General features: G+C 46.7%; 3 protein-coding genes across 3 annotated transcripts; all 3 read left to right on the forward strand.

The window, feature by feature from the left end:
* Positions 1–16122: 16122 nt before the first annotated feature.
* LOC118079518 (asialoglycoprotein receptor 1-like) lies at positions 16123–60849 on the forward strand. Its single transcript, XM_060279112.1, has 6 exons — positions 16123–16315; positions 19979–20086; positions 53794–53880; positions 55415–55575; positions 58351–58454; positions 60684–60849. The coding sequence occupies exons 1-6, from the start codon at positions 16123–16125 to the stop codon at positions 60847–60849; spliced, it is 819 nt and encodes a 272-aa protein (XP_060135095.1).
* A 5193-nt stretch (positions 60850–66042) lies between these two features.
* On the forward strand, positions 66043–80948 carry LOC118079493 (CD209 antigen-like). Its single transcript, XM_060279113.1, has 7 exons — positions 66043–66046; positions 68755–68898; positions 70465–70572; positions 74277–74363; positions 77526–77689; positions 80514–80617; positions 80783–80948. Exons 1-7 carry the CDS (start codon positions 66043–66045, stop codon positions 80946–80948), a joined length of 777 nt encoding a protein of 258 aa, XP_060135096.1.
* A 6248-nt stretch (positions 80949–87196) lies between these two features.
* LOC118079517 (CD209 antigen-like protein C) lies at positions 87197–103311 on the forward strand. The gene is made up of 7 exons (XM_060279114.1): positions 87197–87202; positions 94099–94168; positions 97087–97194; positions 98982–99068; positions 100717–100877; positions 102039–102142; positions 103143–103311. The coding sequence occupies exons 1-7, from the start codon at positions 87197–87199 to the stop codon at positions 103309–103311; spliced, it is 705 nt and encodes a 234-aa protein (XP_060135097.1).
* The last annotated feature ends 40868 nt before the right edge of the window (positions 103312–144179 follow it).

The following is a 144179-nucleotide window of genomic DNA, read 5'->3' on the forward strand; positions in this document are numbered from 1 at the left end:
AAAAAAAAGCTAATGCTATTCTAGGTTGCAGCAACAGAAGTCTAGTGTCCAGATCAAGGGAAGTCATAGTCCCACTCTATTCCCCCCCAAATAATATTTATTAACTTTCAAACGTTTGAACACAAAAACAAAAACAAAAAAAGCAAAAATAAAACATAATCAAAAAAAGAAAGAAACAAAAAACAAAAAACATATCAATTCTTACATTAACTTGACATTGTGGACTTCCTCGATTCCCCCTACACTGGGTCCATTTATCATGCACATGAAAGCTCATACCAAAATAGAAACTTAGTTGGTCTTTAAGGTGCTACTGAAGGATTTTTTTTCTATTTTGCTTTGACTCAGACCAACACGGCTACCTACCTGTAACTACAATTTTTCTTTATCATCTTAAATCATTCTAACACAATTTTTCATTATTTCACAACCAATTCTAATCTACACACAAAAAAAAACATCGACTATCCTCAACCTATAATTCATTAATTAATCCAAATCCAGATTTATTTCCCCATCCATCTCTAATTCTTCCTTTACCCTCTCAATTTATACCCCCAAAATTTTCCATACATTCAAATATTATTTCTTCTATCATAATAACTGAAATATGTGTGCGTTGTGGCCTGGGGTGTTCCTTGGTCAGGGGTTCTGGTTCTGGCTCGTGTTCCGAGGCTGCTGGCTGTGCCGGGGCTGTCTGGTCTGGCGCCACTGAACCACTAGGTTGTAGCTCTGGTTCCGGTGTCCTTCCAGCCTCGGGGTGCCCCTCTGTGCCTACTGCTTCTGCTTCCCCTGCCCACCCCTCTCGCTCTACAGGCCTCACTGCCCTGCTGTCCCCTTGGGACCCCTCTGTCCCGCTCTCCTCCCGGGTTCCTCCTGGGAATCGTCGCCGTAGCTGGTCGCAGTGGCGGCGCCAACATTGCCCCCCTTCCGTTAGTACCTCGTACGACACGGGACCGGTCACCTTGGTGACTGTGGCGGGTACCCATGCTGGGCCTGCCCCAAAATTCTTTGCATACACTGGGTCCTGGGCCACAAATGTCCGGGGGTTCCTGCCTTTCCCCACCACTACCTCATCCTGAGCTCTGTCGGGGTGAAGTCGGTCCAGTCTAGTTGCAAGGCGCCGGCCCATTAGTAGTTCAGCTGGGCTCCGGCCCGTCGTTGTGCTTGGGGTGCTGTGCTGTGCTAGAAGAAATGCGGCAAGGCGGTATTCCCAGTCCCCTTGTGTCATGCGGCGGAGGCTGTCCTTGGTGGTCCGCACCATGCGCTCCGCTTGGCCATTGGTGGCAGGGTGGAATGGTGCTGAGCGGATGTGGTGGATGGCGTTCTGCGCTGTGAAGGTCTGGAACTCCTCTGACGTGAATGCGGTTCCATTGTCCGAGACGAGGGTGTCAGGGAGCCCGTGGGTTGCAAACAGCTTACGTAGTACCCGGATGGCTGCCGCCGTAGAAGTGGACGGTACCAGTGCGACCTCCAGCCATTTGGTGTAGGAATCCACCACTATGAAGAATGTTTTTCCCTGGAAGGGGCCAGCGAAGTCCACGTGCAAGCGTGACCATGGATCTCGGGCGGACTCCCAGGGCTGGACTGGGGCCCTTGGGGGATCTGGGCGGGATTCTTGGCAGGTCTGGCAGTGTTGGACCCAGGCCTCTATCTCTCTGTCAATCCCCGGCCACCACACATAACTCCTGGCAAGGGCCTTCATCCTCACTACCCCTGGGTGTGTCTCGTGTAGGGCTGTGAGGACCCTTTTGCGGAGGGGCTGGGGAACAACAACCCTGCTTCCCCATAACAGGCACCCCTTGTGGGCCGACAGTTCATGTTTGCGGTTTGTGTAGCCAGCGAATTCTGGCCCGGGGCTGCTGCTGGGCCATCCTCGCCACACCCAGTCCAGGACCCGGGAGATGACCCTATCTTTTGTGGAATGGTGCGCAACTTCTTGTGCCTGAATGGGTCGGTCGGGAAGCAGCTCCAGGGTCATAACCTCTTGCGCAGGCGCTGGGTCGGGGCCTGTTTCTGGTAGTGGTAGCCTGCTGAGGGCGTCTGCGTGGCCCATTGCCTTCCCAGGGCGGTGGATTAGTGCATACTGGTAGCCGGCAAGGAAAATTGACCACCTGAGGACACGTGGAGACAACACTTGGGGCGTCTGCTTCTCGGGGGCAAACAGGCCAAGCAACGGCTTGTGGTCAGTCACTATGGTAAAGGGCCGCCCGTACAAGAAATCATGGAATTTTTTTACGCCCTTCACGATTGCCAGACCCTCCTTGTCAATCTGTGAGTAGTTTCGTTCGGCTGCAGCAAGCGTCTGGGAGAAGTATGCCACCGGCACCTCTCTTCCACCCGGGAGTTGGTGTCCCAGGACAGCGCCGATGCCATAGGGAGAGGCGTCGCATGCCAGCACCACTGGCAGCCTCTCGTCGAAGTGTGCCAAGACCGAGTTCGAGACGAGCAAGTCCTTGACTGCCTGGAATGCGGCCCTTTGTCGCTGGCCCCACACCCAAGGGGTCCTTTTATCTAGGAGTCTGTGTAGGGGCTCCGCTACCGCTGCCTTATGGGGAAGGAAGGCATGGTAAAAGTTCAATAGTCCCAAGAATGACTGAAGTTCGGGCTTGCTCTTGGGCGCTGGGGCCTCACAAATGGCCCGTACCTTGTCACCGGTTGGATGGACCCCTTCTGCGTCCACCTTAAATCCCAGAAAGTCCACCTGCGGCACTCCCAGTAAACACTTTTCCCGCTTCACCTTGAGGCCCGCCGTCTGGAAACGGTGCAGGACGGAGCGGAGGCGGTCCTCAAATTCCTCTGGTGTGGGCCCGGCGATCAGTACATCATCGAAGAAGGGGGTGACGCCAGGAATCCCTTTAAGGAGAGAGTCCATTAGATTCTGGAATATGCCTGGTGCCACGCTAACGCCAAATTGCAGCCGCTTTACTCTGAATGCCCCTCTGTGCGTCACAATCGTCTGAGCCTCTGCTGTGGCTTCGTCCACAGGCAACTGTTGATACGCTTGGGCCAAGTCCAGTTTGCCAAAGATTTTTGACCCAGCCAGGGTGGCGAGGACATGGCTGACCACTGGCACTGGGTATGCATGGGCCGTGAGAGCCTTGTTTATGGTGCATTTGTAGTCTGCACAGATGCGGACCGAACCGTTAGGCTTGACGGGTGTGACAATTGGAGTTTCCCAGGGGGCGTTGGGCACCGGCTCCAGCACTCCTTGCTCCACGAGCCAGTCCAATTCCTCGTCTATGCGGGGTTTCAGGGCGAACGGGACCCGGCGGGCCTTGTGCCTGATGGGTCGTACAGCGGGGTCTAGCTGTAGGGCAATGGGGGGTCCTGTATATCGTCCCAATGCCCCATCGAAAACCCCTGGAAACTCTTTGCATATGGCGTCCACGTCCACTTGTAAGCTAGTGCGGTTCACCCCGGTAACGGCTAGCCCCAGAGGTCCAAACCATGCCAGTCCCAGTAAGCTAACGTAGGGGCCCTTAACTACCAGCAAGTCCAATTGTTGCTTTCGCCCTCGATATTGCACCCTGAAGGTCCCCACCCCCATTGTAGGGACCTTACGTTTCTGGAAGTCCCGGAGGGTGAATGGGGCCGGCCTTAGTTTGGGACCCCCATTAGGGCACAGTTCCCTTAATGTTCGGGCCGAGATTATGGATAGAGTTGAACCCGTGTCCAGCTCCATGCGGCATGGGGCTCCCTCTATCTGTACCTCTATATAAATTTTCTCTGTGCTGGGATGGGGCAACTGGAATACCTGGTAGTCCGTGATCTCCGTCGAGTTGCCTTGGTGCATGGTGCCGTGTGACCTGGGGCTCCTGGGTCGGTCATCTGATGCTTGTCGACGGGTGAGTCGAGCCCGACACACCCGGGCGATGTGTCCCAATTTTCTGCACTGCCTGCACTCTGTGTTGCGGAAACGACAGGTCCTCCTCTCGTGGTTCTCCCCGCAGCTTGCACAGTTCCCTCCTTCTCGTCGAGGCTGCTGTGGTGTGTGTGCTGCTTGAGTGCGCCGCTGTACTCGGTGTACTTCCTCCCTGTCAGATTCGGATTCGTCGGTGAGGTCTTCGTGGTAGACCCTCGGTTGGGATGGCGGGGCCGGTCGTGCCTCTTGCGTTGACCTCTCGGCGGCTTCGGTTGCCAGGGCTTCCTCCAGAGCAATCTGGAACGTGAGGTCTTTTTTGGCGTAGAGGCGTCGTTGTAACATCTCGTCCCTCAGGCCACCGACGAGGCGGTCACGAAGCATGTTTTCCAACTCTGAGAAGTTGCATAACCGGGCGGCTTGGCGGAGGGAGGTCACAAATCCAGTTATGGTTTCCCCTGGGGCTTGCCGCTTTGCGTAGAAGGCATTTCGGCAAGCTACCACCGAGGGCTGTGGTGAGAAGTGCTCCTTCAGCCGTTCCATTATTGTTTTGTAAGAGACGGTAGCGACATCTCTAGGTGCAAGGAGAGCCCGGGCGATTTCAAACGTCTCCTCTCCACAGACGCTGAAGAATGTCGCCCTCTTCATGGCATCGTTGGTGACTTCTTTCGCTTGCAGGAGGAAGTTGAAACGGGCGGCGTACCCTTCCCAGTCTCCTGATGCTGGTTTGAATGGCGAGAAGCTGCTGTCGGTTGCCATTCTGGGTTCCTTGGGTCCTGGAGCTGAAGCCTGGATGCATGGTGCGATGCAGCGGTGCAGCAGGTGGCGGTGCTGCGGTGCAGTGCGTGGTGGCGGTCAGCTCAGCAGGATCCCATCCTCGTCGCCAGTGAAATATACTCGGAGTCGAGAGTGAATTTCATGCTCTTTATTCAGCTCATAGTCATCAAGGAGGAGAAGAGAAGACGAATGGCTCTTTTCCCAAAACCATCTGCTTATATACATTATTTACACAATGGGCCTTGCGTGATTGGCTACTTCAGGGCTACACCTGTGGGCCAATTATATTGTGGATTGACTTCTGCCTGCAGCCTGATTGGCTGCTCCTACAGGCCAATCAGGTAGCAGATTCACTTCTGCCAGCCGCCTGATTGGCTGCTCCAGCAGGCCAATCAGGTTGCGGATTCACTTCCACCTGGAGTTGGATTGGGTAGCTCCCACTGATTCTGAATCCTATTGTTCTAGGATTCAGCTCAGTACATAACAATAACCTTTAACCTCATTTATCTAATTCTACCCCCCTTTCCCTGGACTCCGGATCTCCCAGATGTATCAACCAGCTCCATAAAACGTTCCAGTTTCGGACCATCTTAATCAATCAGAAAACCCATTGTTGCTCCTCACCCTATTCTCACTCTTTCACCACCTTTCCACCACTCTCCCTTCTTTGTCCCCTGCTGCCTCCCCCCCCCCAATTTTCTACCATCCAGCTATGTTTCCACCTTTCAGCCCTATCTCAATTTCCCCCCCAGTTGAACTCAGGTCCCAGCATAGATCCTGCCCTCCCTCTCTCAATGGGAGGACATTATTACATGCTGGTTCTTCTTTGAGGACTCCTTTAATCAAACACAAGTCTTGTTCCCCCTCTCCCACTGGGGGAACAATATTCCGTACTTCTTCCTCCTCTTTTTAAAGTTCAGTTATATTGTCCCCGGCTGGTGCTTGTTGATGTGCATCTTGCTTCGCTTCATTCTCTACTGAGACCAATCCACCTTCACTTTCCACACAGTTCTGTCTTATTTTGCGAATCTGTATATTATTCTGCCCCAATTCATCTCTCGCGTCCAAAATCAGTTCCAGGAGTTTTTGATCATCCACCAAGTCTAAAGAGCCAGATGATGTTGTGTCTACTGACATCCTGTTTGTCTCAAATTCCATGGGAGCTGCACAGATTGCAAGCTCAGAAACAAAGTTTACGTCCGATCTGGTTATCAACTCTCATTTTTAATTCTTGTTCATATTTTAAAAATCTTGTGTCCATTTCTGAAAAGAGCATTATCAAACTTCTTGTACTCAGCCTTATATTGGCTCTCTCTTCAAAGTTAACAGTTCTCAGCCTCAAGGAGGGAAACAAATTCCTTCCTGTTGTGATGTCCCAATGGCGGCTGGCCAATCCCTCCAGGGATCCGAGTCTAGTTCCAGGGGGGCTTTCCCCAGTCCAACTTAAATAATTTTGCAGCGGAAATTCTTGGAAGATTGGAGTAAATATGCGAAGTATTTGTAAAACCGTTGTAATCAACTGACTACACTTGTAAATTTTGTAAGGAGAACTATATGAAATATTGCAGGGAAAATTTATGAGAATAGATAATAAGTTATGGACTATTAAAAGTAATAGCGAAAATAATGAAATGTAAGGCTAAGTGATGAAGGTTGAAAATAATTAGACGTGGTTGATGGAAGTCCTAGGCTTATAGCCAAAAATGTTGTATAAGATGAGAGGAGATGTTATGTTTTGTTTGGAAAATATATATAAAAACTAATAAAAATATAAAATAAAATAAAGAGGGGGGGCTCATTTATTTGACATCTGGCATAGTACCACTGTATTCTGCTCTGGTCAGACCTCACCTGGAGTACTGTGTCCAGTTCTGGGCACCACAGTTCAAGAAGGATACTGACAAGCTGGAACGTGTCCAGAAGAGGGCAACCAAAATGGTCAAAGGCCTGGAAACGATGCCTTATGAGGAACGGCTTAGGGAGCTGGGTATGTTTAGCCTGGAGAAGAGAAGGTTAAGGGGTGATATGATAGCCGTGTTCAAATATATAAAAGGATGTCATATAGAGGAGGGAGAAAGGTTGTTTTCTGCTGCTCCAGAGAAGCGGACACGGAGCAATGGATTCAAGCTACAAGAAAGAAGATTCCACCTAAACATTAGGAAGAACTTCCTGACAGTAAGAGCTATTCGGCAGTGGAATTTGCTCCCAAGGATTGTGGTGGAGTCTTCTTCTTTGGAGGTCTTTAAGCGGAGGCTTGACAGCCAACTGTCAGGAATGCTTTGATAGTGTTTCCTGCTTGGCAGGGGGTTGGGCTGAGCTTCAGATGGCGATTGCAGGGTCTGGGTTGGTTCATAAGAGGAGAGACTCTCATTTCTCTCCATCCTTCTGGCCGAGCTCAATAAAGCAAATCCAAAGTTCATCTCTGCTCCAACTCAGTTTTCCACACACGTGATTGGTATATATGCATATAACCCTACTGTTGAAGCTAGTTGTTCCATTGCCGTATTGTAAAATCAATGGAAACGTTTCAAAAAATGAAGAAGCTCATCTCTCCTCCCTTCCTGCAGAAAGTGATAAAGCAAATTAAAATCTTGGGGGGTTTTGTGTGTGGTTGACTTGTCTTCTTCCTGTGAGGCTGCAAAGACTGTCATAAATGAAAGAGGATGTTAGAGAGCACTGAGGCTGTACAACAATTGAGTTTTCCACCGACTGCCGTTTGTCCCAATTCAGTGATAAAACACAGGTTTTATAAAGCAGTGAGATTTTATTATTTTTAAAAAGTGCTCGGACACAGAGCTTTAAAGCACAGGCCTTTGCCTGGAAAGTGTTATGCAAAAGGAAGTCTAGATGAGCCCTATATTGGAGTCTTGTGCCCCACAAATCTATTGAGGTTCAGAAAAGAGAGGCGGACCAAAAATGACAATTAAGTTTCCACAGATTCTCATGGGGACAGAATCAACGTAAGAACACACTGCTGGATCAGGGCAATGGCTCGTTGGCTTCTGCAAACCCTCCACCTGCTATTCCTAGGAAGTGACTTCGATAAGAACGCGGCGTCCGAAAGTGGCCCTAGGGAACAGCCCTCAGGGTTAGTAGACATGGATAGCCTTATCCTTCATGAATTATAATTATAATTTATTATTTATACCCCGCCCATCTGGGCAGCTTGCAACAGAAGTATTAAAATACAATAATCTATTAAACATTAAAAGCTTCCCTAAACAGGGCTGCCTTCAGATGTCCTCTGAAAGTCTGGTAGTTGTTTTTCTCTTTGACATCTGCTGGGAGGGCGTTCCACGGGGTGGGCGCCACCACCGAGAAGGCTCTCTGCCTGGTTCCCTGTAGCTTTGCTTCTTGCAGCGAGGGAACTGCCAGAAGGCCCTCGGCACTGGACCTCAGTGCTTACCTTCCAAGTCCCGGACTGCAGAATCCGGGACCGGCAGCCGTGTGACACCGGAAGTTGCGTCGACGCAACTTCCGGTGTCGCTTTGCCCTTCTATGGGCACCAAAAATGGCCACCGCCAGCTTCGAAAGTCGCTTCTACGCATGTCCGGAAGTGCGTCAACGCAACTTCCAGTGTTGCTCTGCCCATCTATGGGCACCAAAAATGGCCGCCGCTGACACTAGACATGCGTAGACGCCACTTTCGAAGCCGGCGGCAGCCATTTTTAGTGCCCATAGAAGGGCAAATCAGAAAGAAAAAAAATGACCGCTGGCAGGAGAAAATAACGGAGAAAAACGGGAGACGAAGTGATACGGGGGACCACCGGGAAAAGGTAAGTAAAAACGGGGGTTTCCCGGGGAAAACGGGGTACTTGGCAGCTATGCCTCAGTGTCCGGGCAGAACAATGGGGGGTGGAGACGCTCCTTCAGGTATACTGGACCGAGGCCATTTAGGGCTTTAAAGGTCAGCACCAACATTTTGAATTGTGCCCGGAAATGTACTGGGAGCCAATCATTCTTTTTTAAAAAAAATAATTTTTATTGATTTTAATATAAACAAAGACAAAACATAACATAATACATATATTCCATCCCTCCATCCTCCCTCCCCCCACCAGTCCACTTCTGCCACCAGTAGGACCCGTAGGCGTTGGGAGTCAAAGGTGGTCCATTTTAGGGCTGAGTTTGTCCTCCCCCCCACTCCACTCCCAGCCCCCCCCGCCACCAGATGGTCAGGAGTGGAGGAGTAGACAGGTTTGAATTTCCCTCAGCTGCTCCTTCAAGACACACATATAAAACAAACAAATAATTTTTTCAATTCTTATTTCTTAACATTGTATTTACGACTTCCTCGAATCTCTTCTTCCTGGTTTTCTTAATATCTCAATATGATTATGGCGGATTTTCTAATCTTAACTCCAAATCTTTTCCTTAATATATCACTTTGTCCTCCTCCTTCTTCTTGCCCCATCATCACAAGTCCCCTCCTGCCACGAGAGGAACCCGTGAGATGCGGCCTTCCAAAGGAGATCCATTTTTGTGTCTGGGTTTCCCTCCCCCCTCCCCCCTCAGGGCACCCCCTGCCACCAGGTGCTCCCAAGTAAAGGGAGGACGGGAGGTAGCTCTCTGCCCAGGCACCTGTCTAAACATAAAAATAATTATTACAAATCTAAATTTTCCTTCCCCAACCATTCTTCTTTCTCCCTCCAGAAAATTCAATAATTATATACAATCAAAACACCCACCTCCCCCTCCCCCGGTGTCATTCCCCCAATTGAACCAACATTTCCTTTAACATGCCAAAATTTCAGAGACCGTTAATCAGCCAGCCTAAGTACCTTTTAACTAAAATTTTCATCCCACACCCCGTCTTTCCCATTTCCCCATCCAGGCCTCTGTCCCCCCCTCCTCCTGCATTTCCCACTCCTCAATCCTCCAACTCCAGATTTCAGTCCCTCCAGGGTCCTCCTTTTCTTGCTTCTTCATTTCGTTTTGTTGTGCGTTGACCTCATCTTCTTTCTTTCCAAGTCCTTGTTGTGCGTCATCCAGTTCCAGTTTTTTATAATCCAACTCCGTTTTGATTTTGTCCTCTGTTACTAGCTCTTTATTCTTAATCTCACAATTGAAATTGTCCTTTAAGTCCTGATCTTGTGTCACAATTTCTGTACATGATGGACTGGAATGTTGCAATGTCTTATAGATGTCTTTCAGTATTTGCAAATGATCTAGCACAGCCTCCTGGAAAGCTAGGGAATAAGTTTTTTTCATTCTTTCTCCAAGCAGACAGGAGATTAGGAGACAAAAGGCACTGGAGAATTCCTTCCTGCTACACGATCGCCTCCATCTTGGCTGTCCTTTCCCATTGTCTTTAACTTCTCCATTTATCAAATCCTAATTCAGATTAACTTGACTTTAAACTCTTCTTGTAGCAAATCACACCATTAAACAGCGATTCAATATAATTGTCTAGTCTTTTGACAGCTTTGACAGCTTTTGACAGCTGTCAAAGCACTTTCTCCCCCCACAATCTTGCTGGTCCTCAAGGGGTGCCGACTCCGGGAGGCTGAGAAGGGCTGCAAAAGTCTTCCTTTCTCTCGGGTTTCACAATCAATCAAATTCCCTTTCGGTTTAGGGATAATTACTGCGCCTCCTGATTGTCCATTAGGAAGAGATCAACTTCTGTTTTTTAAATCTCCTCCTATTTTTCCAAATTGTTGCCAAATTTTTCTCAAAGTTCCAATTGAGAGTTCCACTTACTTTTTGCCTTGGATTTTCTTTGGAAGAATCCACAGCTAGCAGGCAGAAGACTCGAGGCTTCACTTCTCGGAGGTAAGCTGACGTCCAAAATGGCTCCCGCGACTCTTCACTCCGCTGGCTCGCAGGGGCTCTATTGATTCCCTGGGCAGCGGAGGAATCGCGATCCGGAGCTCTGCTGGACCTGCGCCCCCGGGACGCTCTTCCCGGGGTTCTTTTGGGGAATCCGCTCGCCCTGCGGATTCCCCCCTCCTCCGCGATGCCAGGGACCTCGAGGTCCCTGCGTCCTCTCGCCGGCGCTGCAGACCGGAAGCCCCTGGGAGCCAATCATTCTTAATCCAAGTTGGCGGCCATCGCTGCCTCCCAAGGGAGCGAGTTCCATAGCTGGTGTGTGAAAAAGTACTTTCTTTTATTCTTAATCTTCCATCCTTCAACTGCGTTGGAGCTCTAATTTTCTCCCCCCCCCAAAAAAATATTTATTCATTTTCAAACACTACAAAATACAAAAAAATCACAAAAAACAAAAAGAAAAAAAAGAAAAAAGAAAAAAAGAAAAACATATCTATTCTAACATTTTTACTTGACATTGTAGACTTCCTCAATTCCCCCCCCCCCTGGGTTCGTATTTAAATCCAAATTAAGCAATTTTCATTTTATATCTTACATCATTTTACACATTTTTATCATTATCTCTCAACTATTTTTATTCTAAAAACATCAACTATCCTAAACCTAAAATTCATCAATTAATCCAAATCTAACTTTATTTTCCCATCCATCTATCTTCTATTTCCCCCCCTTAGCCTAAAATTTATTCCCACAAATTTTCCATAAATTCAAATATTACTTCTTCTTTCCTGATGACATTTAAACACTTAAATCTAATTCAGCCCCACCCCCTGGACTCAGGGTCTCCCAGATGAATCAGCCAGTTCTATAAGTCGTTCCAGTTTCGGACCATCTTAATCAGTCAAAAAATAACATCCATTATTCTCACCCCACTCCCACTCTATCACAACCTATCCACCACTCTTCCTTCTTCGTCCCCTGCTGCCTCCCCAATTCTCTAGCTGTTACACAATGCCATCCAACTACGTTTCCACTTTCCAGTCTTTTCACATTTTTTAATCCCCTTGAATTCTGACGCCAGTATGGATCTTTCCCTCCCTCTCTCACTGGGGGTGTGTGTGGCATTATTCCACACTGTCTCTTCTTTGAAAAACCTTTGAATCAAGCATGGGTCTTGGACAATGTTCCATGCACCTTCCTCTTCTTCCTTAGGTTCAATTGCATTGTCCAGGACTGATGGTTGTTCGTCTTTCTTCTCTGCAATCTCTGTTAAAATTAGTCCTTTTTCGGTTTCCACACAGTTCTGGTTTATTTTTCCAATCTGTATAGTATTCTGGTGCACCTCACTTCTTAAATCCAAAAGCAATCTCAGGAGTTCCTCTTGAAAGTCTGCGAAGTCAGATGATATTATGTCTACTGACATCTTGCTCGTCTCAGGTTTCATGGGAACAGCACAGATTACAAGGCAGGAAATGGTGCAGTTAGTATTTCCAAACTTCAAAAACAGAAATTGTGTCTGAACTGGTTGCAAACTCGCATTTTTAATTCTTCTTCATACCTTAAAACTCTTACGTCCATTTATGAAAAGAGCATTATCAAACTTATTTTTCACATCCGTATATTTTGCGCTTGGAGAAGGAACTGGCAAGCCACTCCAGTATCCCTGCCAAGAAAACTCCATGGACAAAGACAACAGGCATATAAAAGTTATGACGCTGGAAGATGAGCCCCTCAGGTCGGAAGGCGAGGAGGAATTAAAGAACCTTTTAATGAGGGTGAAAGAGGAGAGCGTAAAATATGGTCTGAAGCTCAACATCAAAAAAACCAAGATCATGGCCACTGGTCCCATCACCTCCTGGCAAATAGAAGGGGAAGAAATGGAGGCAGTGAGAGATTTTACTTTCTTGGGCTCCTTGATCACTGCAGATGGTGACAGCAGTCACGAAATTAAAAGACGCCTGCTTCTTGGGAGAAAAGCAATGACAAACCTAGACAGCATCTTAAAAGGCAGAGACATCACCTTGCCGACAAAGGTCCGTATAGTTAAAGCTATGGTTTTCCCAGTAGTGATGTATGGAAGTGAAAGCTGGACCATAAAGAAGGCTGATCGCCGAAGAATTGAGGCTTTTGAATTATGGTGCTGGAGGAGACTCTTGAGAGTCCCATGGACTGCAAGAAGATCAAACCTATCCATTCTTAAGGAAATCAGCCCTGAGTGCTCCCTGGAAGGACAGATCGTGAAGCTGAGGCTCCAATACTTTGGCCACCTCATGAGAAGAGAAGAATCCTTGGAAAAGACCCTGATGTTGGGAAAGATTGAGGGCACTAGGAGAAGGGGAAGACAGAGGACAAGATGGTTGGACAGTGTTCTCGAAGCTACGAACATGAGTTTGACCAAACTGCGGGAGGCAGTGCAAGACAGGAGTGCCTGGCGTGCTATGGTCCATGGGGTCACAAAGAGTCGGACATGACTAAACGACTAAACAACAACAACAACAACAACAACAATATTTTGCGCTCTCTTCAATGCTGACAGTTCATGACCTCAAAGAGGTAAACAAATTCCTTCCTATTGTGATGTCATAATGGTGGCTTACTGATCCCTCCAGGGACCCAACTTCAGCTTCCAGGGGGACTTTTTACAGGGATTTTACTGAGTTCAACCCTTCTCCCCATTACCCTGCCTTAGGGAGAAGGTTTTAAATCCAATTTTTGGAAATTGAAAGCTTCCTGTCAATCTTTGTGGCTTCGGGCAAAGTAACTGCATCTCAGTTCTCTCAATGGGGGAGATCGACTTCCTTTTTAAATCTCCTCCTGTGGCCAATTCTTTCCCATTGATTTTTTTAAAAAAATTCTTTTCCTTTACTCATGGTGTCCAATGTCTTCAAATCCTTTAAGTGTGGAAGAATGCACCGCTCCACAGGCTACCAGCACAGAGCTTCGTGCTGCGAGGGTAGCAGTTTAACTCAAGGCACCATGTCTCCACTCCGCTCGCTCTCGGCTCCCTTAATAGGGGTTACCGGGGAGCAGAGGAGACAGAAAAAGGTACAGCTGAGTAACCACGTCCCCAGAACGCTCAATCTGGGGCTCTTTCGGGGGTCCGCGGCACTCTCGCGGCTCCCCCCCCTCACAGCACCAGGGAATCTCGGAGCTCGAGATCCTCTCGCCAAACAGCAATGGCAGTAGACTGGAAGTCCCAGAGCTCTAATTTTAAATTCTGTAACGCTTATTGTTTTTTATTTGTGATCATTGCTATTGCCGTTTGCTCTAATTCTGCAGTAAAAATGTGGGTTTTCCTGAGGAAAGCACCTGAACAACAACAAATTCCCATTCGGACACAGAGCTGGAAAGAATAGAATAATAGAATTGTAGAGCTGGAAGGGATCCCCAAGGGTCATCTAGTCTAACCCCCTGCACTGCAGGAATCTCATATAAAGCATCTGTGATGGACATCCAACCTCTGCTTAAAAACCTCCAATGAAGGAGAGTCCACCACCTCCTGAGGGTGTCTGCTGATCACACCATAAGATCACACCATGCTGGATCAGGCCAAGGGCCCATCTAGTCCAGCATCCTGTTCTCACAGGGGCCAACCAGATGCCCATAAGGAGCATAACATTCACGCAAGAGCCCTCTCCCCTCCCGTGGTTTCCAGCAGTTGGTATTCAGAAACACTGCTGCCTCAAACTGGAGGTGGAGCATAGTCATTGTGGCCAGTAGCTTTCGGTAGCCCTCTCCTCCATGAATTGGGTTAATCCTTCTTTTAAAGCCATCCAAGTTGGTGGCCATTGCTGCCTCCTGTGGCAGGGAGTTCCACAGTCCTGCATGAAGAAGGACTTCCTTTCATTTCTCCCCAATCCTCCAACACTCAGATTCATTGGATGCCCATGGGTTCTTGTGCTAGGAGAGAGGAAGAACTTTTCTTTGCCCACTATCTACATGCCATGTGTAATTTTACAAACTTCTGAGTTTCCTCCTAAGATTCCCCCCCTTTTAATCTCCCTCTTTGCTGGCTGAATCCCCAGAATTAGACGCTGCCTCAGCCATGAATAACAGTGCGGAAGTATGTACCTGTGCCTGGAAACACAACACAAAACGAAGTCTGCATGAACCCACTGTGAGCGGAAATGTTCAGATGAGAGGTCAGGTGCTTTATTGCAAGCCATTTTTCATCCCTCTTTTTCTTCCCTCGTGCCTGTCCTGACCTAGAAGAGTGGGATCCCCGCTTGTGGTTAAGAAAAATGTGCTCTGGAATTTTTAAAAGAGACTAGCTATGAAGATAACAGGACTTGGCTCAGATATGGCCAGTGATGACTGGCTAAATGAAGTCCCCAAGTCACCTTTCCAGAATTCCTCCAAGTTTTGAAAGCATTTCTCTTCAAAAACGAAACACGAATAAACCAGCAAATGTATAGAGATAAACCACATGAGGAATGGCAAACCAAATGAGTGGTGCTTTAGTAATAGTTGTGGTTTGAATTTCATCACACCATCAGTTCCACCTAGGGGACTGATTAGGGCAGGCATCCCCAAACTGCGGCCCTCCAGATGTTTTGGCCTACAACTCCCATGATCCCTAGCTGACAGGTCCAATGGTCAGGGAAGATGGGAATTGTAGTCCTAAACATCTGGAGGGCCGAAGTTTGGGGATGCCTGGATTAGGGGGTCACAGCTGAGGTCAGAAAGTTGATGAGTTTCCTGGTACCTTCACCCATTTGGATTGACCTGGGATGCCAAAGACTGCCTGCCTCACAGGCCCAGCGCCATCACAATCTGCCTTACCTTTCATCCACAGGTGTCCTTGTGATGGGAATGGTGGCAGGGCAGGGCAGGCAGCCAATCAGCAAGCGGCTTGTGTCACAGGGACCATACTGGGAGGACAAAGGAAGCGAATAAAGGCCGTGGCAGGGAGGCATAAGAATCCATGGGAAATACAGAGCAGAAATAGCATAGGGTTCAAGAGAATCAGACTCAGAAGAGGAGCAAGGGAAATCCTTGAAAGATACTCTGGAAGGGAATCCTAAGGTGAACCAGAAGCAGGAGGTACAGTAGTTGCCTAGAGTGCCTGCTACACTGCAGATGATTCTTATCCAATGTTGGGAAGATCTACTTAGGCTAGGGTTGTCATCCAGCCAGAATTTTCCAGACATAGCCGGAATACCGCAGTCGGAAGCAGTGTCTGGGCAAAGAATCGCAAAAAAAATGTCCGGGAAAACCTGATTGGCAAACCATGTTGCTAGTGTTGTTTTCGGCTATTTTCCTTAAAAAATAGCTCAGAAATCTATCTCTCTCTCTTTTTTGGGGGGGGGGTTCAATTTTGCCAAAAAACCCTCAACAACCTTTGTGTACGGATGTTCACTTTTTGAAATATGGCAACCCTAACTTAGGCCATCCCTGAATTTTCAACCTCAGCTTCTCATTATTGGAGCTTAAACTGTTCCCTTTTCACAGTGAGTGTTTTTATTTGAGAACTTAAAAGAACAGTTAAAAATCTGTTAGGCAACTGCCCCTCCTTTCCCACCTTCTCCAGATGATTCCCCCCCCCCCGCTCAGCTGTCGCTCAGCTACCACCAAATGCTAGGGGGTCCCTCTGCCTATTGGGTCCTGAGCGCAGCACCCAAATTCCCTGAATAGGCAAAAGGCAGGGGGCTTGATGATGAACTTGCCCCTCGATCTGTTGTCTTCATGGGTATCTCTTTCTTCTTGTCATTGGAGCCATGGCCCCCAAGAAACCCCCAGCACCACCAAAGGGAGCGGCGGCGCCACCACCAAAGGGAGCACCGCCACCACCACCACCACCAGCACCGGAACAAAGTGGCATGACACCGCAAAAATTAAAGACGATATGGATGTGTATTGTCGGGACGGTATTGGTCTTCGGGACCATAGCTGGAGTGATGGGCCATCTCTGTAAGTTCAACTCTGTCTGCTGACACCTTCCTCAACTCTGTCGCTTGGTTTTTCCTGCTGAAGGACAGAGGGTTGATCAAGGGAACAGAGGGTCGCCCAGTGAACAGGGGAGGAGGACTGGGCACAGTTATGACGTGTCTGTTGGCACCTCCACCGGGCAGCAGGCTTGTTGAAGGGGCCCTTAGCATATACAGACACTCCAAGCACCCTTCTTTTCCAGGGCTGGATCTACGCTGAACTTTTAAACGTTATTAGAGCGATATTAGATATATCGTTCTAAAACGTCACAGGACATACTGGTACGTTAAATAATGTCCCTTACCTGGTTTTTGTTGGTAACAACACAGTTTCCCTATTGCCTGGTTCCTGGTTGCTCTGCAGAAACCTCTGGCATCAGATTTTAATAACACATTGTTAACTTTGCAAGCAAGACGTAATGTGTCCATCTATGTTATGGAAAGCAGTCCTTAACTCTTCCTATTTTTATAAACCACTAGTGTTGTTCAGCCTGTTTAGAAAACGGGCGCTAGAGGATATGTGAGAGGGAGCACTCTCTCTCTCTCTCTCTCGCTCTGCGCTCTGCCGCGGGGCGCGCCAGGACCGCAAGTAAACAAACTCGCTATCCTGTCGTGCCCCGCAGCTGAGCACAGAGAGGGAGGGAAGGCCGTGGCCTCGCCGCTCCTCTTACGGGCTCCTCCGTCGAGCGCGCGAGGGGAAGGCGCGAGGGGAAGGCGCGAGGGGAGGCGGAAGGCGGAGTCCGGCGCCTGGACCTAGCCGCCTCCCTCAGCCATAGTGCGCTTCGTCGCGGGCTTCGCCTAGGACGACGAGGGGGAAAGCCTGGCCGCCGGAGCCGCAGCAGCAGGAGCCGGAGCCCGGGGACTGGGAGGCTTTGGCGGGGGTGACCGGCTGCCCCGTCAGCAGGAGCGCCACTACCAGCTCAAACGGGAGGTGACAGGAAGGAGACCTGTCCTCGCTGGACGCACACACGTGCGCGCTTCCCCCCCGCCAACGCTCAGTCCAGCCAGGAGCGGCGGTTGGCAGCCGCAGGGAAACGGTAGGTGGGGGGGGGGAAGAGCGCGCGTGTGTGTGCGTCCAGTCTCTGCTGTCCAATCCCTGTGTCTCTGGGGTACATGCGCAGTACCCCAGGGACACACGGGACAACTTGGACGCAGGGACAACTTGGACTTTATTATATAGGATGAGTGTATATCCACCATGGGGACAATCACAGATTTACAGAAGCCGTCCTGGATTCTGACTTGATCCCGGAATGTCCCACTTTCCCTTAGGACGTCTCTATTTTCACTGGAGAATTGTTGGAGGGTGTGCCGTTATGTGACGCCCAAACCAAGGAGAAAAGTAACTATACAACCTTTAGAAGACATCTGAAGGCAGCCCTGTATAAGGAAGTGGGGTTTTTAAAAAAAAGTTTACTGTTTTATTATGTTTTTATATCTGTCAGAAACTGCCCAGAGTGTCTGGGGCAACCCAATCAGATGGGTGGGTATAAATAATAACATTATTCTTGTTGTTGTTATGGAACAGGACGTCCCTGTTAACATTGGAGAAATAATTGTATGCAAGTACCACTGGGCTTGCTCATGTGCATGCACAGGAGATATGGCTCGCCCAGGTGGCCCCCTGAAGTCACTCATACTTTGAGGGGCTCATCTGAACCCCCTAAACTGATGTAAAACTTGTCTGATGTCAAACTCCTACCAGCCACACCCCCTCAATGCCTAGCTGTGCAGCCTGGCAGTCGGGGGGCGGGGCGGAGCTGTATTTCAGTGGCTCATTTATGATATCTTGCATGGCACAATCATTATATACCCCGAGGCTCCAGCCAAAAAGCTTTCCCCTTTAACCAGGCCTTGGGCCTTTAACCACCTGTGGCCTAATAATAATTATATGGGGTGCATGTGAGCAAGACTCCTTCCAGGATCAGAGATGATGACTGTATGGACCAGCTGCAGTTGAGCAGCTGTGGAGCAATCACTTTGCAGACCTCAGTGCTAAACATGTGGATATCACATTTATACCTGAAGGAGCATCTCCACCCCCATCGTTCAGCCCAGAGTCTCAGATCCAGCTCCGAGGGCCTTCTGGTGGTTCCCTCCCTGCGAGAAGTGAGGTTACAGGGAACCAGGCAGAGGGCCTTCTCGGTGGTGGCTCCCGCCCTGTGGAACACCCTCCCATCAGATGTCAAGGAGAGATGAAACCGCTGGGTGGGGTTATCCGGTGGTTTGGAGTATATTGTCAGCAGTATGTTGATGATACACGGCTCTATTTCTCCTTTACATCTGCAGGTGAGGCAGTAGAAGTGCTGGACCAGTGTCTTGCCTCGGTAATGGACTGGATGAGAGCCAACAAAGTGAAACTCAATCCTGATGAGACTGAGGCCCTGTTAGTAGGTGGTTCCCTAGACCAGATCACTGGGAGGTTGCCTGCTCTTGATGGGGTTACACTTCCTCTGAAGGAGCAGGTTCGTAGCTTGGGGGTACTCCTGGATCCTTTGCTGTCACTCAAGGCTCAGGTGGCCTCAGTGGCCCTGAATGCCTTCCATCAGCTTCGGCTGGTGACCCAGCTACACCCCTATAGGGACAGGGGTAGCATAACTACTGTTGTCTATGCTCTGGTAACCTCAAGGTTAGATTACTGCAATGTGTTATACATAGGGCTGCCTTTGAAGATAGTTCGGAAACTTCAGCTGGTGCACAATTCAGCGGTCAGGTTGCTCACTGGACAGCAAGATGGTTTGAGTATATTACACAGATCCTGGTCCAACTGCACTAGCTACCGATTAATTTCCGGGCCCAATTAAAAGTGCTGATTTTGACCTATAAAGCCTTAAATGGCTCAGGATCACAATACCTCAAGGACCGCCTCTATCCATATGAAGCTACCCGGACCCTGAGATCATCTTATGAGGCCCTCATTCGTGTGCCTCCTCCTCGAGAGGTCTGGAGGGTGGCAACACAAGAACGGGGCCTTCTCTGCAATGGCTCCCCATCTATGGAATGCTCTCTGCAGGGAAGTTCACCTGGATTCTCCTTCTTTGGAGGTTTTTAAGCAGAGGCTGGATGGCCATCTGTCATGGATGCTTTAGCTGAGATTACTGCAATGCAGGGGGTTGGACTAGATGACCCTTGGGGGACCCTTCCAACTCTATGATTCTATGATCTCAGGCTGGGTAAGCTGGTAGAGGGCTTTGCAGGAGTCTCTGAAGAGCTACTACCTGTTGAGAAGACAGTCCAAGGCTCGGTGGAACATGGCTCAACCTCCGAATATGGCAGTTTCATGTGCTTATGGCAGGGGTCAGCAAACTTTTTCAGCAGGGGGCTGGTCTACTGTCCCTCAGACCTTGTGGGGAGCCGGACTATATTTTTTGGGCAGGAAATGAATGAATTCCTACGCCCCACAAATAACCCAGAGATGCATTTTAAATAACAGCACGCATTCTACTCATGTAAAAGCACAATGATTCCCGGACCATCCGCGGGCTGGATTTAGAAGGTGATAAGGCTGGATCTGGCCCCCGGGCCTTAGATTGCCTACCCATGGCATATGGGGTTATGGGGGGCAGTTGTTTGGGGGCAGGTTTCAAGCAGCTTAAAGTTAGGCACCTGGAAATCTTAGTTCCCCTCCTTATCTTAATAACTTTAGATAAGAAAATGCAGGCAGAAGAAGAACATCCCCTCGAACAGCCGGTGTCCAGACTCAGAGGCTCAATGGCCGCTTCATACAGACGCCCTAAGCTCAATTACGGAAATGGTAAGTGGGATAGGAATAACTATTTATTTCCGATTCTGGTTTCGAAATGCGGGGCGCGGCACAGTTTCCATAGCTCCGAGGAGTGAAAAGAAAAGGCGGAAGTCTCCTGAAGAGACAGATGTGGAATTTTGGCTAGCCTTTATAGGAAGTTTGTGGTTTCTGTGTATATAGCAATTGTTGTTGTTGTTGTTTAGTCGTTTAGTCGTGTCCGACTCTTCGTGACCCCATGGACCAGAGCACGCCAGGCACTCCTGTCTTGCACTGCCTCCCGCAGTTTGGTCAGACTCATGTTCGTAGCTTCGAGAACACTGTCCAACCATCTCGTCCTCTGTCGTCCCCTTCTCCTAGTGCCCTCAATCTTTCCCAACATCAGGGTCTTTTCCAAGGATTCTTCTCTTCTCATGAGGTGGCCAAAGTATTGGAGCCTCAGCTTCACGATCTGTCCTTCCAGTGAGCGCTCAGGGCTGATTTCCTTAAGAATGGATAGGTTTGATCTTCTTGCAGTCCATGGGACTCTCAAGAGTCTCCTCCAGCACCATAATTCAAAAGCCTCCATTCTTCTATTTTTTTAAAAAAGTTTAAAATCCCCCAAAGTAATCTCCTACTCTCAGACCAATAATTTCAGGGTTGCCCAATTCTGAACTCTCAGCCATCAAATGCCTGGGTAAAAAAAAGGAACATATTAAAAAGCTATCCTAGAAGTAAACCGTGAGGGGAGGGCTTTTCACAAATGGGGCTGCCACCGAGAAGGCCCTGTCACGGGTCACAACTGGGCAATCAGGGTTGTTAAACTGCTGGACCTCAACTCCGCAAGAAATCCTCGTCCAGACCCATTAAAATATTATTCAAACTTTTACTTGCAGAACTCTTCAGAAACAGAACATAAGCATTCTAGGTACACCCAAAATATCCCCACAATGTATTGTGCTGTCCAACCGAGACCCAGCATATTGGAAAATATGAAATGATCCAGACACACCAGGAAACAGGTCTATCTCGGCTCACAGCCTCCATTCCAGCCTCTATTGACCTTAGGCTGCTTCAGGAGAGCTTTGTTTATATCCTTGTTCCATGGAGTCTGGAAGACAAAAGACTAAAGGCAACTCCCTTCAAAATGGAGATTTGCAACCAAATACCTTTGTCACCTGATATACAGATAAGGTTTACAGATAGAAAAACCTCAAAAATCACAACTCTGTATATGGAAAATAAGAGAATATTAAATGTATTGTACACAAAATATCAGAGTTTAACATGTATGATACTCTGATTGGTATGAGCTTAAACAACATATTGGTATATCTTGCAAGGGCGAGATGACCTTATGGTTGAGCGTTAAGTTGCCTGTGCATGTAAGTGTAATACTTGAATATTTTGGATTATATTAGTTGGCCTTTTGCATATGGGAATGTATTATATGAGTCATTAACAGAATGTCATGTATCATTTAGCAATGTACTTGGACCGACCTGGTGAAGGGTGACGAAACGCTTAAGCTCATACCAATTGGAGCATTAGTACGTGTTATATTGCGGTATTAACATGTGTACAATAAATTGAATATACTCTTATTTTCCATACACAGAGTTGTGCTTTATGAGACCTGTTAAAAGGTTATGGCACTTATATGTTAGCTAGCAGAAAACGACAACTAGTTAATTATCAGCTCACCAAGTTCACTTCTTCTGTGAAAAAACCCCAATGTTAGCAATAGACATTTAGCCACTTTCCATTTTAAAAATTCATTAATGCACACACATTTTCATTTCTGTGTCAATTAAACCAATTATCCTCCCCTAAAAGGCAGGCTTGGCTGCCATTCTGAAGATGCTATTAGAACCACTCTGTTGTGGTGTACATTTTAGAAGGACTCTTTTGCTTTTATTATCTAATTAGGATTCTGGCTTCTATGGGATTTTTTTTGTTTTTGTTTTGTTACAGATAATACCTTCAGTGCTTGATTATTCTAGATTGGGGGCGGGGGCGGGTTGTGAATGCATATACAGTATAGACTTCTGACTCATTAACTTCCCTGAGGATCCCACTTTGTGAGATACGAAGGTGGGCTACATGTTTAGGACTGTCATACATCCAGATTTCCCCAGACATGACTGGGATTTCATTTTTCATTTTTACTTTTATTTCTGCAGTTTTAACAGCTTTATACACACATTGTACAGCAGAGGTCAACAATTTTTTTCAGCAAGGGGCCGGTCCACCACCCCTCAGACCTTGTGGGGGGCCGGACTATATTTTTTTGGGGGGGGGGGAATAAAATGAACAAATTCCGATGCTCCACAAAAAACCCAGAGATGCATTTAAAATGAAAGCACACATTCTACTCATGTAAAAACATGCTGATTCCTGGACCGTCCGTGGGCCGGATTTAGAAGGCGATTGGGCCGGATCTGGCCCCCGAGCCTTAGTTTGCCTACCCATGTCATACAGTATCAATCACTCATCTCTTTCCCTAAGACTTCCCAATCCATCTCTCTGTGGTATGCTAGGGACATCTGGATGTGCTGCATATCCTAACATTTCACCCATTATCATTTGAAGTCTTCCTCTTTTGATGTTATCTGCTGCTCATATGTTAACTCCTACTTGTAGGTTAAATTGTACATTATACCCTCCACTCTTCTCTTTAACTCATCCTTATTCTTTAGTTTCCTGGTCACGGTGACTAATTCTATGTATTCTATCAGTTTGTCCCGCCAGATTTCCTTCGATGGTATCTCTGCTTCTCTCCATTCTTTCACATATACTGTTCTAGCTGCAGTGATCATGTACAGAAAAATACTGAGTGCCTTTTTGGGGGATAAAATAAAAAAATTCCTTCCAGTAGCACCTTAGAGACCAACTAAGTTTGTCATTGGTATGAGCTTTCGTGTGCATGCACACTTCTTCAGATGTTATCACCTATTATCCCTAATAGAAAGGCCTCTGGTCTTTTGGGAAATGTGAGTTGTAGAATCTTTTTTAATTCTGTGTGGAACAGTTCCCAATACTCTCTAAAAACTTTCTAGATTAATTTATCATCCTTTCCTATTACATTTTTTTCGAATTCTGAACTCATTTCTGCAAATCCCTTTTCCTTATTATCTCTTTTAAATAAGTACTGAAAGTACTGAAACCAATCTATAGTATGATCCAAAATCTATTCCCCCCCCCGCCCCCAGGTGAACTCTTTAAACTCTTTAAGGTCTTTATAAGTGGCCCACTTCTCATCCATGTTCAACCTTTTCACTGAGACTGCCTCTGTTGGTGATATCCATCTTGAGTTTTCTCGCTAAAAGATCTTTGTGTCTCTATCAAACCATGTATATACTTCTTCTTATGACATGGTTTTGGGAAGCTTGATATGTCGTAGTGCAGATATGCATGCCATTCAAAGTACAGATCAAAACCTTCTAGGTCTAAAATTTTGGTATCTCTTAGCTCCATCCATTCCTTCATCCAGCACAGGCACACTGCCTCATAATAAAGTCTGAGGTCTGGAAGGGCAAAAACTCCTCTGCCTCTTACGTCTGTCATATTTTTTATAATTATTTTTTTTGGGGGGGAGGGGTTCTCCCCTGCCAGATGAAGTTTGCCATGCCTTTCTTCCACTGTTTGAAACATTTTGGGCTATTTATTACCGTGAGTGTTTGAAATAAGAAGATCATCTTGGGCCAAACATCTTTTTATATTGGATAAGTTTTATCCTTCCTTCACTCACACTAGTAAGTGATGTAGTAGAGCAGATTCCCCTCAATATAGCTGGAAGCTAGTTTGCAGAATCATTTGAATCTCTTAGTTAATATTATTTCCTGGTGCCCCCTTTGATCCCTCTTAAAAGAATAAAGGCACCAGAGTCTTTCTGAGTAAAGTGACAAAAGGTTTACTCACATTTCAGTTCACAATATGATCCCTGAAAGGCAGGCTTTACTTGGGGAGTAAACTGTGAGTTCATCTCATAAGGAGACTGAACTCATGTGCTGCTGGCTGAGAGCCAGCAGACAGCAAAATTACATTAAGATAATAAAAGGGCTGCAGGAGAGCAGCATGGCAGCAAAAGATAGAACAAGAGAGCAAGTGAAGCAAGAATAGATGGAACTGGACTGAGAAAATGGCTGCGTGACCCAGCTCTTTTATGCAGTTAGCCAGAGCCATGCCCATCTCCCAGGTCACATGCAGGGGGAGGATGCTCCAGACCAGCGGAAGAGAAAGTTACCCTGACTGGGTGTCCCCCTGCCTGTGCCCACTCTAGGGAAATAAGGAATGCTGCATTTGACTGCTCCAATGGATTACGTCCCACAATTTTAACATACGTTATCCTGGAAAAGGTTTAAGTTCTTCTTTGCTGATATCCATTTTCCCAAATATTTTAACCCCCCCCCCCCAATTTTAATTCTCATAATATTCTCGAGTCTTTCTTTTGCCTTTGAGTGTAGATTTTTAAGTATCACCCCCCCACCTTATTTACATAGAATCCTGCTAAGTTACCAAATTTTAGTTACAGGTAGGTAGCCGTGTTGGTCTGCTGTCAAAACACAATAAAAATAAAATAGGAAAGTTTACTTCCAGTAGCACCTTAGAGACCAACTAAGTTTGTCATTGGTATGAGCTTTCGTGTGCATGCACACTTCTTCAGATAAGACTCTGGAGAATCTGAAGAAGTCTGCGTGGTATCTGAAAAAGTGTGCATGCACATGAAAACTCATACCAATGACAAACTTAGTTGGTCTCTAAGGTGCTACTGGAAGGAATTTTTCTATTTTATTTTGCTAAATTTTGTTATAGTTTCTATTGTCCTTGGGACACTTTCCATTGGATTTTTCAATGTCGACACAATGTTGTCTGCAAGGTTTTGGCTTTGTACTCACTCAGCCCAACCTTAATTCCTGTTATTTCATCATTTCCCCGTGTTTCTCTAGTTAACACTTCCAGTGTTAGGATTAACAACAATGGAGACAGGGGGGAATCCCTGCCTTGTCGTCATTACTTGGATTTCAGTGGGGGGGGGGAGGGAATTTCCAAAAGGCAGCACTTTGGATCTTAGGCAAATCCATTTAAAAATTGTGGGGTTTGGGGGGCATTTTTGTCAAAATAAAGCTAAACAATTTTGGGGTGCCCTGCTTTTTTAAAATATGGCAACCCTATAACATGTTCAAATGAAGAAGCAAATGTGTCTGGGTCTGGGTCAGGCTGGTGTTGAAGAAACTCTCATTCTAATTTTGGGAATACTTTCAGCCATAAAGTTATCAGAATTTGCTGTGACATTGTTGGACACATTGAAAAGCAACCAACACGAATTTGCAGAGCAGAAGAAAACCTACCGTGAGTATCTGCATGTCTAAATACGGGGCACACTTTGAGAATGCAAGGGGGCAAATGGATATGGCGGCATGCCAGAAACTGAAAGGGTGGAATGCTGGAATTGCAAAAAAGGGGGGGGGGCACACCCTTATCTGCCACAAAGATTAAAAGCCACATTGAATGAGCATTAAATGCGGGTACAGAGCACAAGCTAAGGGAAGGAGCTGGGACATATGAGTGTTCAGTCTCAGCAGCTTTCTCTTGCATTTTACCCAGGCCCTGCTCCGTCAATTTTGGTTTCTTTCTTCAGCTTCTCAGTTTCCCACATTCCCATGGCAGTTTGCATTTATTTAAAACAGGTTGTCATGAAAATGCACCAGCATTTCAGCGCATGTTTCTCCTCAGCATGCCCAGTTTTGCTTGCAATATTGCTGAAGATGCATTTTATTTTATTTTTGCAAAGTAATTTCCTCTTAAGAGGATGCGTGTTTTTTGTTTGTTTGTTGTTGACATCGCAAACATAGGCATTTCAACGCCCCCTTCACCCTAGTCTGTGCCTTTTCCCAAAGTTCCTTGGCTGGCAAACTGCATTTCAAAACCCAGAGGAGTGTAACTTTTGAGGAATGGTTGTGTTTCAGGTCGTTTTGGAGAGTGCAAATCAGGCAGGTTTGTCTTTAAATCAAATCCCCTCCTCCACCGAAGCAACTGCTTGGGGAGCCACAGGTCTGGCAGAAAAGCCGAAGCGTTGCAGGCAATGAGGTGCAGCGTAGTAGCTGTGTGATGCTAAAATTTGGCACCCCTGCACCTCTCGCACTCTGTTCTACAGTATTGCTGTGGTGCCCCTGCCCCCCTGCTGACAACCAAGTTCAGTATGTACAAAATACAAGTCCTACCATATCTTGTCAGTGCCGTGCTACATTCTTTTCTAATTTCTTCATCTTCTGTCGTATTTTTTCTGTCTGTCGTATTCCCTAGAAGAGTGGCCTGAAATAATCTTTGGGTGAAACAGGGAATCCAGGAATCCTTGTCTTGTCTGCCTGTGCCAGCATCCAGCAGTGCCAGGTTCTTTTGTCTGCCAACCCAATCATCTTCATTAGACACTTAGACATAGCTGCCAAGTTATCCCTTTTTTAAAGGGATTTTCCATTATGCTGAATAGGCTTCCTCGCGAGAAAAGGGAAAACTTGGCAGCTATGCACTTAGAAGATTATTTCACGCTACTCTTCTAAGGAATACGACAGACAGAAAAATATAAGAGAACATGAAAAAATTAGAAAGGAATGTACCACGGCACTGACAATATAGGACTTGTATTTTGTACATACTGAACTTGGTGGTCAACTGGAAAGCTACATTTTAATATGTTATGTTGCGTTGTTGATTCTGACATTATAAGAAGCTGTATCTGTCAGGAGTATGGGCAGGAGTCAGGCTCTGGGGCCTGTAGTGCTTTGCAGGACTGGGGCCTGCCTCAGCTTGTGCTGGAGAAGCAAGGAGTGGCCACTCAGGTGAGGCCACTTGATACCTCACTGCACCTGGTGGCAGGAGCTGGGAGGGATAAAAGCTCAGCATTTCCCTTCAGCTCTTTGCCACAGCAACACTATCCCTGCCTGTTTGCATCTGGCCTCTTGATCCTTGCTCCTCGGACCCTTGCCTTGCCGACGTCTTGATCCTTGCTCCGTGGACCCTTGCCTTGCCGACGTCTTGATCCTTGCTCCGTGGACCCTTGCCTTGCCGACGCCTTTATCCTTGCTCCGTGGACCCGTGCCTTGCCGACGCCTTGATCCTCGACCCTTGTACCTTCGCCTTGCTTCTTGTTCCTTGAACCTTCACCTTGCTTCTTGTTCCTTGAACCTTCGCCGTGCTTCTTGTTCCTTGAGCCTTCGCCTTGCTCCTTGCTCCTTGGACCTTTGCCTTGCCGACGCCTTGCTCCTTGACTCCCAGACCTTCGGCTCTGCCTTGCTCCTTGACCCTGTGACTGCCTGCTGCTGGACCCTCAGCCCTGCACCTGTTCCTGCTTCTACACCACTTCTGGTCCTGACGCCCGCCGACCGGACCGTGACAGTATCTAATTTTTGAGAAGTAGTTTCTAGTAAATAATTTCGTAATTGTTACCATGAGGCCTATTACGTTTATGTGTTTTTTTTTCAATTGGATTTGCGTAATACAGTATAGGCATTCTGGTGGTTTTTGGTTTGTGGTGCCCCCTGCAGCATGACACCCAGTGCGACCTCACCGGCATAGCTGCCAATTCTCCTGTTTTCCCCGGGAAATCCCCGTTTTTCCAGCTGTTCCTAGCAGGTATGCTCACCGGGCACGCTAACCTCAAACCACCTCTGTGTGCCCAATGTGATTTCTCCAGTGAAGAACGAGTCCTAGCTACTTGTCAAAACTTGTGCATGAGGCCGATCCGTTAGGCCCATCAACAGAACCGTAGCTAAGTGATCTTGCGCCCCTGGCAGAACCGTCCAGATTGCGCCCCCCAGCCACTGACAAATGAGCTCTTCTTTCTGCCTCTTCTCCAAACCCATCTCCCCTCCACCCATTCAATTCACCTTCTATTTAAAACCATTTCTTATGAGGCAATAACTGATATTTATATTGATGGACATTTTTTTAAAGATGATTTTGCACCCCCCAATCGCCTGCGTCCCTGGTGGGGGCCCACCTTACCACCCCCTAGCTACGGGTCTGCCCGTTGCCACATGTCACCTCGTTGCTGAAGTGGCAACACTGACTGCTGACTAAGACCCTGGAACAGAGGTTTTCAACCTTTCTGCGTCCATGGCTCTCTTGACCAACTGCATTCTTTCTGCAGCACCCCTGTGGGGCACAGGAGCCCAGTTATGTCACCCCTTGCCTGCAGAGCTGGCAGCCCCTCGCCCCTTTTCAAACACCTTTCCTTGTGGAGTGTTCCCTGAACCTCCTCTCCTCTCCCCTCTCCTTGGGAGTCCTCCAGGCCCCTCATCTCTGAGCCCCCACCCCAGAGAGAGGTGCCTCCTCACGCCACCCTTCAGGGCCCTGGGAAGAATAATAGAATCATAGAGTTGGAAGAGACCACAAGGGCCATCCAGTCCAACCCCCTGCCAAGCAGGAAACAGCATCAAAGCATTCTTGACAGATGGCTGTCAAGCCTCCGCTTAAAGAAGGAGACTCCACCACACTCGGTCCACACCTCGGTCCAGTATACCTGAAGGAGTGTCTCCACCTCCATCATTCTGCCCGGACACTGAGGTCCAGCACCAAGGGCCTTCTGGCGGTTCCCTCGTTGCGAGAAGCCAAGTTGCAGGGAACTAGGCAGAGGGCCTACTCGGTGGTGGCGCCCACCCTGTGGAACGCCCTCCCAACAGATGTCAAAGAGGAAAACAACTACCAGACTTTTAGAAGACATATGAAGGCAGCCCTGTTCAGGGAGGCTTTTAATGTTTAATAGATTACTGTGTTTTATTTTTCTGTTGGAAGCCGCCCAGATGGGCGGGGTATAAATAATAATAATAATAATATATTATTATTATTATTATTATTAAACTCCTTGGTAGCAAATTCCACTGCCGAACAACTCTTACTGTCAGGAAGTTCTTTCTAATGTTTAGGTGGAATCTTCTTTCTTGTAGTTTGAATCCATTGCTCCGTGTCCGCTTCTCTGGAGCAGCAGAAAACAACCTTTCTCCCTCCTCTATATCACATCCTTTTATATATTTGAACATGGCTATCAAATCACCCCTTAACCTTCTCTTCTCCAGGCTAAACATACCCAGCTCCCTAAGCCGTTCCTCATGAGGCATCGTTTCCAGGCCTTTGACCATTTTGGTTGCCCTCTTCTGGACACGTTCCAGCTTGTCAGTATCCTTCTTGAACTGTGGTGCCCAGAACTGGACACAGTACTCCAGGTGAGGTCTGACCAGAGCAGAATACAGTGGTACTATTACTTCCCTAGATCTAGATGCTATACTCCTATTGATGCAGCCCAGAATTGCATTGGCTTTTTTAGCTGCTGCAAACTCATGTCAAGTTTGTGGTTTACCAGGACTCCTAGATCCTTTTCACATGTACTGCTCTCAAGCCAGGTGTCTCCCATCCTGTATGTGTGCCTTTCATTTTTTTTGCCCAAGTGTAGTACTTTACATTTCTCCTTGTTAAAATTCATCTTGTTTGCTTTGGCCCAGTTGTCTAATCTGTTAAGGTCATTTTGAAGTGTGATCCTGTCCTCTGGGGTGTTAGCCACCCCTCCCAATTTGGTGTCATCTGCAAACTTGCTCAGGATGCCCTCAAGCCCATCATCCAAGTCATTGATAAAGATGTTGAATAAGACTGGGCCCAAGACAGAACCCTGTGGCACCCCACTAGTCACTACTCTCCAGGATGAGGAGGAGCCATTGATGAGCACCCTTTGGGTTTGGTCAGCCAGCCAGTTACAAATCCACTGAATGGTAGCATTGTCTAGCCTGCATTTTACCAGCTTCTTTACAAGAATATTATGGGGCACCTTGTCAGCCTTGCTGAAATCAAGATAGGCTATATCCACAGCATTCCCTTCATCTACCAGGCTTGTAATTCTGTCAAAAACTGAGATCAGATTAGTCTGACATGTTTGCATTTCACCATCTTCTCCTCTAAGTGACCCCACTGTTTCCTTGTTCTTCCTTTTGCTACGGACATACCCCATAAAAGCCCTTTTTGTTGCTTTTAACCTCTCTGGTGAGCCTGAGTTCATTCTGTGCTTTAGCTTTTCTGACTTTGTCTCTACACGCTCTGGCTATATGTTTGAATTCCTCTCTGGTGATTTCCCCCCTTTTCCATTTTTTGTACATATCCCTTTTAAATCTTAACCCAGTTAAAAGTTCTTTAGATAGCCACCCTGGCTTCTTTAGGCACCTTCCATGTTTCTGTCTCATTGGTATTGCCTGAAGTTGTGCTTTTAATGTCTCCCTTTTAACAAACTCCCAACCATCATGAACTCCCTTCCCTTTTAGTATTTCTCTCCATGGGATCTCACCCAGCGTTTCCCTAAGTTTTCTGAAGTTGGCTTTCTTAAAGTCTAGGATTTGTGTCTTAGTATGCTTGGTTGCTCCTTTCCGCTGTATCATAAACTCCAGAAGAGCATGGTCACTCCCACCTAATGATCCTGCCACTTCTACCCCACTAACCAGGCCATCACTATTGGTTAGGACCAGATCTAAAATGGCTGATCCTCTTGTTGCTTCTCCCACTTTCTGGACAATGAAATTGTCTGCAAGGCCAGTGAGGAATCTGTTTGACCATATGCTCTTGGCTGAGTTTGACATCCAACAAATATCAGGATAGTCCCCCATTACTACTATCTCACTTCCTTTTGAATGCTTGGCCATCAGTTCCAGGAAGTCATCATCTGTGTCCTCAGTTTGGCTTGGGGATCTATAGTAAACTCCCACAATGAGATCACTGTTATTTTTCTCTCCCTTAATTTTGACCCAGATACACTCAACTTGGCTTTGAAGTTTTAAATCCTGCATCTCTTCACAGGTATACACATCCCTGACATATAACGCTACTCCTCCTCCTTTCCTGTTTGGTCTATTTCTCTGAAATAGATTGTATCCCTCTATTTCTACATTCAAATCATGAGACTCATCCCACCAGGTTTCAGTGATGCCTATTATGTCGTATTTAGTTTGCTGTACCAAGAGCTCAAGTTCATCTTGTTTATTTCCCATGCTCTGTGCATTAGTATACAGACACTGAAGACCATTGATCATTCCCCCATGTCTCTTATTTAAGGATATTTTCCTCCCTCCACTAGGTCTGCATGCTGTTTGCTCCATTTGGTCCTTGACATTTGGATGATCATCTTCAGCATTTGATAGACTCCTACCTTCAGGACCACTGTCTCCCTCCCCCACATAAGTCAGTTTAAAGCCCTCCTGATGAGGTTTTTGAGTTTCATGGCAAAAACATTCCTTGCAACCTTTGTGAGGTGCAGCCCATCACTTGCCAGAAGTCCGTCTTCAAGAAACTGCAGACCGTGATCTAAGAATCCAAACCGTTCCTGTTTGCACCATTTGCAAAGCCAGTTGTTCACTTCCCCTATTTTTCCCTCTCTCCCTGGGCCATGTCGTTCAACTGGGAGGACAGATGAGATGACAATTTGTGCATTTAATTGCTTCAACTTCCTGCCCAGAGCCTCATAATCACTTTTGATCTTCTGGAGGCTATGGCTTGCAGTGTCATTGGTTCCCACGTGGACCAAGACCACATGCCCCACACCACACAAGGGATGAACAGGGTTTTGAACACAACGGATCACAGTCCATGCTCCATGCAATAGCAGCATTTCTCTCTCTCACTCATAGAAAATATCTTCAAGAAAGATACTAAAATGTCTAAATCTGCTGGTACCTGGAAAACTTTTGGGAGGAATCTCTACTATGTTTCAAAAGGAAGAAAGACTTGGTATGATGCGGAGAACTTCTGTATGTCTAGAGATTCCCACTTGGCCTCCGTCTTAAGTGATGAAGAACAGGTTATATATATTTTTCTTTCTCTCTTCCACAAAGTGGTCATCCCCTCTAGTGCCCAATCCTCCTGTCAACCTTGGTTGTTCTTGCCCTCACCTGCAAATATGTTACGATCTCTTGCAGCTATTGGCATGGCTGCTTCGGTTTTGTTTTAAATAATTTCTATTAATTTTCAATTACAAAAATCCAATATGCGCCAAATTATATTAATACCAAATAGCAATACCAATTCAGATACAAATCAATTACATAGCCAATTATAAATGTTGTATGGCTTCCCACGTGGGTCTGGTTCCCTTTAGTTCTGACTCCAGACTATTGCTCAAACCAAATGCAACCTATTCTTGATAAAAATCCCTTATACCACAGCTACAATGATTAACTTCAATTCGTATTAAAACATATAGTAGTTAGTAAATTTGCAAATGAAGTTCTCCATCGTCCTGTGTGAGGTTTAAATTTCCATCAGTTGTTCCTTTATCAAATATTAAGTCCATTTTAATTAATTCCCAATCTCCTTTTTTGACTCAGAGTTACCCTGGAGAGGTCTCTCTCTTTGTTCTCAACTCTTCTGATGCGGCTGTAAAATTCCACTTTTGATTTCAAACAGGGAGTCAGCCAATGTTCCGCCAAAGTCCTGCCTGCCAGGCCTCCAAGTTCTCCCCTCCACGTCCAGTCGAAGCAATTAATTATAATTATTTGTAGAAGAATGATCTGGTTCCCCGCCAGAGCCCCGGCAAGTCTTCAAAGTCCAGTCCCTCTTCCCCTCAACGAGGGGGCAAATGAAAGAATTAACTCTGCAGAAGTTCCAAGCCATTTTTATAAGTATTCCAAACATTATTCCCCCCCCCCGCTCACACAGTCTTGCCAAATGTCATCTTCCAATGTTCTTCCCCAGCAGCAAAAGCACTGAGATAATTAACATGATTTTAAAATGCATTTTTAATAATAATATTAATCATAATTTAATTGTGCTCAAATTATTTTATTTAATACTCCTCCTTTATAAAATAGCATTAAACACAGTGGACTGCCCAATATTTAAGTTCTGAAGCTTTCCCACTCTTTCCACACAAGGAAGCCAGGCTGCAGTCCTACACCCACTTACCTGGGAGGAAACCCCATTAAACACAGAGGCGTTTACTTTTGAGTAGATAGATTGATATATTATCATACTGTAAGTTGACTACACAGTGAATTCTTAATAGCAGGAGACGTGCCTAAGCCTCTTTGCAAAGTTGTCACATTCTGCATCTTTGCTTACTATATGCCAAAGTATTTGTAGAAAACCACTTGTAGGGAGTACCAGATCTCAGGTGAACCCACCACAGGAAATATGCGCCCTGGTGATGAAATGAATAAATAAAATAAGTAAACATCACCACCGAATTCTTGGGCACAAATGAAGTGGTGCCACAGAGCCGATATAGGCACCAGACAGAAGTAATATTCTCTTTTCTTCCTCTCTGCTCTCCGCCCCCCCCCCCCATCACCAAGGAATTTGACGCCCCAGCATCCCCTACAAGTACATGTTGCCAAGCACCTCGCAACAAGTCACAGCATTCGAAGTGCAGTTCCTTAGAGCCACATTGCTCAGGCTTAGGGAGGTGAATTGGGGCATTTTGACAGCTGAGGTCGCTCCTTCTTTCCACAGAATTACATCACTTCTCAGCTCAGAGACCCCGCCTGGATTGGTTTTACAGATGAAAGGGAGGAAGGCAATTGGGAATGGACAGATGGCTCCAGAGTAATAAAACAGTAAGTCTAAAAAAAGGGGGGTATTTCAAGAGGTGTTAGGTCAAGAGGTGTTACTGTCCTTGGGCATGTAAGGAAGTTAAGTAATCTGCTGTGGTGCCTTGCACATGCATGTTGTCACACGTGTGGTGCTCCCCCAAACTAGCCAGGCCAGCCAGGCTGACTCATCCACCCCACCCTCCACTTCCAGCTCTACCTTACCTAGGAACAGGGGGAGCAGAGATGCTTCACCCTGCATGTCCCCGGCAGAGACCACCAGTGTGCTTTCTGGGACATGCAGAGTGATGGCGGCTAGCAGATTGAGGTTGAATCCTGACAAGACAGAAGTACTGTTTTGGGGGGCAGGGGGCAGGCGGGGGCGGAGGACTCCCTGGTCTTGAATGGGATAACTGTGCCCCTGAAGGATCAGGTGCGCAGCCTCGGGGTAATTTTGGACTCACAGCTGTCCATGGAGGCGCAGGTCAATTCTGTGCCCAGGGCAGCTGTTTACCAGCTCCATCTGGTACGCAGGCTGAGACCCTACCTGCCCGCGGACTGTCTCACCAGAGTGGTGCATGCTCTGGTTATCTCTCGCTTGGACTACTGCAATGCGCTCTACGTGGGGCTACCTTTGAAGATGACCCAGAAACTACAACTAATCCAGATTGCGGCAGCTAGACTGATGACTGGGAGCGGCCGCCGAGACCATATAACATATAACCTGAAAGACCGACATTGGCTCCCGGTACGTTTCCGAGTACAATTCATAGTGTTGGTGCTGACCTTTAAAGCCCTAAACGACCTCAGCCCAGTAGACCTGAAGGAGCATCTCCACTGTTGGAGAAAGTGAAAGTTATCAACGCAGCAGCTGGGGCATAAGGTGAGAAACCTGTCTGCCCACTGGCATTTCAGCTGCGTCACAAAAAGAAAGTCTCCCGCTGCGCCTTTCTGCTTTCAAAGTCTCTTAAAAGCTTTTTTCCTTCTCAGTTGAAATAGCAGAGTGTATAGAGTGACTCCCATGGACTGCAAGAAGATCAAACCTATCCATTCTTAAGGAAATCAGCCCTGAGTGCTCACTGGAAGGACAGATCGTGAAGCTGAGGCTCCAATACTTTGGCCACCTCATGAGAAGAGAAGACTCCCTGGAAAAGACCTTGATGTTGGGAAAGATGGAGGGCACTAGGAGAAGGGGACGACAGAGGACGAGATGGTTGGACAGTGTTCTCGAAGCTACGAACATGAGTTTGACCAAACTGAGGGAGGCAGTGGAAGACAGGAGTGCCTGGCGTGCTCTGGTCCATGGGGTCACGAAGAGTCGGACACGACTAAACGACTAAACAACAACAACAACATAGAGTGACTCCCAGCTCTGTAAAACAGAGAAGATTTATTAAGAGCTCCTCAGCCGGGGCTTGTTAGGTCCATCTCGGCTGAGAGCAGCGACAGGACAGAACAGGAAATATACAGCGTTTCAAATTACACAGAAATACAATAGCACATAGCATTTCCGGATGCATGAAACGTCACAGGCCCCCATGATGCAGGGCGATTGCTGAGCTATTAACCCCCTCAGCTCACATCCACCCCCATCTTTCTGCTGAGGTCCAGCTCCAAGGGCCTTCTGGCAGTTCACTCCCTGTGAGAAGTGAAGCTACAGGAAACCAGGCAGAAGGCCTTCTCGGCGGTGGCGCCTGCCCTGTGGAACGCCCTCCCATCAGATGTCAAGGAAATAAACAACTACCTGACTTTTAGAATCCATCTGAAGGCTGCCCTGTTTAGGGAAGTTTTTAATGTCTGATGTTTTATTGTGCTTTTAATTCTGTTGGAAGCTGCCCAGAGTGGCCAGGGAAACCCAACCAGATGGGCGGGGTATAAATATATTGTTGTTGTTGTTGTTGTTGTTGTTGTTGTTGTTCACACACTAATTGGACACTTGCAAGTTGCCAAGTGCCGTTTGGTGCAATCTCCCTTCTTTCCGAAGAAAGGAGAAACAGAGGCAACTGTCACATAGAGCAATTTTCTGGGGTGGGATTAAGGGCCACGGAGAAGGAGTCAGGCAGACAGAGCTCAGCCATAGGGCCAGGGCTGGCCTACCCATGGTGCCAGGTGAGGCAGCCACCTTAGGTGGCAGGATCCCCAGGTAGATCTTTATAGGGCACAACTTACCAAGATGTTCTGCCCAAGGACTGCTGAAGTTAACATGCGTTCCTTTCTCCCCCTTTTTTTGTTACATTTTGGCCCATCTAGTCCAGCATCCTGTTCTCACAGTGGCCAGAAAGATGCCCATTGTGAAAAACCTGCCTTTGGTGGCCCTCTCCTTGGTGAATCTGTCTAGTCGTCTTTTAATAAGAACATGCAGGAATTTGAACATTAAAAAATGTGGCTCTCCTCCCCACATAGAATCCAAAAGTGTCACAGCCCATTTTGCCTCAACAGGTCTTGCCATCTCTCACATCCTCCTCATTCTGTTGCCTTGGTAGATCCATCCTCTCCGCATGTCTTGGATTTAATGGAAGTCTTTCCTCTCTGTCCCAGGTATTGGCATGAGGAATACACTTTCTACACAGAAAGCAGGAGAAGCCTGGAGAAGGACTGCACCTCCATTGTGCCTTCGCTGCCTGGAAATAATTGGCTCGATACCTATTGCCATGAACTACGGAACTGGGTTTGTAAGGAGACCGTAGAAATTTAAGCTGGCCAAACCTGGGCCAACACGTGACTGAAGACAGAATGGGTTTCACCCCATGGTTCAACTTCAGGAGAAGTCTGCTTAGAAAGAATGAACAGAAATAAACTATTCCACACAAGCCTTGTTCTTTGTGCTCCCTGAAACCAAGAGAGTTGAGAGGTTGTTTGCTATTATCACTTGGGTGATGGGTGCTTCGGAAGGGTTGCCATTCTCTCCCTCTCTCCCTCTTTTTATTTTTTTATGTTTTTCCAGTTTTCTGCTTACACATCATGTTTTCCTATTGTACATTATTTCTATACAGACTTCCCAATCCAACACTCCAAGGCATTCAAGGTATACCTTGTTTTTGCTTCATAATACGGTAGATACTTTATCCACCCTATTTTTCCTCGTTCATTCCTTCATTGTAGTTGACCCTACCTGAAAGTTGATTTTGGTGTCATATCTTTTAAAATACACCCCCAAAGCATTCCCACTCACCCCATGTCTGCTAGTCATTCTGGTTCCTTATTTTGGCTGTCATGCTTGCTAGTTCGACAAATTCTATCAGTAGAGATTTCCCTCTCTTTTCAATTTTTAGCATATGCTATACAATTCTGCCTGCTGCAGTTGCATAAAGGAATAGATTACATGCCTTCATTGGTATCTTGTCACAAATTATGGCCAGCAAGAAGTCTTCAGGTTTTGGGGGGAATGTAAATTTCAATATCTTTTCCAGCTTGTCATAGGCTATCTCCCAGCATTCTTGGGCATGTTTACACAACCACATGTGAATTAAATATCCCTCCACCTCTGAACATTTCCAGCACAAATTAGACCTTCTTTTGTACATTTTTACCAATTTTCTGGGTGTCGGGTACCCACCTATAGAGCCTATCTTTCATGTTTTCTTTTATCAAATAGCAGGCTGAAAAATTCATGGTTTTGCTCCATAGTTTATCCCAGGCTGAAATTTCAATGTTATGTCCAATGTCTATTGCCCAGTGTGTCATTGCAGCCTTAACCATTTCATCTTTGGTTTCCTATTCTAATTTTATATTTATATTATATTTATATATTATATATATTATATACCGTACTTTCCCCATGTATAACATGCCCCCGTGTATAAGTTGCTTCCTACTTTTTGGGACTCCTAATTGAGGAAATGTGGGGAGATTGCCTTGAGTTGTTGGGTTTTTTTGGGGGGGGGGAGATTGCCCAGAGTTGTTGAGCTTTTTCTTTTACAGGAAGAAAACGCCAATTGCCCGCCCAATTGCCGCAGCAGACCTTGACCAAGCACCCACCAAGCACCCATCCCACCTCTTCACTATCCCCCTAGTTTAAAAAAATATTTTAAGGTAAAAGAACCTAGTCTTATACACAGAAAATTACATTAATTTGTTGTTCCCTTATACCATTTCACCCCCAAATTCTTAGCCTCCTCTTTCTTTATCCTTTTTAAAGACCTCATTTAGTTGAAAATATTGAAACCAATCTGTAACCCAATTTGGAATCCCTTCCTTATTATTATTATTATTATTATTATTATTTTACAAATCTCTCAAATTAAGGAGATCCTTATAAGTACCCAAATTCTTATCCAAATTTACCTTTTTCACCGCCCCAGCCCCAGTAGGGGATATCCAATCAAGGGTCTTCCTTTCTAGAAGATCTTTGTGTCGTGCCAAAACACAACACAAAGACCTTCCTAATTATGTGGTTTAGGAATCCCTTATGCAGCTTGGTTTTTCCATAGTAAAGGTAAGCATGCCATCCAAAAGACAGGTTGAACCACTCTAGGTCTGGGATGTTTGCATTTTTTAGTTCCACCCATTCCTTCATCCAACACAAACATGCCGACTCGTAATACAGTTTGAGGTGTGGGAGAGCAAACCCCTCTGTTTGGAGAGGAAAAAGCAATAGAAAAATAAATAAAGTGTAGAAAATAGGTTAAAAGATAAAGATAGAAACAAATAAGATGCTGAAAGAAAAGGGTTTTGATTCTTCATATGTCCACTGTATAAAACCAATATTTGCTTCATCCAATCAAATATAACACCCAAGAAAGCCACTTTTTATAAACAAACATGTTCAACCCTCAAATGGTGCTGGAAACTTTCTGCAGTTTTAAAAGTTGTTCCTGGCTTTGTTCAGGGCTCTTTCTCTTCCTTTTGTTGGGGGCGGGGCGTGACTTTGTTGCAGAAGATCAATAAAGATGAGTCTTAAAGAGCCTGTATTGCTTTCTTTTACCTGGTTTTCATCTCTGTTTTATTTCTCTGACCGAGAGTGGACCTGTCATTCATCCTCAATGATGCCTTATCCTTTAGTACTGTAACTTTTTCTTGGTACACTGGATCAATTCATTTCAGGCTTCCCTTCCCTGCTTCTTCTTCTCTGGCTTAGTTAGTCCAAGGACGTATGAGCGTGGGTGTTAACCCCTTCACTCCATATTGGCCATTAGGGCTGGGCGATATATAGTCCAAAACTGGTTTGAAGACCATATTGTGGCATTGGTTTTTGGCCTGGCAATATATCGCGAATCATGATGTGTGCGCCATGCGAAAATCACAATGTGGGAAAAACTGTGAAGCCAGCCAATGTTTCTCTCAGTTCCTGCAGCCCCTGTGAACTCTGCTGACTCAGCTCTCCCTGCCTTCTGCAGGGTGGCAGCGAATCACAATAGCAGCTGCCAGCAAAACTCACAATGCAGGAAAAACTGTGAAGCCTGGCAATGCCTTTACATCACTCTATCCTTACTTCAGACACTGTGATATATCGGTATATCGCTATGCTTAGCTGGTGATATACAGATGCCAACTTTGCTGCCACATACACCCAGACAACACCATTACTGGCCCCAACAACATCCAACATACCATCTCAGGACTATTTAATTGCTCATCCTCTAACATTGTGTATGCCATCAAATGCCAACAGTGCCCTTCAGCTCTCTATATTGGACAAACAGGCCAAACCCTACGCCAAAGGATAAATGGACATAAATCTGACATCAGGAACCAGAAGACAGAAAAACCAGTAGGAGAACACTTCAATCTCCCAGGACATTCTATACAAGATCTCAAAGTAGCTGTCTTACTACAAAAGAATTTCAAAAATAGACTGGAAAGAGAAGTTGCTGAATTGCAACTTATCACCAAGCTCAAAACCATGGAGGGACCTGGTTTGAACAGAGATATCGGATTCTTATCTCATTATACATGATAAGCGATCTTCAGCCATCTCAACCCTTGCTTTTTCATGCAAAACCATTTGCAGTCGTTTGCAGTCATCAACAGCTATCAGTCAGTCAATCACCCATTTCCACCACCCTTCTGAGTGATGCCCCCTCCCCATCCCCACCCCTCCCCACCCCTTCTCTACATAAGTGCCTGGAAACTTCCATTTCACTGTATCTGAAGAAGTGTGCATGCACATGAAAGCTCATACCAAAATAAAAACTTAGTTGGTCTTTAAGGTGCTACTGAAGGAATTTTTTTTATTTTACTTCGATCCAGACCAACACGGCTACCTACCTGTAACCAGTGGTACCTCGGTTTACAAACACAATTGGTTCCGGAAGTCTGTAGTTAACCTGAAGCGTACTTAACCTGAAGCGAACTTTCCCATTGAAAGTGTTCCAGACAGTCCGTGGAGTACTTAAACTGAAGCGTACTTAATTTGAAGCGAACTTTCCCATTGAAAGTAATGGAAAGTGGATTAATCTGTTCCAGACAGGTCTGCGGAGTACTTAAACTGAAAATACTCAAACCGAGGCGTACTTAAACCGAGGTATGACTGTACCACGATGATGAAAATCAGATATTGCCCGGTCCTACTGGCCATATGCCAAGCCTGTTCTCAGAATGGCTTTGTCTGCCAGGAACAATAAAACTTAAGTTTCTTCATTCTTTCATCCAGCACTCATACCAGACTCCTTATGTCTGCCCAGTTTATATACACCAAACTTCAGCAGAACGCACAACATAAAGAAATTCTGTGGGTCACCCCAAGATAATGTGCCGATAGCGTCCATTGTGAAGTGACCATTTTATTTTTTATTTTTAAATAATTTTATTCATTTTCCAATAGCTTTATATCTAAAGATACATCATGATCAAATTTCATTTGTACATACAATGACCAACAAAAAAAAAGAGGAAAAAGAAAAAATGACCTAAATAGGGCCAAAAAAGAAAAAGAGAAAAAAGAGGGGATTTTTTTTTTTAAAAAAAATCCTGATTCATATCATTGTTAAAACAATTTGGACTTCCCCGACTCCCCCCACTCTGGGTTCCTTATTAATTATCAATTTGGCAATTTCCACAATAATAATAAAATCCTTTTTGATACTCAAAAATTAATTTTCTAAATTATACATGATAACATATTTATATATTTAAATAATTATTTTCATACTTTCAATTCCCAAACTTAAATCAACTCTATTTTAATTCTTCTATCTTTTATTTCTTCCCTTAAACTTATTGTTCTTTACCAAAAATGTATACCTTTTCAATTAATCAATTGATCTATCCTCTTACTTCCTCATTAATTAATTAATCCCATCCCCCCTACTGCTATAGCCAGATCCTCTAGACATTTCAGTGAATTCCGTTTATCATACCCAAACCAAACCAAACATATCCGTCCATTAAAGATATTCTTTACTTATTCAACCTATTCCCACCCTTTCCCAGGTCCAACCCCAAAGTTCTTTCCACAAACTCCGCCACCCCATCATGACTACTCCTATTGTCCAATCCCTCCCCTCTTCCTTTGCGCTCTTTTTCTCCTCTGTATCTCGAAACCAGGTCATTACATTGTCCAAATCCATATCTATCTCTTTTTTCCTCCTTTTTCCTTCCATCTTCCAGCTTTTACCCTGAACTCCCCCTCTCACTAGGAGTTCAGAAGTGTCCACTGTTTCTTTCTTGAGGACTCCTTGGGAAAGATCTAAGTCTTGCCCCACATCTCCCACTTGTGGGGCGTTATGTTCTTCCTGTTCCTCTTCTTTCAAGGATTGTATTTGTAAGTCTTTTGTAGTGTCTCTGTCTCTCCATAATTTGTTGAGCTCCTGCAGCTGTTCTGAATCTTGCTTTAACACTTGCTTGATATCCTGGAGCACAGAGGAAATCTTTTGCCAAACAAGGTCTTGTGATGTTGTTGTGGCTAAGTCTTTCTCAGACATCTCAAATTTCATATGCCTCTAGTCGCTTGGGCAGCCGGAAATGGCAGGGATCAAATATCCAAGTTCTCTCTGCGCCATTTTTGATTGAGTTGGGTATATCCCTCCTTTATTATGAAATCTCATTTCCTTCATATATTTCTTAAGTCCATTGCCCACTTTTTAACAACTCTTAATTCAATTGTTCTAGTGATGTATGGAAGTGAGAGCTGGACCATAAAGAAGGCTGATCGCCGAAGAATTGATGCTTTTGAATTATGGTGCTGGAGGAGACTCTTGAGAGTCCCATGGACTGCAAGAAGATCAAACCTATCCATTCTTAAGGAAATCAGCCCTGAGTGCTCCCTGGAAGGACAGATCGTGAAGCTGAGGCTCCAATACTTTGGCCACCTCATGAGAAGAGAAGAATCCTTGGAAAAGACCTTGATGTTGGGAAAGATTGAGGGCACTAGGAGAAGGGGACGACAGAGGACAAGATGGTTGGACAGTGTTCTCGAAGCTACGAACATGAGTTTGACCAAACTGCGGGAGGCAGTGCAAGACAGGAGTGCCTGGCATGCTATGGTCCATGGGGTCACGAAGAGTCGGACACGACTAAACGACTAAACAACAACAATTCAATTGTTCAATTCCCACTTCAATATTGTAATCCAAATCTTTGATAAATTAATGTTCTTGGGTCCGTTCACTGACCTGTCCCTGGACCCAGATACAGCTTTCAAGGGGACTCTCTTTTATCAAATAATGCTGCTTGCAGGCTCTCCATACGATCAATTCTCTCCCCTGCGCCTGCTGCAGAGGAGCTTCTAAGTCTGCATCCTGGTAAATTCGATGCTTCCGATCTTTTTGACAGCCAAGGGCTAAGTCATTGCCTCATTGTCTTTCGGGGGGGGGGGTAATCGACTCCCTTTTTAGATTACCCCCTGTTGCAAATTGGTTCTTCTAATTAGATTAATTTCCACAGTCTTTGATAGTTTCAAGTAAATTTAATCCTTACTTTAGGGGAACCCGCTGCTCTCCTCCACCGGCGTCAGGGCTTCTTTCCGCGAGGGTAAAATGACGCTCAAAATGGCTCCCGCGGCGCCTGCCTCCACTTTCTCCGGGGCTCTTCCCGAGATTACCGGGAAGTGAGGGGGCCAGCAAACGGAGCACTGCCGAGCAGTGAAGTGACCATTTTAGACCTGTACAAAGTCACCTCCTAGAAAGTGACCCCGAGATTCCAAATTATTTGTTCCCCAGAGAGGAGCACTTCGGAACGGCAAAGGGTTCTATTTCATTCTTTTTCTGCAGCTAGTTCTACAGGGTGGCTTCCCTTTACAATGATTTGCTGAGCTAATCAGTGTACAGGATCCAGCATGAAATTCAACGGCCTGCCAACAGATAGCCAGGAAATGGCACAAATAGATGTGCTCAAAGTATTGATCTGAGGGGCATCTGGTCAAGTAGACTTCTGGCTCCCCAAGAATACTTATCCCTTCTATATCTATTATGGATGCTTTAGCTGAGATTCCCACATTGCACAGGATTGGACCAGAGGACCCTTGGGGTGTTCGGGTTTTGCTAAATTAGTAGCGTGAGAAACCATCAGATTGATTCTTCACACAATCAACTATAGGACAAGCAATTAACACTGGGCAGAAAGCCAAGGTCTACTTCTGCCTTAGTAACTGGCTCTCATTGGTTGGGATCAGCACTGAGACCTGTTATCAGAGAAAGCTAGCACAGTACGTGTGTGTGGTGAGTGTGGTCAGTGTAGGAGGAGAGGTGCTGTATCGGTTGAGAGAGAGACAGAGAGGAAAGGATTTATTTTACTTTGTTTTTGAGTTCTAAAGCTGTACATAGAAACTCTGGATTTTCTTTATTTTAATAAATCCTGTATATAGTTTTATTCTGCGTCCAGACGTCTAGTCATTTAAGTTACCGCCAGAAGCTTCCGGAAAAACCTGCGCAAACTCTGCTGTGTTCAGGCTGAAGTTACACCTGACACTTAAAAACACTTCCAACTCTATCATTCTGTGATTCTAAAGGGCATATAGCAAAAGTACATTCTCAACTCCCTTTTATTTCACCAGCTTAATTGCTTTTGCTGCTCACATTACAGTTCTAACATTTTCTGCTTGCCACTCTAATCTCAGAGCGGTGCAAGATCCCAGGGGTTCTAAGCTCTCATCCAGGGTCCAGATTCCTTAGAATGAGCAACAGCTGAGACTGTGGTGTCTTTATGTTATGTGGTTTATTTACACATATGCACAATCTGAACCTAGGATGGAGGGGCTCACAGCATTGCACCCCAAAAGATATTGCTTATCCCCTAGTCACAGCCTTGGAATCCCGCAGAAAGCAAGCATGGCTCTCACGCCCTGGCTTTTGCCTGCAGCCTGCTTCCAGCTTTCTCACAACCCCTGCACTCACTGTTGCCCTCCTTACTACTAGCCAGGGGAGGGAGAGGGCCCCACCCATTTGTCCTCTGGCACAGAGCAACTTCCTTTGTTATACTAATGACAGCATTTAGGGCCATAATCTCACCCAGAAACCTGCCTGGCTAGTAGTTCAATGGCGGAATCCTCTATTAGGTTTTAACCCTTGCTGGATCCGAGACCCCAGGGACTGGAAGGAACTCAGGCACCATGCAGGACCCCCCCCCCCCAAACTCACAACAATATTAATATGCTGCTGTCATTATGGTGGCAATTTTAGGCAAAATTCCATGATTCCTTTTGGGGCAGAACTGTAGCTGATCAGTTGCAACTTCTAGTTTAGACCAAGGGAAGTTCCACAAAGACTGCATTGTAGTAATCCACTCTGGAATTTACCAGTGCCAGGATCATTATATTTATTGTTTGTTTCATAAAATGTATAAACCACAAAGTTTTACAGTGAAGCAAAATATACAAGACGTTAGCCACAACAGGCGCTGTAACTCTCCAGCGGTTTGACTTCACCCTCGAAGGCGTGCTTTTCTGTTGTCCCCCAAGACAGATGGGACGCCAGCAGTAAAATACAGTACTGTACTTAAAACGTTCAAGCTACCGTGGACAAGCTATCTTAGTCCATAAGTGCCCTAGGCATACCTGCCAAGTTCCTCTCTGAAAAATAAGGGACCGGACCAAAAGTAGCATACCGGAAGTAGCGCGGCGGCCATTTTGGAACTGGGCGGAGCATGCTCAGAAGTGACTTTTGATGCTGCTGTGCCCAGTTCCAAAATGGCTGCCGCACCAGAAGTCACGCTGCAGCCATTTTGGAACTGGGCAGAGCAGCATCAAAAGTCGCTTCTGAGCATGCTCCGCCCAGTTCCAAAATGGCCGCCGCGCCAGAATAAACCGGGAAAAAACAAAAAAATCCGTTTTTTCGGCTGGGGACAGCTGGAAAAATGGGGGGTTTCCCGGGGAAAACGGGAGACTTGGCAGCTATGGCCCTAGGAACTGAAGCTGGAAGAAGGCACTCCCAGCTACTGATAGCTGGTTAGAATAGGGTGTTGACCGCGACGAATCCCCTCGCTGACGTTGCCAATAGATTATGAGACGAAAGGGTACAAGGGTAAAGCAATCCCCACTCAGTTCCTTTCGCCTTAAAATAAACCCCTCAATTCTGGGCTTCTCGGTAAAGAGAGTCTAATTCCAGCTTTCGTGGCCTGATCTCACAAACACTCAGGGCTATTTGAATGAACAACCTCTTGCCTACAGAACAGGGACTCCCTCAACTCAGATCCCAACTGTATCAGTCTGCCATATCACCCTGGCAAACTTGTGGCACTCTAGGTTTTCACCATCCTGCCCTTCCTGTGTGACTCCGAGACACAAACTATCCCCTTTTCCTTATGTAAATTTTGCCCTTTTTCTGAGTCTCCACCTCTGTGTGTTTTAATACGCTGCTGGAATAACCAAGACGATACTCTTTGGCACAAAAAGAAGATGGATTTTATTTACTTGAGCACATAGGTTTGTCTTATCTTAACGATACTTAAGTTTACAAGCTTAGTTACAGTTATACCTTAACTCTGTCCGACTTTAACTTCAAGTTATCCCAAGCCTAACCTAAACCACCACTATCCTGGCCCCACAACCTTCTTCTTCCCTCTTCGTCACCACACTCCCCCTCTTCCAACTGCCAAAAACGGTTATTCCCTCCTTTTTAAACCGGGCACTGTCCCGCCTCCTAAAGATGCGCTGTCAGTTAAGGTGGAGGTGGATTAACTCTTTCTAATCCAGGATGTAATAAATCTTCCATCCTAGGGCTGATCCGTTACATTGACAAAGCCAAGGCTGCAGGTTCGATTCCCATAACGGGCAGCTGCATATTCCTGCATTGGACTAGATGATTCTCAGGGCCCCGTCCTACTCTAAAGTTCTATGAATCTATATCCCTCAAGTGACAGAGATGGATCTAGAAGTGCCTGCCGACGACATGCTTCTCCCTTCTGAAGCAGTTCAACCCTGTCCAAAAAAGGTAACTACCCCACCTCCATGGACACAGGAGCCATTCACCCACAGAGCCCCCATCTTGCCAGGATTGAAAACCAGTTGATTGAATACGAATATGTAAGGAAAGAAAAATAGATTATGGATGTAATTGTAAAGAGAAAAGATCATAGAATCATAGAATCCTAGAGTTGGAAGAGACCACAAGGGCCATCCAGTCCAACCCCCTGCCGAGCAGGAAACACCATCAAAGCATTCTTGACATATGCCTGTCAAGCCTCTGCTTAAAGACCTCCAAAGAAGGAGACTCCACCACACTCCTTGGTAGCAAATTCCACTGCCGAGCAGCTCTTACTGTCAGGAAGTTCTTCCTAATGTTTAGGTGTCCGCTTCTCTGGAGCAGCAGAAAACAACCTTTCTCCCTCCTCTATATGACATCCTTTCATATATTTGAACATGGCTATCATATCACCCCTTAACCTTCTCTTCTCCATGCTAAACATACCCAGCCCCCTAAGCCGTTCCTCATAAGGCATCGTTTCCAGGCCCAGATGTTGTAAGATCTGTCAAGTTTTTAAATTGCAATAAAGAATCATTAAAAAAATAAAATAAAACCAGTTGATTGACCTTAATCCGGTCCACCACTGCACTCAGGTATCAATGCAGAACCAAGCAACTTCACTTCCACTTCCGATTCAGATGGTACAAAGAAAGAGCAGCGTGCCATCTTTGCTTCAGAGCCCCCAATGACTGCTCCCCAACTGTCTCATACAGCCCGAAACCTCATCTCAGCCCCAAAATATTTCCGGGGGCTAGGAAGATGGGAGACGGCTAGTCTCACAAAGCAGGTGAGGAGCTTGTTGATACCATCGCCCATGATGGGTGGGGGTGGTCTTGCTCCACTTTCTTTGACATGGCAATGCCAAAGACTGCTGCCTCACCCTGCCCCCCACCCCAAATGCCATCACAATTCACCTTACCTTTCAGCTACAGGTGCAATTGTGAATGGTGGGAGGGGAGAGCAGGCAGCCAATCAGCAAGCAGCTGGACTCCCAGGGCTGTTGCATGCACCATATTGAGAAAACAAAGGAAGTGAGTAAGGCAGGAGGAGGGAGTGGTGATGGGCAATGCAGATGAGAAGTATTGCAGGAATCAATTGCATCAAACTCGGAGGAAGAGCAAGTGAAAGCCTTTAATGGTATCCTGGCAGGGAATCCTAAGATAAAGGAGAAGGTACAGTATGTGGCCCTCCCAATGCTGCTGCACTGTAATCCCAGAGTATTTCACTTCAGCCTCCAGTTGCTAGAGTTTAGATGGTTTCTTTCTGGCCCTTTGCAGAGAGAACAATTTCATCGGCTAACTTTTTAAATTGCTAAAAGCAGCTGCTCTTTTCCAGCCTTCTGCAGCGTGAAAATGTTTCCCTCCTAAGATCTGCCTCCCATGAACCACCCTGAGACACCCAGGTATAGGGGGCAGTATATAAATTCAATAATAATAATAATAATAATAATAATAATAATAATAATAATCACCTTTGCACGTGCAACCGGCCGCTGCTTAGTGACCACCCAATGTTGACACAGTTCCCACTGCTGACTGGGTATTGTGCACAGTGCCAAGTTCCCCATTGCTACGGAGCAGCATCTTCTTCCTGATCCTGTGTTAGCCGTACTGTCAGTGGAAAACCATATCAATCCAAATGTTAAGCGTAAAGAGTTGATCTTCTTTTTTATGGCAGCAGCTAGACAAATAGTTGCTTCCAACTGGGGGAGAAAAGCCCCACAGAAACTTGGACCCAATGCATAGCTGCCAAGTCTCCCGTTTTTCGTGGGAAACCCCCGTTTTTAAAGCCGTTTCCCGCTGGCAGCCCGGATTGAAAAAAATCCCGGAAATCCCCTGGATTTCCTACCTGCCAGGGAGGCTCCGTTTTGGGTCCTGGCGCCCCCCCTCTGATTTCCGGTGCCCAGACATGGGTAGCGCGGCACCAGAAGTCGCTTCTATGCATGTCCGGACATGCGTAGAAGCAACTTCCGGTGCCGCTCCGCCCATGCCTGGGCACCAGAAATCGGGCAGAGTGGCACCGGAAGTTGCTTCTACACATGTCCGGACATGCCAGCGCCACCCAATTTCCGGTGCCCATACATGGGTAGCGCCGCACCGGAAGTCGCTTCTATGCATGTCCGGACATGCGTAGAAGTGACTTCCGGTGCCGCGTTGCTGCTGATCCCGTATTTTTCAGCGGGAGACTTGGCAGCTATGACCCAATGTATGTGGAATATAGCACTTATGGAACGCTGAACTGACCATCGGAGGGTGATAACAAGAATAGCAAATAAAGATGGCTTTGTCTCCCTAGGGTCTCAATTTATATCGTTTAGTAACAATGATACAGCAATCTCTCTTCTGTCTGACGGCTCATTCACACTCATTCACACTGTTTCCCCTGCAACTTTTCCCCTGGGCAAACCATGGTTTACCTCTGAATCAGAACCAACAGCAACCAGGTTCCCCACAGGGTGCCGTTTGTTCCGATTCAGTGTTAAATTGGAAAGCAGTAGAGCAAAGGGAAAAACCACTCAGACCTGTATCTAGAAATCAGGGAACAAGCGGAAGCGTGTGCCATGACTTGTAGAAGCCAACTGGCCAGAAAATGTTAGCCTTGGGCCCACCATCAGTTGTTGATACCACATCACCCTTTGACCAGTGCGATCAGTGGAGTATGCACTGCTCCAGGAGATCACCAAAATTTGTAGTTGTCCTTTTCCAGAGTTCCCAGTTAAGAAAACTCCTTTCCTACTCAGTCCAGTTTAGAGTATGAAATGAAGTCTGTCAGCCTTCCTAACAAGGCTAGGGAGGCTAGCAAATAGAAGGCTGGAGGCCTCTTTCTGTTCTTCCCTTGGGAGATATGCATTTGGGCCAATCTGCCCATTTTCCCAAACTATTGATTGTAAACTGCTTAGATTTCATTGTACAGCTCGATGATTACAAGACTTAACATCTGTGCATGCATTTGTTACAGATGGCAACACTTTACATTTGCTACGGTTTTTTAAAAAATTATTATTATTATTATTATTATTATTATTATTATTATTATTATTATTATTATTGTAAATAAGTAAATAAACCCCAGATGGGCAAAAGTGAACCTGATGGTAAATCTTTCCCTCGATGCGTCATCTTCACACTCATTGTTTTTCGTTTGTTTGTTTAATTTCTTCTTGTCATTCAAGCTATGGCGCCTAAACCGAAAGCAAAACCAAAGGCAAAGGCCCCTCCAAAGAAAAAAGGAGCCACACCAGCACAGCCACCGCCACCACGAAAACCTATCGTTCTTCTCATGAACGAAACCCGCGTGAAAGTCGTGTGGACTGTCATCACTATCGCTATAATAGCCTTAATCGGCGTGGCAATCGGGATGGGTGTTTCCTGTAAGTTCAGCTCCCCCTGATCCTGCACCCCCCTGCACCATCCTGAATAAATTGTCCTACTTGGGTTCTCCTGCTGAAGGGGGGCTAGATTCTCATTGCAGGGGTTTGGGGCTCGATGACCCTTTGGGTCCCTTCCAACTTTACAGTCACTATGACTATACCGTATAGGCCAGGCTGTTCCCTATGGCTGGGCAGTGTCTGGTTTCCAACATTGTGATACATCACCAGCTAAACATTTCGATATACCAATATATCACAATGTCTGAAATCAGGATGGAGCATTGGCTGGCTTCATGGCTTTCCCCACATTGCGATTTTTGCATAGCACACACATCATGGTCCGCGATATATTGCTAGGTCAAAAATTATGAAACCGATATCACGATATGGACTTCAAACTGGTTTTGGACAGTATGCCAATATATCTCCCTGCCCTAGTGAGCAAGGGAGCAGGGTTGGGCATCTAGAATGCACCTGTTGGCTGTGACCCTTGGTGAACATAATAATAATAATACTAATAATAATAATAAATTTTTTTTATTTATACCCCGCCCTCCCCAGTCAAAAACCGGGCTCAGGGCGGCTGACACCAACAGAACCACAATAAAACATAAAAACAATTAATTAAAATACAGATTAAAATACAGTATTAAAATTTAAAGTGCAGCCTCATTTCAAGTAGGCCATAAATCCAAGCCACGAGGGAGAAAAACACAGGGGTCAGGCTGAGTCTAACCCAAAGGCCAGGCGGAACAGCTCTGTCTTGCAGGCCCTGCGGAAAGATGACAAATCCCGCAGGGCCCTGGTCTCCTGGGAAAGAGCGTTCCACCAGGTTGGGGCCAGTACTGAAAAGGCCCTGGCTCTAGTAGAGGCCAATCTAGCCATCTTATGACTCGGGATCTCCAGAATATTATTATTTGTGGACCTTAAGGTCCTCCGCGGGGCATACCAGGAGAAGGTGACCGTTGGCAGGGCCCCTGGTCATGTGGCCAGAAGAGCTGGGTGTTCTTCATGGACAAGAGATGAGGCTTTCCCAAGTGGCCCCCTCAAGCCCTTTGCACTTTTGAGGGGTTCAAACCCAAGTACCCACTGCCGGCCTCTATGCCTGATGTTGCATGGATAGAGCTGCCATATGTCTGGAATTTCCTGGACATAGCTGGCAAAACTAAAAGCGATTTGAGATATTGCATACAAAACACACCAACCTTTTGTGTCCGGATTTTCGCTTTTTGAAATGTGGCAACCCTATGCATGGATCAACAGCAGATGAGAACCGTGGAGCCATCGCTTTGCAAACTTCAGTGCTAAACAGGTGGACATTGGGAGGGGACGGGGCAGTGAGAGTCACAACCCTTGGAGGACAGTGTTTCCCTTCAAGCTGCAGAACTCCTTCACACACACAACGCACCCAGAGAACTTTGTTTAAGACCTGGTGCTGGGTTTAAAAACCAATCAGTAATATAAATATTCTTTGGTGGGTCTAGCGATGGGGGAGAAACTCAGTCCAGGTAATTTGACACTGAATCTATCTGCACCAACATACAGCCGCCCTCAGAAATTAGCACATGTCTGAATTTTTTGATGCAGTACTCCAACCAGCATTTATGAAAATGTATAGAACACAGGAAATGTGCATAAAAATAAATGTTGCATTTAAAAGTCATTATAGGATGAATTTGTAAGATATTAGGAGAAAAATGTGGTACATTACCCAAAACTGCATACACAAATGTGCTTATTAGGAGCAATTCACAGGAGAATGCTGAAGAATTTTCACGAGTCTTTAAAAATGATAATAATTGCAAAATGCTTGAGAGAGATGGAGCATTGCATTTAAGATTAGAAAAATGGAGAGTATTGAAATGAAGATGATGTAAAATAATAATAATAATAATAATAATAATAATAATAATAATAATAATACTCCCATCTGACATTGGGGCAGAAATTGGGCACCTGCGAATCTTAGCACTCAACTCATCCTTGTCTTTATAACTTTAGATCTCAAGCTGAAAAAAGCACCTAAAGATCCTCGCACAGATCCATTGATCCAGCTAAGGAGCACAATGGCTGCTTCACTCAACCGTCCTAAGATCAATTCCGAAAATGGTAAGTAGAAGAGCAAGGCTGGGTTGTTCCTGACTGGGTTTTTAAAGGGGGTGGGGGTGGGGGCTGCTCCCATTCCACTGAAGCAAATATGAAGGAGCACCTTGAAGGCATCGCAGGTAAGACACAGATGTAGTAGACTTTTGGTTAGGCTTTACGGGAAATGTCACTTCTTCTGTGTACCCCAGGCATGCAAGTAACTCGTAACCTACATGCATTTAACTTGCAAGATTTCAAATTTACGTGCTGGGTGGCCTGTCAGTTGAAATTACATGAACTGAATGCGTGTAAGGCATAGCACTTCAAAACTCTTTTTGCACTGAGTTTTCCTGGCACAAGAAGAGCTTTTAAGCTCTCTACTTTATGTGCAATCCGCTTTATGTGCAATCCCTGGATCATAACCCCTGCACAACTTGTGGGTAACCTGTAATGAAACAAGAATTATAGGCGTCTCCTCTCTGCAAGGACCTGTTTCCAAAGCAGCCTGCTAGATTTATTATTTCCTTCTATTAATATGGCTGTAAAACCTATCTCTTTAACTCACTGCTGATGGCTAGCAGGATTCCAGGGAAAGCAGGAACTGAAGTAGAGCCCCTGAAAGGTCATTTGAGCAGCTGCAACAAGCAGGCACCCAGAGCTAGTAAAGGGGAAGCAGAGGAGTCATAGCAGCCCTGGGTCCTGGCTGATAGCATGAGCGATTCAGCAATCACTTTCAGGCAGAGCAACCTCGACCACCAAGGCCCTTTTCTGCTGTGAAGTCTGGAGTTTTCATTCCCTTTTGGACAACTGCTTCAAAGCCAACTCCAAAACTGATAGGACCAGGCAGGTGTTAGTCCCCATTTCCTATGAGTCGCCACTTTGTGTGGGGAGGGGGTGGGCCCCCATCCTGACAGGATGTCGTTAGGTGGAGACAGACGGTGGTTCACCACTCTTGGGCAGTTTGATTCAGTCTAATCTTGAACAATAGGCTCCTCACATTATTGCCATTACAGTATTGTTGGTTCACATTGACTGGATGGCAGACGGTGCGTATCTTGTGTATGTGGCTTGCAATACTGAGGTGCCCGGCTTAATACCTTAAGCTACTTCCCCACCAGCCCTCAAGCAGCCTCCTTGCAAAGCTAACCAAACTGAAGACGTTTTTAAAACCACATAGGCAATACTGGGGTGGAGCTTCTTCCTGGCTCATTAGATAGGAGGCAGTCAACAGTAGCCCAAAGGAACACACAAACTCCTGGCAAACCGGAATTCCCAATGCATTATTTCCCTCCAGTTAGACCCAGAAAAAAGCAACAACAGTTCCCTCCCCCTATAGATATCAGTAAGGTCTGAAACACAGGAGCAACTGCCCCATCTTTGCGGGCGACAGTTGCCAGCCAGTTGGAATCTATTGTCTCGTAGACCATAGAACCATAGAATGATTGAGCTGGAAGGGACCCCAAGGGTCATCACTAGTCCAAGGCAGGAATCTCAGCTCAAGCATCCATGAGAGATGGCCATCCAACCTCTGCTTAAAAGCCTCCAAGGAAGGGGAAGCCCACCACCTCCCGAAGGAGACTGCTCCACTTCCAATTGAAATTTCCATTTCTAATTTCCACTTCCACTTGAATTGAAGTTGCCTGACCCAGGCCCCACTTACAGCCACTAGAACCAAATGTCTCTCTCTCCTCTCCTGCTTCTCTGAACCTGCCGCCAAGCACACCTCGCAAAAAATCTTTTCCAAAATACAAACATAAACAGATACTTAAACAACGTTTTCCACCCTGCCCCAAAGTTCCCCTTATTTAATCTGCATTCTGCATCTCCCCAGAAGGTGGTGGACCCTCCTTCCTTGGAGGGGTTTAAGCAGAGGTTGGGTGGCCGTCTGTCAGGGATGCTTGAGCTGAGATTCCTGCATTGCAAGGGGTTGGATGACCTTTGGGAGTCCCTTCCAACTCTATGATTCTATGGTTTTTGCTTTTTCTTCCTGATACTGCTATCAGGGCTTGAATATTGCTTGTTTTAGTTTTGCCGGGGGCTGGGCTGGGCGGGTTCTGTTATATCTATATCTACCTATCTACCTATCTACCTATCTACCTATCTACCTATCTACCTATCTACCTATCTACCTATCTACCTATCTACCTACCTACCTACCTGTCTATCTATCTATCTATCTATCTATCATCTATCATCTATCTATCTATCTATCTATCTATCTATCTATCTATCATCTATCTATCTATCTGGTGTGTGTTTTGTTTTGTTCTCACACCAGACTTCCTTGGTTGGAAGTCTAAGATACTGTATAAATACTTAAATTTAACAAGCAAATTTGTCTGTGGTGGTGAAGGTGAAGAAGAAACCTTCTAACTGTGGGAATGCTTATAGCCATAAAGGTAGCGGAAGAAGTAAAGACATTGCCAGACCATTTAGATGAGGCTGAAAAGAACTACAGGAAACGGAAACTGAAGTACCGTAAGTAGCTGCATGCCTGAACTCGACACGTTTTGAGAATGTAAGGGTGAGCAAATGGCAAGCGGCGCAGGCTTGAATTGCAAAAAGGACACCCACCCCCACCCACCCCGGCTGGCACAAAGATCAAAGGCCGCTTTGGTTGAACGCCAGATGTTGGCACAGAGAGGAAGTTATGAACATTGGCTCTTGCACAAACAGATTGCGCAAACAGGCAGAAGCGTCTGCGTTTGAATATTTGATAGCATTTTATTGAAAGGCAGAAAACTAGATACAAAACAGAATCCTTTCCTTTTTTGCTTTTCTCTCTGTTGCATCCGCCACCACTGCTGTTCTCCTCAAACTGCCTGCCCTGCAGGAGTGTCAGCTTGGCCCCACAACTGTGGGTGCCCAGGGCCATGGGTGCCATGCAGTGTGCATGGCTCTGGCACCGAAATTTGTGAGTGCCCAGCCCCTTTGTGAGGAATTTTGTGGTTGCCCAAAGGAGTTGGCACCTTTGCTGGCACTTACTGTACCAAGGCCATACTGAATTCTTCTGAGCTCCAGTGTCCTGGAGCTTAGTCACCAGACCAGGTGCATGGCCTTGACCCAGGCATTTCAATTAACTGTTGCAGAGTGCATAAATTACTGGCAATGTCAGCATTCAGATATCTGGGCAGATGTATGCAAAGCCATCTCTCTCACGGTCAGACCTCTGTCACCTTCTTCTGCCCTCTGGGGATGGAAGCATGTGTCCATTTGGGTTTGTCTCAGCTTCTCATTTTTCTGGTCTTCTCGATATTTCCACATCCACTTGCGTTTTCTTTTTTTGTTTTTTTTTAAGAAAAGGTTCTCATGAAAACAAACCAGCATTTTGGAGCAATTTTCTTCCTCTTATGCACGTAGTCCTATGAAATTGTGCTTAATATATACTGTACTTTGCCAAAGCGATTTCAGCTCACAGGGTGCATTCTTGCATGCTACCTTCGTAAGACATAAGCATTTCAATGCAAACTTTACTTTAATATATGCATTTTTGGAAAATCCCTTGGGTGGAGAACTGAAATTCAAAATTCGGAGAATTTGGGGAATGGTTGTGTTTCAGGTCATGCGGTCTGGGAGGGTCATGGTTCTGCTGCAAGAGGACATTGGCTCCACCTAACTGTGGAGAAGAGCTCTAGATTTTAAGCATGTGCTGAAGTGATGGGTTGGAGTTCCTGGGCTCACAGAAAACGAGGAACGAGTTCTTCTAATGGGACCCAGATGTGGGTTCTGCAGCAATTCCCAATATTTCTTATATTTGGGGTCCCTCCCTTCCCCCAAGGAGCTCAGAGCAGCATGAATTGGATTATCCAATTTATTAGCACACGAACCCTTGGAGGTAGGTTAAGCTGCAAGAATTAGCCTACGTCACCCATTTCACCCATTGTTCCTCAGGGATGAGCAGGGGGTTGAATTCAACTATGCACAGAAGAGGATAATGTACTGTAGCTAGTACTGCATGCTGCATGCAGTACCAGCTACATTATTCTCTTCTTTCTACCCTATTTCTTCTCAGAAACCTTCTTCCTTAAAGGTGGGAAGTCTCCTGGTAGCTGGGATGCTTTTGGGAGGAATCTCTACTACATTTCAAAAGGAAAAAAGAGCTGGTACGATGCTGAGAATTTCTGCGAGTCCAGAAATGCCCACTTGGCCTCCATCCTGACTGATGAAGAACAGGTTATACACATCGACTTTTCTTCTTTCTGTTCTCACATGCAAATATTGTATGATTTCTTGCCTGCTTCCTAGCCACACATCCCATCTGGGTAGCTTGGTTGGTTAGAACGTGGTGCTAATAACACCAAGGTTGCAGGTGTGATCAGGGCCGGCTCTAGGGGTAGGCGGAAACCACGCTGCGCGCTGTGCCCGCCCACCAGCCGCGGGAAGAAATGGGGCGGGGTGGGGGCGCCGGAGCGATCTGCGCACCATGGTGCCAGGGCGCCCAACCAGCTTAAGATGGCCCTGGGTGTGATCCCAGTAAGGGACAGCTTCTTATTCCTGCATTGCAGGGGCTTGGGCTAGAAGATACTCAGGGGACCTTCCAACTCGATGGTTTTGCTATGATTCTGCCTTTGTAGCATCGATGCAATGGCTTGAAAATTCTGTCCCAGATAGTCCTGGGCTTCCATGAAAGCTTACAAGAGGCTCCTCAATTAAGTTAGAAATGACAGGTGGGCTTCACTGAAAGGCATTTGTCCCTCCACGCCTGACCTTTCATGAACAGGAGAACATGTTTCTTTGGCACAATCCCATTGCACATGCAGCGATGGTGAAGCCTAGTAGGCAACCTGTAGAGGCTCCATTACAGTTGTGTAAGCAGTTCCTTGGTTCAGAATCTGATGCGGAGAATTTTTTAAAATGAAAATTGTTTACAGTGGTACCTCGCTTAACGAATGCCCTGCTTAATGAAATTTCCGCTTAACGAAAGGTTTTTTCTAGTGGAGGTTGCCTCGCTAAACGAATTCATTTTACGAAAAATTCATCTAGCGAATCGCGGTTTCCCATAGGAATGCAATGAAATTCAATTAATGCGTTCCTATGGGCAATTTTTTTTAAAAAAAAATTCAATGCATTCCTATGGGATTCGCTAGACGAATTTTTCGTTATAAGAAAAGACCCGTGGAACGAATTAAATTCGTCTAGCGAGGCACCACTGTATGTGGGTTACACTGAACCTGTTGCAGATATTAATGCTGCGCAGTTTGAAGCAACTGGAAGCATAAGAACTGACGCCTTTGGAAATGAAGCCGTGTCCAGGGCCATAAAATATTATTCAAAGTTTTACTGGCAGAACTCTTCAAAAACAGAACATAAGCATCAAAGATACAATCAAAATGTCTATACTGTACATTGTATTGTGCTGTCCAGCACAGGCTCAACATCTTAGAACAGTTGAAATGATCCAGACACACCAGGAAGCAGAGATCTGTTTCTCCCCACAGCCTTCATTCCAGCCTCCATAGGCTTTAGGCTGCTTACTCTCCCTTCAGGAGAGCTTCATTTACAGCCTCATTCCATAGAGTTTAGGAGACAAAGGAAGCTTTCAAGGTGGCGAATTTGCAACCCAACGCCTCTCACATGATCTAAGGTTATAACACTCACATGTTAGCTACCAGAGAACAACAATCAGTTAATTCTCAACCAGGGCCGTCTTAAGCATATCCGGTGCCGTGGTGCGAAGATCCCTCTGCCGCCCCGCCCCCCCCCATTTCCCAGAGTTGTAGACCTTTTTTAGGAAGGGGTCCACAGAGTTGTTGACCTTTTTTAGGGAGCTGACACCACACTTGCATTTTATCTCTGCTTGGGAAAAGAAAACAGAAAACAGAAACAAACTGTTTTTGTTGCCCATTTATTGCGTGTCCAGGTCCCCAAACCACCCCTCAAAGTAAAACACATTCCACACAGAAATTTTTAAGGTTTTTGGCATAAATTTGGCCACAGCTTTATTAAAATACAAAATATGTGAGGGCCACGAGATCACAAGGGAGGGAAGGGGATCACGAAGGAAGGAGCCTCTCTCTCCCAGATGGCAGAAGGAAGCGGTGAGTCCGAGGGAGCGCGCAACCCAGGACCAGTCACACCCACCACTTGCAGCCTCCTCCGCAGGGCTCGCCCCTGCCCGCCCCCGCCTCTCCTTCGGAAAGTTCCAGAGCAGCTCCCCCACGCACGCGGCTACTGGGCACCCCAGCCCCTAATAAATACCCCCCACCTGTGCCTCGCCGGAGCCCGGCACTCAGCTGGCCCCAAGCAAAGGGCAGGGAGCAGCAGGAGAAGCCACGGCGGCAGCTGCAGTGGGCGGCGGCGGCAGAGAGGGTCTCCATCCCACCTCCCCGCGAAGCGCCAGGCAAACGGTGACTTCGGCCACTGCCACTCCTGAGGCAAGGGGACGAAGGGCGGGCGAAGGTGCACAGACGGCTCCTCCTCGCGCGTGCTCTCTTGAGCTGTTCTTTCGCTTTCCCTCAGACAGCGCGCTCGGCTCTCCCGAGTGCGAGGTGCTCGGCTGTGGGAGGAGGGAGCCAGAGGCCGCGGCGACTGCAGGGGGCAGGGGAAGAAGCTTTTCCCATTGGCCCCGCAGGCCACGCTCGAGGCATGGGCAGGGAAGTGGGGGCAGAGCAGCAGGCGCCCCTGGTGGCCAGGGGCCCTGGCGCATTGCACCACCCAGCCCAGGCTTAGAGACGGCCCTGTTCTCAACTCAGCAAGAGCTCAGAGTGCTCTTCTTCGCTTTAATATAGCCCCATGTTAAACCTTTCAGTAATATACCTTTAGCCATTTTCCATCTCTGTGGCAATTAAACCAATTAACAGAACCCAACTTTTCTTACCACACATTTAGGGTTATGTTGGCAAATCTGTGAAGGCTTACCGACATGTGTAACCCCAGGCAGGCTGCTGACTCTTTCTTGCCGCAGTGACCTGACACAATGTCAAGTGAGGTTGTTCCTTCTTTCTGCAGAACTTTGTCACTTCTCTGCTCAGTGACCCCACTTGGATCGGCCTCACAGATGAAACGGAGGAAGGCAAATGGGAATGGACAGATGGCTCCCAATTTGAAAAACAGTAAGTCTGAAGTAGGCAGTGTCGAGGAATTGTTCCCAAACGCTAGAGGAAAAGTCAAGTAACCTTGCAGAATTTGCTACAGCATTTCACATAGGAGTGTTTCCTGTCTCACGTACATTCCTGGACCAGGGAGGGGGGGAGGCACATAATGGAGTAAACCCCATAACACCTCCTTTCCATGTTCTAAGACATGGGTGTCAAACACAAGGCCCGGGGGCCAAATCCGGCCCGCCAGACCTCGTCATGTGGCCCGCCGAGCGCCCCAGCCAGCGGGACCCAGCAGCGGGACCTTGCTGCTGAAGTGCCGCGCCAACAAACAGCTGGGGCCGGGGGGGGTTAGAAAGTCGGCCAGAGCAGCGCTGCATGGAGCGCCCCGAGCCACAGCAGGAGGAGGAGGAGGCAGCTTGCCGGGTCAGCACCCGGCAGCGCCGCACGGAGAGTCCCGAGCCTCTGCGACGCAGCAGTGCTCTGTAGCACTCCTGCCACGGCTCGGCGCCTGGAAACGGCTGCTGCTGCTGCTGCTGCTGAAGCACAGACAAAGCACCCAGCAGCGCCGTGTGGAGGAGGAGGAGGATTCAAAGTGCTACAGAGCACTGCTGCGTCGCAGAGGCTCAGGACTCTCCGCACGGCGCTGCCGGGCACCGACCCGGCAAGCCGCCGCCTCCGCCTCCTCTTGCCTCACCTCCTCCTGCTGCGGCTCAGCCTCATGAACGTGAGCTCAGCAGCGGCTCAGCCTCCCGAATGTGCAACTCTGAGGCTTTACGCACTTCTCCTAAAACGGACACCCGCTGCCTCACGCTGCACGGGAAATGCTTTTTGCCCCTGGGTACCTTCGCGCTCTTTTCTGGCGCTGAAACAAGGCAGCGACCCCCCCCCTTCCCTTTCTTTCTTCCTCTCTCGTTCTTATTCTTTCTTTCCCTCTCCTTCCTTCCTTCTTTATCTCTGTCTTCTCTCCCTCTTTCTTTTTCTTTCCTTCTTTATTCCCTCTTTCCTACTCTTCTTTCTCTCACCTCTTTCCTTCCTCTCTCCCTCCTGCTCCCTCTTTTCTTCCTTCCTTCCTTCCTTCCTTCCTTCCTTCCTTCCTTCCTTCCTTCCGTCCTTCCCATCTTTCTTCCTCTCCCTCATTCTTATTCTTTCTTTCCCTCTACTTCCTTCCTTCTTTCTCCCTTTCCGTCTTCTCTCCCTCTTTCTTTTTCTTTCCTTTTTTATTCCCTTCCTTATTTCCTACTCTTCTTTCTCTCCCCTCTTTCCTTCCTTCCTCTCTCCCTCCCACTGCCTCTTTTCTTCCTTCCTTCCTTCCTCCCTCCCTCCCTTCCTCCCTCCCCTCCCCTCCCCTCCCTCTCCCTCTCCTCAGAAACATAGGATGCTGCTTTATACTTCTGGCCCTTAAACCCTGGAACCAGGAGAGCAGCTCCAGTGAGTCAACCTCAGCCAGTCCCTTTGGTGAAGGGTGGTGGCTCACTGGCAGAACATCTGTCCTGCATGCAGAAGGACCCCAGCATCTCCAGGTACTAGTAGCTCTGCAAAGGTCCTGCATGAAACCCTAGCGAGCCTCCACCACCCAGTGCAGTTACCAAAAATCATTTTTCAATAAATTGTACAATAATTGTGCATTTGAATATCTACTTGCCATTATTCTGACTATGTTTCTGCTTTCAGAGCTAGTTATTACTTACATTATTACAAAAAACAGTAATAATTGAATGCAGTGACAATAATTTATGATAATAAAGAGTGGACACATAGTACTACAGATACAACCGGCCCTTTGAGGGTGACCAAACTGCTGATGCGGCCCCCGATGAATTTGAGTTTGACACCCCTGTTCTAAGATATGCACTGTAGTGTATTATGGTCTTCAGGTGGTTCTTTCCCATGTATAGAAGAGCACACTTACTTGCCTGTCAAATGTCCCATGCTATTCAGAATCTTGTAAGGGTCCAAATACAGCCTCTCTTCTTCCTGGGAAAATGAGGCACCCACCCCATAGTTATGTTGAGGTGTGGTTAAGTTTCTGTGTTACGCTTCCCAACTTGCAGGGATTTCTTTTTTTAAAAAAAATTAATAATGTTGGGGAGCATCTAAAAATGGTGGCCCTCCTGCCTCACACAATCCAAGGGTGCTGCACCCCATTCTCACCCCACAGGTCTCGGGCATGCCTTGCTTCCTCCTCATTGGTAGACCCAGCCTGTCTCTACCATTTCTGTTTAATGGGAAGTCTTTCCGCAGGTATTGGTCTCACAAACAGCCTGCCTACAGACGGCACAACGGAGTAGTAGAGCAGGATTGTGTCTCCATCGTGCCTACGAGTAACAACTATAACTGGAACGATGCCTACTGTCATGAACAGCACAGATGGGTTTGTAAGGAAAATCTGGATATTGAAGAACTGTAAAGTTGGGGGAACCAAATCTTGAGTGAAGACAGGAATGCATTGCATTTCACCCTCCAACCCCATGGAAAGTCTTCAGAGCTACAGAATAAACATAAACATCCTATTCCACTCAAGCACCGTTCCTTTAGCTGCCTGAAACCAAGAGAGATTAGAATGTGCTTTGTTATTATCCGTTGGCTGTGGGGATCTCTTTCTCAAGTGATGGGTACCTGGAAACTGGAGCCTACTGGACCTGGCAGGGCTGCTAGTGAGTCACAGAGCATGACCAGCTGTTCTGGTGCTTGTGAGGAATTCCCAGTTTCCCACCCCTCACTGCTTTAGCAACAGAGGCGCTCTCTCCCTGTGCTTCTCTTCAAACGGGAGTAAACCTCCAGTGTCCAAATTGGACTTGTCTCCAGGGTACCTCAGGGCTCTGCGTTCGAAACCTATTGCCACCAGTGGGGTCTCCCTCCCTGGGATCCCTACTGCTACAGTGTGCCTCTCCCTTAGGCAACTATGTGGCTCCTTCGGCTTTGCTAACCAGCCCTTTGTATGACAGGAGAAAAAGCAAACAGTTTCCTCTTCACAGGTAGGTAGCCGTGTTGGTCTGGATTGAAGTAAAATAAAAAAATTCCTTCAGTAGCACCTTAAAGACCAACTAAGTTTTTATTTTGGTATGAGCTTTCGTGTGCATGCACACTTCTTCACGAAAGCTCATACCAAAATAAAAACTTAGTTGGTCTTTAAGGTGCTACTGAAGGAATTTTTTTAGTTTCCTCTTCCACAGGAAAGCTTTGTTCTCGCCTCTTAGTCACACCTCTGAAGGTACTGAGACACTGCAAGAATCCACGAACGTTTAGGCACATTTAACTTTATTATTTAACTTGAAAAGATGGATTTCTCTGGTTCTTAAAAGTGCATATCTTCTTTTCATATAACACAGACTTGTTAATACATCTCCTGCATCTTGATAATGGTTATCACCTTTCTTCCCATCCACCCAGACCTAACCTCCTGCTCCCTCTCTAACACTCCACTCCCCCAACTGCCAACCCCCAACGGCCTTTCAACGGTTGTTCCCCCTCCATTTAGAACACCGTCTAGCTCCGCCTCCCAGGGAACACCTGCCTATCATGGGAGTGATAGGTTAACCCCATGATGAACCGGAATCATCATCAGGCACTATTCCGCCACAGTGCTCTTTCCAGATACAATGGACCCTTACATACCCTCCAACATTTCTCCGATGAAAAGAGAGACATTCCCTTCAATATTTCTCTGATGAAAATAGGGTGCCCTAAGGAAAAGTGGGACATTCTGGAGTAAAATCAGAAACTGGGACAGCTCCTGTAAATCCGGGACTGTCTTTGGAAAACAGGGATACTTGGAGGGTCTTCACTTAAGTGTTTGTTTAGTCGTTTAGTCGTGTCCAACTCTTCGTGACCCCATGGACCAGAGCACGCCAGGCACTCCTGTCTTGCACTGCCTCCCGCAGTTTGGTCAAACTCATGTTCGTAGCTTCGAGAACACTGTCCAACCATCTTGTCCTCTGTCGCCCCTTCTCCTAGTGCCCTCAATGTTTCCCAACCTCAGGGTCTTTTCCAATGATTCTTCTCTTCTCATGAGGTGGCCCAAGTATTGGGGGCTCAGCTTCATGATCTGTCCTTCCAGTGAGCACTCAGGGCTGATTTCCTTCAGAATGGATAGGTTTGATCTTCTTGCAGACCATGGGACTCTCAAGAGTCTCCTCCAACGCCATAATTCAAAAGCATCAATTCTTCGGCGATCAGCCTTCTTCATGGTCCAGCTCTCACTTCCATACATCACTACTGGGAAAACCATAGCTTTAACTATACGGACCTTTGTAGGCAAGGTGATGTCTCTGCTTTTTAAGATGCTGTCTAGGTTTGTCATTGCTTTTCTCCCAAGAAGCAGGCGTCTTTTAATTTTGTGACTGCTGTCACTTAAGTGCTGCAGTTGCACTAATACCTAACTAAATTTACCTGGCTTTGGGAAGGCAGCACAAGGGCTGGGGGGGCATGAAAGGGTTGCCACTTTCCTCCCAGGTCATGGCTGGCAGGGGCTACTCTGTTGAAGATCAAGAGCCCTGGAGCATGGCCCCCTCCACCCCTCAACTGCCAGGAAGTGATGGGAGAAGCTACATACATAGAAACATACATAAATAATTTTTCTTGTATGCTTTCCATAGTTCAACCCATGCTCAAAGTGGCTTACAACATGAAACCCCCCCCCCCCACATAATTACAAACACAACAAAATCAGTCATAAACAATAAAAAATACATTAACAGAACACAACCAAATCAAGCAATTTCCACAGAAATAATAATAAGGTCTAAAATGAAGATGCAAAAATTAAGTGCCGGCATCTGTCTGTCTCAGGAGACAATGGGTGTGTGTGCCTTTGGGGGTGAAGTCAAACCGTTGGAGGGTTACAGCTGTGGCCATAGAGACCGATATAGGAGAGACATGTTTTGCGTGTCGAGGTCCCCAAATCACCCCTCAAATAATTCACACCACAGACAGAATTTTTGTTTTGGGTTTTGGGCATGAATTTGGTCACAACTTTATTCAAATACAAAATATGTGAGTGGTTGCGTTTGGCATTGGTTCACCAACTGTCCCCTAAGGACAGAACTAGCCTTAAGTCAGCAAAGGGGAAACCCTACAGGGAGAGACAGGGAGCTGGGTGTGCTAGCCCTCCCCTCTCCCTTCAGGCTCCCAGGGGCTCTCACGCGACATATCGAGCCCCTGTATTCCTGAACGGAATTTCCCCTACACACAGGCATTAACTTGAGGGGCCAACACAGTCAACAAGACCCCTCATACAACCAACAAAATAACCAATGCCTAACCGCCATTGGTTAGGGACCCAGGGGGCGCTGTGGATTAAACCACAGAGTCTAGGGCTTGCTGATCAGAAGGTCGGCAGTTCGAATCCCTGCAATGGGGTGAGCTCCTGTTGCTCGGTCCCAGCTCCTGCCCACCTAGCAGTTCGAAAGCACATCAAAGTGCAAGTAGATAAATAGGGACCGCTCCGGCGGGAAAGTAAACGGCGTTTCCGTGGGCTGCTCTGGTTCGCCAGAAGCAGCTTTGTCATGCTGGCCACATGACCTGGAAGCTGTCTGCGGACAAACGCCGGCTCCCTCGGCCTATAGAGCGAGATGAGCGCCGCAACCCGAGTTGGACACGACTGGACCTGATGGTCAAGTGGCCCCTTTACCTTTACCTAACCACCAACCTTACAAGTTGTGACTATTTGCTATGCAGTAGGCAAAAACCAGATGGCACCAGCCAATCAGCCAAATGGAACAATTCCTACCGGGCCCCTGCCAAGCAGACAACCCCATGACAGGCACAGCTAGGTCAACACAGAGGCCTAAACATAGGGAGGGAGGGCGGGTGATCTGAAGTACGCAGCCAAAGATGAGGAATAAACCACGTGCCTGCCTTTTATACCCCTGGGCTGTCCCTCTGAAATTGCAACATGCTTTCTCCCCCAACAACAGCCTGGGTCCAATCAGAACCGTGGCCACTCAAAGCCCTCACCCCAGCAACTCAGGGGTAGTTTTCTAGGCTCCACCGCAACACGTGCTCTCCATGAAGGAGAACCTGCATTGTTGCAGCTGGGGCAGATGAAGGCCTCTGGTTGTGCTGCCGCCGATGCCCCATGGTGTTTCTTCTCTGTGTGCTCCTCCCAGCAGTCATTCCTCCTCTGGTCACTGCACAGCTGAGCAGTGAGACCCAATGATCTCTCCAACTGGTGAAGTCAAACCATGGTGCTCATATCTTATGCCAATCGGGTTGAGCTTATAACTCGTAACCGCTGCCTCCCGTGTTGTTTTTGCTGCATTTGCAGCATCCAAGTGACCTCCCTGGGGCACAAGCCTGGGCAGTTTGTCTGGAGGTCCTGGGCTGCCAAGATGACAAGGTCCCCCTCTTGGCCTCGCTGATGGCGTCCAAAGGAAAGCAGAGCAATTAATCTGGCTCCAGCTTGGCTGCAGGAATTGCTGGAAGGAGGCGTTGAAAGCACCGTCCAGTTGCCGTAGAGACTCCACTCCAGAATTATGTTGGGTTTACTCCTTAGTCTTTTCTTCTCATGGCAATGTCCTGCAAGGCACATATTAATATTGATATTAATATCAATAATACCAGCAGCTCCCTCCCCCAACAGAACCTGCTAAATGGTTCCCTAAGCCAAGAGCTGCATCTGACAGAGCTTTAGAAGAAGGTGTGGCTCTCCAGCTGTTGCTGAACTGCAGCTTCCACCAACCCTGATTTTTGGCCATGATGTCTGGGGCTGATGGGATTGATAGCCCACCAATATCTGGAAAGGCACAGCCTCACCCGTGTCCCAAAGGAAGGAAACTGGCCTGATGAGGGAACTGTTAGGTGAATTTGCAGCTGGTTGACTGACCGAACCAAAAGAGTACTAATTAATGGTTCCTCATCATCCTGGAGAAAAATGACAAGTGGGGTGCCGCAGGGCTCTGTCCTGGGCCCGTTGTCCTTCAACGTCTTTATAAATGACTTGGGTGAAGAAATTGAGGGGATAATCATCAGATTGGCAGATGACACCAAACCATAGCTGCCAAGTTTTCCCTTTTCTCACGAGGAAGCCTATTCAGCATAAGGGAATTTCCCTTAAAAAAAGGGATAACTTGGCAGCTATGCACCAAACTGGGAGGGGCAGCTAATGCCACAGAAGACAGAATCAGAATTCAAGATGACCTTAACAGATTGGAGAACTGGGTGGAAGCTAACAAAAAATTTTTCAATAGGGACAGATGTAAGGTTCTGCACTTAGGCAGCAAGAACCTGCTTCACAAATATAAGATGGCGGACACCTGGCTTGCCAGTAGTACATGTGAAAAGGATCTGGGTGTCTTAGAAGACTATAAGCTTAACGTAAGTCAACAGTGCGATACTGCAGCAAAAAAAGAGCCAGCGCTGTTCTAGGCAGCATCAACAGAAGTCCAGTATCCCAATCAAGGGATACCACTCTATTTTGCCTTGGTTAGACCACACCTGGAATACTGTGTCCAGTTCTGGGTGCCACAATTTAAGGACATTGGCAAGCTGGACAACCAAAATGACCAAGGGTCTGGAAACCAAGCCAGTTGAGGGAGTTGGGTATGTTTAGGCTGGAAAAGAAGAGACCGAGAAGAGAAACTTACTGGTATCTACACCCACAATGGGTGAGGATCCTCTTGCCCTGCTTTGTTTGACACGGGATGCCAAGGTCTGCAGCCTCACCCCCCTCAGTGACATCACAATGCATTTTACCTTTCAGCTACAGGTGTGCTTGTGACTGTGCATGGTGGAAGAGGAGAGCAGACAGCCAATCAGCAAGCAGCTGGACTCACACAACTGCTGCTTGCACTATGTTGAGAAGATAGGAAAGTGAGAAAGGTAGGTGGAGAAAGGTGAAATAGGCCTCGCCAAAGACTCCCGAGTAAGCTTAGAAGTCATGGAATGAGAGGAGAGGTCCTCTTGTGGACCAATAATTGGTTAAGTAGCATGAAGAATAGAGGAGGAAGAAATGGCCAGCTCCCCGAATGGAGAGATGTAGAAAGTGGAACCCCCAAAGGATCAGTGTTGGGATCTATGCTTTTAAATGATCTATAGAGTAAGCAGTGAGGTGTATGAAGTATGCTGACGACAGCAAATTGTTCCGGACCATTAAAACAAAAAGAAATTGTGAAGTGCTCTAAACGGACCTCTCCCAATCGAGTGAATGGGTGGTAAAATGGCAAATGTAATTCAGTGAAAACAAGTTGATATGCACTAGGGCCGGGGCCAGCAACCTTTTTCAGCTGTAGGCCGGTCCACCGTCCCTCAGATAGGGTTGCCAGACTCAATAGAGGACAGGACTTCTGTGCCTTTAATTGCCCTGCTCTCTTTTGAGTCTGGAAACCTTAAAGAGAAACCAGCAGACCCTTTGCTTGGAAATTAAACAAAGGGTATTCTGCTGGTTTCTCTTTAAGGTTTCCAGACTCAAAAGAGAGCAGGGCAATTAAAGGACTCCTACCCTCAGACCATGTGGTGGGCCGGACTATATATATATATATATGGATGAAAGAATTCCTATGCCCCACAAATAACTCAGAGATACATTTTAAATAAAAGGACACATTCTACTCATGTAAAAACATGCTGATTCCTGGACCGTCCGTGGGCTGCATTGAGAAGGCAATTGGGCCGCATCCGGCTGTTTGGCCATGGTGAGAACAGGATGCTGAAATGGAGGGGCCATTGGCCTGATCCAGCAGGCTCTTGTTGCATTTTTAGGCCCCCATTGCTGCAGCAGGGTATACGATTTACATAGGTAATCCTATTGACAGAGCTTAAATTATTTGCTTCTTGCTCTTCCCAGAACGAACAGTTTTATCTTTTTTATTGATATTTTCTTAGAAGAATTTCATTTATTAAAAGGTGGTGAAAAGAAGAAGAAGAAAAGCATCAATGAAAATAAAATAAAAATAAAAATACTCAGCTATATTTCCATACATTAGCATACAAATGTATATAGTCTTACTATCCTAATACAAATTTCTTTATCAAGAACTGAATATATTATGTATGGTCATTCCAAATATCATATTTCTCCAAAGAAAGTCTGCGTCCATAAGCAATCCATTCTTAACATTGCAAATATTGTCATGTCATCAAGCCATTGATTAAGGGGAATTATATCTCTATTCTTCATTAGTATCAGTCTCTTAGCCACTATTAGGGCACGTAAAATCTATTTTCCCTGTCCCACGGTAGCTTTCCATACAATAGGCATATCGTTCAAACGAATATTCCCTTCTGAAAATCTTAAACAGTTGCTTAGTCCAGCACTTTCCCCCAAAACTTAGTAAGTATGGGGCTAATGAACCGTTTTATCTGAGAACTTACAAAATGTTTAAAAGCAACTGCTCTTTTTGAGCTTTGAAGATGGTTCTGAGTCTCCTCCTAAGACCTGCTCCCTCTGAATCTCCCTCTTTGTGTGGGAATGTTCAGGGTGGCAGGAGAGGATATATTGTTTATTAATATCCTTCCTAACAAGTTCCTTTATGTAGCATAGTTACATTCCCTTTTTTATACACAGCAGATAGCTGGTTGCAGGCTCATGTAAGCCTCTCACTATTATACAATCCAACCTGTCTCAGATTGAATTGTACATTCCTGGTAAGTTCCCTTGAATCCCTCTTAAAAGAATAAAGATGCAACAATCTTATTTAAAGTCAATAAAAGAAGTTTACTCACATCAGTTCACAGTTGGATTCCTGAAGGCAGACTTAGTTACAAATATGTACATGTGGATCTACCCCCATATGGGGGAATAATCCCAGTGCTAGCAGAGTAGTCCTAGCTAGAAGCTGGTCAAATGAAGAAGGAAGTCAAAAAGAGGGAGGTGTGCTGCGGCATGACTTGTCCTTTTGTTAACTGGACAGGTAAGGTCACACCCACCTTTAGTCACAAGCAAAGGAAGGATGCCACAGCCAGGAGGAACAGGAAGTTTTGACTGGCTGGACCAAACATTCCCTCGCATGTCTTCTCTAGCATTACAAGGAATGTTGTACTTGACTGCCTCTCATAGATCACATCCCACACTTTGCACCCAAAGAGACCTGTCCCGACCCCCAGAATCAGATGCTCCCTCAGCTATGCATAACAGCTGCAACTGGCTGCGGCTTCCTACTGCTTGTTGGGTCTTTGGTACCGTGACAAAATTCCCGAATGGGCAAAAGTTAGAGCAGCTGTGCCGCCTTGCCCCCTGCAACGTGCGTGCCCTGGGATGTAGAACTTTCCGGGTGCCTGAGCCCCCTTGGCCCTGCATAGATGGCGCCTATGCGTTAGAGGCGGCTTGATGGTGACTTTGACTCTTAATCTATTCTCTTTCTGCTTGTCTCTCTAGCCATGGCCCCAAAGAAACCTGCAGCAGCAGCACCAGAAAAGCCACCGGAGCCAGCAAAACCACCTCCCGGGAAGCTCAAATGGACATTCTATTCAACCTTTGGAACCATCTGCATCATCAGCTTCTTCACTATGCTCATTCTCTGTAAGTCCAGCTCGAGCTGCTGTTGCACAACCTCTGTTGAAGCAGCTGCCCTGCCTGCTTCCTCTTGCCACACGCTAGAGTTGCCGCAGGAGGATGAAACAAACCAGCCTGTGTTTGGCACGCACAAAAAACATGGACCAGTTTACCTGAGGCATTGCTTCACTCTGTACGTGCCGACCCCAGTTTACTTCCATCTTCAGAACGCACACTTTTCCAAATGCCACACGGTGTCCCTTTCGCATTTGTAAGAAGCCACTCGTTTAGCATTGTGGTGGCACCTGAACTTGGGAACTCCTCGCCTATTAATATTAGGCAGGTACCACCTTCTTTGAGACACCTTGCGAAAACACAGTGGCGTAGTGTGGGGTGGAGAGAGGTGCAGAATTCTGAGGGGGCGCAACCTGGCTCCCTCACCGAGGTTGTGTGGCTGCTGCCTTCTGCAGCCATGGGGAGGTGAGCTGCACCCAGGCCAGGTCTTCGGGGCTGTGACGGTGCCTCCTTCTCCTCGTGGCTGGTGAATGCACACCTGTCCCTGGGTGGAACTTCCACCGGCCAGAGTCCAGACTTTCCCCAGCTTGTGCCAGTCTTTCCCTAGGGCCTCCATCTCAGCATGTGTCCTTGGGGAGGCGAGCACCCCGCAGTGGGAGCATACTGGTGAGGGAACTGTGTGTATATTGCTTTTGATTGTTGCTTTATTGAGATTGCTTCATTATTATTTTTTATAAGCCACCCTGAGAATTTTGTCATGGGGAAGCATACAGACATCCTATATAATAAAGTCCAAGTGTCTCTGCGTCCAGTCCCTGTGTCCCTGGGTTTGCACAACTGCGCATGTGCCCCACGGACACAGGGACTGGATGCACACGCGCACACTCCTCCCCCTCTGCCTACCGTTTCCCTGCGGCCGCCAACTGCCGCTCCCGGCTGGACAGCGCCTCACTTGCGCTAAAGTGCGAGGAGGAGGAGGCTGCTTTCTTTCCCTTCCCCCCTCTATGCTCCTCCCACTATTCGCTATTGGCTGGTTCTAAACGGGGTTTACCGCAGGGGTGGGAGGGAGACGGGGAGCAGCAGATCCCCAAGGCAAACACGCGCAGTGTGACGGACCGCAGCTGCCGGCTCCACAAATGGGCGCACTCCATAAGCAGCGGTGCCACTCCTACACGGGCCCCCGGCCGCGCTTCCACGCGACTCGGGCGTGCGGGCGCTGCTTCCCTTCCGCCGGCAGCACACGTGGGAAGGGAGGAGCAGCCTTGGCATTTGGGCTCCCAAGGCGGAGCTTCTGCACTGACGGGGAAGGGAGGGAGCCAATGCGTCGCAAAGAGGGGGAGGCTTTGGGTGGCGTGTGATGCGGGGATCGTGAGCACCAGAATCGGGGCAGCGGGGAAACCCCTAGCCTCCGGATCAGGCCCCAAATATGCCTCTACGAATGTCCCCGAGGTTGCTAGAGCAACAGGTCTGCTCCAGCACCCGTTATTTTAACGGGCTTCAAAATACTAATCATTAATAAGTAAGTAGATATTAGGCAGCTGCAAATCTAAGCACCCTCCCTTGTTTCAACAACTTTAGATATCCGGTTGATCATGGATTCTGAAAACCCGCTTCTAACACCAATGAAAAAACTGAGAGCCAATATGGCAGATGGGCTCAGGAATCCAAAGATTTCTCACACGTCTCGTAAGTGGAACAGAAAGACTGGTTCATTTCTCATTGGTTTAAAAATAGCTATCCATTTTTTAAATCTCAGAAGAAAAGAAAAGAAAATGGAAGAATCTTCTGAAGGTGGAGGGGATGTAATCTTAAAGGCACAATCCTCCACATTGTGCTGAGACTGTCCACTGCTTAAAGATTTCTGGATCCAAATTTTTTCATTGTCATCCTTAAGGGGCAACATCTTGTACCCGATCCCATGTTAGCCCTGCTGTCAAAAGAAAACAATATCAAGCCCATCAAGCCCATCATCCAAGTCATTGATAAAGATGTTGAATAAGACTGGGCCCAAGACAGAACCCTGTGGCACCCCACTAGTCACTACTCTCCAGGATGAGGAGGAGCCATTGATGAGCACCCTTTGGGTTCGGTCAGTCAGCCAGTTACAAATCCACTGAATGGTAGCATTGTCTAGCCCGCATTTTACCAGCTTCTTTACAAGAATATCATGGGGCACCTTGTCAAAGGCCTTGCTGAAATCAAGATAGGCTACATCCACAGCGTTCCCTTCATCTACCAGGCTTGTAATTCTGTCAAAAAATGAGATCAGATTAGTCTGGCATGACCTATTTTTAAGAAACCCATGCTGAATTTTAGTGATCACAGAGTTTCTTTCTAGGTGCTCACAGACCGTTTGCTTAATGATCAGCTCTAGAATCTTTCCTGGTATTGATGTCAGGCTGACTGGGCGGTAATTGTTTGGGTCCTCTCTTTCCCCCTTTTTGAAAATAGGGACAACATTTGCCCTCCTTCAGTCTGCTGGGACTTCGCCTGTTCTCCAGGAATTTTCAAAGATTATTGCCAGTGGTTCTGAAATCACCTCTGCCAGTTCTTTTAATACTCTTGGATGTAGTTCATCTGGTCCTGGAGACTTGAATACATCTAAACTAGCCAAGTGTTCTTGTACTACCTCCTTACTTTTTCTGGGCTCTGTTTCCCCTGCTGAATCATCTGCTCCATATTCTTCAGGTCGGGCATTGTTTTCTTTTTTGGAGAAGACTGAGGCAAAGAAGGTATTGAGGAGTTCTGCCCTTTCTCTGTCCCCTGTTCGCATTTCACCATCTTCTCCTCTAAGTGACCCCACTGTTTCCTTGTTCTTCCTTTTGCTACAGACATACCCATAAAAGCCCTTTTTGTTGCTTTTAACCTCTCTAGCAAGCCTGAGTTCATTCTGTGCTTTAGCTTTTCTGACTTTGTCTCTACACGTGCTGGCTATTTGTTTGAATTCCTCTCTGGTGATTTCCCCCTTTTTCCATGTTTTGTACATATCCCTTTTAAATCTTAACTCAGTTAAAAGTTCTTTAGATAGCCAGTCTTAGTATGCTTGATTGCTCCTTTCCGCTGAATAATAAACTTCAGAAGAGCATGATCACTCCCACCTAATGATCCTGCAACTTCTACCCCACTAACCCGGTCATCACTATTGGTTAGGACCAGATCTAAAATGGCTGATCCTCTTGTTGCTTCTCCCACTTTCTGGACAATGAAATTTGACAATGAACATTGCGCAGGAATTGCAGGTGACTACAGTTGTTCCCTCCCCCTCCATCTTGAAAAGCTTGAAGTCAGGGGGGAAAGAAGAAGAGGCCTAGGTCTCCCCCAATAAATGTTTGAGACTTGTTGTTGTTTAGTCGTTTAATCGTGTCCGACTCTTCGTGACCCCATGGACCAGAGCACGCCAGGCACTCCTGTCTTCCACTGCCTCCTGCAGTTTGGTCAAACTCATGTTCGTAGCTTCGAGAACACTGTCCAACCATCTCGTCCTCTGTCGGCCCCTTCTCCTAGTGCCCTCAATCTTTCCCAACATCAGGGTCTTTTCCAGGAAGTCTTCTCATGAGGTGGCCAAAGTATTGGAGCCTCAGCTTCACGATCTGTCCTTCCAGTGAGCACTCAGGGCTGATTTCCTTCAGAATGGATAGGTTTGATCTTCTTGCAGTCCATGGGACTCTCAAGAGTCTCCTCCAGCACCATAATTCAAAAGCATCCATTCTTCGGTGATCAGCCTTCTTCATGGTCCAGCTCTCACTTCCATACATCACTACTGGGAAACCCATAGCTTTAACTATACGGACCTTTGTCGGCAAGGTGATGTATCTGCTTTTTAAGATGCTGTCTAGGTTTGTCATTGCTTTTCTCCCAAGAAGCAGGCGTCTTTTCATTTCGTGACTGCTGTCACCATCTGCAGTGATCAAGGAGCCCAAGAAAAGTAAAATCTCTCACTGCCTCCATTTCTTCCCCTTCTATTTGCCAGGAGGTGATGGGACCAGTGGCCATGATCTTAGTTTTTTTGATGTTGAGCTTCAGACCATATTTTGCGCTCTCCTCTTTCACCCTCATTAAAAGGTTCTTTAATTCCTCCTCACTTTCTGCCATCAAGGTTGTGTCATCTGCATATCTGAGGTTGTTGATATTTCTTCCGGCAATCTTATTTCCGGCTTGGGATTCATCTAGTCCAGCCTTTCGCATGATGAATTCTGCATATAAGTTAAATAAGCAGGGAGACTAGCTCCCCTAAATCTAAAAGATGGGTCAAACTGCCGCTGGACTCCAGGCAAATGTGTGAAATATAACAGTTATGGGATGCTGAACTCACCATCAGAGGTTGATAAAAGGAATAACATAGAAAGATGGGTTTGGCTCCCTATGGTCTCAATTTATATCGTTTATAACAATAATACAGTACTCTCCCTCCCATCTCAGTCACAGAAGCCACTTGGAGAAATTATCAGCACTTGAAATTGAAGTGGACAATGTGGGTGTGAGTTTAATCAGTAATATAAAAGATTTCCCATGGTGAGATGTGGGCCAAGGCTTAACACCTGCATTCATCCTGGAAGGCAGCACTTTATGCTTGGTAATTGTTTAAAGATTTTTTTTTTTTAAATTCCATAAAGTTTGTAATTTAAAGAAGAAAAGAACAACTTGCTTGCTCCCCTTAGCTAATATTCATTCTGGCTTCTATGATAATTTTCTTGCTGTTTTCTTGCTGTTGTAGACATTGCTTTCAGCACTTAATGGTTCAGGTAGGTAGCCATGTTGGTCTGATGCAGTTGAAATAAATATTTTTTTTTAAAAAAATTGTCCAGTAGCAACTTAGGTAAAGGTAAAGGAACCCCTGACCATCAGGTCCAGTCGTGACCGACTCTGGGGTTGCGGCGCTCATCTCACGTTCTTGGCCAAGGGAGCCGGCGTACAGCTTCCAGGTCATGTGGCCAGCATGACAAAGCCGCTTCTGGCGAACCAGAGCAGCGCACGGAAACGCCGTTTACCTTTCTGCTGTAGCGGTACCTATTTATCTACTTGCACTTTGACATGCTTTCGAACTGCTAGGTTGGCAGGAGCTGGGGCCGAGCAACGGGAGCTCACCCCGTTGCGGGGATTTGAACCACCAACCTTCTGATCGGCAAGCCCTAAGCTCAGCGGTTTAACCCACAGTGCCACCCACATCCCCTGTAGCAACTTTTATGAGGAGGGGGGAGTGTTGTGCATTGTTGTTGTTTTTCCAGGAAAAAAATTATGGTGTTTTGTTTTATACCTGACTTGTTGACTCCCTTGGGCCCCCTACATTGTGAGATAGCAAGACAGGATCTTTAAATACACTAGCAAATGCATCTGTGTATATAGGTTGGTGATAGCAAATCCTAAACTCCTAACTCTAAGAATGTTTTTAGCCATAGCTTTAGCTGAAGAAGTGGCAAAGTTGCCAGCAAAAATAGAACAATCGGAAAAGACCTTCCAAGCACGGAAAGGAAAGTACAGTAAGTATCTAAATGTCTAAATACGAATGAATTGAAAAAGAAAACTTTTATTAAGAAACCAGAGGCCTTACTTTTGGGGATTATGGGACTGTTGTTGTTGTTGTTGCTTAGTCGTTTAGTCGTGTCCGACTCTTCGTGACCCCATGGACCAGAGCGCACCAGGCACTCCTGTCTTCCATTGCCTCCCACAGTTTGGTCAGACTCACGTTGGTAGCTTTGTGTTACCTAAATAATATAAAAATGTATTTATGTATGCAACCACGGCTGCTTGGATGATATTTGCCCAAAGAAGGAAAGAAGAAAATGTTCTGACTAAAGAGGAATGGCAACAGAAACTACTGGACTATGCAGAGATGAAGAAACTTACTGGAAGAATAAGAAACCAAGAATAAGAATGAGAAACCAAGATGATACTTGGGGTGTTGCAGCCAGTGAGGTTAGAATATGACAAGATGAGTTTGTTGAACGGGTCACTTAAGTGTCCTTATCAGCATCCCAAAACAATGGGCTTTGCTGCCAGAGCTACAACTAAGTGATAGTGCCCCCCCAATTAATGGGTGGGTTTCCTCCTCCCCAACTGTCAGGTGGAGAGAACAACAGGAGCGTAGTGTGTGTGGCTGAAAAGAAAGCAGACTAGAAGCTAGAGAAGCTTCTGCAAGAGATTTTGCACTAGAGCAATAGAATTGTAGAGCTGGAAGGGAACCATCAGGGTTGTCTAGTCCAACCCCCTGCAATGTAGGAATCTTTTGCCCAATGTGGGGCTTGAACCCACAACCCTGAGAGTAAGAGTCTCACGCTGTAGAGGCTGAGCCGTGTTAGTACTAATGCTGCAAGCCCCCCAGCCTCGTGCTCAGGTTGTATATATGTGTAAATAAAACTATATGTCACAAAGACAGAGCAGTCTCCGCTAACCTTCATCCCAGGAGATCCAAACTCTGGGTAACTTCTCCTACTCTTTCACCCTTAAATGGTACCTTACTCCCATCCACCCCGTACTGCCAGTTTGTTTCATTCTTCCTTCCTGGTCCTTTCACTTTCACTTTGTCCTCCGGTAACAGCTTCCTTCTCTTAGCTCATTTCTCTCTATCCCGTTTACTACTACAGTGGTACCTTGGTTTACGAACAGTCTGGTTTGCATACGTTTGGGATTACAAACACGTCAAACCCGGAAGTACGTGTCCCGGTTTGCAAACTCTTTTTAGATTACAACCCATTTTTTTGGGATTACGGACAATTTTTTTTTTGAGGCCCCATTGGCGAAAGCGCGCCTTGGGTTACAACCTGTTTTGGTTTACAAATGGACCTCCGGAACGGATTATGGTTGTAAACCAAGGTACCACTGTATTAATACCAGCAGCTCCTACTTTCAGCTCACTTGCTAATTTCCTTCAACACCTCCTCTGGCCTTTCCCCCTCCGATGAGGTAGACCTAATAATAATAATAATAATAATAATAATAATAATAATAAAATATTATTATTTATACCCCACCCATCTGGCTGGGTTTCCCCAGCCACTCTGGGCAGCTTCCAACAGAAAAATAAAATACAGTAATCTACTGTATTAAACATTAAAAGCCTCCCTAAATAGGGCTGCCTTCAGATGTCTTCTAAAAATGTGGTAGCTGTTATTCTCTTTGACATCTGATAGGAGGGTGTACCACAGGGTACTACAGGGTACTACTGCCACTACTGAGAAGACCCTCCACCTGGTTCCCTGCAACTTGGCTTCTTGCAATGAGGGAACCGCCAGAAGGCCCTCGGTGCTGGACCTCAGTGTCCAGGCAGAACGATGGGGGTGGAGATGCTCCTTCAGGTATACCGGGCCGAGGCCATTTAGGGCTTTAAAGGTCAGCACCAACACTTTTAACTGTGCTCGGAAACGTACTGGGAGCCAATGTAGATCTTTCAAGACCGGTGTTATGTGTCTTCGGAGGCCGCTCCCAGTCACCAGTCTAGCTGCCGCATTCTGGATTAATTGTAGTTTCCGGGTCACCTTCAAAGGTAGCCCCACGTAGAGCGCATTGCAGTAGTCCAAGCAGGAGATAACTAGAGCATGCACCACTCTGGCTAGACAGTCTGCAGGCAGGGAGGGTCTCAGCCCTTCTTTCCATCCTTGAACATCTCTGTCTCCCAGCCACCTTCGCAGGGAGTATAGGGAGCTGTTGGTGCTGGCTTGGTCCAGACAATGGGTGGAGCAGGTGAGTGAGGAGGCACTGGGCAGACTGTGGTAGTGAGGTCCACCTAAGAGTGGTCCAGGTTCTACTGGTGGGCCCACAGTTTGAGAAGCCTTTTCCTAAGAGCACCAGGCAGAAATCCTTCACCAGTCTCAGCATCCTTCCTGGCCTACAGAACCTCTTCCAATGCAGAGGGTTCCATTATCCACCCTAACCTCAACCCTAAACAGCCCTGAAGTGCTTATCAAAATCTACTCACTTGATCCTTTGCAATGGAAACACTATTGATATAATGTTTATTCTCATTGGGCTTCTTTCCTTCCTCCAAGAAGCTCAGAACAGCGTGCATTAGATTCTCCATTTCATCCCTACAACAAATCCCCTATGAAGTATACAGAAAGGAATATGAGAATAACCTCAGATAACCCAGAATGCCTAAGGCCTGAGCAGGGATGTAAACCCCTTGCTCAAATATTTTTTATTAGTTTTTAAACCCAAACAAAAATACAATAACCATGAAACACTTATCCAGTAGCATATCTCATTGTGTCTGTGTTATCCATGGACTGAGAGGAGATACGATAGCCACCTTCAAATATTTGAAGGGCTGTCACATGGAAGAGGGAGCATGCTTGCTTTCCCCTGCTCTGGAGGGTAGGACTCGAACCCAGGGCTTCAAGTTACAAGAAAGGAGATTCTGACTAAACATTAGGAAGAACTTTCTGACAGTAAGAGCTGTTGGAAAGTGGAACAGTCTCCCTTGGGAGGTGGTGGACTCTTCTTCCTTGGGTGTTTTAAAGCATAGGTTAGAGGGCCATCTGTCATGGATTCCTGCCTTGCAGGGGGTTGGACTAGATGACCCTTGGTGTTACTTCCAACTCTACAATTCTATGAGTCTATGAATGAATAAACCAAGATTTCAAGAGCCCTTCCAGCATATACTCAATTCAAAGCTGGCTATTTCACAGCCTTTCTTTTCCTCACAGAAGACCTCTTCAAGAAAGGTAAACCGAAGACTGCTGGTGGCTGGGATTTTTTTGGGAAGAGTTTCTACTACATTTCTAACGAGGAAAAGACCTGGCATGATGCTGAGAGCTTCTGCCTGACCAGAGACTCCCATTTGGCCTCCATCCTAAGTGACGAAGAACAGGTCTTATATGTTTCTTTCCCCCCCCTCCCCACCCCCTGATATTTGGGATTCAAAGTGCTCCCTCCGGTCTGGTGCCTGTATTGTTCTGTCCACCCTTGTTCTTCTTACTTCCACATGCAAATATTTCAAGACCCACACAGTGCTTTACTTATGATGCTTGAATGCTAAATGTTTAGGGGTACTCTCCTTTCCCTACTCATATTGAAACACTGCCCCTCAATGAGGCCAAACCTAGATTCAGAAAATGATTAGGGGTATGTGTCCCCCTCAGAAAAAAACTACTGCACGAAGCTATTAAAAAAGGAAATGTATCTATAGAAATACAATATACCACACACACCCCAGAAGCCCAGAAACAAAACAGAACACCCCCAGAGGTTAAAAAAACAGAGGCCCAGACTCAGTGGTGTCCTGTGACTGGTTGGCACCTTGGGTGGGCAGGCACAGGGGCGTATGAAGTGGGGGCAGTGGGGGCAGTGGGGGCGGTCTGCCCCATGTGTCATCCCTGGGGGGTGACAACCCCCCCGGGCAAATCGCCGCAGCAATGATTGCATCCCCCCAGCAGATCGCCCACCCCCGTGGGTGGATTGCCCTGCCCCCGGGTGCATGGCATGTGCGCCGCTCTGGGTGCCTGAGCGGCCGCTGGGCACATACGCACCCCAGGGTGGTATGCGCATCCAGGAGGCATAGCTGAGGTGTGCCCCTGCCTGCCCACGGCCCGTGGTGGATGCAACAAGCATGCTGCCCTGCCAGGCCCGTGCCGCTTTGCGATGCTGTAGGGCTGTGTGAGGAGGATGGAACATGCAGGCACCCAGAACAGGAAAGTCAAAGTATTTTCTTTTCTTTTTTTTTTTCTAAAAAATAATTTTTATTAAATTTTCCAATTACAAACCAATCATATCATATCAATTATTCCAAATTATACAAATACATGTCAATTAAACCAAATATTATGCCAAATCATAATTTTTTTGACTTCCCATGCTTCAAAATCTGGGGATTCTAGATAACGATACTTGCTGCCATTCTAGTCCGATTTCCAAATTCTTATCCTTATACTCCATTATAGTCCCGATCTTTCCCAACAGTTCTTTCTTATCGTTGTCTTCCTCTTGTCACAGCTTCTGAGATAAATATCAAGCGGGATTTAACACAAAGTCACTCTTCCTGTGTGGATTTTCTGTCCAGCCCGTCCTCCCCATAAATCCTCTTTTACAAACTGGGATGTTTTCCCGGCCGCTCCAACAATCAAAACACAAGCAGACGCCACCTTAGAGATCTCATTTGTCGTGTCCCGGCTTCTGCTCTATAATTCTACTGATTGCAGAAATGCAGCTTTTTCAGGCGAGGTTCGGCCAAATACAAATATTAGCATTCTTCTTGTGACAGATTTATGTATTTCACATCTGGCAACCAAGGAGCCCATTTGGTTACGGAGAGTACAGGAGTAGATGAATCTTAAAAGGCTAAAATGTGCATACTCGATTTTGACCAGACTCAGCCTCCCAGAGCAAAACATACAGCAGGAGGCTTAGTTTGGTCCGAATCGTTTTTACACTTCCAGAGTTAACACTAAATACATTCCCTATACAGTGGTACCTCGAGTTACAAATGCCTCAGGTTACAAACGCTTCAGGTTACAAACTCCGCTCACCTGGAAGAGTTACCTCGAGTTGAGAACTTTGCCCCGGGATGAGAACGGAAATCATGTGCCGCTGCAGCAGCAGCAAGAGGCCCCTTTAGCGAAAGCACACCTCTGGTTAAGAACAGTTTCAGGTTCAGAACAGTTTCAGGTTCAGGAATGAATTAAGTTCGTAACAAGAGGTACCACTGTATAGCCATAGCTGCCAAGTTTTCCCTTTTCTCGCGAGGAAGCCTATTCAGCATAAGGGAATTTCCCTTTAAAAAAGGGATAACTTGGCAGCTATGCTTGAGAGTTGAATAGCTCCAGGCCCTCCAACATTTCTCCCATGAAAACAGGGAAAGGTGGGACATTGTGGGATCAAATCAGAAACCAGGATAGCTTCTCTAAATCAGGGACGTCCCTGGAACATAGGGACACTTGGAGGGTCTGTAGCCACTAGAGGGCTGTGAAAATTTGTGTCCTGGACTTTTAAGACTCATCTACCCATATACATACTATGTAAAACCAAAGGGGTATATTGGTTGCCAGATGTGATTGTTAGAATTAATGCAGTATTCTGTGCAGTGGCTTTCAAATTGTGTCCTCGAAAACCTTGGAGTTCCATGGCAACTTAGGAGAGGACTCTCAGTTGGCAGATGAAAAATAGGCATTTGTGGAAATCACTTGTCCACCACTACTGAAATTTCTTGCAGTGAGTCACCACAAGAAAATGTCAGGCAAATTCTCCAGCATGTCCCCACTTAACGTAGGGTGAAATTGAACAGGTTTCTGGCAAGAGAGCTTGAGATGACTCCTGAAGTGTGTTATTTATGCAATTCAGATCGCTTTGCCAATATGCACAATACTGTATTGGCCCGAATATAAGCCTCATGCAAATATAACTCGCACCTTTAAAATTCATGGTGGCGGTGGGGGGAGAGACAATACCCAAATATCAGTCGTTCCCTTAAAATTCTGCAGGCACTCACACCCGTTCCATTTTACCCTGTCTGTTTCAGCAGCAATATCGTAAAAGCCAGTTCTAGTAAGGTCGCGAATTTAAGCCGCACTTTAACTTTTCACGTTCGGAATTTGGGGGAGGGGGAGAAGTGTGACTTGTATTCGGGCCAATACGGTACTTATGCTTCAGTAGCTGAGTTTGGCCATTGTATCATGTGAGGTTGTTGCTTCCTCCTGCAGAACTACATCACTTCTCAGCTCAGTGATCCTACCTGGATTGGCCTTACAGATGAAAACGAGGAAGGCAACTGGAAATGGACAGATGGATCCAGGACTAAAGCACAGTGAGTCTTCAAAAGTTTGCTCAAGTTCTAAAGTGGTACAGCCCATTCTACCCCATAGGACCCCCCCCCCAGCACCCCTTCTCCTCCTCATTCTTCTGCTTTGGTAGACCTAGCTTCTCTCTGTCTCTTGAGTCCAATGGAAGACTTTCCTCCTTTTGCCCCCAGGTATTGGTCTCTTGGCAACCCCAGCTACTCAGAAAATGATGGAGCAATGGAGAAAGACTGCACATCCATCGTGCCTTCATCTGGTGGATATAACTGGAATGATGACTACTGCCACAAACTACATAAATGGGTGTGTAAGGAGAACATAGACATTGAAGAACCATAAAGTTGGAAAAAACTGGGCCAATACCTTACTGAAGGCAGAATGGTTTTCATTCATTGTTCAACTCCAGGAGAAGTCTGCTTAGCCACAGAAAGAACAGAAACATCAAATTCCATCCAAGCCTTGTTCTTTGTGCTCCCTGAAACAAAGAGAGTTTGAGAGGTTGTTTGCTATCATCAATTCGTTAGAGGGATTTGTGTCCCAGGTGATGGGTGTCTAGGATGGGTTGCCATTTTCCTTCAGGGCAGAGTTGATAACGGCTGCTGTCTTATCAAGGCAGATCCTTGGGGATGGGAGAAGCTGCAGAGCTCTTAAAGGAAGGAAACTCGTGTCCTGGATTAAAGATGGCAGCTCTGTTGTGGTTGGCAAACAGGCCTTTTCATTTCTTTCATCGCACCTGCCAGTTATCTCTTCCAAGAGAGGGGAGGGCATGGAATAACCAAATCACAGCCTTCTGACAACTGCAGGGTAGCCTGTGCCCAGAACCAAATTCACCTCCTGCCACTGTTCCTGAAGAGGCATCAACGGGTTTAGAAAGGAAAGTGCATGGTGGAGAGTCTGTTCTGATTGTGACTTTCCTAATGCATGCATTAAAAGGAAGAAAGAAAAAAGATTTAAGACACTAAAAAAGTGCCCCAGTTAATAAAACAGCAGATAGCAGGCTTGTCTTAAGAATGGTGTTCCATTTTTTTTTTAAAAAAAAACACATTGCGTGTAGGTTGGCACGCCTATTTTAAGATAGGCTTGCTGTGACACACATGTGTAACAAATAGTGGAAATCAGACCTTTTTTCTGGGGGTGCTCAAGGGTTCGCAGCACCAGCAAACCCCCCCCCCCACAATTAAAAGTGTGGCCCTTACTGTTACAACTTTCCCCATTTTCTTTTTAAACTAAATGTTATTAGAGTTTATAAAGAGAAATACAAAACTTAATCTCAAATATCTTTTTGTCCGACATTAATCTAAGAAAGATAAAAACATGACAAAAAAGGAAAAAAGGGAGAGGAGGAAAAAGAGATTGAAAAGAGTTTTTTAAGAGGCAATAGGAAAAATACAGTTCAGAGATTAAAGAACTTCCAATTCTTCATCTATCTGCTATAAATAATAAATAAATAAATAAATAAATAAATAAATAAATAAATAAATAATAACAAAACCACTTTCTATAAACATTATCTTCAATACCCAGATCCAAATGTCATTATTTCACATTCTTTTTCACATTCTTTTTCACAAAAATAGTCTGTGGGAGGTTTCCAATATTTAGTCAATGTTAACAACGACCTTTTTCTGTCAATATTGTCATCTCGGCTAAATCTGTTAATTTTAACAACCATTCATCCATTGTTGGCAATGAGGAAGCTTTCTATCTTTGTGCATATAATCGTCTCCCTCAAAGGAATGCTCTGGTAGAAATATTATTCTCGCCCCAATATGTAAATATTGGAAAATCGAATTGTCTGATTAATCTACAAAATATTTGCCATGAGATACAGACAGGTAAGTGGAGAGTACGGCCATAAGAATGGAAGAGAACACAAGGTGTGGCACACATGACCTAAAAGATATACAGAAACTGTTACCAGAAAATAAGGGTGTGCTTTTCGATGGCCCAACACTCCCCAGGTTCGCTACCAGTCGGAGATTAATGAGCTGAGGCAGAAATCCAGTGGAAGAGAGGCTGATTTTTATTATCTGTTGCAACAGAGTTCCCCCCCCCGCCCCCTTTGGCAGGAGGTGAAGAAGAACCCAGAGCCAAGAAAAAAACACTCTTTAAAAAAGTTTGCCTTTCCCCATGGAGAAGGACGTCCCCTTTTGCAAACGTCAGAAATGTGTCACACATAAGGTGGGGTTACAGTGGCTCAGGCAGGTGAGAAGGTGTGATATTCCTGAGGATTTGCAGGACAAGGCGTCGGACTTCCCGTACCCCAACCCATATACACAAGAGACCAGTCAGACTGGGTTTTGGGTAAAAACAGGCCACAACCTTATTGAATCAAGATGAAAGAGGTTTGGCTTGGGCATGGGGCGATCGAAATACTTCCGGTCCGCCTGCCGGAAGTGACGCGTGGTCAATCCAGGTGGGGGTTCCTAAGGCTAATAGGGTGACCCCCGCAGGGACCACTGTCTGGGGGAATGGCTTCAGCCCTGGCACGCAGACATGGCCACTCCTCCTGGATCCCTTTCACGGGAAACCCCAGCGTTTGGAGGGGCCGGAGGGGACTACAACCTCCCCTCCTCCATCCAAAACAAGAGATTGCCCCAATGCTCAACCAGTTGTGACAAATTGCTATGAGGTACGTCAGTGCCAGTTAGCCTGTTGGGCAAATTCCAACTCGACCTGGGTGGGTTGGATGGGGAGAAAACCCAGCGCAGGAACAAACAGGCCGTGCCCAAGGTATGGGCTGCTCTAATGGGCAGGGGCGGAGCCAAGGGAAGCCCACTGCTGGCTCCCTTGGCTCCGCCCTGGCTCCGCCCACATCCCAGCCTGCATCCCCATTCACCAATGCAGAGTGCAGGTTAAGATCCACTTCCTGATAGGCGGCGGGCGCATATGCCCACTCCACCTATCAGGAAGGGCACTGTCATTTGAATTCCACCGCTGGGCCCCCAGTGAAGCCTCTTCTGTCCAGCAACGCCGCCTCACCAAGAGAGGTGAGTGGACTTAGCAAGTTTCACGTGGTTTCAGACAGTTTTACACAAAGCATTTGAATTTGATGAAGACAATCAGGATGCCCACATGAGCAAACAATGGCAGATTCAGGAACTTCCCCTGATGGCTACCTGCCTACATGGTCTCAGGCTAAGGCAGGCATAGGCAACCTTGGCTCCCCAGATGTTTTGGAACTACAACTCCCATGATCCCTGACCACTGGCCCTGTTAGCTAGGGATCATGGGAGTTGTAGTTCCAAAACATCTGGAGAGCCAAGGTTGCCTATGCCTGGGCTAAGGGAACCATGGAGGATTTCCCACAATGCAAAGAGGCATGCATACATTGTTCCATGGGGAAACTCGGGTCTTCCTTGTTTTAACAGCCTAGAGTGAAAGTATCTGGCATAAGTATACAGTACAGTGGTACCTTGGTTCTCAAACTTAATCCGTTCCAGAAGTCCGTTCCAAAACCAAAGCATTCCAAAACCTAGGCGCACTTTCCCATTGAAAGTAATGCAAAACGGATTAATCCGTTCCAGACTTTTAAAAACACCTCCTAAAACAGCAATTTAACATGAATTTTACTATCTAACGAGACCATTGATCTATAAAATGAAAGCAATGTTCAATGTACTGTACTATAAAAATAAATAAAACAGTATTGTAGATGATAAAAATTAAAAAATTTCTTACCTGCACTGAAGATAGTCATTGTTTGGATGGGTAGCATTTATCCATTTCTGCAGTCACACAATCAATCAGTCAGTCAGTCAGTCAGTCAGTCAGTCAGTAGCTGAACTGGGACCCACACAGTCACAAAAACAAATTAACTGAAAAAGCCTCAAAACAAAAATTGCAAATAAATAGCAAAAACAAAAGGACCAAATATATCACCTCAGAACACTGCAATTGGAAACAGAAGTCTTGAATTACAATGGGGGGGACGCAAATGAGAAGCGTAACAGAAGAAGAAGAAGAGTAGTTTGGATTTGATATCCCGCTTTATCACTACCCGAAGGAGTCTCAAAGCGGCTAACATTCTCCTTTCCCTTCCTCCCCCACAACAAACACTCTGTGAGGTGAGTGGGGCTGGGAGACTTCAAAGAAGTGTGACAAGCCCAAGGTCATCCAGCAGCTGCACGTGGAGGAGTGGAGACGTGAACCCGGTTCCCCAGAGTACGAATCTACCGCTCTTAACCACTACACCACACTGGCTCTCAGGAGTGTGGGGGAGGGCGTGGTGCAAATGAGCATATACTTCTGGGAGTGAGACCCCTTCCACCCACCCACCCACCCACTCGTCCCCTCCCAAGATGGGACCATGTGATGAGCAAATGGGTAACTGAGTCTCTGTGTCCCCCTGTCTCTCTTTTGCCCTGCAGCTGTCTCTTGGGCATCTGTGCTTCTGCCCCCCTCCCTGAGTTCTCAGTCAACCTTCTAACTGATCCTCCTTGCCCCCCACCCCATTTTTGGTCCCTCTCCCTCAGAGCATTTCCTATCTGAAGAAGGGTGAGTTCTACCACCACCAACAGGACACAGGACAATGCCCTCCAATGTTCTGAGAAAACCCTTAATTCTGATTTTATTTTATTCTTTGGTAGGTTTACAAAAAGAAAAGCACACACCAATAAATACATTTTAGAAAGGGGCAAGGTTGGATACTGATTTTTTTATTTTTTATTTTACAAAATCAAGACTCCTTGCACTCTGTCCTTTTTCTCTCCCCCCACCCCTGGCAATATAGTCTCCTTTTCTGCTCAGAAATTCCGTCTCCCTTCTGCTCTTCAGAAATAAGCTATCCATGAGTTGCAGACGCAAGGTGTGGGCTTATCTCTGCATATTTTCTGCCTAGCCTTTCCTAACAACACCCTTAGCAAGAAGCAGAGGTGTCATGCAGCCTCATAACAGCCAGCTTAGAAAATTCTTATTGATTTTGCCAATTAAAAGACTGGCTGGGATCAGCTTGAGGGGGATGACACCTGGGTAAGATAGGTGAGTTCCAAGGCAAAAAAACAATTCCGTAGTTGGAACATCCAATTGAAAGTTAACTTGAAGGGCCCATAAGATGTTCATGAGTTCAGATAACCAATCATATTATTAGGAAGGCCTGTGGACAAGGTAATCATTTATGGAGAATGTTATGAAGGTGACTTGAATGTTGTATTCTCAGCCCAGCTTTTGGAGAGATCCTCTGGACCACTGAATAAAGTTTAATTATTTCCACGTGCTGTCTGTCTTCTTTTGGCTTGAAGAGCTGGTGAAATCAAGACCCGCCTTTGTGGGGTAACAGTGCTCCACTCCTCCTTTCTCCCTGCCCGGGGCGGCCCTGCCCTCTGCCTGCCTTCAGAACCAGCATATCATGCGGTGCTGGGCCTCAGTGGTGGCAGCCCCTCTCCTTCCCCACCCGCTCTTCAGCCGCCACTATGAGCTGCCCAAAGAGGAGGCTGGCAACGGCAGCCATGGAGAGGCCATGGAGAGGCAATGGGATGTTGCCTTGCCTCCACCACTTGGGACTGTTGAATGATTGTGTAAAAGTGTCATTATTGTTTCACTGTATCTTTAAGAGTCAGGAAAGATTTAATGATTGGGGCTCTGCAGCTGTGGAGCAGCTCTACAGGTGTTGCTGTGAAGCTGATGATGCAGGGTATATCAGGGGTGTTGTGTGTTGCCTCTGTGCTGGGCGTTTTCCCAGTGTGCTCTTGGTGGGTGGTTTGGTAATGTGGGTATTTTGTGTAAGCCTAATTTAATTTTTGTAATTTTTCCTTTCTCCATTAAACCAAGCATTTGTTTAAGCCTTGGTCTCTATGTGTAAGTTCCTCAACCAGTTTCTGCTGATTTTGCTTTTAACCCTAACATCTTGGTTATGGGCCCAGTGGTTGAGCGTGGAACTGCACATGTTAGTTTTTGGAGAAAGGTTTAGAAAGGTTTTTTCCCTCTTTTCTGCTGCAACAGTTTTGTGGGCTGGTGGTTGAAAAGTTCCAGCATGGCAGACCGTGTTGCTGAGGCTGAGAAGGCTTTAACATTCCCGCAACTAACGGCCGAGAACTACAGTCTATGGTCCTTTCGCATGGAAGCACTTCTAACTTCCCGTGATGTGTGGAAGTACGTGACCGAGGACCCTCCTGCTCCTGTGACCGATGCCTGGTCGAAAGGTGATGCTAAAGCAAGGGCATTAATTAACTTGTCTGTTAGTGATCAGCAAGTTGTGTATATAAGAAATAAGAAGACTGCCAAAGAAATGTGGGACAGTCTTGCGGCAGTGCACGTTAGAAAGGAGTCAGCGTCTGCCATAGGTAGCCAGATATCTGCTGTACCTCCAGCACAATTAACTGTGGAAGGGGTAACAGCAAGATTGATGGGCGAGCTGGACAGAAGGGAGGCTTGTGGGATTAGCACTCCTATTTCTAAAAATAATGAGGAACGCCGTATGCAAGTCTGTGGTGATTCATCTGCTTTCAAAACTTCCAAGCATTGCTGGTTTTGTAAAAAGCAGGGGCACCTTGCGAGGGACTGCAGATTTAAAAAGCAAAATGCTTCAGGGTCCGTTCCAGTTTGTAAATCACAGACAGCAACCCAGCAGTCGGCAGCACATCGTAAAGATGGACGTGAGCCGCGAGCGTTCAATGCTCGTGAATTAGGTCGTAAAGTAATTAAAGATGACACGTGGAAATCGTTTGTAGTAGATTCCGGGGCGTCAATTCATCTTTGTAACGACCGAAGTCTGTTTATTTCTTTCGAAGAGGAAATTGGCACCATTCATCTGGCCAACTCCGACGTTCTACAGTCGCTTGGCAGAGGTACTGTGAAACTTGACTCCTTGAACATCACAATAGCAAATTGCACTTACTGCCCATCAGTGGACAATTTATTATCAGTAAGTTGCTTTGCACGCCAAGGAGTAACTGTGTGCTTCACAAAATCACTATGTGAGTTCTACAAAGGGGGAAAGCGTGTATTGTATGCCAGAGAGTCTGAAGGTTTATATAGACTATATTTTAAAAAGCATTCACAGCCACCTGTGAACTGTAGAGTAACCCAGCCAAGTCAAGGGTTGAGAAAAAGTCAGGGGCTGAGAAATGTAAAACCTCACTCCGGATGTATTCATGAGGCGCATAGACTTTTGGGACATTTAAATTTCACAGATGTGATAAAGACAGAGAAGATTGTTGATGGACTAAACTTGAAGCCATGTAAATACTATATGCAATGTGTATCTTGTTGTAAGAATAAGATTAAGGTTGCAAGAAAGGGTAAATGCTCAGGCAGGAAAGTAACAGAGCCATTTGAACGCGTGCATTGTGATTTAGTAGGGCCACTCCCTCCTTCTTTAGGAAATTCAAAATATTGGCTTACTCTTATTGATCAGTACAGCAGATATTGTTTTGTTTACACCATTGCTGAAAAGTCACAAGCACTTGAGAAGTACAAGATTTTTTGCAACTGGGTAAAAACCCACTTTAACAAACCTATAAAGCATTTGTTTTCTGACAGGGGGGGAGAGTTTGTTTCTGAGGAATTTTCACATTTCCTGGAAGCGCAGGGGACTGTTCACGAGTTGTCCTGCCCTAGAAGTCCTTGGCAGAATGGGATTGTAGAAGTAGTGCAACGTGATTTGCAGGCAGGTGTTAAAACTTACTTGCATGATGCTAATTTGGGGAAAGAATATTGGGCGGAATCTCTTCATGCCTATCTTTTTGTTAAAAACAGATCCTATCATTCTAGTTTAAATGTTACACCCTATGAAATGTTGTTTAAAAAACGCCCTAATTTGAAATACCTACGAATTTGGGGGTCAGACGTTATTATTCACTACCCTGCTAGACACAAGTTGGATGAGCGTAGTGTTCAAGGAAAGTTTATGGGCTACCAGCAGGGGGCATACAGAGTTTATGTACCAGCAACTGGCAAATTTCATATTACCAGAAGCATGATTGAAACTGTAAATTGGAATAGAGTTGCTATTTTTCAAGATAGTGATGGTTTAGATAATGCTGATGAGGAGGAAGTAGAAGTAGAAGAGGAAGAAGCTGGAGCAGGGGATACTAGTGAATCTGAAGACGAAAAGCCTGTTGTGTCTGGTGATTTGTTTGAAAATTTAAAGACACAGACACCTAAAGAAAGGTTAAGTTCTTCTGAGTTTTCTGAAAGTAAGAAAAGCCCACAAGAGTCTCATCAGTCTGATGATAGCAATTTACAGTCTGAAGCTAGAAGTCCAAATAGTTCTACTGATTCTGAAGGGCCTAGCTCTTCTTCAGGACTAAGACGTTCAGACAGAAAGAGACAGGAACCAAGACAGTTTTCAAAAGAGCAGTTATACACTGTGTATGCCAATAAAGTAGTTTTTGAGCCAAAATGCTACAACGATGTTCAAAAATTACCTTTGCATGAAGCTGTAAATTGGTACAAAGCTATGGATGCTGAAATAGCTTCTTTAAAAGAGCATAACACTTGGTCTCTTGTACCACAAACCCCAGACATGAGAGTTATTGATTCAAAATGGGTTTATAAAGTGAAAATGAATGATAAAAACGAAGTTGTAAGGTACAAGGCTAGGTTAGTAGCCAGAGGTTTCCAGCAAATCCCAGGTGAAGACTATGATTTGTGTTACTCACCGAGCGTAAAATATGAATCTGTTAAGCTTTTGTTAAAAGATGCATCCCAGCGTGGACATTCTGTCTATCATGTAGATATAAAAACTGCCTATTTGTTTGCAGATTTAGAAGAACAAATTTTTATGCGTGTCCCTGATGGCGTAATCGCCACTAAAGGAGTAGTGTGCAAACTAAATGAATCTCTTTATGGTTTGCATCAGAGTGGTAAAAACTGGCATCAGACTTTAGTGAAGGAATTGCTGAATTTTGGTTTTACACAAGGCAAGGCAGATAACTGTGTATTTACAAAAGAAAATGGAAATTCTGTGACCAAATTATGTGTGTTTGTAGATGATATATTAATTTCTACAAAAACTAAACATGAATATACACAGATAGTGTCACTGTTACAAGAAAAATTTGATGTGGTAGAATTAGGCAAAGCTAAAAACTATATATCCATGCAAATTGAAGAAGGCAAAAATGGTTCTTATCTGATTCATCAAACTGCAAAAATAGATGATCTTGTTGAAATGTTATGTTTAAAGAATGCAAATGGGAAAGAAACGCCTATGGTATGTGGTTTCACTTTTACAGATGGCAATAACACGTTCTCTGACAAAACTTTGTATCGCTCTGCCATAGGCAAGCTCAATTTTATTCAAAGAGTTTCAAGGCCAGATGTGACTTATGCTTTTCATTTTCTGGCAAAATTTGTAGAAAAACCCACTACCCAATGCTTCAAAGCTCTTAAGAGAGTGGTGATGTACCTCAAACACACAAAACATTATAGGTTGGAATTTACACCATCTATTGACAAAGGTTTTGAAATATATTGTGATGCATCTCATGCTGTAGAGCAAAATAATTACAAAGGTACATCTGGTATGGTTTATTTTTATAATGGGTGTCCTTTTGAATGGAAAGCACAGAATCAAAGGATTAATTGTCTTTCTTCAACTGAAAGTGAGTTATATGCCTGTACTCAGGCCATTCGTGATATAGAGTGGTATTTACAAATATTTGAAGACTTAAAGATGCCAGTATCACTCCCAGTAAAAGTTTATCTCGATTCCCAGAGTGGACTTGCTATCCTGTGCTCAGAAACCAACACACAGCGCACTAGAGTGTTGAGATTACGTTTACAATTTGTAAAGAATTTGATTGCTGACAAAACAATTGTTTTTGAATATGTCCCCGGTGACAGACAAGTTGCAGACATCTTTACTAAAGCACTTCCAAAAGTTGCGCATGAAAGACATGTACAAAGTTTGTCTCTGTTTCACAATAATGAACTGCAGGGGATATGTTGAATGATTGTGTAAAAGTGTCATTATTGTTTCACTGTATCTTTAAGAGTCAGGAAAGATTTAATGATTGGGGCTCTGCAGCTGTGGAGCAGCTCTACAGGTGTTGCTGTGAAGCTGATGATGCAGGGTATATCAGGGGTGTTGTGTGTTGCCTCTGTGCTGGGCGTTTTCCCAGTGTGCTCTTGGTGGGTGGTTTGGTAATGTGGGTATTTTGTGTAAGCCTAATTTAATTTTTGTAATTTTTCCTTTCTCCATTAAACCAAGCATTTGTTTAAGCCTTGGTCTCTATGTGTAAGTTCCTCAACCAGTTTCTGCTGATTTTGCTTTTAACCCTAACAGGGACAAGTGCCGGCTCATCTTCCTCTCCGAGCTCAGTGGTGGCAGTACTGGCAGGGAAAATAGGGACATTCCAGGATCAAATCAGAAGCCAAGACGACTTTCGTAATTCCAGGACTGTCCCTGAAAAATTGGCACACTTGGAGGGTATGAAATGCGAATCTTTCTGCCCTGGTATGTCTTAGTCCTCACCCAAAGTGTAGGAAGTGGTTCTTCAGTGGTAAGAGAAACACACCATATCAATATTAATCTTGGTAGCGGCGCCCGTCCTGTGGAAAATTCTCCCATCATATGTCAAGGAAATAAACAACTATCTGACTTTTAGAAGACATCTGAAGGCAGCTCTGTTTAGAGAAGTTTTTAATGTTTGATGCTTTATTGTATTTTTAATATTTTGTTGGAAGCTGCCCAGAGTGGCTGGAGAAACCCAGCCAGATGGGGGGGGGGGTTATAAATAACAACTTGGCTCAGAGTTTCCCAGCAAAAGCCAGCTGCGGACAGGACAGATTGGATAGTGCCCCTGTAGTCACCAAGAAGCCTTCCCATTATTCCTAAAAGTTTTGAAAGTATTCCTCTTTCAACACACACACACACACACACACACACACACACACACACACACGAGAGAGAGAGAGAGAGAGAGAGAGAGAGAGAGAGAGAGAGAGAGAGCTTAATGTATGAAAATAAAACCACACAGTGGCTGATATTGATAGCGGCATTCTAGGGACAGTGCTGCGTCAAATCTCATCTCAGTCGCAAACTCCCTCTAGGAGATTCTGAAGATTGGGAGACAGCTAGGCTCACAGACCCAGCGAAGGGCTGCGGATGGTCTTGCCCCACTTGGATTGACCCGGGATGCCAAAGACTGCCTGCCTCACAGGCCCAGCGCCATCACAATCTGCCTTACCTTTCATCCACAGGTGTCCTTGTGATGGGAATGGTGGCAGGGCAGGGCAGGCAGCCAATCAGCAAGCGGCTTGTGTCACAGGGACCATACTGGGAGGACAAAGGAAGCGAATAAGGCCCTGGCAGGGAGGCATAAGAATCCATGGGAAATACAGAGCAGAAATAGCATAGGGTTCAAGAGAATCAGACTCAGAAGAGGAGCAAGGGAAATCCTTGAAAGATACTCTGGAAGGGAATCCTAAGGTGAACCAGAAGCGGGAGGTACAGTAGTTGCCGCTACACTGCAGCAGATTATCCAATGTTGGGAAGATCTATTTAGGTAATCCTTGAACTTTTAACCTCAACCTCCCATTAATGGAGCTTAAACTCTTCCCATTTCACAGTGAATGTTTTTATTTGAGAACTTAAAAGATAGTTCAAATCTGTTAGGCAACTGCTCCTTCTTTCCCACCTCCTCCAGATATTTCTCCTAACATTTGCCTCCTTTGAGCCCCCCCCTCCTTCGCATCACGGAAGACTTGTCTGAATTTGATGCAGCACCAGCCCTGAATTGCAGGTGCAACTGCCTGTAGCTTGGTGTACACAGCACCAGAACCCCTGAATAGGCAAAAGTCTTCACACAGCGTGTAGCCAAGCGATGGAAGTCATTCCTAAAGCGGGCAGGGATAGCCAGCAACCTTGATGGTCTCAAAAGAGAATTAGCAAAATTCATGGAGGAGGAGGGCTATCGATGGCTACTAGCCAGGATATGTTCTGCCTCCATAGTTGGAGGCAGAAATGCTTCTGAATGACAGTGGCTGGAAACCGCAGGAGGGGAGAGTGCTGCTCTTGCGCTCGGATCCTGCTTGCTGGTTTCGCACTGGCATCTGGTTGGCCCCTGTGAGAACAGGATGCTGTACTAGATGGGTCACTGGTCTGATCCAGTAGACTCCTCTTGGGTTCTTAGGCCCTCGTGCTGCAAGAGGGGATTCAGTGTTTGGTAGATTCACACAGGTAATTCCTGATTAGTTAACCTTAGCCTCCTGTTGATGGAGCTTAAATTATTTCCTTCTTTTTCTTTCCATAATGAACAATATTATCTGAGAGCTTTAAAAAAAATGGTTAAAAGCTATTAGCAGCTGCTCCTTCTCAGCTTTGTAGATGTTTCTGATCATCTGAACATAATAGAATTGTAGAGCTGGAAGGGACCCCAAGGGTCATCTCAAGGCAGCCCTGTTTAGGGAAGCTTTTAATGTTTGATGGATTTCTGTATTTTAATGTTTGATGGATTTGTGTATTTTAGAATTTCTGTTTTGTTGGAAGCCGCCCAGAGTGGCTGGGGGAACCCGGCCAGATGGGCGGGGTATAAATAATAAATTATTATTATTATTATTATTATTATTATTATTTATTATTATTACCCCCTGCACTGCAGGAATCTCATATAAAGCATCTGTGATGGACATCCAACCTCTGCTTAAAAACCTCCAAAGAAGGAGAGTCCACCACCTCCTGAGGGTGTCTGCTGATCACACCATAAGATCACACCATGCTGGATCAGGCCAAGGGCCCATCTAGTCCAGCATCCTGTTCTCACAGGGGCCAACCAGATGCCCGTAAGGAGCATAGCATGAGCGCAAGAGCCCTCTCCCCTCCCGTGGTTTCCAGCAGTTGGTATTCAGAAACACTGCTGCCTCAAACTGGAGGTGGAGCATAGTCATTGTGGCCAGTAGCTGCCGGTAGCCCTCTCCTCCGTGAATTGGGTTAATCCTTCTTTTAAAGCCATCCAAGTTGGTGGCCATTGCTGCCTCCTGTGGCAGGGAGTTCCACAGTCCTGCATGAAGAAGGACTTCCTTTCATTTCTCCCCAATCCTCCAACACTCAGCTTCATTGGATGCCCATGGGTTCTAGTGCTAGGAGAGAGGAAGAACTATTCTCTGCCCACTATCTACATGCCATGTGTAATTTTACAAACTTCTGAGTTTCCTCCTAAGATTCCCCCCCCCTCCTTTGAATCTCCCTCTTTGCTGGCCGAATCCCCAGAATTAGACGCTGCCTCAGCCATGAATAACGGCACAGTGGGCTGGTGCTTAGCAATCACAGTCTGCTAGTGCTTCCTACTACCCGTTGGGTCTTTGGCACCATGACAAAATTGGCAAATGGGGAGATGTTAGAGGCCTGGTGATGAACTTGTCCTTTGAGCCATTGTCTTCATGGGTGTTTCTTCTTGTCATTTGAGCCATGGCCCCCAAGGCGGCGGCGGCACCACCAGCAGCAGCAACGCCAGGAGCAGGAGCAGCGGCAGCAGCGGGGGCAAAAGGTAAACCCGCTGCTGGTCCACCTATCAAACCAAAACTACGCTGGCAAATTCCTGTCAAGATTGGATGGATATTTCTTGGGATTTTTGCCTTCATCTGCTTTTGTGTCTTGGTCACAACGGCTTTCCTCTGTAAGTTCACTCAAATCACCTCTTGACGCATCTTGTTTACTTTACCTTGTACTGTATATTGGCATGTTAGCGAGGGGACGCTGCACTCTCTTCCTGGCTGACGTAGCGCATGCCAGCTATGCCCTCCATAAACCGTGCGGCTGATCAAGCACATATTGATCCCTCCTCAGGAGGAGGAATTCTGTGTGACCAGGAGAGCCTGAGCACAACAGGTCAGGCATTGGTGACCAAGGCTGGATTGCTACAATGCAATCTATCTGGGGCTTCCAACAACAACAACAACAACAACAACATGTTATTTATACCCCCCCTCCCTGGCCAGAACCAGGCTCAGGGCGGCTGACACCAATAAAAGTACAATAAAACGTAAAAGAAAAAACAGTTAATTAAAATACAGGTTAAAATACAATTTAAAATGCAGCCTCATTTTAGTAAAGGTAAAGGGGCCCCTGACCATCAGGTCCAGTCGTGTCCGACTCTGGGGTTGCAGCGCTCATCTCGCTCTATAGGCTGAGGGAGCCAGCGTTTGTCCGCAGACAACTTCCGGGTCATGTGGCCAGCATGACAAAGCCGCTTCTGGCGAACCAGAGCAGCGCACAGAAACGCCGTTTACCTTCCCGCCTTTACGGTCCCTATTTATCTACTTGCACTTTGATGTGCTTTCGAACTGCTAGGTTGGCAGGAGCTGGGACCGAGCAACAGGAGCTCACCCCATTGCAGGAATTTGAACCGCCAACCTTCTGATCGGCAAGCCCTAGGCTCAGTGGTTTAACCCCCAGCGCCACCTGGGTCCGTTAAAATACGGGTTAAAATACAATTTAAAATGCAGCCTCATTTTAGTAGTAGCCCATAAATCGAAACCATAAGGGGAGGGAAACATAAGGGTCAGACTGAGTCCAAACCAAAGGCCAGGCGAAACAGCTCCGTCTTGCAGGCCCTGCGGAAAGATGTCAAATCCCGCAGGGCCCTGGTCTCATGTGACAGAGCGTTCCACCAAGTCGGGGCCAGTACCGAAAAGGCCCTGGCCCTAGTTGAGACCAACCTAACCACCTTGCGGCTCGGGACCTCCAAAGTGTTGTTATTTCTGGACCTTAAGGTCCTCCGCAGGGCATACCAGGAGAGGCGGTCCCGTAGGTCCTTGTGCTTGATCTGGAAACTGCAGTGTGTTTGGAACACTGTAGCCACACTTGCTGAGATGAGTGAGCCCTGTTGTTATGTGACACCTCTGCTCAGAGATTTGCACTGTTTGCTGTGTTGTTACCATGCCAGGCAGGGGCTTAGCAAGGGGGGGCGTAGGGGACGGGCCGCCCCGGGTGCTACCCTGGAGGGGGTAACACTTGGCACGCCCCCCATGAGCGAGCAGCCAGCTGCCACCCGGTAAAAAGCCTCACTCGACGGCTGGCTGCTCGCTCACTTGCTTGGCCAGCACGCTTTGCTTCTTGCGCCGCTGATGCCCCTCTCTGCCCGCCCCTCGCCTCCGCCCCAGCAGGAAGAAGCAAAGCGCACCTAGCAGGTGAGCGAGCAAGCTGCAGAGCGAGGCTTTTTAAAAAACCTCGCTCCATGGCTGGCTCGCGGTTTGCCGGCGGAGCCGCTCTAGCGCCGGGACCTTTTGCTCGCGGCTGCAACCCGCTCTGTAGTGTGCATGCGCAGCATTGCTACAGAGTGACACATGTGTCGCTACGTAGTGACGTTGTGCATGCACACTCCATAGCGACGGTGCGCACGCGCACTACGGAGCGAGTTGCCGCCCTGGGTGACCCAGCGGCGCCCTACACCGCTGCTGCCAGGTACAGAGCCATAGCTATGGGGGCGAGGGGCTAGCCAGGTTTTTTTTCTGCCCTGGGTGAAGCCTTCAGATGGGTGCTGTTGCGGCTTCCAGTCTCTCTCTCTCTCTGTGTACTAAAATGGGTCATTGATCCAAGTGAAAAAAGCCTAATTTCACCCCTGTCAAGTGCAAAGTTTTACTTATGGTATGAAAAGCCCTTAACAGCCTGGGACGGGTTTACTGGTGGGATCATCTTACCCGATATATGCCAACTCTGCTGCTTTGAATGGCAGAACTCACACTTTACAGGTGCTAAACAATACTCTTTCCACACTTGTAAGAAATCATTATTTTAGTGTGGCAGCACCTGCACTTTGGAATTCCCTGCCCATGGATATCAGGCAAGCTCCTTCGCTGTATTCTTTTTGCTGCCCACTTACAAGATTTTTGTTTAGGCAAACGTAGATGCTGATGTGTCTTGATTTCTTTTTGGCTTACTGCTGATTTTAATTTTTTTTATTTAAAAAAATGTTTTAATTTACTTGTTTTGAACTGTTTTCATTGATAGTCTTGACATTTCTTGAAAACCACTAAAGTGTTTTGTTACAATCACATAGTATATAAACTCTGTCTATTTATTTATTTAATTCATTCATTAAAAAAGGTCTCTTTAAAACGATATTGGGTAAAGATCCCTGTTTGAGACCTTTCTTCCTATGTAATAATAATAATAATAATAATAATAATAATAATAATAATAATTTATTTATACCCCACGCATCTGGCTGGGTTTCCCCAGCCACTCTGGGCGGCTCCCAACAAAATATTAAAAAAAGAATCAAACATTAAAAAAATTCCCTAAACCGGGCTGCCTTCAGATGTCTTCTAAAAGTCAGATAATTGTTTACTTCCTTGACATCTGATGGGAGGGCATTCCACAGGGCAGGCGCCACCACCGAGAAGGCCCTCTGCCTAGTTCCCTGTCTGTAACTTCACTTAGGCAGTCCTGGACATAGTGAAGCAAACTCTGGAGAAGGTACCTTCACATGTTTATGGGGACGTGTGTATGCAGGGAGATGGGGAAAGGTTATTTAGGTGTAAGCTTTTAACAGCTTCACATTGAAATTACCTGCATTTGTTTCAATGACTTTAGATTATAAGATGAATAAAGAGAAGAGTAGCCCACTTGATCAGCCAATGGGCAAACTGAGGACCGCAATGGCAACTGGGCTAAGAAATAACGATCTCATCACTGAAAATCGTAAGTGGAAGGACAAGAATCATTTGTTTCTGATTGTTTTAGAACACCCCCTGCCCCCCAACAAGCTCCAACAGAAGATAGAGAACAAGAGAGCACCTAGAAAGAACATTGAGCATCTTGACTTGGCTGGGTGGGAACTATGCCACAAGGCATCCAGTACAAACTTAAAAGAAGCTTAGGATCTCACCTTCCTTCAGTAGGAAATACGGAAGCCATCTTTTGAATGAGGGTTCACCCACACCTCCACTTGCCTCGCCACTTCCCCCCAAGGGAAACTGGTTGTTTGCCACTGAATCAGAGCAAATGTCAATCTGGTTTTCTCTGGACTGATGTTTGCACCGATTTAGCACTAGAGTGGGTTTCCTGGGGGAAAGCGGTGGGCCAAAGGCAAACTTGCTTGGACCCAAGCTGGAAAAACACTCAGAGCAGTGTTTTCTAGGCACGACTCACATGGATGTGTGGATGAGCTCTACATCTGTATACTGGCTCCTTCCTTCCTTCCTGTGCTTTGGCTCTGCTTCAAGATTCTAGTCCTTAGTGCTGATTATTGGTGGACGCAGTGAACTATCTTCTTTAGGATGACCACCCTTTCCTTCAGCTTTCTGCATGTTGTGGATGGAAACAGGGCAGATGCAGATATAGCCTAGGTAGAGAAATTGTATCTGTACTATTTAGACAGCAAGGTGAAATCAGTGCAAACCTGGGAGGAATCACACTATCACATTTTCTAGTCTTTGTCTAATGCAGGGGTTCCCAACAAAATTTTCTCGAGGACCCCTCATCGAGCCGCTATTGTGACAAGGACCCCCATTAATTCCTAATCCTAAAATTAAAAAGTGAGAGCCAAATTAAGAGTCTTTTTATAAGAGTCCAGGGAGGAGGGGAATGGAGAAGACAGGGTACCTGCGCAGTAGCGCACAAATGAAGCCGACGCGTGCAAAGCATCTTGGGGAGGTGAGCGTTAGTAGAATGCGCGCGCTGCCTCTTTGCAAAACAGTAGTGTTTGTAAAGCGCCACCTAACGGCATACAGCAGAACTACTGCCTCATCTAATTCTAGTTTTGCGCTAGACTCTGCTCATGCAGGAAGCGGCCAAAACAAAAAATCTGTTATCATACAAAATATATTTAATATATATTTTATTCTAATAGCATCTTGCGGACCCCTCTGGCATAGCTCTGGGGGTCCGTGGACCACCTGCTGGAAACCACTGGTCTAATGATCTTAATAAGGAGTAAGGTGAATATCTAAAGTATCATCCTCTCACACATGGTTCTGATTAGCCTATGACTTCAGAACAGCTGAATAATGATGATGATGATGATGATGTTAATAATAATAATAATAATAATAATAATAATAATAATAATATATTATTTATACCCCACCCATCTGGCTGGGTTTCCCCAGCCACTCTGGGCAGCTTCCAACAGAAAAATAAAATACAGTAATCTATTAAACATTAAAAGCCTCCCTAAACAGAACTTATGTGTTCACCTTAAAAACAACAAACAACAACAACAACAATTTTATTATTTGTTCCTCTCACATCTGGCTGGGTTGACCCATCCACTCTGGGCATCCTTAACTAGTTTTGATTCTGGAAGCTATTTGGGGTTTTTGCTAATGTTCTTTAAGCTATCAACTGTTTTAGCTTTGGGGGAATTTTTACACTTGATTTGTTTGTTTCCTTGGGTGACATAGGAAGGTGGGAGACAGTTATTTAAATAAATAGAAGTGTTGGGTGGGAGAAAAGAAACTCTCATCTAAATTTGAGGATGCTTTCAGCCTTGAAGGTAGCTGAAGAAGTCACGAACCTGCCACAGCACATAGCGGATGCCGAAAACCTCTACAACGAGCGGAAAGTGAAATACCGTAAGTGCCTTCAACCCTCAATATGGTGCCATGGCACATTTTGAGAATAGATGACATAGATGAGCTGAAATGTGATACTGTGGGTTATATTGCAGATATTAACAGTGTGCAGTTTGAAGTGACTGGATGCATAAAAACTGACTCTTTTTGCCCAGACCCATTAGATATTCTTCAAAAACTTTACTTGCAGGGCTTTCTTCAGAACAGAACAAAAGCATCAAAGTTACACCCACATAATTCCATACAATATCTTGTGCTGTGCAGCACAGGCCAAGCATCTTAGAAATAAAATATAATTCCAAACGGAACTATTTTTTTAAAATCTCTCTCTCGTTATGGCCTCCATTTTGCCTGGAGTTGTTTTTCCTGCAAAGACATTTAAACATCCTTACTTCCTCAGAGATCTGGAAATGAAGACTAAAGGCAACTCCCTTTCAAAATGGAGATTTTCAGCCAAATACCTTTGTCACCTGATCTAAGGTTAAACACTCACGTGTTAGGTAGCAGAAAACAACAGTGCTTAACATCTTGAGGCTGTTGGGGGAGGTCTTTAGGGGATTAGGGTCATGGTGTTACCAGTGTGCTGAGTCAGGTGGAGCAGTTCATGTGCTTGATTAGTGTTTGGAGACAGTGATGGGCTAGATGGATAGCGACCAGTAAACTGAGGCTGAATTTTGGCAAGATGAAGGTGCTATGGAATGATAGTTCCTCAATCTGGGAATTGAGTAGGCAGCCTGATCTGAATGTATGCCCCTCCACCCCTGGGAAGGATTAGGTCTCTAGTCCTGTTCTATTTTATTTCTGTGCAGAAAGGACCAGCAGGGATGTTTCCCCAAATTAACTGGCCCTGGACAAAGCGTTCCAAACAGTTTTAAACATTTGGCCCAAATTCCACACATTCCGTTAAGTTTAAATTTCCTATCCAATAGTTTCCCTCACCCCAGCCGTCTGCCTATGAGCAGTCCAAATTACAAACAGTGTGAGCATGCATACTGACTACCATTTTAAACAAAGGAGCTTCCTCGTGGTCTGCTAGAATTTTATTGCAGGATTAGATATCACCTCAGTATAGTACATATTTCACTCCAGTTACTCAGGATAGTCTGACCACAGTCCAAGCATGCTCCGTAGGTCAAAACCTTATATGGTATGGTTCTCTTTCTTTCATTACTACAAGGCGATGAAGGAAGCATGGGGCCTGTGTTCTTATCACTGCTCCTGCAGGAGAGGGTTCTTCAGCAATTCCCCAACACAGGGGTTCTAGGGAATGTGGTTCCACCAGCCTTTAAACTCTTTCTGGGATAGGTTCTTCTATCACAGAAGATTCTGAATCAGCAACCTGGTCATGACTCTCATCAGCCTCATAGACAATGATTATAAGTGCCCGTCAAGTTTGCTCAAAATCTTCCCACCCAAACCTTTCCAATGGAAACATTTTGAGACAATGTTTATTGTCTTGGGGGTCATTTCCTTCCTCCTAAAAGCTCAAAGCATGTGTTGGGTCAACTGATCGAGTCCATTCCCCAAGCAAAATGTTTTGAGGTGAGCCAGGCTGAGAGGGTGACTTCCACAAATCCCAGAACTGTCCCCAGTCTACATGCAACACAGTGCTGGTTATGTTTAAAGTCTTTGCATTAATTCCTCCTAGAAAACCTCTTCAAGAAAGGTGCAAAGTCTTCTGGTGGCTGGAAGCTTTTCGGGAAGAATCTCTACTACATTTCAAAAGGGAAAAAGACCTGGTATGATGCAGAGAACTTCTGCATGTCCAGAGATGCCCATTTGGCCTCCATCCTGACTGATGAAGAACAGGTTAAATAATAATAATAATAATAATAATAATAATAATAATAATAATAATAATACAGCACATCTAGCTGGGTTTCCCCAGCCACTATGGGCGGCTCCCAACAGAATATTAAAAACACAATGAAACATCAAACATTAAAAACTTCCCTTAACAGCACTGCTTTCAGATGTCTTCTAAAAGTCAGGTAGTTGTTTATTTCCTTGACATCTGATGGGAGGGCGTTCCACAGGGAGGGTGCCACTGTTGAGAAGGCCCTTTGCCTGGTTCCTTGTAACTTCATTTCTCATAGTGAGGGAACCACCAGAAGACCCTCAGAGGAGGACCTCAGTGCCCGGACTGAATGATGGGGGTGGAGATGCTCCTTCAGGGATACTGTTATACTTCATGTATACTGAACAATATACATATATATAGTATTGTTCTTCTTTCTCTCTTGATGTTTGGGGTTTATTAGCATCTTCTCCAATATCTGTATTTTTCTGTCCGTCTTTTAACTGTCCCATGCAAATAGAATCATAGAGTTGGAAGAGACCACAAGGGCCATCCAGTCCAACCCCCTGCTGAGCAGGAAACACCATCAAAGCATTCTTGACATATGCCTGTCAAGCCTCTGCTTAAAGACCTCCAAAGAAGGAGACTCCACCACACTCCTTGGTAGCAAATTCCACTGCCGAACAGCTCTTACTGTCAGGAAGTTCTTCCTAATGTTTAGGTGGAATCTTCTTTCTTGTAGTTTGAATCCTTCATGATCTCTTGCAAATACTGCTGTACCTTCTTCCTATCCACACACCACAAACCCTGGTCTGCCAGAGATCCTGTCCTGAAGTGTGTCACCACAAAAGAATGTGGTTTTGAGCATGATCCCATTTGCACATGAAGTGATGGTGAATCCCAGCAGGTGACAGTGGGGCCTCATTGCTTGGGCACCCTAGAACATTCCCCCTATTTTTTGGCAATTCCGAGATTTGGTGATGGATGTGCAAGTGGTGTGAATTGTCCCTGCAGGTCCTGGAGCCCATTTAATTGCTTAGCACATAACATGGGTTTACTTGTCAAGAATTATGAACTTTGAAAAATGGAGCAAAGGAGATATGGAAGCCCAGGAATGCTCGTATCTCTTTATTATTGCCACAATGCTGAATTTCAGTTCCCTCTTTCTGCAGACCTACATCACTTCTCAACTCACCACTCCTGCCTGGATTGGCCTTACAGATGAAAGCGAGGAAGGCAACTGGGAGTGGACAGATGGCTCCAGATTAATAACACAGTGAGTCTACAAAAACATACCCCAGGGGGTGATGCTTCTGCATGTCTGAGATTGCACCATTTCTTGCAAACTTTGTAGCAGAACTTAGGGTCCCCTTCATTTGGGGTGCCGGTCCCAAGTGCTCAGGCCCCAGCAAGAGAGAAGTTACCTTTAGAATTTGACACAAAAGAGTGTGTTCCTTGCTGGGGAGGGTTGCGGATGGGAGATCTCTGAGCATTACCTCCCTTCCATTACCTCCCTTTACTGCCTCCTTCAAAGTCTACATGGCTTCTCCACAGGGAGTGGACATAAGATCAGGTGTACAAGAAACATACACTTGCCTGTCACAGCATGGGCATAGCCAGGATTTATGTTGGGGGTGGGGGGCACCCACCTGTCCTGTTAAAAGAACTGAGATACACACGATGTGATTGGTCAGTTCGTGGAAGCCACGCCTAGTGCTCAGTTGGGTTGCCAGTTGCAATGCTTTTAATAGACCGATATGAAATAAGCTGCACAAAGATGGCACACATAAAGCTACTGCACTATTCCATGTTCTAAATCTAATGTTAATGATCCAAAAATAGAGAGAGAAATGTACAAAAACTGTTACCGAAGCCACAAACAGACAACCCGTACAAATTTTGTCCAAAAGGAATTTTCAGTCTTTAGAATTCCTTAAACCTGTTTGTGGCTTCTTTAGATTTAGAACGTGGAATAGTGTGGTAGCTTTTTGTGTGCCATCTTTGTGCTGCTTATTTCATATTGGTCTATTACGAGAATTGGCAGCATAGGTTCATTTTCTCAGTTGCAATGCTTTGGCTGAACTTCGGGGGGGGGGGAATAAAACCCCAAAACATGGACATTTTGCAAAATTTAAAATATCCACCCGGACAAAAAAATTAACTATGAAAAAGAGGCCATGTCCAGGAAAATCTGGACATATAGCACCCCTAGCTTCGTTAGACTCAGCTTCTTTTTCCGATTTTCCTATATAATACAAGCCCTCCTGCACCCCCAGGTATTGGTCTGCTGGCAATCCAAACAGCTGGGAGAACTATGGAGACACAGAGGAAGAAGATTGTGCTTCCATTATTCCTTCAACTAGAGAAAAAAATTGGAGTGAGTGTAACTGCCATGAACTTCACACTTGGGTTTGCAAGGAGAGCCTAGATACGGGAGAATTGTAAAATTTGACAAACCCATTGTCTGGAGCCACACTAGAGTGAAGATGGAACATATTTCATTTCACTTCATGGGAAGTCTGCTCAGCCACAGAATGAACAAGAGCGAACAAGAAAATTCTATCTCATTTAAGGACCATTCCTTCAGTTTCCTGACACCAAGAGAGATCAGAGTATGTGTGCTATTATCAGCTGATTGTGGATATTTGTGCCCTGAGTGACAGGTGTCAAGGAAGGGTTGCAATTTTCCTCCGTGGGAAGGCTGGCTGGATCTACTCTGTTGGCAAGGCAGAGCTCTGGAGCAGGGCAACATTCAGCAGATGTCTTGTGTTTGCTCCCTCCAGAGGTAGCCTGGGTCAGGGGCATAGTGTGGTGGGGGCGGGGGGACCATAGCCCTGGGCATGTAATCTTTAGGGGCTATGACCAGGTGCCCCCATGCAGGGATCCCCTGCCCTGCCCGCTGCATCCCCAGCCCCCTTGCTGAATGTCTGCCTGGCCATCATTGGAGGGGGTGAGATTGGCCTGCCAAGGGCTGCATTGGCCTGCCAGGTTCCTCCCTGCATGGGTGGCCAGGGCTAAGCTGGTATGCGGGCTCCAGGAATCCTCCAAGCCTTGTGCGTTGGTAGCATTGGAGGCAAGGTTCAGTGGGTTCTGTGCCTCTTCCCTGCCGGGCACATGTGCCAGAAATTGACGCACATTCCAGCCAATTAAAAACTGGGGGTACAAAGCGGGAGAATAAAGGATTCCAAGGGCCAGGTAGAGAAGGCTTGAGGGCCGCAGAAATCTGCTCCCAAGCTTCCAGATTTGATTGCTTTTACAACATCACGTGCTTCAAACAATCCCTGCAAGACTGTAGGAAAGGAATCGGAAGCAAAAACTTTCACGCACTAGACAAGCAGAAGTGTGACTGAGCTCTAATGCATGGCTGGGGAACCTGTGGCTTTCCAGATGTTGCTGCACTGCACAGAATCACAGAATCTGTGAGAGTTTGTAGAGTTGGAAGGGACCCCAAGAGTCATCTAGTCCAAATCCTTGCAAAACAGGAATCACAGGTAAAGAATCCGTGGTTGGTGGCCATCCAGCCTCTGCTTCAAAACTTTTGTGGAAGCTGCCACCATCTCTGACCGTTGCCCACGCTGGCTGGGGGGGGGGCTGATGTGAGTTGTATCCCTCCAACATCTGGAGGGTCACAAGGTCACTCATACTTCTCCTAAAGGAAGGAAACCCACATCCTGGACAGAGCATATGGGAGCTCTGTTTTAGAGGATTTTATGTCGTCAGAAAATGGAAATTTTAATTTGCTCAATCACATCTGCCAGTCATTTTCTCAGGGGGTTACAGCATCCTAGCAATTGTAGCATGAAGTTCCGAAGCACTGCTGTGGGAACATTTTTAACAGCTGCTGTTGTTCATGCAGCAGAGGTGTACCAGGGAAAGAAGTGTTTGCCCTTCAGGTACAGAACGGCAAAAAGTGGATACTCTCTTCCGACGGTGGCTTCTCTAACTCAGGCACACGTGGTAAGAAAGGGTCAGGCATGGACATTTGGGCTGCTAGCCACTTTGAACGGAACTGTCAGATTAGACGAGAAGGCTGTCTGAATTAATTGAGCAGAGGATTTAAAACAATGCTAGTCCTATTCAGAGTAGATGCATTGTAGTTAATGGACATGACGGACAGTTTCATTCATTTCACTGTATCTACTCTGAGTAGGACTTAGTGGACTACAACCCAATATATTATTTGTAAGTGCTTATATACAGGTAGCAAAGCCCCTTCTTAAGAGAGGCCTCCCCTTTTCTGCATTTTGTGCTGGATGGGATGTCTCTTCTAAAGCACCTGTGTGACATCTAAAAACAGAGGAACCATAAAGCGATGGGGCCAGTTTAAAAGAGTTTGAACAGCTGGCCACAAGAGCAAATGAAAACATCATTGGAAAATGCATCTATCTAAACCTGGCCCATTTCTCTACTCAAGCCAACACTTGGCAATAAATTGGTTTTGATAATCACAATCAGAATTGTAGAGTTGGGTGGTACCCCTGAGGGTCATCTAGTCCAACCCCCTGCAATGCAGTAATATGCAGTCGTCCCATATGGGGATTGAACCTGCAACCTTGGCGTTATTCCGCTTTTCAGAGTGTAAGGGCCCCTCCAGGTCGGAGTTTTCAGGCCATTATGCAACATGTTATTAACACAAAGATAGTGCATTAGTGGTGGTTTTATTCTGCCTCATTAGCAGTTCAGGGATCCTTCCTCAAAAATATTATATTATTGCTGTCAGGAGGAACTACAGATGCACGCTTTTACCCTGGGCTTTGACTCATGAGATGTGTGCTCTCAGGCTCCATCCCATTCTTGTGACTGCAATCTGTTTTAACTGTTTTTAATTCTCAATTTTAAGTTTTTTGTAACCCGCCCTGGGACCTGCTGTGGCAAAGGGCAGTTGTTGTTGTTGTTGGTTATTTCAACAACAATAAAGCACAGCAAACACAGGGCAACACACACATAAACACACACACACACACACACACTGGAATGTTTGCAGTATGAAAAGTTGTAGGATATGCACTGATTGGACATAGAATCATAGAGTTGAAAGAGACCACAAAGGCCATCCAGTCCAACCCCCTGCCAAGCAGGAAACACCATCAAAGCATTCTTGACATATGCCTGTCAAGCCTCTGCTTAAAGACCTCCAAAGAAGGAGACTCCACCACACTCCTTGGCAGCAAATTCCACTGCCGAACAGCTCTTACTGTCAGGAAGTTCTTCCTAATGTTTAGGTGGAATCTTCTTTATTGTAGTTTGAATCCATTGCTCCATGTCCGCTTCTCTGGAGCAGCAGAAAACAACCTTTCTTCCTCCTCTATATGACATCCTTTTATATATTTGAACATGGCTATCATATCACCCCTCAACCTTCTCTTCTCCAGGCTAAACATACCCAGCTCCCTAAGCCATTCCTCATAAGGCATTTGGTTCCAGGCCATTTTGGTTGCCCTCCTCTGGACACGTTCCAGCTTGTCAGTATCCTTCTTGAACTGTGGTGCCCACAACTGGACACAGTACTCCAGGTGAGGTCTGACCAGAGCAGAATACAGTGGTACTATTACGTCCCTTGATCTAGACGCTATACTCCTATTGATGCAGCCCAGAATTGCATTGGCTTTTTAAGCCAATGAAGCAGAGTCTGTAGGCACTGGCTGGAGATGCCACACAAAGATGGAAGGAATGGGTGCTGGAATCACTTAGGTCCATATGCACTCCCTTGACCACTCCAATGAATGGGACTGGGGATGGGGCAGTTGTGTGGGGTGCCAGGGTGGAAGCACAGAATATATAACAACTACACACAGACACACACTCTAAAACAGGGGTCAGCAAACTTTTTTGGCAGTTTCCCCCCTCAGACCTTGTGGGGGGCCAGACTATATTTTTTTGGAGGGGGAATGAACGAATTCCTATGCCCCACAATAACCCAGAGATGCATTTATTAAAAAGAAACCTTCTACTCATGTAAAAACACACTGGTTCCCAGACCGTCCGTGCGCCAGATTTAGAAGGCAGTTGGGCTGAATGCAGCCCCCGGGTCTTAGTTTGCCTACTCATGCCCTAAAACTAGCTTCTCATTTTCAGCCATGGCAGCAGGTACGGAGCGTGGCCTCCCCTGCCTTTCATGGACTGGTCAGATGCAGAAAAGTGGTAGGAGGCTCCAGTCAGGAAACCCCCTAGGGAACCATCAGGGGAGGAAGGCCCAGAGCCAGGGGATCGGTGTTGGGTTGACAATGAGTGGTCAGAGGGAGAAGATGGGGGGGGGGGGGGTGGCGTCAGAAGCTGGAAGGGCAACAGAGTTTAGTGAGTGGGAAGAGGTGGTAGCAGACTGCAGTCCAGACTCTGAGGCTGAAGCAGAGGCTGGAAGGAGGAGGGCGGGCAAGAGGCTGCTGAAGAACCCAGGGAGTCTCCGCCTCCTGCTGCTACCAGCTACCCCCCCCCCCTGGCCTATGAGAATGTGCAGAGAAATTTGAAAAGAGAAGAATGGAGATTAGTTGTGTGCAGATTCAGTTTGAGACTGCGTGGGGAAAACCCAGGAGAGGAGGAGCCCTAGAGGGGTGGGAAGGTGAGGACCTTCAGTCCTCACAACTGTGTCTTCGGGGCAGGAACTCCGAGAAAAAGCTGCTGAAACCACTGGGCCTGAGCTGTGGTTTGTTTCTTTGAATAAAGATTCAACTTCATCGGCCTTGGGTGATTTATTGTTTTTTGCTGCTGACCTATGCCAGGCTCAAGCCTTGACACTGCCTGTCCCAAACATACCCGAATGAATGAGGACAAGCGCCTGGTTCTTTAATTCATTATTGGTGAAGCACTTGGTTACATCAGATCCTAATGTGCCAGTAATACACAAGAACACTCCCTGCTAACTAGCTGTCTAGGCAACCTATGGCCTCAGACCTATCCCATTCTTTCTTAAACCTCCTTGGCTGACGTGGTTCCCTTCACTTCAATCAGGACCGATAGCAGCTGTGGGATTTTTTGTTCAGCCCCCGTAGGGCTGCCATAATCAATGCCAACAACAAAGCATTGCTTTTTCACAACTTTTATTGCATGGATTCTCCAGATCTGAAGGAAAAGCCAAAATCCAGGGAAGGGGAATGTTCATGAATACTCACTCTGCACTGGTTTGTTGCCATGGAGAGTGGGATATGACTGAAGTAATCGATGCATTATTTTTTGGTATCCATCTTTGTGGGATTCAAAATAAGTTCTATTTTTCTGGCCTTGAGGAAGCAGGATTAACAAGGAGTGGAGTTCTATCACGCACCATTTTCGTAAGGTGGGTAAGCTGACTTTTGCAGTGAAATGGCGCCCTGTCCATTTTTTTCTTTTGCCTGTAGATCAGGGAGACCAGCACTTAAGACTTACGTCATCCACCTTTCATCTGGACTCGCCCTACAAACTGCAGCTTTTCTCTCAAAGCAGGCAACATTTCCCCAACAGTTTCCTGGGGTTGTACAATCCATTAGAATTTCAACACAATCTTCCCATAAGGGAATCCCCAAGTCTGGCTGACCTGGCGCCCAAAAGCTGAAAAGAAGAGGCAATACAAATCAATCCAGAACGGGGCTCTACTTTTGTTATGAAGGGGGGGGGGGGAAAGCTCTGTGCAGTGTGCAGACTTTTAGCACTAAAGTAGAAGTAGACTTCTCACACTAAGTAGATGGTTTGAGAATTTGAATTTGAACCAATGGATTCAAGTTACAAGAAAGGAGATTGCAGCTCAACATCAGGAAGAACTTTCAAATTGTCAACTTCCTTGGAGGTTTCTAAGCAGAGGTTGGATGGCCGTCTGTCAGGGATGCTAGGGGGTTGGAGTAGATGACCCTCAGGGTCCCTTCCAACTCTACAATTCCAGGGTTCTATGTTACCATAAGCAAGTGTTATCAAACACTTATCACAGAAGTCCATTTTGAGGAGGCACAGGTTTAATTGCACCACCTGAATTTGTCAAATGAATGCCCCTAGAAAATAGTGACAGTCTGGAAGAGCTCTTAGTAATGTTATATTTTGAGAAAGTCTGCTATGGTCCATGGGGTCACGAAGAGTCGGACACGACTAAACAACAAATACAATAAAAGGCTGCAGAGAAGCTTTTTCATGGACCCACCTGGTTCTGAATGGCGTCTTACCATCAATCCACTTCCAGCTTTCACCAGCTTTTAAGAGTCCAATCCATACATTTTTTTGGGCTGCCTTGGACATTGATTCTACAAAACGCTGCAAGACAGAAATAGAATAAGGTGTAAGGGAGAAATTCAACTGAGTTCACATTTAAAGGCAAATCAATCGGATTCCCAGTTTCTGATACAACACATCAACCACAACACAGCCATTCTTTGAAATTTGAAGCTCAATTAATTTTGCAATGCGAGTTCTGCAGCTGTGTACTGTTTACAAAAAATGCAGATTCTTGGATAAACTGTGCATAAACATGCCTTTATTAGCAAAAAATTATTAGTGAGCACTGCTCTGCAAAAATGTGCATATTAGGCAAAGTTTCATACAAAAATAATGGAGAAATTTGCATTAGAATGCAGCTGAATTTTCATGGGGGCTTAAAAGGAAAATCCAATCTGATGCAGAAATGTGGTGAAATGAACTTAAGACAGGAAAGGAAAAAAAACAGGGAGAACTCAACATTGACAGATTCATCTACCCCTAACTGGAATTAAGGGGCTAGTTAATCCTTAGCTGAAAGCCTTTCTAGAAGATATATTTCATGGCTAGCCCCACATTGGTCAAGTTTCCTGCATTGCAATGGGTTGGACTAGATGAGCCTTGTTGGTCCCTCCCTAGATGAGCCAGTGTGGCATAGTGGTTAAGAGCGGTAGACTCGCATTCTGGTGAACCGGGTTTGCGTCTCCACTCCTCCACATGCAGCTGCTGGGTGACCTTGGGCTAGTCACACTTCTCTGAAGTCTCTCAACCTCACTCACCTCACTGTTTGTTGTGGGGGAGGAAGGGAAAGCTGCTTTGAGACTCCTTCAATAAAGCGGGATATCAAATCCAAACTCCTCCTCCCCCCTCCTCCCTCCCCCTTCTTCTCCTCCCTATTCTACAATTCTATGGTTTTATAGTGCTTCACTGGCCATATTGTCAGAGATCTCCACCCAGACACAAAAGGTGGAGTGATGGAAGTCCAAGCCTTGATTCAGGAAGGGGCTGCCAAGGTGCACCTGGGCTTGGGAAAGGTGGAGTAGATGGCCTCTGAAGAAGGTGAGAGGGGACACAGGGTAAGGAAGGGGGAGCATGGCAGCCCACTCATTGCAGTTTGGGTAGGCAGCACACAGATCTGTAACAGGCCTTGCAGTGATGTCACGAGCAGCAGCAGCCAATAGGAGCAAGTGACACAAGTGCAGCCAACCAGTGGCGTTCCTACCCTGGCTGGTACCGGGGGCGGTGCCTATGTGGCGCCCATGAGGACTCCACAGGGGGCGGGGCGCATGTGCAGTCCACATGGCTGCACCCCCGTATGGAGTCTGGACCAGGTGCGCAGCCTGGGAGTCATTTTGGACTCACAGCTGTCCATGGAGGCACAGGTCAGTTCTGTATCCAGGGCAGCTGTCTACCAGTTCCATCTGGTACGCAGGCTGAGACCCTACCTGCCCGCGGACTGTCTCGCCAGAGTGGTGCATGCTCTAGTTATCGCTTGCTTGGACTACTGCAATGCGCTCTATGTGGGGCCACCTTTGAAGTTGACCCAGAACCTACAACCTATCCAGAATGCGGCAGCTAGACTGGTGACTGGGAGCGGCTGCTGAGACCATATAACACCAGTCCTGAAAGACCTACATTGGCTCCCAGTATGTTTCTGAGCACAATTCAAAGGGTTGATGCTGACCTTTAAAGCCCTAAACAGCCTCAGCCCAGTAGACCTGAAGGAGCATCTCCACCCCCATCATTCTGCCTGGACACTGAGGTCCAGCTCCGAGGGCCTTCTGGCGGTTCCCTCACTGCGAGAAGCAAAGCTACAGGCAATCGGACAGAGGGCCTTCTCGGTAGTGGCACCCGCCCTGTGGAACGCCCTTCCATCAGATGTCAAGGAAATAAGCAGCTATCCTAATTTTAAAAGACATCTGAAGGCAGCCCTGTTTAGGGAAGCTTTTAATATTTAATGCTGTATTGTTTTGATACTTGATTGGGAGCCGCCCAGAGTGGCTGGGGAGACTCAGCCAGATGGACGGGGTACAAATAAATTATATTATTATTAATTATTATTATTATTTGTCCAGTTGGTCCCCTCTCTATGGTCCTCCTCAGCCACATGGAAGGGTGCTTTGGGGCCCCCACTTCACTCAAAGGGTCAGGTTGGAAAATCATTGTGATGTGAATGCATCTGCCTTCTAGCACCCCATTGTTCGGCTTACCTCCTCGCTGGCAGTGGTGATGGGAGTCAAAATAGAATTTCTGTTTTCACATGCCCTTTTGGCATAAATAAATGCCGTTTCAGCAACGTCGAGGTAATAGAGGTGGCCATCATGTTGCTTCCACCCAGTGGATATCCTTTCAATGAAGGCGTCTTTGAGCCAATGTGGCCGGATCATAAAAGGAACCCACCGAGAACAAGAAGGGGGCACATTAGGAACCAGCTTTTAGATATCTGCAGATTTTAATATGCATCTCAGAAGTACATATATTTCATTAAGTGCCAATATGATACAAGACAGTTTTGACGTAATCCGACCCTACAACATGCCAGTACATTGCTGAGAACATTTGTGATGTCTCAAAACAAGGAATCAAACCTGGGCAAAACATTATAGATTTATTGTTTACATCTAATAACAGACACAGTTGGGAGGGGGCAAAGGGACCTTAGCCCCTGGAAATTGGCTCCTATGCTGGCAATGCAAATCATTTGCCTAGAGCTGGTGAGGAAGAGAAGCAACATTATCGTCTTTCAATCTCAGAACCAGCTTGAGCTTCTAGGGCTCTCCCAGTTTGTTTCGAGCCCCACACATCAAGCAGGCCACACGCTGGATTTGATCTTTGGTGCAGGCATAGATGTGATCATGTCCCCCATGATGGAGGTGCCTGTGAGGAGTAACAAGTAACCGAAGGGGTTAACTGTGTACTGTGTAGCACCTGACCACTGAGGAAGATCATGTTACAGAATGTACCAGAAGTGTTTCTGTGTGTATCAGTTGGTTTCGTTTTTGCCTGGGAGACGGTCGCAAGATGTCTGCGCTCTCACCAGGTTGTTTGTTATTTTCTCTTTAAAATAAACTCCAGTAGTTATTAGAACACCTTGGACTCTGTGTGTTCTTAAGAGGCTTTTTATCCAACGGCTATACAAGTTTCCGCTGTGTGTGAGAAGAAGAACAACTCTGCTGTGTGTTTTACTGCCAGCCCGGGTCTACGGAGCAGAGGCGCTAGAGAAAGCGTGCCGGGCGATAATCAGTGGCTCCTAATTGAGTCATAAACAACTCAAAGGAGTCCTATACCCGTCACAGTGCCATGGTCTGATCACTACGCCCTGAAAGCCAGGATTAACTTCCTGCCCCCCCCCGCTTAGGTGGTGAGCCTATTTGAGCTTGCCCGCAGAGGCTGATGGACCCTAATGGATTCTGTCAGGCCTTGCGGGACCCTGCTCCCCCTGGTGACTCATTGACTGAGCTTGTCGAGGGTTGGAATACCCGGCTCTTGGCAGCCACCAATGAGATCACACCTAGGCGCCCTCTGTGACCCCTCAGAAACCGGGCTCCCTGGTTTACTGATGAGCTCCGGAAAATGAAGCGGAACCTCAAATGGTTAGAGCGAGTATGGCAGGGTGCCCGCCACGGAGCCACAAGAACATCTTATAGGGCATTTATGAAAACCTATGAGATGACAGTGAAGGCTTCAAAGAAGCCTTACTTCTCAGCCTCCATTGCATTCGCTAGCTCTCGCCCGGTGCAACTTTTTAGTATAATTACATCTCTAACATCCCTAGAGGGACAGCCAAATTTAAATATGAATCAGACTCATAGGTGTGAGGCATTTGAGAGCGTTTTTTGTGGAGAAGGTCTTGTCGCTCCGCCGTGACCTCCCTGCCAATTTGGAAACAATAACAGAACTGGAGGCCCCTTGACTGTCCTCTGGTCCAGTATTGGATCGCTTTGACCAGATTCTCCCAGCAGATGTGGACAGACTCCTCCGTGCTGGAAAGCCCACCACTTTGTCCTCTCAACTCGTGCCCGTCTTGGCTGATTAGAGCATGTCCAGACAAGGTGCCCCCCCCCGGTATGATCGTCAACCTGTCCCTTGGCACTGGGACATTCCCAGGGTAATTGAAGGAGGCAGTGGTGTGTTCGCTTTTAGAAAAAACATCATTAGATCCATTAGATCAGGGGTAGCCAACTCCCAAGAGACCGCGATCTACTCACACAGTTAAAAACTGGCAGTGATCTACCCCCTTTTGCGGGGTTCAGGTCAAAGTTGAGCTTTTTTTAAGGAAGGAAAGCCCTGTTTTTTAGGGGTTCAGGTCAAAGTTGTTGAGATTTTTTTAGGGATAAGGAAAACCTTTTTTTAGGGGTGATGGGGAAAGTTGTTGAGTTTTAGGGGAGCCAAAGTTGATGAGTTTCTTTGGGGAGAGCCAGTGATCTACTGGTGATCTACCACAGACGTCCAGTAATCTACCGGTAGATCACGATCTACCTGTTGGACGTGCCTGCTTTAGATCTATCCAATTACCACCCAGTTTCGAATCTTCCGTTCCTGGGTAAAGTGACTGAGAGAGAGGTATAATTCACCGTTTCATCATTACTTCATCAGCAAAGTCATGGGTGATAGAAATATATTCACTGACCCATCTATCATAAGAATGAATGCATACAGAGGAACAGTGCTCATAAGTCTATGTAGACACTGCAGTGTCTACTGCACTACTTTGCTGATGAAGTAATGATGAAACAGTGAATTATCCGGAAATACTGTTCTTCTTGACAACTTATTATACTTCAGCATCTTTGGAACATTATACCACTTACCTTCCTATTTGATTTTCGACTATTGACTTTTGGATTTGTGACTAGCAGAGATATTCATAGACTATTGAATCCTGCTTTTATTATTGAAGAGTCTCTTCTATGAGTTGTTTATATTGTGTACTGTTATTTGCTGCCCTATTGACATTATAAAAAGTTCTTTTAGAGTTGACATGGCATTCCCATGTATGGTCACGGATTTCTGGACGAAACATCAGCTTTGGACCCATTCCCGTCTGGTTTTTGCTCTGGCCACGGGACAGAGACGGCTTTGGTCGCCCTAACAGATGATCCCTGTAGGCAGCTGGATCGAGGCGGGTCAGGACTGCTGATTTTGTTAGATCTGTCAGCAGCCTTTGACATGGCCGATCACAAACTTCTAGACCACTGCCTCGCCAACGTGGGGATTCAGGGCACAGTCCTTCAATGGCTGCACTCGTTCCTCTCTGGTCGGGGACAGAGGGTGGTGCTGGGGGGGGGGGAAGCTGGTGTTGCGCTACTCTTTGGTGTGTGGAGTACCGCAGGAAGCAATTCTCTCCCCAATGCTTTTTAACATCTATATGCACTCCCTTGCCCAGCTTGTCCGGAATTTCGGTTTGGGTTGCCATCAGTATGCTGATGTCAGCCAACTTTATCTGTTGATGGTTGGCCACCCTGACTTGGCCCCAGACACACTGTTCAGATGTTTGGAAGCCATGGCTGGATGCTTACGTGGGAGCTGGTTGAAGTTAAAACCTTCGAAGACAGAGGTCCTTTGGCTGGGTCGAGACGATATGGGGTTGGGGGGCCAACTCCTATCCCTTGCAGGGGCACAACTAGTTCCAGCCCCTTCCCTCAGGAGTTTGGGTATAATCTTCGATGCCTCCCTTTCTATGGAGGCGCAGGTTACAGCTATTACAAAGGCGGCATTTTTTCATCTCCGCCAAGCTAAGCAGTTGGTTCCTTACCTCTCTTGCCCTGACCTCACCACTGTGATCCATGCAGCGGTCACCTCCAGGCTTGATTATTGTAACTCACTCTATGGGGCTGCCCTTGAAAATGACCCAGAAACTCCAGCGGGTGCAGAATGCCGCTGTGAGGCTCCTTACGGGGTCCTTGCTGCGGGACCACATTCACCCAGTGCTATGCCAGCTGCACTGGCTCCCGGTGGAGTACAGGATCAGGTTTAAGGTGCTGGTTTTAACCTTTAAAGCCCTATATGGCCTAGGACCCTCATACATACAGGATCGCCTCTCCTGGTATGCCCCACGGAGGACCTTATGGTCTGCAAATAACAACATCCTAAAGATTCTGGGCTCTAGAGAGATCAGACTGGCCTTGACTAGAGCCAGGGCCCTTTTGGCCGTGGCCCCAGCCTCGTGGAGCACTCTCTCACACAAGACCAGGGCCCTGTGGGATTTGACATCTTTCCGCAGGGCCTGAAAGACGGAGCTGTTCTGCCAGGTCTTTGGTCTGGGTTCAGTCGGACTCATTTTCTCCTGCTATAAGAACAAGCACAAAGGAGGTTCCCACCCCGCTCACAGGTGCTTATAATATCACTGGAAACAGTTGGTAACCGCCTTCAGTTTTAACCTGAAGATTGCCACCAGTTTTAATTTTAATTTGTTTGAATTAATTGTGGGATATATCTTAATTTATTGATTGCTCATTTTTATGCATTATCTTACTTGTATGACGTTAGCCGCTCTGAGCCCGGCTTTGGCCAGGGAGGGCAGGATATAAATTTATTTATTTATTCATTCATTCAATAGGGCACCCTCCCCCAGCCTGGTAAGCTCCTGTGCTGGCTGGGGCTGATGGGAGTTCTGCTCCACGTGTTTTGGACTACATGGGAAGGGACGTGGTTGAAGTTCAAGAGTGGCCAGATGCAAAGAGGGACCACCGCCATGTTCAGAGGCTGTGGGACTTTCAGGAGGGACAGATTCAGCTGGGCAATGTTCTCCTTGTGCTCTGATTTATTTGCATCACAGTTGCATAGAGTAACTTACCAATTGATAGCTGCACTTCAATAATTTTAGATTCTATCTCCATCACTTCCTGCAGTAACTTCCCAGCTTCACTGAGTATTGCTGAATCTAAAGAGTTGTAGCAGATCAAGTCAGGGAGATCTCAAACACAAACACACACACACACACAACCGTATTTTTGCAGGTATAACATGCCCCTATGTATAAGACGGCCCCTATTTTTGGGGACAACAAATAAAATTTTAGAGGGGGAGATTGCCCAGAGTTGAGCTTTTTTGGGGTGGGGGGTGGGGAGTGGGAATCCCACCTGTACACTCAACGAAACCATAGCAGATGGCACACACGCCACAAATCAAATGCCCAATTGCTGGAGCCACAGCCAGTCATCAGCAGGCCTTGCCGGATCAACCAAATACACGCCAAATTGCCCATCGCCCCTCGGCATTCCATGTATAAGAAGCCACACAATTTTAGCCAATTATTTCTACGGAAATAATATCACCTTAGGATCAGAAAATTACAGCAATTGCATTACATTCTGTTGCGCTCTAGATAAGACAAGAAGCAGATCCCAGGGTTCTCTGCAGTAGGGATCACCAAGAGGGAGGGATCCTGGTCAGACTATGCCATTATATCAGTGTCCCTTTGTCTCAACCCCCAAGATTGTGTGTGGGAAATGGCTCTTACGGACATGATCCTGCAAAGGGTGCAATGATTCTGTGTGCAGATTGCCCAGTGTATGAAGGGTATGGACACATTCGTTACATCTCTCCCTGGCCCCCCACCCGCAACTCTATTTGGTGAAGCTTTCATTCCCTCCAACTCTGCCCCCAAACCCTAGAGATCGCCTTGCAGTGACTACAGCTATGATCCTATAGTTCAGGGATAGTCAACCTCAGGCACCCCCAAACTTCGGCCCTCCAGATGTTTTGGACTACAATTCCCATCTTCCCCGACCACTGGTCCTGTTAGCTAGGGATCATGGGAGTTGTAGGCCAAAACGTCTGGAGGGTCAGGTATAAACATCAACCTTTTTATACCTACCACCCACTAATGCATCTTTCTTGATGGTAACATTTCCTTACTGCCTGCCAGTGGTCAATGGAAGGAGGATTCAGCTTGTGCCGTAGAACACCCTACCACCCACCTAGAATCCTGAAATGCCCACTAGTGGGTGGTAGGGAGCAGGTTGACAACCCCTGCTATAGATCTTCCAGATGCAATGGGATTTCCTCCCAAGTAAGAGAGAAAAAGTATAAATAAATGCATCACTGAATTGAAGTTTAATTTGTTTATTAGCAATTCTAGCCCTTCCTTACACACACTTCCATCCATGTCACCTTTTTAAAAGCCAGCAATAATTAAAAATGGGCTATATAAGATCTAAAAAGAACCTTGCCCAGTAACCTGGCCACTACATTTTGGACCAGTTGAAGTTTCTTCCAAGGGCAGCCTCACATAGAGCACATTGCAATGCTTTGTGTGAGAAGTTTTGATAAGTTCAAACAAAATGGACCAAAGAAAGGGGAATCAGCTAGTGAACGTCTGCTGCAATTCGTCAGGACTAAACTTTATCAGATTCTTCGGCAAAAAGGTATGTTGGACTTACTGCGAACTTCCTTTCTCTTCAATAGATGGAAGTTACCCAGGAATGTCTTGCTCCTCCCACTTGCCTCAGAAGCAGGGCTATGCAAATGACTTTGGGCTTGGTCCAAGCCAGTAGGAGAACTCTCCCCTGGTTTCAGGACACAATGCAGCTGAATGAAAAAAAGGCATTATGGAATATTTCTTGCAGTTCAAGAAACCATTACCTTCTGTTCCCGTAAACACAAATAAGTGGGCATATAAATAACCCCTGCCTGAAGAAGATTAGAGAGAAGGTCAACACGCCCCCCCGACCTTAAACTATCCTAATAATTGGCTCCTGAAGTCAACCCTAACCCTAACCTCTTATACTGTGGCAGGGAGACAATTCTTGGGTGATTCATCTAGTGAAGAAAATTAACATCCATGGGAAACCCAGTCTTCCAGGCTTGGAGTAATCTTGGAACAGCATGTTTAAAAAATGGCAAAGCAGTACACTGCACATCCACCCTGGAGAGCTGTCCAATTCAGACAACAGAGTCAACAAGTTACATTATGTCTTGGTCTGGGTGGAATTGTAGGACCTTGGACAGCTCCAATAACAAGAGGAAGAAAGTCTGATGTTGCAGAGTTTGGCTGCCATTTACATTTCTGCTGCTCATTTCAACATATAGGTTAGTGGGAGGGTTTTGCAGAGGAAACGGAATGAATGGGTCTCTAACTATAGACTGGCATTTCAAGGTACTGAGCCCAAAGTCATTTGATAGCCCTGCCTCTGGAGCAAGTGAGGAAAATAGCCTGCTCCTAACTGCCCTCCAAAACTGAAGGGGGACTCTTGGGTTCCATATGGGGTTACACAACTGCTGAATATTGTGAATGGGATATAAGGGTATTCTCGGAGAAGAGGCATTGGAAGACAGGTGGGCAATAAAACACTCCCTCTTTACATGGCTATAAGCCCTGCTTCAGGTATGGGATGATGACCCAGCATGGGAGAGAGGAAAATGACTTGAGCACCCGCACTGCAGCTCATTACTTACCATTCATCTCTTCAAAGGATTGATTTTGACTGACCATGAATTCCCGAATCATCTGCATAGCATCTTTCTTTTCGCTTACTTTTTGTGAGTCCACATAATCTAATACCAAGGAAGGTAGAGAAGGAGTGCTGTTTAGACACAGCATGCTTATACCTAGTGAGATAGTCATTCTGAGCATAGCACACACCTGCCTCCCTCTGCCAATGGTCACAAGGACTCAATTTCTAATGCCATTGCTCAGCCCTGGAACAGGCGATGCCATACGAAAGGAGACAGTGCACTGGAGCGCATGTGGAATGTGGCAATCTATACTTGGGGCATCAGATACCTCTTTGTGCAGAGTTTAGCTGGTGGGGTTTACCCCCACATAGATGGAATCAAATCAATGGGGAGTACAAGGACAATGGATGTCAGGTCATGCCTCCCCTCTTTTTGAAAGGGTTCTTCATATCGAAGGAAAGCTATCCTTATCAAATCTGATGGGCCGTCTTTGCTAGAAGAGTAGGAACTTACACAGAACAAGCAGCACAGATGAGACAAAAAGCATGAGGACACACAGGAACACAACAACCCATTCACCATAGTAAGATTTCTCCTGCTTCTTCTTTCTCTGAGCCTTTCCCCCTGTAAATGAACAATGCCAGTATAAAATAAGAATGGTGATCAATAGAAGGCAATAGTCAATAACACCTAACTTACTCCATGTAGGGTACAGACACAACAACAAAAACAACAACAACAACACCTCGCTAAGCATTGCAAAATATAAAGGATTATATTCAGAAAAAGATAGGCAGAGTTTAACTAGACATTTTCATCATTTAACTAGACATTTTCATCTGAATTCTACAGATGTATAAATTACTGAGTTTCTCAAACACTTGGAGAAGTTCTTCTTTCTCTGCATGTTCCTGCCTGGAAGTTAAGATCTCTATATTTGGCAGTGATTCGCTAATGGAACTTTTCTGCCATGATGCCCCATTTTTGGAATTTTCTATCGACTGAAATTTTCCTGGCACATTTGTCGTTGACATTTACACGCCAAGTCAATACGTGACTACTTCTCTGAGCTTTTAGAGAAAGTAGTAAGACATGGGTAGGCAAACTAAGGCCTGGGGGCTGGATCTGGCCCAATTGCCTTCTAAATCCAGCCTGCAGATCAGCATGTTTTTACATGAGTAGAATGTGTCCTTTCATTTAAAACTAGCTGGCCATGCCACACATTGCTGTGGGTTATTTGTGTGATTTCCCCTACCCTGTGCCAATCCATGATGTATCCCTGTGATTCCCCCACTCCTCCCCTCACCCCCAGCTTATCCCTGTGATTCCCCCCTCATCTCCCTCTCTCATCCCTGTGAATCCCCCAACTCTGTCCTGATCCATGACCTATTATGCCCCCTCTTCCCCTAACCCCCCACTTACCCCTGTGATTTCCCTCCTCTCCTTCGTCCAACTCTCTCCCCCACCGGGTTATCCCTGTGACCTGTTCATTTTGCACACAATCATTTCCCCAATGTGCGTGTTCTGTAAAATTTTGCCTTGTCCCAACCCTGACTCCCCTACCCACGTGTGTTATGTGAAATGACATTTAGTCTACCTAAAGGCACGGCCCTGTAAAATGCCCATATTCAGTTGATTCTATGCTGCGGCCTATTCGACCCCCATCTCCGACCCCGGCAGGCCCCTTAATCCACTCAGCCTAGTCTGCAAAGCCGATGTCATAGTCCGGTTGGCAGGCGGTTGAAGCCCTGACTGAGGACGTCAGGACCAGAGGCAAGATGGTGGTGTAGAAGCAGGAACAGGTGCAGGGCTGAGGTCCAGCAGCAAGCAGTCGCAGGGTCAAGGAGCAAAGCGGAGGCGAAGGTCTGGGAGTCAAGGAGCAAAGCGGAGGCGAAGGTCTGGGAGTCAAGGAGCAAGGCGTCGGCAAGGCGAAGGTCCAAGGGTCAAGGAGCAAGGCAAAGGATCAAGGAACAGGGGGGCAGATGCAACAAGGCAGGGATAGCGTTGCTGTGGCAAAAAGCTGAAGGGAAATGCTGAGCTTTTATCCCTCCCAGCTCTTGCCACCAGGTGCAGTGAGTTATCAAGTGGCCTCACCTGAGTGGCCACTCCTAGCTTCTCCAGCACAAGCTGAGGCAGGCCCTAGTCCTGCAGGCCCCAGAGCCTGACTCCTGCCCATACTCCTGACAGTACTCCCCCCCATAGAAAAATGGGGTTCCACCCCCGGTCATGGCCCAGGCTTATCTGGGAACCTTCGATGGAAGGCCCGAACCTTAGCAGGCGTGTGCACGAAGTCGGCTGGTTCCCAAGATCACTCCTCTGGCGCGTAGGCCACCCAGTCAATTAGGGATTGGAGCTTCCCACGGAGCCACCTCGAGTCCAGGACCTGGGCAACCTCGAACTCCTCATGGCCGTCAACCTGGACCGGTGGTGGTGGTAGGGTAATGTGGCTCGGAAAATGGTCTATGTGGCAAGGTTTCAGCAGGGATACGTGGAACACGGGGTGGATCTTCAGAGAGGGGGAAAGCTCCAACTTGTAGGCAACCGGGTTGACCTGCTGCAGGATGGTGAAAGGTCCCTGGTACTTGTAGTTCAGCTTAGCTGAGGGACGTTTCGTGCGGTGGTGTTCCAAGGACAGCTAGACCTTGTCCCAGACCTGGAACGCAGGCCCTTGCTGTCCCCTCCGATCTGCTTGCGCCTTGTAGTCTGCCTTGGCTCTCTCTAGGTGCTGTACCAGATCGGCTTGTGTCTCCTGGATGTGGGAGACCTGATCATTGGCGGAAGGCACGAGAGAAGCCGTGGGGGTGCAGGAATGATTGCGTGGATGGTACCCGAAGTTGGCGTAGAAAGGGCTCTGCCCTGTGGAGGCATGGCAGGAGTTGTTATAAGCGAACTCAGCCAGTGGAAGTAGGTCCAACCAGTCGTCCTGATGGTAGCTCAGGAAGCAGCGGAGATATTGCTCCAGGACTTGATTAACCCTTTCCGTCTGACCGTCTGTCTGAGGGTGGTACGCAGAAGAGAGGCGTCTCTCGATACCCAGTCCCTTGAGGAAGGCTGCCCAGAACCGGGACGTGAACTGGGGACCCTTGTCGGAGATCACTGCATCCAGCAGCCCATGTAGCCGAAACACATGTTCAAGGAACAAGTGGGCCGTCTGTGGGGCGGTGGGGAGGGTTCGAGTCGGGATGAAATGTGCCATCTTGGTGAGTGAATCCACCACCACCAGAATGACCGACTGTCCTTTGGACGTAGGGAGGTCCACGATGAAGTCCATGGAAAGCGTCAACCATGGCCTGTGGAGGGTGGGTAATGGCTGAAAAAGCCCCAGAGGTCTCTGCCGTGGAACCTTGGTCTGGGCACAAGTCTCACAGGACCGCACGTACCGTTTAATGTCTGCCTGAACCCCTGGCCACCAAAACGCGCGAGTCAATAACCGCAGAGTCTTTGCGTATCCCCCGTGCCGAGCGGTCCGCGCGTCATGACACTGTTCCAAAACCTGAGTCCGGAGAGGCCCCTCCGGAATGTAAAGCTGGCCGCGATGGTACACACACCCATCCCGAACATCAAGCGGCGCACCCCCCGGTCCTGAAGGTACTGGGCCGGCATCCAACCAGTCTTTGGTGAACTGGTCCTGACAGCTCGCCAGACGAACCTGCACCTGAAAGTCCTGCTCCCAGGTTCCGTGGAGAAAATTGGTCGGGGACAACATGGGTGCTGGCTCCAAACCGTCATCCCCAGAGTCCGAGTCCCTCCGGGAAAGCGCATCCGCCTTCCCATTCTGAGCAGCGGGGCAGTAGGTGATCTGGAAATTAAAGCGTGTGAAGAACAAGGCCCAGCGTGCTTGGCGTGGCTTCAGACATTTCATGGCCTGGAAATGTTCGAGGTTCCGATGATCTGTGAGGACCTGAACCGGGTGCAGAGCCCCTTCCAGCAGGTGGCGCCATTCCTTGAACACCACTTTAATCGCAAGGAGTTCCCGATCCCAAATATCATAGTTTTGTTCCGCAGAAGTGAGTTGACGGGAAAAGAAGGCGCAGGGATGAAGCAACTGCTGTGCCCCCTGTCGTTGCGACAACACAGCCCCGATTGCCGTGTCTGAGGCATCTGCCTCGAGCACAAAAGGGAGCTGGGTGTCTGGATGGGCCAGAATGGGAGCAGATGTGAAAGCCTCCTTCAAGAAGTCAAAAGCCTCTTGTGCAGCCGGCGTCCACTGGAACATTGCATCCTTTCGGACCAGGGTGCAAATGGGAGCAACCACGTGTGAAAAGCCCTGAATGAAGCAGCGATAGAAATTGGCAAACCCAATGAACCGTTGGACCCCCTTAATATCTTTGGGAGGACTCCAATCCAGCACCGCCTGCACCTTTCTGGGATCCATCTGGAGTCCTGCAGGAGAGATGATGTATCCCAGGAACTCCATGCGCTCCTGGTGAAAGGCACACTTTTCCAGCTTGGCATACAGCCGGTGCTGCCGAAGTCGCTGCAGGACCAGGCGGACATGCTGGCGATGCTCCTCTAGGGATGTAGAGAATATCAAGATATCGTCCAAATACGTGACTACGAACCGGTCCAGCAAGTCGTGCAGGACGTTGTTCACAAAGTGCTGGAACGTGGCTGGCGTGTTGCACAGTCCGAAAGGCATGAGCCGGTACTCAAAATGGCCATACCAAGTATGGAACGTGGTTTTCCACTCGTCTCCCTCCCGGATCCTAACCAGGTTGTATGCCCCGCCTAAGTCTAATTTCGTAAAGACCTTCGCACCCTGCAGCCGCTTGAACAGTTCTGGAATTAAGGGTAGAGGGTAGTGATTCTTGATGGTCACCTGATTCAGCTTCCGGAAATCGATGCACAGACACAGAAGAAGATGGGGGCCCCAGCAGGGGAAGTAGAGGGACAAATGAACCCCCTGGCCAGATTATCATCCAGGTACTCTCGGAGGGCCCCAAGTTCAGGGGCCGACAAGGCATGAATGCGGCCAAAGGGGATTTCTGCTCCCGGCTGCAGATCAATGGGGCAATCATAAGTCCAATGGGGAGGCAAAGTTTCGGCCCCTTTCTTCTCAAACACACCCACCAAGTCCTGGTAGGGCTCCGGGATTAACTGGACATCCGGAGACCCTATTCCGTTGGGGGCAGTCCCCTGTAAGGTGGAAGAACTAAGGGCCGGCTGGTGAGGCATCCCTGGCGCTGGTGGCAATGGAGGTAGCACTGGGGGTTGAGCGCAGATGTCTTGGCAGAAAGATGACGAAAAAGACAGTGTCCGCTGTGCCCATGAAATGACGGGGTCATGCCGGATCAACCAGGGACTGCCCAGGACCACCAGGAGATGAGGCGTCTGGACCAGGTCAAAGACTAATAGTTCCTGATGTCGGGGCACCACTAACATGGCCAGCGGGCAGGTCTCATTGGTAACGGGGCCGGAAGCGAGGGGAGTTCCATCCAACCCAACCACTGGAACAGGCGAGGCTTTCGCCACTGACGGTACTTGGTATTTTTTGGCGAAATTTATGTCCATGAAAACGCCAGAGGCTCCAGAGTCGATAATTGCCTCCAGGGTCAGCATGCCCCCCTGGGGAAGGAGGAAGCAAACAGGGAGCAGGAAGTGAGGTGCGTGAAGACGGGTCCCGGCTGAACCCCTCCTAGTTCAGCCGGGGCCTGGCGTTTCCTGGCGCAGACCTCTTCGCCGGGCATTCTGCTGTGAAATGGCCCCTTTCCCCACAATACAAGCATAGTCCCAGGGTCCACCTCCGACTCTTCTCTTGGCTAGAGAGAGAACGGCGGGCTGTGCCTAGTTGCATGGGTTCCTCTTCCAACCCCACCGCAGCGCTAGCCCCCGGAGGATCCCTTGACCTGCGTTCGGAATCCCGGGGAGGTCACCCGCGCCAGTTCGTCTTTTATGCGGTGATGAAGTCCCTGATGAAAATGGAACTGGCGAGCTGCCTCATTCCACTGAGTGTCCGCAGCCCAGTGCTGGAACTTGGCGGAATATTTAGTAACCGGGCGGGCCCCCTGCTGGAGTTTCTGCAGGGCCATCTTAGCCGTCTGAGCACGATTCGGCTCCCCGAACATGCCTTCCAAGGCAGTAATGAAATTGTCCAAATGCCCCAGCAGGGGGTCGTCGGACTCAAGGTATGGCGTAGCACAAGCAAGGGCCAGGCCCGCGAGCAGACCAACCATAAAGCATACCTGGCTCTGTTGGGTGGGAAAATCCATGGCACAGGTGGCAAACAACAACCGGCACTGGCTTACAAAGCCCCGCAGGGCACTATGCTCCCCTCTGAACCGCTCCAGCGATGGGACGGGGGGAGCACGTCGGGCTGGAACCGCAGCAGGGGCCGCTCAAAGTGCTTGAACCTCCCCCTGGAGTGTAACTACCTGCGTGTGGAGGCTCTGCAGCACAGCGGTGAGGTCTATAGGCCGGGCTCTGTCCATCTTGCACCCTGGCCGGGATGGGGTTTGGCCACAGCAAACTGTCACGGTCTGGTTGGCGGGCGGTTGAAGCCCTGGCTGAGGACGTCAGGACCAGAGGCAAGATGGTGGTGTAGAAGCAGGAACAGGTGCAGGGCTGAGGGTCCAGCAGCAGGCAGTCACAGGGTCAAGGAGCAAGGCGGAGGCGAAGGTCTGGGAGTCAAGGAGCAAGGCGTTGGCAAGGCGAAGGTCCAAGGGTCGAGGAGCAAGGCAAAGGATCAAGGAACAGGGGGCCAGATGCAACAAGGCAGGGATAGCGTTGCTGTGGCAAAAAGCTGAAGGGAAATGCTGAGCTTTTATCCCTCCCTGCTCTTGCCACCAGGTGCAGTGAGTTATCAAGTGGCCTCACCTGAGTGGCCACTCCTAGCTTCTCCAGCACAAGCTGAGGCAAGCCCCAGTCCTGCAGAGCACTACAGGCCCCAGAGCCTGACTCTTGCCCATACTCCTGACAGCCGAGGTGAGATACTGTGGAGAAGACAGGTTTCATCCCTGTGTCTCCCCCCCACCCTGTTCTGACCCATTACCTATCCCTGCCCCTTATTCGCCCCCGCATCCCCTCAGACAGGCTTCTACCTCCCCTTGGCAATGTTGGGCCTTGTTGCTGCAAAAGGCCTGTTTTCAGTTGGTTGCTGTGGAATTTTGTGATGTCATCTGGTGGCGCTGCTTTGCAGGCAGCAGTGGGCGACCTGCCTTTCTATTGGATGCTGCTGCTGGAGTCTTCAGAGCTTCTGCTGGTGACGTCTTATTTGGGCGCCACTTTTTTGTGTTTAATCATTATTTTAGCTATGAAAGGTTTGCTTTTTTGGGGAAACAAATTTATGCCAGATCCCTCACTGATGGGCATGGAACGTTGTGGCCAAATTTGTTACATTACGGTTCAGCAGTTACGGAGAAAGGCTGTGACCTCTGCGCACACAATGCCTACATTTATATTTATATAGATGCATCTCTGGGTTATTTGTGGGGCCTGCCTGGTGTTTTTACATGAGTAGTGCTTTTATTTAAAATGCATCTCTGGGTTATTTGTGGGGCATAGGAATTCGTTCACACACACACCCCCCAAATATAGTCCGGCCCCCCACAAGGTCTGAGGGACAGTGGACCAGCCCTCTGCTGAAAAATTTGCTGATCCCTGTAGTAAGCCATAGGAAGCAGCGTGGGGCAGGGGGCAGGGATGAAAAAGGAAGAGGAAGCAGAGGGCTTGCAGAAGACCAGGTTAGATTTTTTGCTCACTGGGGATGGGTAAAGATGTCAATTTTGGCTTCCGTTTCTCATTTTTCCCAATCCTTAATTCAGTTCTCCACATTTCCAGACCAGATTGTGATTTTTTTTAAAAAAAAAATCTAATGAAAATTCACCAGTGTTTTAGTGCGATTTTCTCTGAATATGCACATATTTTATTGCAATTTGCCGAATCTACAAATTTGCAAAGGAATTTCCTTATTCTAAAGGTTTTTTGTATGTTATTTTTATCAGTGTATGCATTTTTATGCACACCTACTGCTAGTGTGTGTGTGTGTGTGTGTGTGTGTGTTTAATAAACATTGCTTGGCTGGAAAAACACTTGCAAAATTTGGAGAAGTGTGAGTTTCAAAGTATAGCTCTGTTTCAGTTTGCACGTTGTTCTGGACAGTGCGAATCAGGTAGGTACACCTTTAAATGTGAACTGAGCTGATTTTCTCCCCACCTCTAATTCTTAAATGGGGAAAGAAGCCCAAACTGGGAGCAGAGCAGCTTAACTCACTGCTGTGTCTCTCACATCCTCTCTCCAGTAAAATAGAAGCAAGCAAGGAAAGTGGACAGAATGGAGGCCCCTGGGCCTTGCTCCAAACATAAAAATCTGTTTTGTTTTCCTGTGAACTGAAAATGAAATTAGAAACAACTTACCTCCTGATGGGAGACTTTTGCCATTCTTCATTTTGTCTACTCATTTCCACTGGCTTCTCCACCTGGATTGTTCCCTACGGAAATATATAATGGACTTTGTAGACTGCTTAAACTGTAACTCAAAGACATCCTTCACCAACCGGGTGCCCTCCCAACGGCTATTTTGGCTGGGGCTGATGGGAATTGTAATCCAAAACCACCTGCAACAGACTGGGTTGATACTGTAAGACGAATGGAGTTCTTACGGAGAACTCATAGTGGTCATTGTTATGCTCCTCCTGCTTTGTATGATAGGCTGGCTGGAGTTTTGTGATGCATAGTTGACAGAGCATTTGCACCCAGAAAGCCTCTGGGATCTCCAGAAGCAGCAAAGCAATGCCTGAGATTTTGAATGACACAGCACTGGGCAAGGCAGGGAATTCTCTGACTCAGTGAAAAGAGGGAGAGAGAATTTTGTTCTGTCTGCCTTCTTAAGCAGACTGACCTAATCACCTCCTGATCAAATAATTATCAAATTTTGTGAAATAGTCCTTGGCTCAAAATAAATACAAATGCATTAAAAAAAAACCACAACCTGTGTAGTTACAGGTAGGTAGCCATGTTGGTCTGCCGTAGTATCTGAAGACGTGTGCATGCACATGAAAGCTCATACCAATGGCAAACTTAGTTGGTCTCTAAGGTGCTAGAACCTGCGTACTTTGTGATAAATACATTCAGAAACGAGTGTGCTGAAATAAAATATATATCTAAATACTTATTTTGTGTTTAAAACTCATATTTGAACACAATTTTTCATACCGAATTTTCTTCCTTGTTGAAATTCACACCTCAGCACAGAAATGGGATGGAATGGACTTATGAATAAACACATAAGAAACACATGTGAAAGTGACATGGATGAGAAACTGACTGATCTACCCATCCTTAAGTACAAGGCAGTTTCATACGAATAACATCCCCCACCCAATGCTGCCCCATTTGGATACCGTGCTGCTTCCACCAGCTGATCTTCTCTCAGCCTCAGCTTCTTCCTGCAGACAGATGTTCCTTCCTTCAACAGCTCCAACCACCACCTACTTTGATGCAGAACATTCTAGAACTCTTCCCATCCAGCTTCTGCTGCTCCCTAACTGGGACCGGCAGCCAGCCAATCAGCATTCCACATAGAGCAGAAAGTGCGGGAAAATATTTAGTTTACATATTTGCTAGAAGCCTTACACCTGGGCTGGAAGATTGGGGAAATATTGCCTAACAGAGAGAAGATCATTTGTATGTCATTCTAGAGTGAATATTTTGAATATCGAATAGATCGCTTCCTTCCTCTGTGAAGGATCAACTGGTTTGATGGTTCTGATTTCCAATAGATGATGCAGTAAAATGTTATAAAAGCAAGGAACTGCAGAAAGAGTGGGGAGGAGAGCCGAAATAAAATATATATGATAAATTGCTTGCTTTTCAAGTTTTTCTTTTTCAAATTTTGGTATGTTGTAAAATTAATTATATAAAGAACACTGTGTGTGTGTGTGTGTGTGTGTGTGTGTGTGTACCTGTATATCAGGCATGTCAAACCTGTGGCCCTCCAGATGTTTTGGCCTACAACTCCCATGATCCCTAGCTAGCAGGACCAGTGGTTGGAGAAGATGGGAATTGTAGTCCAAAACATCTGGAGGGGCGCAGGTTTGACATGCCTGCTGTATATGATTTCCAAGACAAGAGATGATTTATAGCCATCAAAAAATTCTGGTGCTTCTCCGGAACCCAGGAACAAGGTGTTGGGACAAAAATGCCTCAAGGATGAGATGCAAACTCTAGAGCATATCCCTCTGCTACTGTCTCCATCACCCACCTGTCATTCCAATGGTGTGTGAAAGCCAACAACCTCACCCCCACTGGGCATGAAAGCAGACTTGATTCTGAGTCAGGAGGAGGAAGCCTCCTACTGACCTTCTGAAACTTTTGGGAAGAAAATGAAGTATCCCCGCTCTGTGTGAGAGAAGTGGGAAGTCCCTGGGCCAATCAAGTGAGCCTCTCTGGAACTCCACAGACCTGATGGGCTCACACTGACAGCCCCACACTCCCTACTCAGTCATATTCAAAATGATAGGGCAGAATACACAAGAGGGACTTTTTTTTAGCACAAAATTGTGGATACCACAGGAGGGAAGTGAAGAAGACAGACAGGAGATGGACCAAAACAAGTCTTAAGGGCAGGAGACCACTGTACTAATCCAGACATTCAAAGAAGTTAAGCAAAGAAGATCTAATTTGAGAAAGGAGTGAAATTGCTTGGCCTATGTTTGGATCTTGATATCTTGTTTAGAGATAGGATGCCAGGTGCACTGGGTTGCCTAGCAACAGTACAACACGGAAGGTCCGGCTTGCTGATTTATCCACCCTCACTTTATCTCAGAAATATGGATATGTGCAGAAACTGGTATAGAAGTCAAGACTGCATTGCATTCTGTATCTAGGGGCAACAAGGCAAGAGTCAAGGGTGGTGAAGTACTACCTGATAGTGGGTCCATGTCTGGCAGGTTATGAGCCAACAGACGTCTGCAAGTCGTAATATGGAACAAGGAATATGGAACACACACAGGAAGACCAATTCTCTCAGAAATAAAGAGAAGAGAGGAAGTAATGAATAATTAAGGTTAAAAGAAATATATGGAAATAAGGAAAGGATTATTCTTACAAAAAATCCTTTTGGGGAGAAGATTAGGCTAGGGAATGGTATGATCTATGTTTAATGATGATGAGTAGGAATTTTCTTTTTTTTTTTTACAATGAAACTGTATTGAATGATTATGAGAAGCTATGAAAATCAAGGGGGAGAGTCGGGGGGAAGTCACTTTTTTTTTGTTTCTCTTTTTGGTTAAAAGACATGTATGGACAGATAGTTGGGCGGTTGTCCTCCTCTGTCTTCCCTCATTGCCCCAGGGCTCACCGGTGGCAGGGGTGGGCTCTGGGGGGGGAAGGGGGGAGGAGATAGGCCCGGCTATAAAATGAAACGCCTTCGACTGTCCAGCCTTCATGGGACTCTCTCGTGGCAGGAGGGGGCTTGTGGGGGAGGGATGGAAGAGGGCGAGAGAATATGAAATGTATGTCTTGTTTTATTTTGTAAAATTAATAAAAAATATTATATATATATAAAAAGAAATAAAGAGAAGAGAGAAGCCACTACTCTGACTGCAGGCAGGGTTGGTCTGGAGGAAGTGGGGTGGTTCCTCCCCTAGAGAGGCCATGAAGACCCTTCCTGTTGCCAATAGGGAGAGTCATCCCTAACAAGAGTGTTGTGTTCCCCTCCCCCCGCATTTGCTAAAATGTTCCCCTCTAGCAGGTATACTAAATCAATCTTCCTCCCTCTGGGGCCCTCCAACGCAACCTGTTGGTTAGGGCTGATGGCACCTAGAAGGCACTGGGTTGGGGAAGGCTTTATTGGATTAATTAATGCAAGAAAAAGGCTACGACTGAGTCCTCCTTGCTTTATTTTCCAGGAGTTTCCATTATCGGAGGTTGCAAAATCAGGTCACCTGAGGACGCAGGATTGACAAAGGGCTTTTGAGTGCTGGCGTCAGAGACCTGACCTCTTCCATGCCCTAATTCCATAATCTGCATAATTGACCATGGCTTCTGTTAAAGGTGGGTCGATTCATTGTCCACAAAGGGTTTTAATTGAACCATCGTTTATCGGGCTTCTTCTTACATATGCTTCTTTTTTGATCAAGACGGGGAAAGTTCTCCCAACATTGCAGTGGTGTCTCGCACTTTGCTTTTATTCCAGCGGCTGGTCTTTGAAGTGATCTATCTGGCTTAAGGTGTGCCCAGTAACTGAAAAGAAAAGGCAGCACAAATCAATGAGTCAGTCAAAAACAAATTATCAAAAACGACAACAACAACAACAACAACAACAACAACAACAACAACAACTTATTATTTATATCCCACACATCTGGCTGGGTTTACCCACCCATCAACATGGGGTGTGTACTTTATTTCAGAATTAAGAGATCCCCCCTCTCAAAACCCTGAGATTCCAGGGCATTAAATGAAGCTTGACTGACAAAAGAAAAGGCTTCTTCACACAGCATGGGGTTAACTTGTGGAATTAACTTCCACAGGAGGTGGTGATGGCCACCAACTTGGAAGGCTTTAAAGCAGGGGCTCCCAAACCTTTGTGGCCTACCACCCCCTTTTTAGAAAAAGATAATACTCTGCAACCCCCCCCCCCCCCCGCGGTGCTAATTTTCTAGAAAAAGAGGTGCCGGAACTCACCGTGAACACCTCCCTCTTTCTCTTTGAATGGCAATTGCACCCACCTGGGAAGTGCCAGAACTCACTTGAGAGGTCCTGAAACCCACCTGAGAGGTGCCAGAACTGAGTTCCTAGGAGTTCCCCCTGAAAAACTCTGTTTTTACCTATGTCCTACAACATAGTAAAGAAAGATTAAAATTCCATGGAGCGGACCAGCGTTAAGACTGCCGACTCAGTCCGATCCATCCCATTGGTGGAGCTGGTGTCGCATCCTGCCTGCCATTGGCCAAAAAGGCAGGCAACCTGCGATCCACTTCCTGGGTCTGGGTGAAGCCAAAAAGGGTTCACCCTACCCTGGGAAAACCTCTCACCTCCAGCACAATTGCCGGATTCAGGGAAGGTATTGCTGCCATTCCACAACGGAGCCCAAGCTGGCGGTAACCATCATTACATAACAGATGAAACACATTCGAATGTTTTTCCAAACTCCTCTCCTCTCCTCTCCACCCCCCCTATTTTTCATTCAACATCCCCTTGGATTGTTCCTGTGTCCCCCAGGGGGTGGTATCGCACACTTAGGGAAACACAGCTTTTAAGAAAGATGACTTCTAGTGTTATGAGAGTAGGAGAAAACCTTTTCTCTATCCTCTTTCTCCACACTCATTAGTTCTGAGTGGACATAGGATCCTGCGGTTAAGAAAGACCAAGGAAACGGTGATAAAATACAGCAGCAACACATGCAGGGATATTTATTTAGAAAGGTCTTTATATACGCTAAATTGCAAAATATTTCAAAGCGGTTTACAAAATTGATTAAACAAAAGATAAAGAGAAGGCAAGGTGAAGGGGCATTTGGCTATGTGGAGTCCTAGCTGGCTGCTGCCCATAAGTAGTGGCAGAGTGGAAGCCAAGGAGACTAACCATATGTGGAGCCAACGACTAGAAGAAGCACCTCCACTCCACCCCAGACTGGTTGTAGGTATAAGAAGGCTGAGGACAGACTGAGGTTGGTGAGGCACATTCACCCTACTGGACTAGCCCCCACCATGTGGGGTGATTTCTTGTCTCAGTGTAGAAGCCATTCATTGTTGAGCATGAAACTACTATCAAGCTCCATCAAACTACGCAGCATTACCATTTCTGATGAAGCTGGACAATATAATATTGCTTCCTTCCTACAAAACCGCCTTTCTGACATGGAACATAAAATGCAATGGAAATAAAATACTGTGCTGGGTTCTAGATGCAGGCAAAGGACAGGAAGAACTTTCAATAAAGAACAAAAAACGAATTCCCAGCAAAGTCTCTACAATACAATAAACAGAGAAGCTCACTATTGTGGTGGGTAAGTGCCATCTATCCATTTCCATCCAATTGTATAATAGAGCCCAATCCAGAAGTCATGTTGCTCATTTTTAATTTCATTTTCTAGGAACTCCTGCAAAAAGCACAATCAGAAAGTCTTTCCTAGGAATGAAAGGCCAGAATCCCCTCTCAGATCATTCCCAGACTATGTCCCCATCTGCACTGGGAAGTATCACACTACTTTAAACAGTCAATGCTTCCTCCAAAGCATCCTGGGAACAGTAGGTTTTTTTGGGGGGGGGAATTTTTTTTTTAATTTTAATTTTTCTTTACAAATTAGTCACTAATAAAAACAAATTTAACATTTCCCCAAAGACTTCCCATAAGCCTTCCTACAGTAGACGCGTTAATGATTCTCCCTGCTGTATCATATTTCCCGATTGCTTCTAGTTTATCTTCAGACATTACAAATATCCTTACAAAGTGCAATATTTTTTACTTTTTTTAACAGCTCGCCATCAATCAATTCCTGCACATACATTAATTTAACATTTCCAGTTTTGACAAGTGAGCTTACTTATCAGATTGTCAATCCCTGCTAAATCGTTGTTGTTGTTGTTGTTTAGTCGTTTAGTCGTGTCCGACTCTTCGTGACCCCATGGACCATAGAACGCCAGGCACTCCTGTCTTGCACTGCCTCCCGCAGTTTGGTCAAACTCATGTTCATAGCTTTGAGAACACTGTCCAACCATCTCGTCCTCTGTCGTCCCCTTCTCCTAGTGTCCTCAATCTTTCCCAACATCAGGGTCTTTCCCAGGGAGTCTTCTCTTCTCATGAGGTGGCCAAAGTATTGGAGCCTCAGCTTCAGGATCTGTCCTTCCATTGAGCACTCAGGGCTGATTTCCTTCAGAATGGATAGGTTTGATCTTCTTGCAGTCCATGGGACTCTCAAGAGTCTCCTCCAGCACCATAATTCAATAGCATCAATTCTTCGGCGATCAGCCTTCTTTATGGTCCAGCTCTCACTTCCATACATCACTACTGGGAAAACCATAGCTTTAACTATACGGACTTTTGTCGGCAAGGTGATGTCTCTGCTTTTTAAGATGTTGTCTAGGTTTGTCATTGCTTTTCTCCCAAGAAGCAGGCGTCTTTTAATTTCGTGACTGCTGTCACCATCTGCAGTGATCAAGGAGCCCAAGAAAGTAAAATCTCTCACTGCCTCCATTTCTTCCCCTTCTATTTGCCAGGAGGTGATGGGACCAGTGGCCATGATCTTGGTTTTTTTGATGTTGAGCTTCAGACCGTATTTTGCACTCTCCTCTTTCACCCTCATTAAAAGGTTCTTAAATTCCTCCTCACTTTCTGCCATCAACGTTGTGTCATCTGCATACCTGAGGTTGTTGATATTTCTTCCGGCAATCTTAATTCCGTTTTGGGATTCATCTAGTCCAGGCTTTCGCATGATGAATTCTGCATATAAGTTAAATAAGCAGGGAGACAATATACAACCTGGTCATACTCCTTTCCCAATTTTGAACCAATCAGTTGTTCCATATCCAGTTCTAACTGTAACTTCTTGTTCCACATAGAGATTTCTCAGGAGACAGATGAGGTGATCAGGCACTCCCATTTCTTTAAGAACGTGCCATAGTTTACTGTGGTCGACACAGTCAAAGGCTTTTGCATAGTCAATGAAGCAGAAGTAGACGTTTTTCTGGAACTCTCTAGCTTTCTCCATAATCCAGCGCATGTTTGCTATTTGGTCTCTGGTTCCTCTGCCTCTTCGAAATCCAGCTTTCACTTCTGGGAGTTCTAGGTCCTTGTAGAATTTTAAGCATAACCTTGCTAGCGTGTGAAATGAGCGCAATTGTGTGGTAGTTGGAGCATTCTTTGGCACTGCCCTTCTTTGGAACTGGGATGTAGACTGATCTTCTCCAGTCCTCTGGGCATTGCTGAGTTTTCCAAACTTGCTGGCATATTGGGTGTAGCACCTTAACAGCATCATCTTTTAAAATTTTACATAGTTCAGCTGGAATATCATCACTTCCACTGGCCTTGTTATTAGCAGTGCTTTCTAAGGCCCATTTGACTTCACTCTCCAAGATGTCTGGCTCCAGGTCAGCAACCACACTACCTGAGGTGTACGAGACCTCCATATCTTTCTGGTATAATTCCTCTGTGTATTCTTTAATAATTAATTAATGTTAAATCATTAATTAATGTTAATTAAAATAAAACTTTCTCTCCTTCCATCTGCATATATAGAAACATAGCAATCCAGTCTAATAATTAGTCTTCTTGCTGCTCGGCTCCTCTGTCCCACATCTCATGTAATCTGAAGTCTTTTTCTTTAAGATAGGTACTCCAAGGTCAACCATCTTGCTCGGTGTAATTTCCCACCAGTAATAGCATAGCAACCAGCCCATAGTATTGGGGGACGGACGGACACTAACCACATTCTCCTAGATATTTCACAGTTCAAATCCAGCCTCTCCCCCAATACGAGATTCTTGAACGGATGTGTCCCACTAATAGTTCTCCTTTGTGCAGATTCTTTCTAGCCCAGAATCCTAGAATTGTAGAGTTGGAAGGGACCCCAATTGTCCAACCCCTGCAATGCAGAAATGTCCTGTCTGAACTCACCAGCAGGGTTTGCTGTTAGCATGTGCAACAAGGCTTCCTTTATCAATTTGAATCACTTGGGGTTCACCCAGTTCTTATTGTCTGCTCTGTGGGATGTAACCCATTGGTGCAGTCAAATGCAACATTCTTATTTCCCTAGTGGACACAAGCAGGGCGACATCCAGTCAGTGTAATTTCCTGTTCCACTGGTCTGGAGCATCCTCCCCCTGCATGTGATCTGGGAGATGGGCATGGCCCTGGCTGACTCCATAAAAGAGCTGATCTCACTTGCTGATCTCTCGCTTGCTGCTCTCCTGCAGCCATTTTGTTCTCTTAATGTAATTTTTGCTCTCTGCTGGCTTCCAGTCAGCAGCACATGAGCTCCATCTCCATCTGAGATGAATTCACAGATTGTTCTGTAACTACTAAGTAAAGCCTGCCTTTCAGGGATCAAATCATGAACTGAAATGTGAGTAAACCTTTCAAAAGGAAAGACTCTTGTTTCTTTATTCTTTTAAGAGGGATAAAATGGGACACCAGGAATAATCCACTTCGCCAAGACAGATTGGATTACTTAACTAAAGAGATTCAAACAAATCTGCAAACTAGCTTCCTGCTATATTCCCTTCCCTTCCTCCATTGTTCCAGCAGCATCAAATTACCCTGCGCACTTGCGCAGCCTCTTGCTTGCAGTTTTCCAATCCCACTCCGTCTTGTTTAGAACAGTGTTTTTCAACCTTTTTTGGGCAAAGGCACACTTGTTTCATGAAAAAAATCACGAGGCACACCACCATTAGAAAATGTTAAAAAATTTAACTCTGTGCCTATCTGAGTGAAACTTTCCACGTAAGTTATCCCGGTGGACAATTGGTGCTGCAGCCAGATTCATAGGTGATCATTTAAAATCAAGCCCCGGTAAGTTCAGTAGGTAAGCAACCTTACGATTGCAGACACCTCCAGCCCTATTCTACCCCTCTTGTTTACTCGGAAAGCCACTTCCGTGCCTTTGCCGGAGGTGGAGTTGTGGGCAGCCCGACGAGCCCATTGCGTGGGGGCTGCAGTGTCAGCCCCTACGCAATGGTAGTTCCCGCCTGCGTCATCCGCCCCCTTGTCCAATAGGGATGAGGGGGCGGGGCCGCCGCGTTTAAACCCCTTCGCGCGGCCGGGACCCGTTCTCTTTCTCTCAGTTCGCCGGAGCGAACAGAAGCTTGTTTTTTGCTCAGTGTTGCTCGTTTTTGTTTCTTTTGCTCAGTGTTGTTTGATCGTTTACTTCCCTTTCTCTCCTTTCTCTTTAGGTCTTTTTTCCGTAGGTGTTTAGGTCGCGTGCGTGGAGGCTTCGTCGGAGCCGCGGTGCTCTCGTCACCCTCGGCCGCCTGCCAGCTGTTCCGGCGCCGGCTCCAAGCCGCTTCGTCCCGTGGGGGCTTCAGCGGAGTTGCGCTGCTTTATCCTCCCCCTGCCCAGCTGTTCCGGGTGCCGGCCCCAGGCCAGTTCGTCGTGTCGGGTTTTCCGCTTTCGGCTTCCCGGATCTGCGCAGCAGCAACTTTACCTTAGGACTGTGCCCACAGCGAAGCGGCTCGTGCCGATTGGAGCGGAGGATCCCGCTTCCCCGGGGGCAGTGTTGGGGCGGCTGCTTCCTCTCCCCGCTCTTGTGCGACAAGGACCTTTCCCGAAGCCGGGGAGCATTTCCTGAAGGTTCTTGCCGTGGTTTGGGTAGCAGAGTTGAGGCGGCTGCCTCCTCTCCCCTCGCCAGGCTGAGGTCTCCCTTGAAGCGGTCGCGGACGGGGTAAGTGCGTTCCACTCTCCCTCCGTATTCTAGGCTTTTTCTCCCCCCTGTTTGCAAATACCCTCCAAGTGGGGATCGCGACCACGTAGGTTTGGCGGCCATAGCAGTCGGGGTCTCTCCTTCGTCAGCCCGGGTTTGTTTGCTAAAAAGGGGGCCATTTTGAGTGTGGCAAGGTGGGTCGGCTGGCGGTCGCCATTTTGAGAGGGCCTTCTTCAGTAAAGTGCTGCGGCCATTTTGAGTGGCCACGTGGGTCTGCCGACGGGCGCCATTTTGGGAGGGTCTCTGCAGTTCAAGGCAGGCAGCCATTCGGTGTGTGGCTGCTGGCTTAGGCCTTAGCAGCCGAGTACTGGTTAAAGCATTTGATATTGTGATTCGCCTTGCTTAGTGTAGCAGCGCCATTTTGGGAAGGGCAGTGCTTGCTGTTTTGTCCTGTGTGGCCAGCGCCATTTTGGGGAGGGCAGTGCTTTTGAGGGCAGCGCCATTTTGAGTGGCTAATTCGTCCACGTGGCGGGCGCCATCTGGTGTGTGGCCTCCTGTATTGCCGGTACTAGCAGCTCACTGTTCTTCCCTTGTTTTGGTTCTCAGGGCGTTCTGGTTTTAGGTTATGTTAACCTGTCTCATACTGGTGATTTGAATTAATTCGAAGCATTTAATTCGTGATATTCCCCAGGTGCATTTATTAATTATCGCTAAACTGGTTTCCTTTGGGGCAGTTGATAATAATCGATTGGGCGGACGGCTTTTGATAATTTTACCAGGCAATTAATTATATTAAAAAATAATAATACATTGGTCCTGGGCAATTGTTATATTTCCTGCTATCTGGAATTAATTTGGGGTCGGGTTATTATTGGTTGGTATTGTTTTCGCCTTCTGAAGTGTGGATAAATAACTCTATTAATATCGGAACTTTATTGCAGTATATAGAAGTGGTTGATTGTTGATCGTATATTTTATCAGGACTGCATTACTTAATTGTGATATTCCCCAAGTGCATCATTAGTTAATGGTAAGCTGGTTTCTTTTGTGCAGCCAGTAATAATTGATTGGATACAGGCTTATATATAGAAAAATTTAGTTAATTATTAGAAAAATAATAAATAAATCTAAATAATAATAATAATAATAACAATAATAATAATAATAAATAAATAAGAATAATATTAATAAAAAAAATAAAATAAAATAAAATAAAATAAAATAAATAATAATAAAGGATAAAATAAAATAATATATATATATATCATACTAATATAAGGGAGGGAATTTGTTTCTTAGCATTTGTCAAAGTTCTTACCCAATTTAACCTTTAAAAAAAAAAAAAAAACGATCATGGCTTCCAAGGGCAAGCAGGGCCAGGCCAAAAACCTAGCAGCTAGGGTGAACCCTAAGGCTTTCGCCCAGGCGGTTAATGCATTGCAATCTATTTGCGGCCAGCTGGGCCCTCTCTGTAGCACGCTGGTCCCACTGGCCGAAAGCCTTCAGGATGAGTCCCCACCTAATTCACAGGATTGCGTAGCAGATACACAGTTTGATGACCAGGATGGGCCGTCCACCTCTGCTTCCTTTTTCTCTACCTCCACCTCTGGGGGGGTTAGCGACGCGGCTCAGGGACCGCGCACCCGGTCGCAGAGGGCACGCTCCAATGCTCCTGGCCAGCAATCAGTGGCTTCAGGGTCTCAGGCGCCCGGCTCCCTCAGCGGGGCGGCCCAGTCTGTTGCAGGTCAGCAGGGAACCCAGCCCGCGGCGGCTGCGGCGCAGCAGGGGGCGCAGGCGCGCGACTCGACCACGGATGACGAAGCGGCGGGGCGCGCGGCGGGTGGAGTCGCGGAGTCGCGGGATGGTGAAGACCGTCGCCAGGGAGGAAAGGCGAAGAAGAAGTCGGAGAAACGTAAGAGGAGCAGAAGGGACGATTCGGACGACGACACAGGTACGTCCTCGGATTCGGAATGCGACATCCCAATGGAGGATTATTGGGGTGTGGGGGAGGACCAGATGGGTTTCCCCCTCTGGGTGCATAAAAGGAGGGCCAGCGCCCATCGTAAGTCATTTAGGGGTACGCTGGAGTGGCGCGACGGTGCGTTAATTCCCGACGAGAAGTATGCCACAAATTCGGACACGGATATCCTTTTGGGTTCTCATTTGTCAGATAAAAAGGGAAAAAATTTTAAATGGGGACTATATCGATGTGTTCACCATCCTTCCCCTGACTCAGATGATGGGAAAGGGGGAGAAGCGCCGGGATTACAGGGGTCGGCGATATAGGACGCCTCGGGCTGACCGCACGTATGAAAATTGGTTAGAGGGCATTCACATCTGGGCGGCCGTGATCTCTGCGGCATACCCTAAGCGAGCGGTGCACCTATTTGCTTACATGGCCGACGTTAGGTTGGCTCACAAAATGGCGGGGGAGACGGCAGCATTGAATTACGACGAAGACTTCCGCAGGAATGCTTCAAAAAACCCAAAAACGCGTTGGGACCAACGGCACCAGCATTACTGGAGTAACCATGTAGTGCCGTATGTTGAGAAAAAACAAACTGACCCCCCGAAGGTAAGCAGGTTTGAGCCTAGAAAAGACCCGCGGCGCAGGGTCTGTTGGGAGTTCAATAAAGGACTCTGCCAGAGGCCCAACTGCAGATACACTCACGAATGTGAGAAGTGCCTGGGTCAGCATCCGGGGGTATCCTGCTTCAAGGGGAAGCAGTCCTTTCGGGGGGCCAAGGGCAATTCTCACCAGGGCCCCAGATACCCCCCCGGTGCCTCCCACGGTGCAGCCTCCGGACAGAATAGAGTCTAACTGTTCTCTAGCCATGGCCTACTCCCCTGTAAAACTGAACCCCTTAAAAATGTTGCTAGCCCGATACCCTAATAGATCTGCTGCAGTGTACCTCCTAGAGGGTTTCTCTGCTGGTTTTCGCATCCCCGTCCAGATCCCGCCTTCCACAACCGACCCACCAAATCAAAAATCAGTCAGGGAGCGACCCGACATAGCCATCAAGAAAATAAATAAAGAACTATCGGCGGGCCGGGTCGCGGGCCCATTTTTAACTCCTCCCATAGCCAACCTTCACATTTCCCCGCTGGGCATAGTTCCTAAAAAGGCCCCAGGAGAATTTAGGTTGATTCATAATCTTTCTCACCCTAGGGGCAGCTCAGTTAATGACGGTATTCCTCAAGAGCTTTGTACGGTAAAATACGCGTCCTTTGACCACGCCGTGAAGCTGGTTCGCCAGTTTGGCAAAGGGGCGATGATGGCGAAGTGCGATATCGAATCGGCCTTCCGTCTCCTTCCTGTACACCCCCTCGACTACAAATGGTTGGGTTTTAGGTTCGAGGGCGCTTATTTTATCGACAAAGCTATGCCCATGGGATGTTCCGTCGCTTGTTCGGCCTTTGAAACATTTAGCACATTCCTGGACTGGGCCCTTCGTGCTAGGACTGGTCTGTCAGGTGTCACTCATTACCTGGATGACTTCCTTTTCGTGGGTGGAGCGTTCAGTGCTGATTGCGCGGGTCTCATGGAGGCCTTCGCTTCCCTTACAAGCGAACTGGGGGTGCCGCTAGCGGCTGATAAAACTGAAGGACCTGTGTCTCGTTTGACGTATTTAGGTATCGAATTGGATACGGTAGCCCAAACCTCGCGTCTACCGGCTGATAAACTAACAGCCCTTAAGGAGTTGATTAGACAGCTTATTCCCCGCAAAAAAGTCACGTTGAGACAAATTCAATCGCTGCTAGGGCACCTTAATTTCGCGTGCAGGGTAATCTCACCTGGGCGCCCCTTTTGCCTAAGGGTTGCCAGGCTCACTGTGGGTTTAACCCGACCGTTTCATAGGGTTCGCTTGCCAAAAGGGGTCAAAGCAGACCTGGCGAACTGGCTGACCTTTCTAGAACAATATAATGGCGTATCTTTGTGGCAGGATAGCATTTCACTATATTCAGACTTTCAGATTCATTCTGACGCAGCGGGCGCATTGGGTTTCGGGGTATATTTCAGAGGGAGATGGTGTGCTGAACCTTGGCCTCCTAGCTGGAAAAACACAGACATTACTCGGGATTTAACATTTCTAGAATTCTTTCCCATAGTGGTAGCAGTACATCTTTGGTCGGACGACTTCAGGAACCGGAGAGTCTGCTTCAACACGGACAATCAAGCAGTAGTCAGTGTGCTTACCAGGCAATCGTCGCGGTCGGAGAGGGTGTCTGCCCTCCTACGTCATTTTGTGCTGCGCAGTCTCGAGTTAAATATGCACTTCTCAGCCAAATTCGTGCCGGGACAAAATAATAATATCGCAGATGCTTTGTCTCGTTTCCAGATGGACCGCTTCCGCTCATTAGCACCGGATGCGCAGCAGTGTCCAGAGAGGTTCCCGGAACACCTATGGAACCTTGGAAACGGGAAATCCTAAAGGGAGTATTTGCTTCCGTGGCCCCTGCCACCCTCAGCTCCTACAAACGAGCATGGGCAGACTTCCTTGCCTTCCGGCAGAAGGGCGCTGGCGTGCACCTTGAGAGTCCACCAACCCCCGAGGAGGTTATGCAATACGTGGTATACCTCAGAGGGTTGGGTCGCGCCGCCAAGACCCTTGGTATCCACACTGCAGCTATCACCTTTTTCTCGAAATCCCTTTATCTCACCGACCCGTGCGATAATTTCCATTTGCGTAGAGCAATGGAAGGCTGGCGTAGGCTGCAGCCTCCCGTTGCCGATTCCAGGCGGCCCATTACGTTCGAGATGCTTACCCAAATCCATAAGCAATTGAGAACCCTTTGTTGGTCCAAATTTGAAGCGCGGCTGTTTTCGGCAGCCTTTTCGATAGCTTACTTCGGGGCCCTTAGGGTCGGGGAGGTGGTGTGTGAGGACCACCCTGATGGTGTTACCCGGGGTATATTATTACGGGATCTATCGCTGTCCGATGCCCAAGCTATTGTGCACGTCCGCCATTCAAAAACGGACCAGAGGGGGAGAGGCGCTAGCATTCGCCTCCCGGCAACAGGAGCCGCAGGTCCTTGTCCGGTGAAGGACACTAGGCGGTATCTTTATCTCCGACCGCCGGGTCCTGGCCCGTTACTCATTCACCATGACGGTGCACGGCTCACTCGTCAACAATTTACCAGGGTACTTCGCAAAGCCATTGCATCTTGCGGGTACAACCCCACAGAATTTTCTGCCCATTCCTTTAGAATTGGCGCTGCCACTTCCGCTATGCACCTAGGTTTGTCATCAGAAAGGATCCAGGAGTTGGGGAGATGGAAGTCGAATGCTTACAAAAGGTACATTCGCACGTAGGTTGACTCTGGTGTCGGTGCTGATCCGGCTTTTCATCTTCACTTTTCAGGTTACCATTTCATCCGGGTTTGGATAGCGGGGCACAGTATAGTGCACTGGGCCCAGAGAAGGGCAATCGAAGTTGGTCTGGGATGCGGGCTCGGCCTTCCGGAAAATGTGGAGGTTTCCTGGATATCCAGAAGGGGTATGCGGTGGAGCGAGTTGCTGCCGATCATCCAGGCCCGGGCTGCTTCACTTGGCCCCCCAGAAGTCCTGATTGTGCAACTCGGTGAAAACGATCTAGCTTACCGCAATGCGGTCGATTTGAGGAAACATATATTCAAAGATTTCGACGTTATGAGGGAGAGTTTCCCGCGGATGACGTTGCTGTGGTCCTCTTTGCTGGAAAGGCGCTGTTGGCGTGACGGTCGTTGCCCTAAAGCCTTGAACAATTCCAGGAGGCTTTTGAACTCAGTCGTGGCCCGCAGAGTGTTATCCTTGAATGGCCGGGTTATACAGCATCCCACCCTGAAACGAAGTGAAGCAGCCCTCTATCGCGATGATGGCGTTCACCTTTCTCCGGTCGGGAATGACGCCTGGCTACAGAACGTTATTGCCGCCATTCGAGATGTCCTGGACAATGTAGATTTTAATTAGGCGAATAAGAGAGTAGGGTCACACTTCCCAGATAATAACTGAATTCATATCTTATAGCGAATTAACCGAGTCCCAAACTACTAATTAGGGTTACGCTGAAAATTAATCTCTAGGTGATTATAACATGTGAGCGGATTGGCGGCGAGCCTGGGGGGGCTCGAGTGGCGGTTAGGCGTTGGAAATTTGCATAACAATAAGATGGAGGAGGGGCAGATTGCGTCATCACCTGCCCAAATTTGGAGAAGTAATTCCGTTAAAGGATTCCGGGGGCGAGGCTTGGTCCAGAGCCTGGAGTCGCCAGGGCCGTAAGGCACGCCCCGTACGGTGGCCACAGAAGGAGTTCCGGTTGATCGGCATCGCCGGGTTCCTTACTGGTGGTTAACTTCTCACGGACTTCAACACACGGGTTGGAGTCGGATTTAGTCTGATAGGTTCCAACGCCTAAGCCAATTCCGCTCAACATGCATATTTAATAAAGTTGTGGCCTGAACCACCCAATTAACCTTTAAATTCTGTGTCACGTGTCATTATTACACTGATCGGAGGGCATTGCTACACAAAGCCACTTCCGTGCCTTTGCCGGAGGTGGAGTTGTGGGCAGCCCGACGAGCCCATTGCGTGGGGGCTGCAGTGTCAGCCCCTACGCAATGGTAGTTCCCGCCTGCGTCATCCGCCCCCTTGTCCAATAGGGATGAGGGGGCGGGGCCGCCGCGTTTAAACCCCTTCGCGCGGCCGGGACCCGTTCTCTTTCTCTCAGTTCGCCGGAGCGAACAGAAGCACCCGCCCACCCGCCCCTTAAAAAGAGAATAGGGGGCGCTGCTGCGGACCTGGTCGGTTGCCTGGTTAGTCAGTGGACCGGGTAGGACTTTTCCCATACTGGGCTAGCCATGATGGGTTTTTCGCCTACCTCGTAGCATGTCGTCACAACTTAGGTTAGGCGGTTAGGCGTTGGAAATTTGCATAACAATAAGATGGAGGAGGGGCAGATTGCGTCATCACCTGCCCAAATTTGGAGAAGTAATTCCGTTAAAGGATTCCGGGGGCGAGGCTTGGTCCAGAGCCTGGAGTCGCCAGGGCCGTAAGGCACGCCCCGTACGGTGGCCACAGAAGGAGTTCCGGTTGATCGGCATCGCCGGGTTCCTTACTGGTGGTTAACTTCTCACGGACTTCAACACACGGGTTGGAGTCGGATTTAGTCTGATAGGTTCCAACGCCTAAGCCAATTCCGCTCAACATGCATATTTAATAAAGTTGTGGCCTGAACCACCCAATTAACCTTTAAATTCTGTGTCACGTGTCATTATTACACTGATCGGAGGGCATTGCTACACAAATAAATATTAACGGTGCCGCATTTTTCAGCGGGGTTTTCCTTCCAGGAAAGTGTGCACAGGACTGCAGCCTTCGCCTAACGGAGCCTTCACTCCCAAGTAAACGGACGCGTGGGGTTCTTGCAACCCGCCCCTTTGGGGCGGTACAAAAAAAAAAGCCTTCGACAGCAACACAGAACTAGGTGAGA

Source organism: Zootoca vivipara, chromosome 9 (genome assembly GCF_963506605.1).
Source record: "Zootoca vivipara chromosome 9, rZooViv1.1, whole genome shotgun sequence".
NCBI classification, from domain to species: domain Eukaryota; kingdom Metazoa; phylum Chordata; class Lepidosauria; order Squamata; family Lacertidae; genus Zootoca; species Zootoca vivipara.

Coding starts and splice junctions, on each gene's coding strand:
- LOC118079518 (XM_060279112.1), top strand. CDS start 16,123: ATGGCCCCCAAGAAACCCCCAGCACCACCAAAGGGAGCGGCGGCGCCA. Junction 16,316..19,978: donor TGGAGTGATGGGCCATCTCT/GTAAGTTCAACT, acceptor TAATAACTTTAG/ATAAGAAAATGCAGGCAGAA. Junction 53,881..55,414: donor GAAACGGAAACTGAAGTACC/GTAAGTAGCTGC, acceptor ATTTCTTCTCAG/AAACCTTCTTCCTTAAAGGT.
- LOC118079493 (XM_060279113.1), top strand. Junction 70,573..74,276: donor AAAGATTTCTCACACGTCTC/GTAAGTGGAACA, acceptor GAATGTTTTTAG/CCATAGCTTTAGCTGAAGAA. Junction 74,364..77,525: donor AGCACGGAAAGGAAAGTACA/GTAAGTATCTAA, acceptor TTTTCCTCACAG/AAGACCTCTTCAAGAAAGGT.
- LOC118079517 (XM_060279114.1), top strand. Junction 97,195..98,981: donor CGATCTCATCACTGAAAATC/GTAAGTGGAAGG, acceptor GGATGCTTTCAG/CCTTGAAGGTAGCTGAAGAA. Junction 100,878..102,038: donor TCCTGACTGATGAAGAACAG/GTTAAATAATAA, acceptor CTCTTTCTGCAG/ACCTACATCACTTCTCAACT.